General features: G+C 54.7%; 8 protein-coding genes across 22 annotated transcripts; 6 read left to right on the forward strand and 2 right to left on the reverse strand.

The window, feature by feature from the left end:
- The first annotated feature begins 36,094 nt into the window (after window positions 1-36,094).
- On the forward strand, window positions 36,095-42,613 carry LOC129208668 (lipase member M-like). Its single transcript, XM_054831810.1, has 9 exons — window positions 36,095-36,184; window positions 36,687-36,852; window positions 38,210-38,408; window positions 38,656-38,765; window positions 39,194-39,330; window positions 39,756-39,899; window positions 41,074-41,145; window positions 41,943-42,008; window positions 42,380-42,613. Exons 1-9 carry the CDS (start codon window positions 36,101-36,103, stop codon window positions 42,611-42,613), a joined length of 1,212 nt encoding a protein of 403 aa, XP_054687785.1. The 5' UTR covers window positions 36,095-36,100.
- Window positions 42,614-50,947: 8,334 nt separating this feature from the next.
- On the forward strand, window positions 50,948-58,437 carry LOC129209014 (lysosomal acid lipase/cholesteryl ester hydrolase-like). Its single transcript, XM_054832694.1, has 9 exons — window positions 50,948-51,043; window positions 52,101-52,218; window positions 52,888-53,086; window positions 53,934-54,043; window positions 55,297-55,405; window positions 55,998-56,172; window positions 56,826-56,897; window positions 57,932-57,997; window positions 58,127-58,437. Exons 1-9 carry the CDS (start codon window positions 50,948-50,950, stop codon window positions 58,358-58,360), a joined length of 1,179 nt encoding a protein of 392 aa, XP_054688669.1. The 3' UTR covers window positions 58,361-58,437.
- A 1,253-nt stretch (window positions 58,438-59,690) lies between these two features.
- Window positions 59,691-63,285, forward strand: PAOX (polyamine oxidase). The gene is made up of 7 exons (XM_054832660.1): window positions 59,691-60,173; window positions 60,505-60,997; window positions 61,079-61,278; window positions 61,559-61,814; window positions 62,036-62,148; window positions 62,240-62,397; window positions 62,851-63,285. Exons 1-7 carry the CDS (start codon window positions 60,026-60,028, stop codon window positions 62,989-62,991), a joined length of 1,509 nt encoding a protein of 502 aa, XP_054688635.1. The 5' UTR covers window positions 59,691-60,025; the 3' UTR covers window positions 62,992-63,285.
- A 218-nt stretch (window positions 63,286-63,503) lies between these two features.
- On the forward strand, window positions 63,504-66,397 carry MTG1 (mitochondrial ribosome associated GTPase 1). 7 transcript variants are annotated; one of them, XM_054832649.1, is made up of 11 exons: window positions 63,510-63,642; window positions 63,727-63,791; window positions 64,060-64,164; window positions 64,255-64,335; window positions 64,605-64,661; window positions 64,867-64,957; window positions 65,064-65,125; window positions 65,364-65,460; window positions 65,632-65,713; window positions 65,856-65,968; window positions 66,085-66,393. In XM_054832649.1, the coding sequence occupies exons 1-11, from the start codon at window positions 63,519-63,521 to the stop codon at window positions 66,180-66,182; spliced, it is 975 nt and encodes a 324-aa protein (XP_054688624.1). In that variant the 5' UTR covers window positions 63,510-63,518; the 3' UTR covers window positions 66,183-66,393. The 7 variants fall into 7 exon arrangements, with proteins under 7 accessions (XP_054688622.1, XP_054688620.1, XP_054688618.1 ...); XM_054832647.1 differs by having other exon boundaries at window positions 63,504-63,642; window positions 63,727-64,164; window positions 66,085-66,395; XM_054832648.1 differs by having other exon boundaries at window positions 63,727-63,790; window positions 64,059-64,164; window positions 65,364-65,713; window positions 66,085-66,392.
- A 1,938-nt stretch (window positions 66,398-68,335) lies between these two features.
- Window positions 68,336-70,448, forward strand: ECHS1 (enoyl-CoA hydratase, short chain 1). 2 transcript variants are annotated; one of them, XM_054832153.1, is made up of 8 exons: window positions 68,336-68,495; window positions 68,970-69,167; window positions 69,257-69,384; window positions 69,464-69,563; window positions 69,661-69,765; window positions 69,845-69,964; window positions 70,053-70,120; window positions 70,210-70,448. In XM_054832153.1, the coding sequence occupies exons 1-8, from the start codon at window positions 68,381-68,383 to the stop codon at window positions 70,273-70,275; spliced, it is 900 nt and encodes a 299-aa protein (XP_054688128.1). In that variant the 5' UTR covers window positions 68,336-68,380; the 3' UTR covers window positions 70,276-70,448. The 2 variants fall into 2 exon arrangements, with proteins under 2 accessions (XP_054688128.1, XP_054688129.1); XM_054832154.1 differs by having other exon boundaries at window positions 68,348-68,495; window positions 69,050-69,167.
- A 383-nt stretch (window positions 70,449-70,831) lies between these two features.
- LOC129208810 (uncharacterized) lies at window positions 70,832-72,491 on the reverse strand. Its single transcript, XM_054832156.1, has 4 exons — window positions 72,225-72,491; window positions 71,858-71,936; window positions 71,684-71,742; window positions 70,832-71,227 (listed from the first exon to the last, which is right to left on the reverse strand). Exons 1-4 carry the CDS (start codon window positions 72,464-72,466, stop codon window positions 70,972-70,974), a joined length of 636 nt encoding a protein of 211 aa, XP_054688131.1. The 5' UTR covers window positions 72,467-72,491; the 3' UTR covers window positions 70,832-70,971.
- A 4,960-nt stretch (window positions 72,492-77,451) lies between these two features.
- ZNF511 (zinc finger protein 511) lies at window positions 77,452-84,455 on the reverse strand. Its single transcript, XM_054832155.1, has 6 exons — window positions 84,294-84,455; window positions 84,028-84,101; window positions 81,613-81,814; window positions 81,323-81,447; window positions 79,298-79,483; window positions 77,452-77,858 (listed from the first exon to the last, which is right to left on the reverse strand). Exons 1-6 carry the CDS (start codon window positions 84,453-84,455, stop codon window positions 77,789-77,791), a joined length of 819 nt encoding a protein of 272 aa, XP_054688130.1. The 3' UTR covers window positions 77,452-77,788.
- Window positions 84,456-84,508: 53 nt separating this feature from the next.
- On the forward strand, window positions 84,509-121,548 carry TUBGCP2 (tubulin gamma complex associated protein 2). 8 transcript variants are annotated; one of them, XM_054831909.1, is made up of 18 exons: window positions 84,509-84,541; window positions 85,535-85,707; window positions 86,732-86,860; window positions 87,183-87,359; window positions 92,772-92,931; window positions 94,313-94,520; window positions 95,587-95,786; window positions 99,603-99,792; window positions 100,717-100,862; window positions 101,531-101,711; window positions 103,711-103,891; window positions 104,550-104,722; window positions 106,112-106,240; window positions 107,616-107,736; window positions 112,181-112,324; window positions 112,917-113,045; window positions 113,928-114,091; window positions 121,183-121,548. In XM_054831909.1, the coding sequence occupies exons 2-18, from the start codon at window positions 85,558-85,560 to the stop codon at window positions 121,286-121,288; spliced, it is 2,688 nt and encodes an 895-aa protein (XP_054687884.1). In that variant the 5' UTR covers window positions 84,509-84,541; window positions 85,535-85,557; the 3' UTR covers window positions 121,289-121,548. The 8 variants fall into 8 exon arrangements, with proteins under 8 accessions (XP_054687884.1, XP_054687883.1, XP_054687886.1 ...); XM_054831908.1 differs by lacking the exon at window positions 121,183-121,548 and adding an exon at window positions 119,772-121,168; XM_054831911.1 differs by having other exon boundaries at window positions 84,532-84,766.
- The last annotated feature ends 348 nt before the right edge of the window (window positions 121,549-121,896 follow it).

Consider the following 121,896-nt stretch of genomic DNA (forward strand, 5'->3'; position numbering starts at 1 on the left):
GCCTCTGTGGTAACATATTTAAGAAGAAGAAAAACACTTAGAGAGGGAGAGCTTTATGCAGCCGGAGAGAGGAGTGAGAAGATGTAAGAAACTCTGCAGACACCAAGGTCAGTGCAGAAGGAGGGGCAGGAGGTGCTCCAGGCGCCGGAGCAGAGATCCCCCTGCAGCCCGTGGTGAAGGCCATGGTGAAGCAGGCTGTCCCCCTGCAGCCCATGGAGGAAGGATGAGGGGGTGTAGCGATTCCACCTGCAGCCCGTGGAGGACCCCACGCCGGAGCAGGTGGAGGCACCTGAAGGAGGCTGTGGCCCGTGGGAAGCCCACGCTGGAGCAAGCTCCTGGCCGGACCGGTGGACCCGTGCAGAGGGGAGCCCACGCCAGGGCAGGTTTGCTGGCAGGACTTGTGACCTCGTGGGGGACCCATGCTGGAGCAGTTTGCTCCTGAGGGTCTGCACCCCGTGAGAGGGACTCCATGCTGGAGCAGGGGAACGATGAGAGGAGTCCTCCCCCTGAGGCTGAAGAAGCGGCAGAAACACCGTGAGATGAACTGACCGTAACCCCCATTCCCCGTCCCCCTGTGCCGCTGAGGGGGGGGGAAGGTTGAAGCCGGGAGTGAAGTTGAGCCCGGGAAGATGGGAGGGGTGGGGGGAGGTGTTTTTCAGAGTTGATTTCATTTCTCATTCCTCTACTCTGTTTTGCCTGGTAATAAATTAGATGAATTCCCTCTCTAAGTTCGGTCTGTTTTGCTCGTGACAACAAGTAGTGAGTGATCTCTCCCTGTCCTTATCTCGACCCACAAGCGTTTCGTTATACCTTTTCTCCCCTGTCCAGTAAATGAGGGGAGTGAGAGAGCGGCTCTGGTGGGCACCTGGCCTTCAGCCAGGGTCGACCCACCACACCTGCCCCTCCTGCCAGGGTGGGCTCCAAACACGTGCGCCTCACCGAGAGGCTCGCAGAGCACCTCAGGGGGTTGCTCTGGCACCATCTGCTCAGCCACCACCCTGTCTCTGCTGGCACCACTTAAACGGTGCCCAGTGCCTTCAGCACAGCCGGCATCTGCAAAATCATAGTGTGGTGGGCCGGCCCCGGCTGGAGGCCAGGTGCCCCCCAAAGCCGCTCTCTCACCCCCCTCCTCAGCTGGGCAGGGGAGAGAAAATAGAACGAGAGGCTCATGGGTCCAGATAAGGACAGGGACAGAGCGTTCACTAAGTACCGTCACGGGCAAGACAGACTCAACTTAGAGAAAATTAATCTCATTTCTTACCAAGAAAACAGAGTGGAGCAAGGAGAAAGAAACCCAAATCTTAAAACCCCTCTCCCCACCCCTCCCTTCTCCCCAGGCCCAACTTCACCCCCCATTTCTCTCCCTCCTCCCCCAGCGGCACAGGGGGACGGGGAATGGGGCTTGTGGTCAGTTCATCACACGCTGTCTCTGCCGCTCCTTCCTCCTCAGGGGGAGGACTCCTCACACTCTGCCCCTGCTCCAGCCTGGGGGCCCTCCCACGGCAGACAGTCCTCCACCAACTTCTCCAGCGTGAGTCCTTCCCACGGGCTGCAGTTCTTCATGACCTTCTCCAGCGTGGGTCCCTCCCACGGGGTGCAGACCTTCAGGAGCAGACTGCTCCAGCACAGGCTTCCCACGAGGTCACAGCCTCCTCTGGGTGCATCCACCTGCTCCAGAGTGGGGTTCCCCATGGGCTGCAGGGGGAATCCCTGCTCCCCATCATCCTCCACGGGCTGCAGGGGGAATCTCTGCTCCACCATCCTCCTCCGTGGGCTGAAGGGGGGACAGCCTGCCTCACCATGATCTTCACCACGGGCACGGAGCCTGGGAAGATGCATCTCCAGGGCTGGACCTGCCCCTTGGCCAACGCAGCACGCCACGGCCACGCAGCCCGCTCGCTGCCCAGGCAGGAGCTGCAAGGGGGCTGCTCTACCACTCACAGCCCAGCGTCCAGGGGACAACTGCCTCTCCTCGAAGGCAACGCCATCTTTCCGCCCTGCTGCCACCACCCTGCCCTGGTTTGCAAAACAGCTGCCGAGGGAGGGGAGGGGAGGGGAGGGGGTGAGTCGGGTGAGGAGCAGTGAAATGATAAGGTAGAAATGGAGCTCAGCGCAGGCTGCACGAAACCTTGCTTCTGCCCTGGTGACAAAGGAGGAAAGCAAACCGGAGGCAGAGGTGCCCTGGCGTTTTTGGGTGCTTTGGCGGTGGGGGTTTTTTCAGTAACAGACTTGACGCTCTGCTACCGACAAGCGAGAAAAACCAAGCAATCAACCTCATAACCAGCCGGCAAACACAGAGGCCTTACAGAGGGGCTTGTTTCTCCCCGTCCTGCTCCGCCACAACTGCAGAGGGAAGAAATGCAGAGTCAACGCTCAAATGTGGAGAGGGCACAGTGCAAAACTAGTCTGGGGGGTTTTTTTGAGTCACCTGGGGTACTGAAGAAAACGTAATGAAGCCCAGAGGAAGCATAAGCAGTATAGAAGACTTGCAGTATAGAACGCTGCCGCTGACAAACATCTCTGCCAATGACCTTGCTGCTCACTGCACTCCTGCTTGGTCTGGATGGCCATGGTTGCGGCCTCTCCTGCCTTGAAAACAGCTACACAGAGATGGAAAAACACTGGGCTAGGAACGCCCCGCGCTAAGTGGGAGCATCGGGCACGGACCTGACAAGGCACAGGTGGGCATTCCTACAAAAAAAGACAATGAAAACCGTGCTGAGGAGGGCCGTAGAAAAAAGTAGGCGTTTAATCATCGACTTGACCAAGAAAGAGATCCAGGGCTCCTTTTATGCAAGATGTTGTACCTTGCACTGACAGCTTCAGGCACAGGTACCCATGGAGAATGTAAACACAAGTAAAATCATAGAATAATAGAATCACAGAGTCTTAAGGTTGGAAAAGACCTCTAAGATCATCAAGTCCAAACGTCAACCCAACATTTTTTTTGTGATCCCTTACAACAGTGGCCAGACTGAGTTCTAGCTGGGCTTTTGCCTTCCTAATTTTATCTCTGCATGACCTAACGAGACCCCTGTACTCTTCCCGAGTTGCCTGCCCCTTCTTCCAAGAGTGCTAGACTCTCCTTTTTCCCCCCCGAGTCCCAGCCAAAGCTCCCTGTTCAGCCAGGCCGGTCGTCTTCCCCGCCGGTTCGTCGCACGGCACGTGGGGACGGCCTGCTCCTGCGCCTTCTGCGGCTTCCTTCTTGAAGAACGCCCAGCCTTCCTGGAGCCCTTTGCCCTTCAGGACTGTCTCCCAAGGGACTCTCTCAACCAGTGTCCTGAGCAGGCCAAAGTCTGCCCTCCCCAAGTCCATGGTAGGGGTTTTGCTGATCCCCCTCCTTACTACGCCATGAATCGAAAACTTCAGCCAGCTCTTCCACCCAGTGCCGCGTGAACCTGCTCATCTCACAGCTGGACAACTGGTCCAGAAGGATGCTGTGAGGGGCAGTATCCAAAGCCTTACTAAAATCCAGAAAAAGACATCCACCGCCTTCCGTTCACCCGCGAGGCGGCTGATCGGATCGCAGAAGGCTATCAAATTAGTCCAACGGGACTTTCCCTTTGTGAACCCACGCTGACGGTGCCTGACGCTTGCGTTCATTAGCCTTTCGAAGCCTTTCAATAGCACCCAGGATGACCTTCTCTGTCACTTTCCCAGGTGCTGAGCTTAGACTCGCAGGTCTGTAGTAGGGTCTTCCCTCGTGCCCCCATGAAAGCCACTGTTCCCACACTCATGGTCCTCAACTCGGGGGACCAAGCAGCCCAAGGACTATCAGGATCATTAAAGACTGAGGCACTCCTCTCGCTGTTAACGTACATTCAAAAGCCCTTCCTCTTGACTGACGCAACACTGGCCACTTCCAACTCAAATTCAGCTTTGGCCTCTCGTGCCTTCTCCCTGCACCTTGCCCTAGGAGGGCACAAGACCTTTCCTCGCCGGATCCCTGACTGCTTGTCACAAAAGACGTTCTCTCCCACAAGCTTCAGGCATTCCCCAGACCTGCTCGTCACAGCAGTATGCTGGTCCCAGCTGATGCCTGGGAAGTCGAAATCTCCCAGAAGGACAAGGGCTACCGGTCCAGAGCTTTCTCCTCATGGCCTATGGAAGAACTCCGCAGCGCTGGCAGCCTGGCTGGGCCGTCGGGAGCAGACACCCACTACAAGAGCTGCTTTGTTTGCCATCCCCCTCGTCCTCACCCAGAGGCTCTCCACCACAGCCCTTGCTCACCGTAAGGGCCGTACCATCCAACCTCTCCCTGACACACAGTGCGACACCTCCACCTCTCCCACCCCTCCTGAACAGCCTGGAGCCTCCACGCCAGCACTCCCGGCGTGGCACTCGTCCCACCAAGTCCCACGAATCCCAAGGACGTGCCAGCTCTGGGGACGCAGCGAGGCTTCCAGCCAGAGGCACTTGCACTCACAGCCCCCGAGAGCCGCCGGAAGGGGCCGGGGGCACCCCAGCCCCCCCTGAACCCTTTCCCTCCCCAGGCAGGAGGGGCTGGGGAGGCTGTTGGGGCGGGGCGGAACACGCCGAGACCCCACATTCCCTCCTGGGAGACGCCAGAGAGTCCTTAGCAGCCGACAGCCAGGACGCAACATGGTGCCGCCGCCACCACTGCGGCTCCCACCGCGCGGCCCCCGGGACCCCCCGGCACCCCGGCTCCTGCAGACGTTTGTCCTCCCCCAAACCTTCTACCCCCAAGGTAGGCACCCACCCCCACCCCTGCAGCCCGGGGATGCTCTTGGGGGCAAGAGCGGAGGTGAGCGCCGGCCATCGCTCCTGTCTCTCTGCCAGGCTCAGCCACCCTGTGCCCACTTCCCCGCCACCAGCAGCCCTTCCCCGCAGACTGGGCACCCTCACTGCGGGTGGCACCCCAGGGCCCCCACGCACTACCACCAGCAGGTACGGCACCCCTGGCTGCTCTGGCCCCCGGGTGCTCCCGCCATCCCCACCACCCCTGTCCCCACGGCACTTGTGGCACAGGCCTTCCACCATGGAGGGCCCCAACCCCCCGGCCCAGCACGGCTCCCTCTCACCCACACAGGTCTGCAGAGGGCTCCGTGCGGCTGCTTCTTTGACCCCCGCGTCTTCTGCATCCAGTGGACATTCCCCAACCCGCCTCCCCCGGCCAGCTCGACGCTCAGCCATGGCACCGCTGCTCTGCCGGCTGCTGCCCTCTGGGGCCCCGGGGGCTGCGGGAGCCTCCCGGCCTGGGCAGCCCCTCTGACCCCCCAGGCACAGCCGCCACACCTCACACCCGACAACCATCAGGGGACAGCGGAGGCCCCAGCCCCCACGGCGCTGCCGACGTCCATCCCCGGCTACCGGCACATCGAGGGGCAGCCTGGCCACACCAACGTCCCCCCGGGCAGCCACGACTCCCCCAGCCAAGCCCTGGGGGACCCAGCAGGAGACCTCACCGTCTCTGACGAGGAGCTTCTCGAAGAGGCCCTGAGGCTCTTGGGTTGCTCCCTGGACGCAGTGGGGGTCAGCCAGGACGGTCCTGGCAGCGGCCCCGTGCCTGGGGACCCCGCTGGCACCGGCGCAGCCGTCCCCCACTGCGACCTCTCCTCGCTCTCGCTGCCCGAGGAGCTGCTCAGCCCCGACTACGGTGTCTCCGAGATCATCGACGCCATCCTGAGCCTCGAAGAACTCCACGCCGTCGGGATGGAGCCCCAGGAGCCGTGGGGGGACGCGGGGATGGCCCTGCCACCGTCCCGGCCTGCCGTGCCAGAGACGCGGGGGAAGAAGCGGGGGCAGAGCGCCGGGCCAAAGCCGGCCGGCAAGCGCAGGGCTCTGGCAGGCAGCACCCCGGGGGGGGCGGGGGGGGGAGTAGACCCAGAGCAGGGATGGGATGGAGGGGGGTGGGGGGCATGGGGGGGGGCATGGTGGGGGAGGGGTGGTGGATCTGGGGGGAGGGGGGTTAGAGGAGCTTCTGTGGGACCTTTTCTCTTGTGTTTTCCCATTAAAAGCTGTTTCTCCAGAACCGCTCCGTGCCTGTGGGGGAGGGGGAGGGAGCGCGGGGGGCCCCGGGAAACGGCACCCAAGAGGTGCCAAAGCCCCGCGGAGCCCCAGATCAGGGCCGGCGAGTCTCAAAGGGCACCGAGCCCCCCCAGGGCCGAGTCACCGCCAGCGGGACAGGCAATGGCGGGGGAGGACTCTCCCCCGTCCCCTTCCCCAGGGGAAGCAGCCAGGACGGGACGGGTCCCTGCCGGACAGACCTTGGCCGGGGCGGGACGGAGACACAGGACAACAAGGGCTGCACGGCCAGCACATGGCCAGCGCATGACCGGCACACGGCCGGCACAGCACCGGCACAGCACCGGCACAGCACCGGCATCCCCTCCAGCGGGGGGGACAGGGCTGTCAGGAGTTAGAGCCAGCTCTGCTGGGCTCCCTCCCAGGCAGCTTCTGGCCTCCAGGCTCACCTTCATCTACCTCGGTGCCTTGCAGCAAAGCCCGACCGGTGTTTCTCAGTGCGTCAGAGCTCCTTCCTTTCACACCCCCTGCAGAAACTCCTGCTCCCCTCGCTGCTTCTCTGCACAAGCTCTGAGCCCACAGCTCTCCCTACACCTACCCCCCCATTTCTCCAGCCCCTGCCCCCCGTCCTTAACCTCTCCCCCCGGACAGGCCCGGCTGCTCCTCGCCTGCTGGGTGGGGTTTGCGTGGCAAGGGTTTGGTAGCGGGGGGGGCTACAGGGGTGGCTTCTGTGAGAAGCTGCTAGAAGCTCCCCCTGTGTCTGGTAGAGCCAATGCCAGCCGGCTCTAAGACGGGCCCGCCGCTGGCCAAGGCCAAGCCAATCAGCGCCTCTGTGGTAACATATTTAAGAAGAAGAAAAACACTTAGAGAGGGAGAGCTTTATGCAGCCGGAGAGAGGAGTGAGAAGATGTAAGAAACTCTGCAGACACCAAGGTCAGTGCAGAAGGAGGGGCAGGAGGTGCTCCAGGCGCCGGAGCAGAGATCCCCCTGCAGCCCGTGGTGAAGGCCATGGTGAAGCAGGCTGTCCCCCTGCAGCCCATGGAGGAAGGATGAGGGGGTGTAGCGATTCCACCTGCAGCCCGTGGAGGACCCCACGCCGGAGCAGGTGGAGGCACCTGAAGGAGGCTGTGGCCCGTGGGAAGCCCACGCTGGAGCAAGCTCCTGGCCGGACCGGTGGACCCGTGCAGAGGGGAGCCCACGCCAGGGCAGGTTTGCTGGCAGGACTTGTGACCTCGTGGGGGACCCATGCTGGAGCAGTTTGCTCCTGAGGGTCTGCACCCCGTGAGAGGGACTCCATGCTGGAGCAGGGGAACGATGAGAGGAGTCCTCCCCCTGAGGCTGAAGAAGCGGCAGAAACACCGTGAGATGAACTGACCGTAACCCCCATTCCCCGTCCCCCTGTGCCGCTGAGGGGGGGGGAAGGTTGAAGCCGGGAGTGAAGTTGAGCCCGGGAAGATGGGAGGGGTGGGGGGAGGTGTTTTTCAGAGTTGATTTCATTTCTCATTCCTCTACTCTGTTTTGCCTGGTAATAAATTAGATGAATTCCCTCTCTAAGTTCGGTCTGTTTTGCTCGTGACAACAAGTAGTGAGTGATCTCTCCCTGTCCTTATCTCGACCCACAAGCGTTTCGTTATACCTTTTCTCCCCTGTCCAGTAAATGAGGGGAGTGAGAGAGCGGCTCTGGTGGGCACCTGGCCTTCAGCCAGGGTCGACCCACCACACCTGCCCCTCCTGCCAGGGTGGGCTCCAAACACGTGCGCCTCACCGAGAGGCTCGCAGAGCACCTCAGGGGGTTGCTCTGGCACCATCTGCTCAGCCACCACCCTGTCTCTGCTGGCACCACTTAAACGGTGCCCAGTGCCTTCAGCACAGCCGGCATCTGCAAAATCATAGTGTGGTGGGCCGGCCCCGGCTGGAGGCCAGGTGCCCCCCAAAGCCGCTCTCTCACCCCCCTCCTCAGCTGGGCAGGGGAGAGAAAATAGAACGAGAGGCTCATGGGTCCAGATAAGGACAGGGACAGAGCGTTCACTAAGTACCGTCACGGGCAAGACAGACTCAACTTAGAGAAAATTAATCTCATTTCTTACCAAGAAAACAGAGTGGAGCAAGGAGAAAGAAACCCAAATCTTAAAACCCCTCTCCCCACCCCTCCCTTCTCCCCAGGCCCAACTTCACCCCCCATTTCTCTCCCTCCTCCCCCAGCGGCACAGGGGGACGGGGAATGGGGCTTGTGGTCAGTTCATCACACGCTGTCTCTGCCGCTCCTTCCTCCTCAGGGGGAGGACTCCTCACACTCTGCCCCTGCTCCAGCCTGGGGGCCCTCCCACGGCAGACAGTCCTCCACCAACTTCTCCAGCGTGAGTCCTTCCCACGGGCTGCAGTTCTTCATGACCTTCTCCAGCGTGGGTCCCTCCCACGGGGTGCAGACCTTCAGGAGCAGACTGCTCCAGCACAGGCTTCCCACGAGGTCACAGCCTCCTCTGGGTGCATCCACCTGCTCCAGAGTGGGGTTCCCCATGGGCTGCAGGGGGAATCCCTGCTCCCCATCATCCTCCACGGGCTGCAGGGGGAATCTCTGCTCCACCATCCTCCTCCGTGGGCTGAAGGGGGGACAGCCTGCCTCACCATGATCTTCACCACGGGCACGGAGCCTGGGAAGATGCATCTCCAGGGCTGGACCTGCCCCTTGGCCAACGCAGCACGCCACGGCCACGCAGCCCGCTCGCTGCCCAGGCAGGAGCTGCAAGGGGGCTGCTCTACCACTCACAGCCCAGCGTCCAGGGGACAACTGCCTCTCCTCGAAGGCAACGCCATCTTTCCGCCCTGCTGCCACCACCCTGCCCTGGTTTGCAAAACAGCTGCCGAGGGTGGGGTGGGGCGGGGAGGGGGTGAGTCGGGTGAGGAGCAGTGAAATGATAAGGTAGAAATGGAGCTCAGCGCAGGCTGCACGAAACCTTGCTTCTGCCCTGGTGACAAAGGAGGAAAGCAAACCGGAGGCAGAGGTGCCCTGGCGTTTTTGGGTGCTTTGGCGGTGGGGGTTTTTTCAGTAACAGACTTGACGCTCTGCTACCGACAAGCGAGAAAAACCAAGCAATCAACCTCATAACCAGCCGGCAAACACAGAGGCCTTACAGAGGGGCTTGTTTCTCCCCGTCCTGCTCCGCCACAACTGCAGAGGGAAGAAATGCAGAGTCAACGCTCAAATGTGGAGAGGGCACAGTGCAAAACTAGTCTGGGGGGTTTTTTTGAGTCACCTGGGGTACTGAAGAAAACGTAATGAAGCCCAGAGGAAGCATAAGCAGTATAGAAGACTTGCAGTATAGAACGCTGCCGCTGACAAACATCTCTGCCAATGACCTTGCTGCTCACTGCACTCCTGCTTGGTCTGGATGGCCATGGTTGCGGCCTCTCCTGCCTTGAAAACAGCTACACAGAGATGGAAAAACACTGGGCTAGGAACGCCCCGCGCTAAGTGGGAGCATCGGGCACGGACCTGACAAGGCACAGGTGGGCATTCCTACAAAAAAAGACAATGAAAACCGTGCTGAGGAGGGCCGTAGAAAAAAGTAGGCGTTTAATCATCGACTTGACCAAGAAAGAGATCCAGGGCTCCTTTTATGCAAGATGTTGTACCTTGCACTGACAGCTTCAGGCACAGGTACCCATGGAGAATGTAAACACAAGTAAAATCATAGAATAATAGAATCACAGAGTCTTAAGGTTGGAAAAGACCTCTAAGATCATCAAGTCCAAACGTCAACCCAACATTTTTTTTGTGATCCCTTACAACAGTGGCCAGACTGAGTTCTAGCTGGGCTTTTGCCTTCCTAATTTTATCTCTGCATGACCTAACGAGACCCCTGTACTCTTCCCGAGTTGCCTGCCCCTTCTTCCAAGAGTGCTAGACTCTCCTTTTTCCCCCCCGAGTCCCAGCCAAAGCTCCCTGTTCAGCCAGGCCGGTCGTCTTCCCCGCCGGTTCGTCGCACGGCACGTGGGGACGGCCTGCTCCTGCGCCTTCTGCGGCTTCCTTCTTGAAGAACGCCCAGCCTTCCTGGAGCCCTTTGCCCTTCAGGACTGTCTCCCAAGGGACTCTCTCAACCAGTGTCCTGAGCAGGCCAAAGTCTGCCCTCCCCAAGTCCATGGTAGGGGTTTTGCTGATCCCCCTCCTTACTACGCCATGAATCGAAAACTTCAGCCAGCTCTTCCACCCAGTGCCGCGTGAACCTGCTCATCTCACAGCTGGACAACTGGTCCAGAAGGATGCTGTGAGGGGCAGTATCCAAAGCCTTACTAAAATCCAGAAAAAGACATCCACCGCCTTCCGTTCACCCGCGAGGCGGCTGATCGGATCGCAGAAGGCTATCAAATTAGTCCAACGGGACTTTCCCTTTGTGAACCCACGCTGACGGTGCCTGACGCTTGCGTTCATTAGCCTTTCGAAGCCTTTCAATAGCACCCAGGATGACCTTCTCTGTCACTTTCCCAGGTGCTGAGCTTAGACTCGCAGGTCTGTAGTAGGGTCTTCCCTCGTGCCCCCATGAAAGCCACTGTTCCCACACTCATGGTCCTCAACTCGGGGGACCAAGCAGCCCAAGGACTATCAGGATCATTAAAGACTGAGGCACTCCTCTCGCTGTTAACGTACATTCAAAAGCCCTTCCTCTTGACTGACGCAACACTGGCCACTTCCAACTCAAATTCAGCTTTGGCCTCTCGTGCCTTCTCCCTGCACCTTGCCCTAGGAGGGCACAAGACCTTTCCTCGCCGGATCCCTGACTGCTTGTCACAAAAGACGTTCTCTCCCACAAGCTTCAGGCATTCCCCAGACCTGCTCGTCACAGCAGTATGCTGGTCCCAGCTGATGCCTGGGAAGTCGAAATCTCCCAGAAGGACAAGGGCTACCGGTCCAGAGCTTTCTCCTCATGGCCTATGGAAGAACTCCGCAGCGCTGGCAGCCTGGCTGGGCCGTCGGGAGCAGACACCCACTACAAGAGCTGCTTTGTTTGCCATCCCCCTCGTCCTCACCCAGAGGCTCTCCACCACAGCCCTTGCTCACCGTAAGGGCCGTACCATCCAACCTCTCCCTGACACACAGTGCGACACCTCCACCTCTCCCACCCCTCCTGAACAGCCTGGAGCCTCCACGCCAGCACTCCCGGCGTGGCACTCGTCCCACCAAGTCCCACGAATCCCAAGGACGTGCCAGCTCTGGGGACGCAGCGAGGCTTCCAGCCAGAGGCACTTGCACTCACAGCCCCCGAGAGCCGCCGGAAGGGGCCGGGGGCACCCCAGCCCCCCCTGAACCCTTTCCCTCCCCAGGCAGGAGGGGCTGGGGAGGCTGTTGGGGCGGGGCGGAACACGCCGAGACCCCACATTCCCTCCTGGGAGACGCCAGAGAGTCCTTAGCAGCCGACAGCCAGGACGCAACATGGTGCCGCCGCCACCACTGCGGCTCCCACCGCGCGGCCCCCGGGACCCCCCGGCACCCCGGCTCCTGCAGACGTTTGTCCTCCCCCAAACCTTCTACCCCCAAGGTAGGCACCCACCCCCACCCCTGCAGCCCGGGGATGCTCTTGGGGGCAAGAGCGGAGGTGAGCGCCGGCCATCGCTCCTGTCTCTCTGCCAGGCTCAGCCACCCTGTGCCCACTGCCCCGCCACCAGCAGCCCTTCCCCGCAGACTGGGCACCCTCACTGCGGGTGGCACCCCAGGGCCCCCACGCACTACCACCAGCAGGTACGGCACCCCTGGCTGCTCTGGCCCCCGGGTGCTCCCGCCATCCCCACCACCCCTGTCCCCACGGCACTTGTGGCACAGGCCTTCCACCATGGAGGGCCCCAACCCCCCGGCCCAGCACGGCTCCCTCTCACCCACACAGGTCTGCAGAGGGCTCCGTGCGGCTGCTTCTTTGACCCCCGCGTCTTCTGCATCCAGTGGACATTCCCCAACCCGCCTCCCCCGGCCAGCTCGACGCTCAGCCATGGCACCGCTGCTCTGCCGGCTGCTGCCCTCTGGGGCCCCGGGGGCTGCGGGAGCCTCCCGGCCTGGGCAGCCCCTCTGACCCCCCAGGCACAGCCGCCACACCTCACACCCGACAACCATCAGGGGACAGCGGAGGCCCCAGCCCCCACGGCGCTGCCGACGTCCATCCCCGGCTACCGGCACATCGAGGGGCAGCCTGGCCACACCAACGTCCCCCCGGGCAGCCACGACTCCCCCAGCCAAGCCCTGGGGGACCCAGCAGGAGACCTCACCGTCTCTGACGAGGAGCTTCTCGAAGAGGCCCTGAGGCTCTTGGGTTGCTCCCTGGACGCAGTGGGGGTCAGCCAGGACGGTCCTGGCAGCGGCCCCGTGCCTGGGGACCCCGCTGGCACCGGCGCAGCCGTCCCCCACTGCGACCTCTCCTCGCTCTCGCTGCCCGAGGAGCTGCTCAGCCCCGACTACGGTGTCTCCGAGATCATCGACGCCATCCTGAGCCTCGAAGAACTCCACGCCGTCGGGATGGAGCCCCAGGAGCCGTGGGGGGACGCGGGGATGGCCCTGCCACCGTCCCGGCCTGCCGTGCCAGAGACGCGGGGGAAGAAGCGGGGGCAGAGCGCGGGGCCAAAGCCGGCCGGCAAGCGCAGGGCTCTGGCAGGCAGCACCCCGGGGGGGGCGGGGGGGGAGTAGACCCAGAGCAGGGATGGGCTGGAGGGGGGTGGGGGGCATGGGGGGGGGCCTGGTGGGGGAGGGGTGGTGGATCTGGGGGGAGGGGGGTTAGAGGAGCTTCTGTGGGACCTTTTCTCTTGTGTTTTCCCATTAAAAGCTGTTTCTCCAGAACCGCTCCGTGCCTGTGTGGGAGGGGGAGGGAGCGCGGGGGGCCCCGGGAAACGGCACCCAAGAGGTGCCAAAGCCCCGCGGAGCCCCAGATCAGGGCCGGCGAGTCTCAAAGGGCACCGAGCCCCCCCAGGGCCGAGTCACCGCCAGCGGGACAGGCAATGGCGGGGGAGGACTCTCCCCCGTCCCCTTCCCCAGGGGAAGCAGCCAGGACGGGACGGGTCCCTGCCGGACAGACCTTGGCCGGGGCGGGACGGAGACACAGGACAACAAGGGCTGCACGGCCAGCACATGGCCAGCGCATGACCGGCACACGGCCGGCACAGCACCGGCACAGCACCGGCACAGCACCGGCATCCCCTCCAGCGGGGGGGACAGGGCTGTCAGGAGTTAGAGCCAGCTCTGCTGGGCTCCCTCCCAGGCAGCTTCTGGCCTCCAGGCTCACCTTCATCTACCTCGGTGCCTTGCAGCAAAGCCCGACCGGTGTTTCTCAGTGCGTCAGAGCTCCTTCCTTTCACACCCCCTGCAGAAACTCCTGCTCCCCTCGCTGCTTCTCTGCACAAGCTCTGAGCCCACAGCTCTCCCTACACCTACCCCCCCATTTCTCCAGCCCCTGCCCCCCGTCCTTAACCTCTCCCCCCGGACAGGCCCGGCTGCTCCTCGCCTGCTGTGTTGGGTTTGCGTGGCAAGGTTTTGGTAGCGGGGGGGGCTACAGGGGTGGCTTCTGTGAGAAGCTGCTAGAAGCTCCCCCTGTGTCTGGTAGAGCCAATGCCAGCCGGCTCTAAGACGGGCCCGCCGCTGGCCAAGGCCAAGCCAATCAGCGCCTCTGTGGTAACATATTTAAGAAGAAGAAAAACACTTAGAGAGGGAGAGCTTTATGCAGCCGGAGAGAGGAGTGAGAAGATGTAAGAAACTCTGCAGACACCAAGGTCAGTGCAGAAGGAGGGGCAGGAGGTGCTCCAGGCGCCGGAGCAGAGATCCCCCTGCAGCCCGTGGTGAAGGCCATGGTGAAGCAGGCTGTCCCCCTGCAGCCCATGGAGGAAGGATGAGGGGGTGTAGCGATTCCACCTGCAGCCCGTGGAGGACCCCACGCCGGAGCAGGTGGAGGCACCTGAAGGAGGCTGTGGCCCGTGGGAAGCCCACGCTGGAGCAAGCTCCTGGCCGGACCGGTGGACCCGTGCAGAGGGGAGCCCACGCCAGGGCAGGTTTGCTGGCAGGACTTGTGACCTCGTGGGGGACCCACGCTGGAGCAGTTTGCTCCTGAGGGTCTGCACCCCGTGAGAGGGACTCCATGCTGGAGCAGGGGAACGATGAGAGGAGTCCTCCCCCTGAGGCTGAAGAAGCGGCAGAAACACCGTGAGATGAACTGACCGTAACCCCCATTCCCCGTCCCCCTGTGCCGCTGAGGGGGGGGGAAGGTTGACGCCGGGAGTGAAGTTGAGCCCGGGAAGATGGGAGGGGTGGGGGGAGGTGTTTTTCAGAGTTGATTTCATTTCTCATTCCTCTACTCTGTTTTGCCTGGTAATAAATTAGATGAATTCCCTCTCTAAGTTCGGTCTGTTTTGCTCGTGACAACAAGTAGTGAGTGATCTCTCCCTGTCCTTATCTCGACCCACAAGCGTTTCGTTATACCTTTTCTCCCCTGTCCAGTAAATGAGGGGAGTGAGAGAGCGGCTCTGGTGGGCACCTGGCCTTCAGCCAGGGTCGACCCACCACACCTGCCCCTCCTGCCAGGGTGGGCTCCAAACACGTGCGCCTCACCGAGAGGCTCGCAGAGCACCTCAGGGGGTTGCTCTGGCACCATCTGCTCAGCCACCACCCTGTCTCTGCTGGCACCACTTAAACGGTGCCCAGTGCCTTCAGCACAGCCGGCATCTGCAAAATCATAGTGTGGTGGGCCGGCCCCGGCTGGAGGCCAGGTGCCCCCCAAAGCCGCTCTCTCACCCCCCTCCTCAGCTGGGCAGGGGAGAGAAAATAGAACGAGAGGCTCATGGGTCCAGATAAGGACAGGGACAGAGCGTTCACTAAGTACCGTCACGGGCAAGACAGACTCAACTTAGAGAAAATTAATCTCATTTCTTACCAAGAAAACAGAGTGGAGCAAGGAGAAAGAAACCCAAATCTTAAAACCCCTCTCCCCACCCCTCCCTTCTCCCCAGGCCCAACTTCACCCCCCATTTCTCTCCCTCCTCCCCCAGCGGCACAGGGGGACGGGGAATGGGGCTTGTGGTCAGTTCATCACACGCTGTCTCTGCCGCTCCTTCCTCCTCAGGGGGAGGACTCCTCACACTCTGCCCCTGCTCCAGCCTGGGGGCCCTCCCACGGCAGACAGTCCTCCACCAACTTCTCCAGCGTGAGTCCTTCCCACGGGCTGCAGTTCTTCATGACCTTCTCCAGCGTGGGTCCCTCCCACGGGGTGCAGACCTTCAGGAGCAGACTGCTCCAGCACAGGCTTCCCACGAGGTCACAGCCTCCTCTGGGTGCATCCACCTGCTCCAGAGTGGGGTTCCCCATGGGCTGCAGGGGGAATCCCTGCTCCCCATCATCCTCCACGGGCTGCAGGGGGAATCTCTGCTCCACCATCCTCCTCCGTGGGCTGAAGGGGGGACAGCCTGCCTCACCATGATCTTCACCACGGGCACGGAGCCTGGGAAGATGCATCTCCAGGGCTGGACCTGCCCCTTGGCCAACGCAGCACGCCACGGCCACGCAGCCCGCTCGCTGCCCAGGCAGGAGCTGCAAGGGGGCTGCTCTACCACTCACAGCCCAGCGTCCAGGGGACAACTGCCTCTCCTCGAAGGCAACGCCATCTTTCCGCCCTGCTGCCACCACCCTGCCCTGGTTTGCAAAACAGCTGCCGAGGGAGGGGAGGGGAGGGGAGGGGGTGAGTCGGGTGAGGAGCAGTGAAATGATAAGGTAGAAATGGAGCTCAGCGCAGGCTGCACGAAACCTTGCTTCTGCCCTGGTGACAAAGGAGGAAAGCAAACCGGAGGCAGAGGTGCCCTGGCGTTTTTGGGTGCTTTGGCGGTGGGGGTTTTTTCAGTAACAGACTTGACGCTCTGCTACCGACAAGCGAGAAAAACCAAGCAATCAACCTCATAACCAGCCGGCAAACACAGAGGCCTTACAGAGGGGCTTGTTTCTCCCCGTCCTGCTCCGCCACAACTGCAGAGGGAAGAAATGCAGAGTCAACGCTCAAATGTGGAGAGGGCACAGTGCAAAACTAGTCTGGGGGGTTTTTTTGAGTCACCTGGGGTACTGAAGAAAACGTAATGAAGCCCAGAGGAAGCATAAGCAGTATAGAAGACTTGCAGTATAGAACGCTGCCGCTGACAAACATCTCTGCCAATGACCTTGCTGCTCACTGCACTCCTGCTTGGTCTGGATGGCCATGGTTGCGGCCTCTCCTGCCTTGAAAACAGCTACACAGAGATGGAAAAACACTGGGCTAGGAACGCCCCGCGCTAAGTGGGAGCATCGGGCACGGACCTGACAAGGCACAGGTGGGCATTCCTACAAAAAAAGACAATGAAAACCGTGCTGAGGAGGGCCGTAGAAAAAAGTAGGCGTTTACTCATCGACTTGACCAAGAAAGAGATCCAGGGCTCCTTTTATGCAAGATGTTGTACCTTGCACTGACAGCTTCAGGCACAGGTACCCATGGAGAATGTAAACACAAGTAAAATCATAGAATAATAGAATCACAGAGTCTTAAGGTTGGAAAAGACCTCTAAGATCATCAAGTCCAAACGTCAACCCAACATTTTTTTTGTGATCCCTTACAACAGTGGCCAGACTGAGTTCTAGCTGGGCTTTTGCCTTCCTAATTTTATCTCTGCATGACCTAACGAGACCCCTGTACTCTTCCCGAGTTGCCTGCCCCTTCTTCCAAGAGTGCTAGACTCTCCTTTTTCCCCCCCGAGTCCCAGCCAAAGCTCCCTGTTCAGCCAGGCCGGTCGTCTTCCCCGCCGGTTCGTCGCACGGCACGTGGGGACGGCCTGCTCCTGCGCCTTCTGCGGCTTCCTTCTTGAAGAACGCCCAGCCTTCCTGGAGCCCTTTGCCCTTCAGGACTGTCTCCCAAGGGACTCTCTCAACCAGTGTCCTGAGCAGGCCAAAGTCTGCCCTCCCCAAGTCCATGGTAGGGGTTTTGCTGATCCCCCTCCTTACTACGCCATGAATCGAAAACTTCAGCCAGCTCTTCCACCCAGTGCCGCGTGAACCTGCTCATCTCACAGCTGGACAACTGGTCCAGAAGGATGCTGTGAGGGGCAGTATCCAAAGCCTTACTAAAATCCAGAAAAAGACATCCACCGCCTTCCGTTCACCCGCGAGGCGGCTGATCGGATCGCAGAAGGCTATCAAATTAGTCCAACGGGACTTTCCCTTTGTGAACCCACGCTGACGGTGCCTGACGCTTGCGTTCATTAGCCTTTCGAAGCCTTTCAATAGCACCCAGGATGACCTTCTCTGTCACTTTCCCAGGTGCTGAGCTTAGACTCGCAGGTCTGTAGTAGGGTCTTCCCTCGTGCCCCCATGAAAGCCACTGTTCCCACACTCATGGTCCTCAACTCGGGGGACCAAGCAGCCCAAGGACTATCAGGATCATTAAAGACTGAGGCACTCCTCTCGCTGTTAACGTACATTCAAAAGCCCTTCCTCTTGACTGACGCAACACTGGCCACTTCCAACTCAAATTCAGCTTTGGCCTCTCGTGCCTTCTCCCTGCACCTTGCCCTAGGAGGGCACAAGACCTTTCCTCGCCGGATCCCTGACTGCTTGTCACAAAAGACGTTCTCTCCCACAAGCTTCAGGCATTCCCCAGACCTGCTCGTCACAGCAGTATGCTGGTCCCAGCTGATGCCTGGGAAGTCGAAATCTCCCAGAAGGACAAGGGCTACCGGTCCAGAGCTTTCTCCTCATGGCCTATGGAAGAACTCCGCAGCGCTGGCAGCCTGGCTGGGCCGTCGGGAGCAGACACCCACTACAAGAGCTGCTTTGTTTGCCATCCCCCTCGTCCTCACCCAGAGGCTCTCCACCACAGCCCTTGCTCACCGTAAGGGCCGTACCATCCAACCTCTCCCTGACACACAGTGCGACACCTCCACCTCTCCCACCCCTCCTGAACAGCCTGGAGCCTCCACGCCAGCACTCCCGGCGTGGCACTCGTCCCACCAAGTCCCACGAATCCCAAGGACGTGCCAGCTCTGGGGACGCAGCGAGGCTTCCAGCCAGAGGCACTTGCACTCACAGCCCCCGAGAGCCGCCGGAAGGGGCCGGGGGCACCCCAGCCCCCCCTGAACCCTTTCCCTCCCCAGGCAGGAGGGGCTGGGGAGGCTGTTGGGGCGGGGCGGAACACGCCGAGACCCCACATTCCCTCCTGGGAGACGCCAGAGAGTCCTTAGCAGCCGACAGCCAGGACGCAACATGGTGCCGCCGCCACCACTGCGGCTCCCACCGCGCGGCCCCCGGGACCCCCCGGCACCCCGGCTCCTGCAGACGTTTGTCCTCCCCCAAACCTTCTACCCCCAAGGTAGGCACCCACCCCCACCCCTGCAGCCCGGGGATGCTCTTGGGGGCAAGAGCGGAGGTGAGCGCCGGCCATCGCTCCTGTCTCTCTGCCAGGCTCAGCCACCCTGTGCCCACTGCCCCGCCACCAGCAGCCCTTCCCCGCAGACTGGGCACCCTCACTGCGGGTGGCACCCCAGGGCCCCCACGCACTACCACCAGCAGGTACGGCACCCCTGGCTGCTCTGGCCCCCGGGTGCTCCCGCCATCCCCACCACCCCTGTCCCCACGGCACTTGTGGCACAGGCCTTCCACCATGGAGGGCCCCAACCCCCCGGCCCAGCACGGCTCCCTCTCACCCACACAGGTCTGCAGAGGGCTCCGTGCGGCTGCTTCTTTGACCCCCGCGTCTTCTGCATCCAGTGGACATTCCCCAACCCGCCTCCCCCGGCCAGCTCGACGCTCAGCCATGGCACCGCTGCTCTGCCGGCTGCTGCCCTCTGGGGCCCCGGGGGCTGCGGGAGCCTCCCGGCCTGGGCAGCCCCTCTGACCCCCCAGGCACAGCCGCCACACCTCACACCCGACAACCATCAGGGGACAGCGGAGGCCCCAGCCCCCACGGCGCTGCCGACGTCCATCCCCGGCTACCGGCACATCGAGGGGCAGCCTGGCCACACCAACGTCCCCCCGGGCAGCCACGACTCCCCCAGCCAAGCCCTGGGGGACCCAGCAGGAGACCTCACCGTCTCTGACGAGGAGCTTCTCGAAGAGGCCCTGAGGCTCTTGGGTTGCTCCCTGGACGCAGTGGGGGTCAGCCAGGACGGTCCTGGCAGCGGCCCCGTGCCTGGGGACCCCGCTGGCACCGGCGCAGCCGTCCCCCACTGCGACCTCTCCTCGCTCTCGCTGCCCGAGGAGCTGCTCAGCCCCGACTACGGTGTCTCCGAGATCATCGACGCCATCCTGAGCCTCGAAGAACTCCACGCCGTCGGGATGGAGCCCCAGGAGCCGTGGGGGGACGCGGGGATGGCCCTGCCACCGTCCCGGCCTGCCGTGCCAGAGACGCGGGGGAAGAAGCGGGGGCAGAGCGCCGGGCCAAAGCCGGCCGGCAAGCGCAGGGCTCTGGCAGGCAGCACCCCGGGGGGGGCGGGGGGGGAGTAGACCCAGAGCAGGGATGGGATGGAGGGGGGTGGGGGGCATGGGGGGGGGCATGGTGGGGGAGGGGTGGTGGATCTGGGGGGAGGGGGGTTAGAGGAGCTTCTGTGGGACCTTTTCTCTTGTGTTTTCCCATTAAAAGCTGTTTCTCCAGAACCGCTCCGTGCCTGTGTGGGAGGGGGAGGGAGCGCGGGGGGCCCCGGGAAACGGCACCCAAGAGGTGCCAAAGCCCCGCGGAGCCCCAGATCAGGGCCGGCGAGTCTCAAAGGGCACCGAGCCCCCCCAGGGCCGAGTCACCGCCAGCGGGACAGGCAATGGCGGGGGAGGACTCTCCCCCGTCCCCTTCCCCAGGGGAAGCAGCCAGGACGGGACGGGTCCCTGCCGGACAGACCTTGGCCGGGGCGGGACGGAGACACAGGACAACAAGGGCTGCACGGCCAGCACATGGCCAGCACATGACCGGCACACGGCCGGCACAGCACCGGCACAGCACCGGCACAGCACCGGCATCCCCTCCAGCGGGGGGGACAGGGCTGTCAGGAGTTAGAGCCAGCTCTGCTGGGCTCCCTCCCAGGCAGCTTCTGGCCTCCAGGCTCACCTTCATCTACCTCGGTGCCTTGCAGCAAAGCCCGACCGGTGTTTCTCAGTGCGTCAGAGCTCCTTCCTTTCACACCCCCTGCAGAAACTCCTGCTCCCCTCGCTGCTTCTCTGCACAAGCTCTGAGCCCACAGCTCTCCCTACACCTACCCCCCCATTTCTCCAGCCCCTGCCCCCCGTCCTTAACCTCTCCCCCCGGACAGGCCCGGCTGCTCCTCGCCTGCTGTGTTGGGTTTGCGTGGCAAGGTTTTGGTAGCGGGGGGGGCTACAGGGGTGGCTTCTGTGAGAAGCTGCTAGAAGCTCCCCCTGTGTCTGGTAGAGCCAATGCCAGCCGGCTCTAAGACGGGCCCGCCGCTGGCCAAGGCCAAGCCAATCAGCGCCTCTGTGGTAACATATTTAAGAAGAAGAAAAACACTTAGAGAGGGAGAGCTTTTGCAGCCGGAGAGAGGAGTGAGAAGATGTAAGAAACTCTGCAGACACCAAGGTCAGTGCAGAAGGAGGGGCAGGAGGTGCTCCAGGCGCCGGAGCAGAGCTCCCCCTGCAGCCCGTGGTGAAGGCCATGGTGAAGCAGGCTGTCCCCCTGCAGCCCATGGAGGAAGGATGAGGGGGTGTAGCGATTCCACCTGCAGCCCGTGGAGGACCCCACGCCGGAGCAGGTGGAGGCACCTGAAGGAGGCTGTGGCCCGTGGGAAGCCCACGCTGGAGCAAGCTCCTGGCCGGACCGGTGGACCCGTGCAGAGGGGAGCCCACGCCAGGGCAGGTTTGCTGGCAGGACTTGTGACCTCGTGGGGGACCCACGCTGGAGCAGTTTGCTCCTGAGGGTCTGCACCCCGTGAGAGGGACTCCATGCTGGAGCAGGGGAACGATGAGAGGAGTCCTCCCCCTGAGGCTGAAGAAGCGGCAGAAACACCGTGAGATGAACTGACCGTAACCCCCATTCCCCGTCCCCCTGTGCCGCTGAGGGGGGGGGAAGGTTGAAGCCGGGAGTGAAGTTGAGCCCGGGAAGATGGGAGGGGTGGGGGGAGGTGTTTTTCAGAGTTGATTTCATTTCTCATTCCTCTACTCTGTTTTGCCTGGTAATAAATTAGATGAATTCCCTCTCTAAGTTCGGTCTGTTTTGCTCGTGACAACAAGTAGTGAGTGATCTCTCCCTGTCCTTATCTCGACCCACAAGCGTTTCGTTATACCTTTTCTCCCCTGTCCAGTAAATGAGGGGAGTGAGAGAGCGGCTCTGGTGGGCACCTGGCCTTCAGCCAGGGTCGACCCACCACACCTGCCCCTCCTGCCAGGGTGGGCTCCAAACACGTGCGCCTCACCGAGAGGCTCGCAGAGCACCTCAGGGGGTTGCTCTGGCACCATCTGCTCAGCCACCACCCTGTCTCTGCTGGCACCACTTAAACGGTGCCCAGTGCCTTCAGCACAGCCGGCATCTGCAAAATCATAGTGTGGTGGGCCGGCCCCGGCTGGAGGCCAGGTGCCCCCCAAAGCCGCTCTCTCACCCCCCTCCTCAGCTGGGCAGGGGAGAGAAAATAGAACGAGAGGCTCATGGGTCCAGATAAGGACAGGGACAGAGCGTTCACTAAGTACCGTCACGGGCAAGACAGACTCAACTTAGAGAAAATTAATCTCATTTCTTACCAAGAAAACAGAGTGGAGCAAGGAGAAAGAAACCCAAATCTTAAAACCCCTCTCCCCACCCCTCCCTTCTCCCCAGGCCCAACTTCACCCCCCATTTCTCTCCCTCCTCCCCCAGCGGCACAGGGGGACGGGGAATGGGGCTTGTGGTCAGTTCATCACACGCTGTCTCTGCCGCTCCTTCCTCCTCAGGGGGAGGACTCCTCACACTCTGCCCCTGCTCCAGCCTGGGGGCCCTCCCACGGCAGACAGTCCTCCACCAACTTCTCCAGCGTGAGTCCTTCCCACGGGCTGCAGTTCTTCATGACCTTCTCCAGCGTGGGTCCCTCCCACGGGGTGCAGACCTTCAGGAGCAGACTGCTCCAGCACAGGCTTCCCACGAGGTCACAGCCTCCTCTGGGTGCATCCACCTGCTCCAGAGTGGGGTTCCCCATGGGCTGCAGGGGGAATCCCTGCTCCCCATCATCCTCCACGGGCTGCAGGGGGAATCTCTGCTCCACCATCCTCCTCCGTGGGCTGAAGGGGGGACAGCCTGCCTCACCATGATCTTCACCACGGGCACGGAGCCTGGGAAGATGCATCTCCAGGGCTGGACCTGCCCCTTGGCCAACGCAGCACGCCACGGCCACGCAGCCCGCTCGCTGCCCAGGCAGGAGCTGCAAGGGGGCTGCTCTACCACTCACAGCCCAGCGTCCAGGGGACAACTGCCTCTCCTCGAAGGCAACGCCATCTTTCCGCCCTGCTGCCACCACCCTGCCCTGGTTTGCAAAACAGCTGCCGAGGGAGGGGAGGGGAGGGGAGGGGGTGAGTCGGGTGAGGAGCAGTGAAATGATAAGGTAGAAATGGAGCTCAGCGCAGGCTGCACGAAACCTTGCTTCTGCCCTGGTGACAAAGGAGGAAAGCAAACCGGAGGCAGAGGTGCCCTGGCGTTTTTGGGTGCTTTGGCGGTGGGGGTTTTTTCAGTAACAGACTTGACGCTCTGCTACCGACAAGCGAGAAAAACCAAGCAATCAACCTCATAACCAGCCGGCAAACACAGAGGCCTTACAGAGGGGCTTGTTTCTCCCCGTCCTGCTCCGCCACAACTGCAGAGGGAAGAAATGCAGAGTCAACGCTCAAATGTGGAGAGGGCACAGTGCAAAACTAGTCTGGGGGGTTTTTTTGAGTCACCTGGGGTACTGAAGAAAACGTAATGAAGCCCAGAGGAAGCATAAGCAGTATAGAAGACTTGCAGTATAGAACGCTGCCGCTGACAAACATCTCTGCCAATGACCTTGCTGCTCACTGCACTCCTGCTTGGTCTGGATGGCCATGGTTGCGGCCTCTCCTGCCTTGAAAACAGCTACACAGAGATGGAAAAACACTGGGCTAGGAACGCCCCGCGCTAAGTGGGAGCATCGGGCACGGACCTGACAAGGCACAGGTGGGCATTCCTACAAAAAAAGACAATGAAAACCGTGCTGAGGAGGGCCGTAGAAAAAAGTAGGCGTTTACTCATCGACTTGACCAAGAAAGAGATCCAGGGCTCCTTTTATGCAAGATGTTGTACCTTGCACTGACAGCTTCAGGCACAGGTACCCATGGAGAATGTAAACACAAGTAAAATCATAGAATAATAGAATCACAGAGTCTTAAGGTTGGAAAAGACCTCTAAGATCATCAAGTCCAAACGTCAACCCAACATTTTTTTTGTGATCCCTTACAACAGTGGCCAGACTGAGTTCTAGCTGGGCTTTTGCCTTCCTAATTTTATCTCTGCATGACCTAACGAGACCCCTGTACTCTTCCCGAGTTGCCTGCCCCTTCTTCCAAGAGTGCTAGACTCTCCTTTTTCCCCCCCGAGTCCCAGCCAAAGCTCCCTGTTCAGCCAGGCCGGTCGTCTTCCCCGCCGGTTCGTCGCACGGCACGTGGGGACGGCCTGCTCCTGCGCCTTCTGCGGCTTCCTTCTTGAAGAACGCCCAGCCTTCCTGGAGCCCTTTGCCCTTCAGGACTGTCTCCCAAGGGACTCTCTCAACCAGTGTCCTGAGCAGGCCAAAGTCTGCCCTCCCCAAGTCCATGGTAGGGGTTTTGCTGATCCCCCTCCTTACTACGCCATGAATCGAAAACTTCAGCCAGCTCTTCCACCCAGTGCCGCGTGAACCTGCTCATCTCACAGCTGGACAACTGGTCCAGAAGGATGCTGTGAGGGGCAGTATCCAAAGCCTTACTAAAATCCAGAAAAAGACATCCACCGCCTTCCGTTCACCCGCGAGGCGGCTGATCGGATCGCAGAAGGCTATCAAATTAGTCCAACGGGACTTTCCCTTTGTGAACCCACGCTGACGGTGCCTGACGCTTGCGTTCATTAGCCTTTCGAAGCCTTTCAATAGCACCCAGGATGACCTTCTCTGTCACTTTCCCAGGTGCTGAGCTTAGACTCGCAGGTCTGTAGTAGGGTCTTCCCTCGTGCCCCCATGAAAGCCACTGTTCCCACACTCATGGTCCTCAACTCGGGGGACCAAGCAGCCCAAGGACTATCAGGATCATTAAAGACTGAGGCACTCCTCTCGCTGTTAACGTACATTCAAAAGCCCTTCCTCTTGACTGACGCAACACTGGCCACTTCCAACTCAAATTCAGCTTTGGCCTCTCGTGCCTTCTCCCTGCACCTTGCCCTAGGAGGGCACAAGACCTTTCCTCGCCGGATCCCTGACTGCTTGTCACAAAAGACGTTCTCTCCCACAAGCTTCAGGCATTCCCCAGACCTGCTCGTCACAGCAGTATGCTGGTCCCAGCTGATGCCTGGGAAGTCGAAATCTCCCAGAAGGACAAGGGCTACCGGTCCAGAGCTTTCTCCTCATGGCCTATGGAAGAACTCCGCAGCGCTGGCAGCCTGGCTGGGCCGTCGGGAGCAGACACCCACTACAAGAGCTGCTTTGTTTGCCATCCCCCTCGTCCTCACCCAGAGGCTCTCCACCACAGCCCTTGCTCACCGTAAGGGCCGTACCATCCAACCTCTCCCTGACACACAGTGCGACACCTCCACCTCTCCCACCCCTCCTGAACAGCCTGGAGCCTCCACGCCAGCACTCCCGGCGTGGCACTCGTCCCACCAAGTCCCACGAATCCCAAGGACGTGCCAGCTCTGGGGACGCAGCGAGGCTTCCAGCCAGAGGCACTTGCACTCACAGCCCCCGAGAGCCGCCGGAAGGGGCCGGGGGCACCCCAGCCCCCCCTGAACCCTTTCCCTCCCCAGGCAGGAGGGGCTGGGGAGGCTGTTGGGGCGGGGCGGAACACGCCGAGACCCCACATTCCCTCCTGGGAGACGCCAGAGAGTCCTTAGCAGCCGACAGCCAGGACGCAACATGGTGCCGCCGCCACCACTGCGGCTCCCACCGCGCGGCCCCCGGGACCCCCCGGCACCCCGGCTCCTGCAGACGTTTGTCCTCCCCCAAACCTTCTACCCCCAAGGTAGGCACCCACCCCCACCCCAGCAGCCCGGGGATGCTCTTGGGGGCAAGAGCGGAGGTGAGCGCCGGCCATCGCTCCTGTCTCTCTGCCAGGCTCAGCCACCCTGTGCCCACTGCCCCGCCACCAGCAGCCCTTCCCCGCAGACTGGGCACCCTCACTGCGGGTGGCACCCCAGGGCCCCCACGCACTACCACCAGCAGGTACGGCACCCCTGGCTGCTCTGGCCCCCGGGTGCTCCCGCCATCCCCACCACCCCTGTCCCCACGGCACTTGTGGCACAGGCCTTCCACCATGGAGGGCCCCAACCCCCCGGCCCAGCACGGCTCCCTCTCACCCACACAGGTCTGCAGAGGGCTCCGTGCGGCTGCTTCTTTGACCCCCGCGTCTTCTGCATCCAGTGGACATTCCCCAACCCGCCTCCCCCGGCCAGCTCGACGCTCAGCCATGGCACCGCTGCTCTGCCGGCTGCTGCCCTCTGGGGCCCCGGGGGCTGCGGGAGCCTCCCGGCCTGGGCAGCCCCTCTGACCCCCCAGGCACAGCCGCCACACCTCACACCCGACAACCATCAGGGGACAGCGGAGGCCCCAGCCCCCACGGCGCTGCCGACGTCCATCCCCGGCTACCGGCACATCGAGGGGCAGCCTGGCCACACCAACGTCCCCCCGGGCAGCCACGACTCCCCCAGCCAAGCCCTGGGGGACCCAGCAGGAGACCTCACCGTCTCTGACGAGGAGCTTCTCGAAGAGGCCCTGAGGCTCTTGGGTTGCTCCCTGGACGCAGTGGGGGTCAGCCAGGACGGTCCTGGCAGCGGCCCTGTGCCTGGGGACCCCGCTGGCACCGGCGCAGCCGTCCCCCACTGCGACCTCTCCTCGCTCTCGCTGCCCGAGGAGCTGCTCAGCCCCGACTACGGTGTCTCCGAGATCATCGACGCCATCCTGAGCCTCGAAGAACTCCACGCCGTCGGGATGGAGCCCCAGGAGCCGTGGGGGGACGCGGGGATGGCCCTGCCACCGTCCCGGCCTGCCGTGCCAGAGACGCGGGGGAAGAAGCGGGGGCAGAGCGCCGGGCCAAAGCCGGCCGGCAAGCGCAGGGCTCTGGCAGGCAGCACCCCGGGGGGGGCGGGGGGGGAGTAGACCCAGAGCAGGGATGGGATGGAGGGGGGTGGGGGGCATGGGGGGGGGCATGGTGGGGGAGGGGTGGTGGATCTGGGGGGAGGGGGGTTAGAGGAGCTTCTGTGGGACCTTTTCTCTTGTGTTTTCCCATTAAAAGCTGTTTCTCCAGAACCGCTCCGTGCCTGTGTGGGAGGGGGAGGGAGCGCGGGGGGCCCCGGGAAACGGCACCCAAGAGGTGCCAAAGCCCCGCGGAGCCCCAGATCAGGGCCGGCGAGTCTCAAAGGGCACCGAGCCCCCCCAGGGCCGAGTCACCGCCAGCGGGACAGGCAATGGCGGGGGAGGACTCTCCCCCGTCCCCTTCCCCAGGGGAAGCAGCCAGGACGGGACGGGTCCCTGCCGGACAGACCTTGGCCGGGGCGGGACGGAGACACAGGACAACAAGGGCTGCACGGCCAGCACATGGCCAGCACATGACCGGCACACGGCCGGCACAGCACCGGCACAGCACCGGCACAGCACCGGCATCCCCTCCAGCGGGGGGGACAGGGCTGTCAGGAGTTAGAGCCAGCTCTGCTGGGCTCCCTCCCAGGCAGCTTCTGGCCTCCAGGCTCACCTTCATCTACCTCGGTGCCTTGCAGCAAAGCCCGACCGGTGTTTCTCAGTGCGTCAGAGCTCCTTCCTTTCACACCCCCTGCAGAAACTCCTGCTCCCCTCGCTGCTTCTCTGCACAAGCTCTGAGCCCACAGCTCTCCCTACACCTACCCCCCCATTTCTCCAGCCCCTGCCCCCCGTCCTTAACCTCTCCCCCCGGACAGGCCCGGCTGCTCCTCGCCTGCTGTGTTGGGTTTGCGTGGCAAGGTTTTGGTAGCGGGGGGGGCTACAGGGGTGGCTTCTGTGAGAAGCTGCTAGAAGCTCCCCCTGTGTCTGGTAGAGCCAATGCCAGCCGGCTCTAAGACGGGCCCGCCGCTGGCCAAGGCCAAGCCAATCAGCGCCTCTGTGGTAACATATTTAAGAAGAAGAAAAACACTTAGAGAGGGAGAGCTTTTGCAGCCGGAGAGAGGAGTGAGAAGATGTAAGAAACTCTGCAGACACCAAGGTCAGTGCAGAAGGAGGGGCAGGAGGTGCTCCAGGCGCCGGAGCAGAGATCCCCCTGCAGCCCGTGGTGAAGGCCATGGTGAAGCAGGCTGTCCCCCTGCAGCCCATGGAGGAAGGATGAGGGGGTGTAGCGATTCCACCTGCAGCCCGTGGAGGACCCCACGCCGGAGCAGGTGGAGGCACCTGAAGGAGGCTGTGGCCCGTGGGAAGCCCACGCTGGAGCAAGCTCCTGGCCGGACCGGTGGACCCGTGCAGAGGGGAGCCCACGCCAGGGCAGGTTTGCTGGCAGGACTTGTGACCTCGTGGGGGACCCACGCTGGAGCAGTTTGCTCCTGAGGGTCTGCACCCCGTGAGAGGGACTCCATGCTGGAGCAGGGGAACGATGAGAGGAGTCCTCCCCCTGAGGCTGAAGAAGCGGCAGAAACACCGTGAGATGAACTGACCGTAACCCCCATTCCCCGTCCCCCTGTGCCGCTGAGGGGGGGGAAGGTTGAAGCCGGGAGTGAAGTTGAGCCCGGGAAGATGGGAGGGGTGGGGGGAGGTGTTTTTCAGAGTTGATTTCATTTCTCATTCCTCTACTCTGTTTTGCCTGGTAATAAATTAGATGAATTCCCTCTCTAAGTTCGGTCTGTTTTGCTCGTGACAACAATTAGTGAGTGATCTCTCCCTGTCCTTATCTCGACCCACAAGCGTTTCGTTATACCTTTTCTCCCCTGTCCAGTAAATGAGGGGAGTGAGAGAGCGGCTCTGGTGGGCACCTGGCCTTCAGCCAGGGTCGACCCACCACACCTGCCCCTCCTGCCAGGGTGGGCTCCAAACACGTGCGCCTCACCGAGAGGCTCGCAGAGCACCTCAGGGGGTTGCTCTGGCACCATCTGCTCAGCCACCACCCTGTCTCTGCTGGCACCACTTAAACGGTGCCCAGTGCCTTCAGCACAGCCGGCATCTGCAAAATCATAGTGTGGTGGGCCGGCCCCGGCTGGAGGCCAGGTGCCCCCCAAAGCCGCTCTCTCACCCCCCTCCTCAGCTGGGCAGGGGAGAGAAAATAGAACGAGAGGCTCGTGGGTCCAGATAAGGACAGGGACAGAGCGTTCACTAAGTACCGTCACGGGCAAAACAGACTCAACTTAGAGAAAATTAATCTCATTTCTTACCAAGAAAACAGAGTGGAGCAAGGAGAAAGAAACCCAAATCTTAAAACCCCTCTCCCCACCCCTCCCTTCTCCCCAGGCCCAACTTCACCCCCCATTTCTCTCCCTCCTCCCCCAGCGGCACAGGGGGACGGGGAATGGGGCTTGTGGTCAGTTCATCACACGCTGTCTCTGCCGCTCCTTCCTCCTCAGGGGGAGGACTCCTCACACTCTGCCCCTGCTCCAGCCTGGGGGCCCTCCCACGGCAGACAGTCCTCCACCAACTTCTCCAGCGTGAGTCCTTCCCACGGGCTGCAGTTCTTCATGACCTTCTCCAGCGTGGGTCCCTCCCACGGGGTGCAGACCTTCAGGAGCAGACTGCTCCAGCACAGGCTTCCCACGAGGTCACAGCCTCCTCTGGGTGCATCCACCTGCTCCAGAGTGGGGTTCCCCATGGGCTGCAGGGGGAATCCCTGCTCCCCATCATCCTCCACGGGCTGCAGGGGGAATCTCTGCTCCACCATCCTCCTCCGTGGGCTGAAGGGGGGACAGCCTGCCTCACCATGATCTTCACCACGGGCACGGAGCCTGGGAAGATGCATCTCCAGGGCTGGACCTGCCCCTTGGCCAACGCAGCACGCCACGGCCACGCAGCCCGCTCGCTGCCCAGGCAGGAGCTGCAAGGGGGCTGCTCTACCACTCACAGCCCAGCGTCCAGGGGACAACTGCCTCTCCTCGAAGGCAACGCCATCTTTCCGCCCTGCTGCCACCACCCTGCCCTGGTTTGCAAAACAGCTGCCGAGGGAGGGGAGGGGAGGGGAGGGGGTGAGTCGGGTGAGGAGCAGTGAAATGATAAGGTAGAAATGGAGCTCAGCGCAGGCTGCACGAAACCTTGCTTCTGCCCTGGTGACAAAGGAGGAAAGCAAACCGGAGGCAGAGGTGCCCTGGCGTTTTTGGGTGCTTTGGCGGTGGGGGTTTTTTCAGTAACAGACTTGACGCTCTGCTACCGACAAGCGAGAAAAACCAAGCAATCAACCTCATAACCAGCCGGCAAACACAGAGGCCTTACAGAGGGGCTTGTTTCTCCCCGTCCTGCTCCGCCACAACTGCAGAGGGAAGAAATGCAGAGTCAACGCTCAAATGTGGAGAGGGCACAGTGCAAAACTAGTCTGGGGGGTTTTTTTGAGTCACCTGGGGTACTGAAGAAAACGTAATGAAGCCCAGAGGAAGCATAAGCAGTATAGAAGACTTGCAGTATAGAACGCTGCCGCTGACAAACATCTCTGCCAATGACCTTGCTGCTCACTGCACTCCTGCTTGGTCTGGATGGCCATGGTTGCGGCCTCTCCTGCCTTGAAAACAGCTACACAGAGATGGAAAAACACTGGGCTAGGAACGCCCCGCGCTAAGTGGGAGCATCGGGCACGGACCTGACAAGGCACAGGTGGGCATTCCTACAAAAAAAGACAATGAAAACCGTGCTGAGGAGGGCCGTAGAAAAAAGTAGGCGTTTACTCATCGACTTGACCAAGAAAGAGATCCAGGGCTCCTTTTATGCAAGATGTTGTACCTTGCACTGACAGCTTCAGGCACAGGTACCCATGGAGAATGTAAACACAAGTAAAATCATAGAATAATAGAATCACCTTGGAAAGACTACTTGCGCAGGTTCCTCCTCCATCTCAGTATGCATTTAATCTGCCATGCCCAGCATCTCATACCTCTTCTCTAAAGGTATCTTAGAGGGTAAGGGGGGGGGGGTTTCCTCTTACCACTCTGTGCTGCAGCCTCCTTCCACTCCTCCTTGTCCCTTGTGATACTGGCTTTCTTCTGGCACAAAGCAGGTCCTGGACCTGCCTCCGTAGTGGCCACACTGAGCAATGGCAGAGTGCAGCTCCGCTGATCAGTGCTCCTCTCAGATTCTGCTTACCTCCCCCTGCAGCTGGGCCACCAAGCAGAGCGGTTCGTCAGTCTGGTCACTCCTCCCAGAGGCATGCTTGCAATCACTTCCCACCTCTAGGAATATCCCTTCACGCATCCCACAGCTGGAAGCCTGGGTGGTCGCGTGCTTGAACAGGAACTCTGTCTGTGTGGCTGCATTGGTTCGACCAGATGCTAGAAGCTCAGGAGAAGCAGAGGATGCCGCTTTTTGCTGGATGGTCACCATGCTGCCACCGCTGCTGGTGCTCCTTGCACTGCTCCGGCATCTGTTGCAATTGCACTGCTCCAGCGTCTGATCTGACCTGACTTTTACCAAAAGAAATTGAATCTGGCTATAGGTGTGTCCCTGAAGGTCATTTAGCTTTCAAAATATTGCATTCCAAACCCAGTTTCAAAAGGCAACAAAAACTTCCAAAAATTTGAAAAACTCTAAGAAAATTCTAAATGTACAAATGTTAAAATCTTAAAAAAAACATTTCAATACTTAAGCAAGTCCAGAGCTCCCTCGTTCTCCTGTGCTGTCATGCAGGCTGGTAGTCAGCAACATCTTCAGATGTTTCCTTGAACACCAAGTGCTCTGGCTCACTGGTTCACAGCCAGACAGAAACTGTGTCCCCCAGTACTATGGGCAGATAAAACCCGTAGGTGGTGGACATTCACTCCTGTGACTCACACTGTGTTCACACCAGTCCCGTCAGGATCTGGTACTTGCAGCAGCACCGATGCAAAAGCAATCCAATGGTTCACCTTGTGGTTGCTTTCAAGTAATCTCCTCCTCTCTCTCCCATTCAGTGGGTGTTTGTTGTTGCCAGAGGAAAATAAAGTAACTTTTAAAACCTGTGGAATAAGCTCAGCTTCTAAGCTCAGAATTCTTAATTTTTATCCCATTTTTTTTAGCTGGATTTTTTTAAGTGCTTTTAGACAGATCATAGAAACGTATTGTTTCTCCAGTAATGACCTTCACTTCCAAACCTGAATGCCTGGATTGTGCTTGTGGTGCTGAGCCTAACAAGCCCCCTACACTGTCTCCCTCGTTAGCTGGTAGCGTTCAGGGCCAGATGCTGGGCTGAGCTTGCAGCTGCCCAACATAACCCCTCTGCCTGGCCGGGGATGTCAGCACAGCCCAGATGTCCCATCAGCTGCAGGCTGTAGCACGCACAGGTCTCCCTTCGGCAGGTGGCAGATAAGCCTGCCAGCAAGAAAACGCTGATGCTTCGAGATCTGATTGTGGCTGTTTTTTCCTGATTCGCTCATGCCTTAACAGTCTGCGTAGTAATTCACCCTGAAATGAGGTCATTCTGGGGCCTGCCAGCCCGATATTATCAGTGCCGCAGGAGAGGCAGGGAGTATCCCTGGGGCTGCAGCACTGGCAGTAGTGAGATGCCAGAGCCGTGTCATGGTATGCGTGCTGGAAATCTCTGGGAACACCTTGCTGAAGGCTGAGCTCCTGTGCTGCGCTGTCTCCATCGGACTCAAGTAACAGGGGAAGTAATGTTGTCCTGGACTTGATGCAAGGACCAGGAGTGTCCATAGCTCCACCAGGAGCCTCTCTGATGTCCTGTCCCTAGAGGAAGGCAAGTTATGTTGGTGTTAATATATGCTGGGTGGAAGGGGGAGCGATTTCTTGTCTCGGCATACTTGATCCTGTTTTTCCAACTTCCCTCCTCTCCCTGCAGGGGAAAAATCAGACTCTGGTCTGAGTCACCACTCACATGAAGGTGAGCCAGGCTGGGAAGGCTTCTGGCACTGCCTTCAGCTAGTCTTTGGTAAAGACCAGTCATTACATCTTCAAATTGAGGTGGAAGTATTTAGGCTTTCCAAAGAATGCATGTTTGCATTTCAGCACGCACGACTTGGCCAGACCTGGCAGGGATGAACACCAGGAGAGGCGACAGGAGCCCGCAGTGTGCAAAGCCAGCACTGGGTTGCTGCAGCGTGCCAGTGCATGGGCACGTTGGCAAGGAGCGGAGAGGCGGCCCTGAAGGCAGTGTTGCCAAAAATGACACCCACGGCCCGCACCGCCCCTTGCTGTCCCTGCAGGGAGCTGCTCAGCCACCGGGCAGCACCTGGGCAAAGGCACTGCCAGCTGGGAAGGGACGAAATCTGTGGGAGAAGTGCAGGATGGGCAAGAAACGCCTAACGAGGACTGTGATAAGCACACATGGAGATAATTGACCAGATGGAGGTAACTGAAAATGGGGTGGGCACAGATATCCAGCAGGGAAAGTCACCTCTCGCTGTGGTCCAGACAGGCATCCTCTGTGCTCAGTAAGAAAAGACATGTCCTCCCACCAAAACCGCACCCCATGATCGATGAGAGCAAAAGGTAACTTCATCCCCAGCTTCTTCCCTCCCTGGCAATGGATTTCTTTTCCGTTTTTTAAAGAGCACCCCCAGCAGTCATTATGGGGACCAGGAAGTTTTGCATTTCCAGAGAGTGGCTCGCTACATGCTGGCATAATGACACATGGTGTTAATTTGTTGCAACATATGGACTTTGTACAGAAGATCGAAGGCTGACTGATAAAAAGGAACTGGGAATATGCATAAACATAGATTATTCTGGCAGTAAAAAGAAGAATCATTGTTAAAGAAGGTCACAATGACCAACTCTGCATCCTGAAGAAATTCAAGACCACATTAGGGCAATTCAGGGAAGGGGCTTTACTGCCTACAACCACCAGAGACCACCAGAGACCCCCGAGTCAAGAAACTGTGCATGCCTCAATGTAATCCAGATATTATAATGAGTCATTTGTATATGTATGAGATTTCTGGGAGATAGCATGAATATGTATAGGTTAGGCTAATAAGTATAGACTAACTTGAATCCTTGGTGTGCATGACAGGAGGAGAGATTCCCCCATGCACCTGGCACCAAATAAAGCAATGCCTGCTTTCTAATACTAAAACGGAGTATTGGGGAGTTTATTATCCCATATTTGGTGGCACCGGGAGGCAGCAAGAAGAGCTGACGAGAGCTGGACGGGTTTCCCACGGGAGCTTGCTGGGATGAGCTAGGCTGGCCCTATGCACCCCATGTGCCCCATGCACCCCCATGTGCCCCATGCACCCTGCAGCACCCTGAGCACCAACACCAGCCTCGTGGAACACTGCCAGCCCCACGCACCCCACTGTGCCCCATGCACCAACACCAGTCCCATGCACTAATGCCAGCCCCTTGTACCAACGCCAGCCCCATGCACCGATGCCAGCCCCATGCACTAATGCCAGCCCCTTGCACCAACGCCAGCCCCTTGCACCAACACCAGCCCCTTGCACCAACGCGAGCCCCATGCACCAATGCCAGCCCCATGCACTAATGCCAGCCCCTTGCACCAACGCCAGCCCCAGTGCAGGTGGAGAGTCGCCCAGAGGCTGCACATCCTCCAGCCCACAGAGGTCACAGGTGACATCAGGTGAACCTTGTAGCACACGAAGTGGAAATAACTCATTTGTTACAGCTCTCAAATCTTCCATAGTGCCACAAAAATATTCCTGAGCAAGCCTGGGCAGGAAGGGTGTCTCCTTTCAGAGCAGACTCCAGCCCTCAGGTAAATTACGTGTTCGCAGGACGAAGGATTAGAGGGAGTGGCGACCCGTGACGCTCCCGAATACATGGAGCAGAGGGAATAATAGCCTGATGCACGGTGGGCGAGAGCGGCGTGCTCGGGTGGCGGGGACCTCCTGCTTGGTGGACATCAGGAAGAAAGGCACCCACGCCTCTTCTGCTGCAGTCCCTGGACCACGACAGGTAATCCTTCCTCCTTGGGTACCTCTGCCTTTGCACAGGCTGCCGGCGAGGGGTCACCCCTGGGGACAGCCGGACAGAGCTGCAGGGAGTTGAAGAGCCCGGCAGGTGGGACAGCGGGGCTTCCCCGGCAGCCCTGGGTCCAAAGGAAAGTCATTTCTGCTCACAGGAGGGGCGGTGGGAGCACTTGGGGGTCAGGACCATGCTGGCAGCGGAAGAGGTTTCACCCTGCTGCAAGTCTCGGAGGTCACCAGGAGCTCTCAGGGTCTGCTGAGCTGGGGGTCCCTTCACAAAGGGAATATTTTTGCAAGTTTGCTGTTGGGAGGAAAGGGCCGTGCCAAGCGAGGCTCTTCCCTTGAATTTGCATGCTATTCTCCTGACGTTATGCCACAAAAATTCTTTCCATCTCTCCTTGCTTTGCTGAAAGGCTCAGTCTCAAAAATAACAAGACCAGAGCTGTCTGGGGCTAGGCAGCTGCAGGAGGGCTGTGTTGAGTGCGCATGGCTGCCATCCTTGCTGTGCCTCCCACCTCCGTCCGTGTTTCCCAGAGACCTGCATGCTCCTCAGGAGCATCCCAGGAACGGTCCCTCAACCACCTTCCCCCAGGGAAGGAGAGCCCCACCATGCAGCAGGGATGTCAGCAGCAACAGGTGATGCAACAAGGGGGGTCCCGGCCCCAGATTGCAGCCCAGGGGGGTTTGGAGTGGAGGCAGGGAACCCTTCTTCTCCCACAGTGGGGAGCGACCACGGGAGGTGAGGTGTCACTGTCCTGGGGGGGGGTGTCAGGGCTCTGCTGGGCCAAGCCACAGCCACCCCAACCTCATGCTGGCTGTACCCCACTGTGAGCAGGAGGGTGGACATGGGGTGTCCCCTCCAGCAGAGCAGCAGTGCCTGAGTGATCTTCCACATACCCGCTCCAGAGACAGCAGAGGGAGCAGGTGGCCCTTTCCCCAGCTGCAAAACCACCTCCTGCAGCATGGGAAGCCGGTGCCTCCAGCAGAAGAGAGAGGGAACGATGAGGCTTAGCTGGGAAACAACAGAAAGCTGCTCACAGTTCCCCTACCTTTCCCTAGGAAGATATTTTGCAGGGAAGCAATGGGGTGGATGCAAGATACCTGGTGCTGGTATCCGGCCGTGGTCACTGCTTCCCATGCCACCCAGCACAGGCACATGCATCCAGCGGGGATTTGGCAGGGCTCCTTGCTGTGGGCTCCACGCAATTTAAGTGTTTAAATATGTCACACAAGAGCTGAGGCAGTATTTCTGTTGCAAATTTGTTGTCTCCAACAAATAAAATGATAGTAAGAGGTTGAACATGTCAAAACAGATACTTCAAAACCCTTCCCAGGAAGGACAGCAGGTCTCCTGGGACAGTATTTCACTTGGGTTTGCAAAAACAACTCAAGTGCGTCCCGGGGTATCTTTCGTCCATAAGGAGAGCCCAACCAAATTGCATTATTTGATTTCATATAAAGAACAAAACCTCCATGGTCCTGAAACTTAAAATTGGGTTGTTTACTCCTGATTAGTTCAGTTATCAGTTTAACCAAATAATCTATTCTTCTGACCATCCAAGCCATCATTTTAAATGAATAGTCTATAATCATCCCCTCAAAGACCAGATTTGCCTGGGAAGGTATAGCTGTATACCTACACATGCATTTTTCTGAATACAAGGGCCTGATGAAGAATGTGTGATTAAAATGGGATGGAGTTTGGACTCTGGCATTGTTCAAGATAAGGAAAATGAGCCATTTTTAGAACCAATTAGAGAATTTCAAATTTATAATTATTTCACCTGTTGAGTGGTCAGATTGCTATACTAACAGACGTGTAGTGCAGGCCAAGTGAAGTGCGTGCAGTCCCTGGCTTCCGTGTCAGTTCCACCAGTGTCTGTCATGCTCATCATGTTGACAATGTTTTGCAGAGCACCATGATGTGGCTGTTCATCACCATCGCTTATTTAATGTGCAGCGGTGAAAAGTCAGATGCGAGCCCCGAGGTGTCCATGGATGTTGTAAGTCCTGACTTCTCTCCCTTCTTTTCCTGCTTGGGCATGCAAGCTGCCTATGCCGCCATAGTCTGGGCAGGACTGATGGTCTCTGCATGTGTATCTTCACTAGGGTTTGGTACCAGGATTTTATTAGAGCTTTTGTCTCCCTGTGCTTACATACATGGAGATTTATGGCAGACATTTATGGGGGAGTTCAGTCCAAGTCAACAGTTTTGGTTAACGCAGCTGTCAGTCTCGGAGCTTCGCCGTCATTGCTGCCCTGCTCTTCACAAACGTTGATTGCAATGTGAAAAGTGACAATGGGCCTTTCTTTACCAGACCTGCTCAGGGAGTGAGGGAAACTCACACCTGCCAAAAATTTTAGCTGAAGTCATGACATCACTGCAGTGTTGGTGGAAGGCACATTGGAAGGTCCCTACCCCACCCACCGAGCCCTGATACCCTCCGGGATGGAGACCCCCACCTCCCCGGGGACCCACCCCATGTTCTCCTTCCCTTTCCACAGGGTGAAATTGTGCACTACCATGGGTACCCCTACGAGGAGCATGAAGTTGTGACAGACGATGGTTATTACCTCACCATTCAGAGGATTCCTCACGGCAGAGACGACCCAAAAAGCATGGGCACCTCCCATGAAGCAGAGGCACAGGGCTCCAGCATGTTCTGCCCCCGTAAGTGCCCCGAGAAGGTCTGCCCAGTCCAGGAACCCTGAGAGCTTTGCTGGGATGGAGTAGACCATGGGCAGGGATGCCTCATCATGGGCTGGGTCCTCAAGGAGACAACCTTCCCTGTAGGATTAGCCCCAGGAGCAAAAGAAATGCAGGTACCCACCACGCCAACCTTGTTCTGAGAGGATCTGCTCCAAAGAGGAGGGAAAAGACAAGGAGACAGAGAAAACTTGCCCCAGGTTTTACCCCAGCTCGAAGCCAGCCAGTGGAGAGGCAGAAAGCTGTTTGTCAGCAAAAAAACCCCACGTTTTTCAATCCAACCCCATGTCACCATTTCGGCTGCTTTTTGTTCTTCACTTGAACTGCTGTTCCAAAGTGGAGGGGGTGATGCCCAATTCATGGCAGGGTGTCGCTCTCCTGGGAAGCAGGAGGACTGGCATATGAACGTGGCAAGTAAGTGTCGAAAGCCAGATTTCCATTCAGGACACATCGTCCTCAGCTGTCCAGGGTGGAAATACGAGTGTTATTCTGAGGGTCTGTAAACTGATAGAAAAAAGAGGAGACAAAGGAGAAAAAAAAAAAAAAAGAGAGAAAAAAAAAGAAATTAACTTCTCAACCTTTTCACGCTGGGACTTGTCATCACCCTGCCATATGAATTCAAATATCCTTTCAGTGACCCTGTGGTGCCTGTGAAGTTGGACCTACTCTGAGCAGGGGACCACAGCAGAGACCTCCAGAGATCCTTTCCAAACTAAACCTTTCCATAATCTCTTCCACTCTCTTCCTACAGCATTTCAGGCTTCTCGGTCCATTGTAGAAAAGTTTTTAGGTTTATTCTGTGGTGCTGGGACTTGCCCATACAGCTTAAAGAGGGCAGAAGTGGGTGGGGGAGATGCTCCTGACCCCTCCAGTGTCTCTTGCAATGGGGCAGCATGGTGTTCACTGTGTTGTGGGAGGTACCTAGAGTCTGCTGGGTTTTCAGTGTCTTCTGGTCAGACCCAGAGTACCTGAGCCAAGCAAAAAGGCACTGTGAGGAGGTTGGTCTCCATGCAAAGGGCACAGTCGGTGTCCAGACAGACACGGGGCTTGGTTTCTTTCTTCCTGGGAGCATGATTTATCGAGCTCCATTCAGTGTGGAGTCCCACCTTATCTTTCAGCTTCACTGTATTGATTTTCTCTGCCCTGGCACGACCAAAGATCCCCCTTCAAAAATACTTCTCCAAAGAGGCTGAGGACATAGGTGACCATCTCCCTGCACTGGAGTCTCTTCCCCAGGGGGCTGCTGCCAAAGCGATACCTGGATGTGAACAGTCAATTTTGCTAGTGGTCAGAGAAAATGATCCTCCTCTTCTTTCTTCAGCTCCAAAGCCCGTGGTCCTCCTGCAGCATGGCCTGGTGTTGGAGGGAAGCAACTGGGTTACCAACTTGCCCAACAACAGCCTGGGATTCATCCTCGCCGACGCCGGCTATGATGTCTGGATCGGAAACAGCCGTGGGAACAGCTGGTCGCAAAAGCACAAAGAGTTTGATTTTCACCACCAGCAATACTCAGATTACAGGTATTTTCCATGAAGCTGAAGGGTGGGCAGGTACCTGGTAATCTCAGCAGTGTCCATAGGCTGGAGGAGCAGGGCTACTGACAGTCGCACCATCTGCCAGTGGGCATAACCTGACACCACCAAGATGCCCATACCTGCCAGAGCCCTCACCCACTCCCCAAATGGTCATGTCACTACTTGCTCTGTCCTGCCTGTTGTTCTTAAGGTCAGCAACAGCAATTTTGTCATGTGCCCATCTCCACTGCAGCTTTCATGAGATGGCCATGTATGACCTTCCAGCGACAATCAACTATATTCTGCAGAAAACCGGACAGGAGCAGTTGTACTACGTGGCTTACTCTCAAGGCACCACCACAGGTATGTAGGAGGAGATCAGACTGCTGTCAGAGTTATGTTAGCTGCACACCCTGGTTTGGGTGTGTTCTCCTCAGAGCCTGGATGGGGAGGGTAACATCTGGGCACATCCAAACAATGAAGGGAAAAGAGCAGGTAAAAATCCCTGTTTGCTGTAAAAGAACAGTTTTGAGCAGCGGCAGCCCAAAAACGGTTGCAGTGATGGCATTTGGTGCATCCCACTGCTGCCAGAGCCCCAAGAAGGACTTGCAGGAGCTGCAGCTGAGCAGTCAAGTTGGGAGCTGAAATGCATCAGCAGCAAAGGCCTCAGATCAAGTCGCTAACCTGCTAGAGCCACCTCCGAGGGCCCTTCCAATGGGCACACATGCCTGGGAGTCAACAACTCATTCAGAAATAACAGGGCAGGGTCTGCTTCCTTCTCCCTCCCACAGGTTTCATTGCGTTTTCGTCCATTCCTGAGCTGGATCGCAAAATCAAGATGTTTTTCGCCTTGGCTCCTATCACCACAAACTCAAATATGAAGTCACCCTTGGTAAGGGTGTTTGACCTTCCCGAGGGGCTCGTTAAGGTACGTCCTCGCCACACGCTTATCTGGTGTGAAGGGGAAGAAGAGAACGGGAAGGTCTCATCACCTGAAACGTGCTCATACATCACTTCCATTTCCCTGTACATCAATGTGCGCCCTTTGCATTGAGTAGGTACATTTGTGCCTACGCTCTTGACCCTATGGGGCATTAAACAGTGTAAAGCATCCTCCTGTCCAGCCCTAATCAGAGAAGAGCTATTTCTAGATATTGTTTTTGGGTCCATCCTCCTAGGAGAAACCTCTTCTAGGAAGATCAGGGCTCTTCCAGGGCTGTGACCATTTCTGAAAAGCCAAAATTATGAAGCATAGCAAAGCTGTGGCAAGGAAGACAGCAACTTTCAGGGGTGAGCGTCTAGAGGCAAAAGAGGAATGTGAACCACACTGATCAACGCCTTTGACTTTCGCAGCTCATTTTAGGACGCACGGTGGTCTTCGATAAGGGCGAGATCTTGCAGCAAGTGATTTCCAGTCTGTGCAGCTATCCCATTTTTAAAAGCTTTTGCAGCTTGGTCCTTTACTTGCCTGGTGGGTTTACCAGCAGCTTAAATGTGGTATGTACACTCCAGACTACCTTTTAAGTGATCCAGTTTCTCATTGTTTGAGCCCAAGTTGTCAATTAGCTGCCTTCACCTAGCCTTTTGCATCTTCGATTTATTGAAAAAACCTAGCCATTGTGTTGGCATTTTGCAATCCAGCTGTTGTGCTGGCCATTGCAATGCTCTTGCATTGGCACTGGAGGGAAGCTCAGAGTGCACTCAAGGTCTCATACCACCAAGCATGTTGTCCCCCCAGAGGGGATGATGCCAAAGGGGAGAGTGCAGAAATTCATTCGGGGGCCTGGGGGGTCCCCAGGGTTTCTCTTTCACTATGTGATTTGTAATTTCACGTGTTTTAATAACAAAATGGCTCTTATGGAACAAACTCCCCTTCGATCCACTTCTAGGAGAGGTGGGCCCTCAGATTCTTCAGTCTACCGTCCCTTGGAACATATTTATCCCCGAATCAGAGACTTTCCCTGTGCTCCACTGCACTGAACAGAGTCATAGAAAGATTCAGGCTGGAGGCACCAGGGTGGAGGTTTCCAGTCTGACCCCGCTCCCACCAGGGCCAACACCACAGCTACAGCAGGTTGCTTGGGGACATGTCCAGGTGACCTGGCTGGTCCCAGGGATGCTGTTTTCCTTGGGGCCAGCCAAGACTTCAAGGTCCAGATCCTGCCACAAACAGTTCATGTGAGTAAAATTGGTGACAGGTCCATGGGGAGTACCACGCAGTAATAGCTTGACTATGGATGGAGTCAGAGCTGGGCCACTTTCTAAGGAAAGCTTTGGTGTAATTGCTTAATATTCCAAGGAGGGAATGCATTAGAAGCCACCTATGATGAGTTGCACATTACCTTTGCAAAAGGATCCTGAGCACAAGATACAGAGATTTGGTTTGAAAACCACGCAGACTCATAACATGACCCAGCATCCCATGGGAACTGCAAGGCTTGCAGAAGGGAGCTCTAGAGCACCCATCATGCTGCTGCCCGCGGTGCATGTTCACATGGCATGTGGCTGAGCTGTGCCTTCACAGAGCTAAGACGAAGCAGTTTGTGCAAGTGCAAGCTCCAGCTAGCCTGTGTGAGTGAAAGATTTGTGTGGCTACTGAACAGCATCAGTTTTATTTCTCATGGGATTTCCCTCCATGCAGAGAATAACTGTCTCCAATGGTTTCTTGCAGAGCCGCATAGATGTCTACCTGTCCCGCTACCCTGATTCAACATCCCTAAAAAACATGTTACATTGGCGCCAGGTAATATTTCCTGCCATGTGAAACCAAGGCCCATGTTCTCTTCTCTCTTCTCTCTTCTCTTCTCTTCTCTTCTCTTCTCTTCTCTTCTCTTCTCTTCTCTTCTCTTCTCTTCTCTTCTCTTTTCTGTCAGCTGCTGAGGACCTCTTCTCAATGCTTGGGTATAGTCCTCCATTGCTCTCCCTGCAGAGCTATGTGAGAGAGAAAGGGGAAAATGACAGGAAACACTGATGCAGATGCAGTTCTTTTGGCCATGACTTTCAACAAAAGATGACCAAGAGTCTTTGGAGCAGGTAGGAGATGGAGACAGAAATAAAAACTAGTAATGAACGAGCACAGGAGATGCTAGAATAAAGGCTAAGACCTGAGGGTCAGTAGAGACAACTAATACAACAACTAATTATTGAAAACGTGCACAGACTCGTATCGTTCTGGTGTAGACATTGATCATGACAGAAAAGCAAACTTGCCTTCGTGTCTTCTTTGAGGCTAGCTCTTGGTTGTACACCACTGTGGGTTTCTGGGGCCTCAGCCTCCAGACACATACGTTCTGCAGCTTGCCAGCCACTCGAGAGAGGAGGGATGAAAGACGTGAGCGATGCCAGGCGACCTTGCAGGCCATGCTGAGATCTTCCTGAGGGTTGAGCTGTCCTTCCAAAAGACAGTATCACATGTAACAAATAGCATCCTTGAGCCTTGGTGGCAGGAGGGAGCAGTGCAGTTCCCAGGTCACCTCTTTTATCTTTCATACGGTCCCCTCTAGTGCATGGACAATAAACACAGCTCTCCTCCTTTTCCAGCTCTATCAAACAGGGGAATTCAAATATTACGATTATGGCAGTGACAACATGCTTCATTACAACCAGGTAAGAGAAATCCATTCTCATTTCCCAGTTTTAAAAGAGGGGAAAAAAAGAATAAAGAATATGACAATGAAAATATTGCAGTGGCTGAGACTGAATTTTATGGGATTTATGGAATTTACCTGATATGGTCAAACAAATTTGTACCTTCCTTACAAAAAAGAGGTCTGTGATGTTGTTCAGTGATGACTTTTTGACCCTCTGGTGAAAAGCGCAGGATCCCAAGGCAGAGTCAGCGTCTCTGGTGATAGTTTCTGTACTGTCTCTCGGGATAGGCAAGAAATTTCAAGCAGCAATCAGGAATACTTTGACTTTTTGACTTGCCCGTGACCTCCCAGGCTTTCCTTCCTCAAGCCACACTATTTGTCTTCCAGACCACACCTCCCTTCTATGAGCTGGAAAATATGAAAGCCCCGCTTGCTGCATGGTATGGTGGCAAGGACTGGATTTCAGCCCCCGAAGATGTAAACATCACACTGCCTCGTATAACCAATGTGGTGTACAAAAAGTACATTCCCGAATTCGTCCACTTTGATTTCCTCTGGGGTATGCAAGTGTATGAACAAGTGTACAAAGAAATTCTTGAACTGATGGAGAAGACCACCTAGAGTTGGACCAGTGGAAGTGATTGTTGGTTTCTCGTTTGACTGCTGGGGCTTCTTTTATTTGGGGCAGCGGGGGTGGGAAGTGGAGAAAAAAAGAAGGGAAAAAGGCTCATTAAACTGCTGCACTTGGTTTGGATTGATATTACTCTGGCTAGTGAGGAAAACAGGCCAATCCAATGATCAGGATTTAGATTAAATAGGTTGAGGTCCTTGCAGAAGTTGGGCATGGCCCTTGGACCCTGAGTCTCCCAGGTGCCTCACTCAACATGGCTTTCCAGCAACAAGCAATTTCAGTGGAATTTCTGGGCTCTGACCTCCCTGCGCTTGGGTTTCCAGCTGCAAACACCTGGGAGGCAGCTCAGCTCCCTCCTGGATGCTGGTGCTTCACAAGAATAGGTGTGCTCGGATGGGACCACGTGGTGCGTAGAGCGATGAATCCTGCCGGAGTAGCTTTATCCACCTTCTGGTGACTCTTCCATGCCAAGAATCCCAACATCCTGATGTTCATCACTTTGCTTTACAGTTGGAAGGAGCTAGAAACCTTCTGCCTGGTGACAACAAAAAGGGCTCATGGTTTTTGGGGTTTTTTTCTTCATGAGAATTGTCCATTTCAGTAACGTAGGGAACATCTTTCTCAAATTCATGCTGATTCAGACAACATCTGCCTTGCTCATACAGAAAAGGGTTTTCAGTAAGTTCTACGAGGCAACACCATTTTGCACCATTTCAAGGAATATTTCCAAGGCACAAACCCAGCTGGAAAGGTCACTTTTTGCTGATTCTCAGGAAATGTTTTTCTCTTCCTTATGTGGGAGAGAGAAGAAGAGTCTGGTGGAATCCAGTAATGAGTCTAACTCTGTTTTCAGCTTCTGGATTACACTTCTTAACAATATATTGATTAGGGGAGGAATTGTGAATTTGCCTGTTTGTGTAACTATATTCTTAAAATATGCCTAGGAGCAAGCAGGGCAAAGGATGAGGCCCTCTTTCCACAAAGATGTACAAACAATGACGATGATGATGATGATGATAATAAATTAAGATAGGGTCCACTGGGCTCTGTGTAGTTGTACTGCCTTAAACCTCCAGAGGAGTATGGGGGTTTTCAGCACAGACCTCTTGCCATGTGCAGGCATGGGAGAGCTGCTTGTCCAACCCTCCCCCTGCTCAGGGATGACTTCTGCTGGCTTGTAACGCTGGCAGATGCCTACCACCCATGATGCAACCAGCATCCCCCACCCTGTGCCCTGTGGGGAAGAGGTGGGTCGCAGAGGAGGGGTACCGAGCCCAGCACGGCTGCTGTCCCGAGGCAAACTGTGGGTCTTAGCAGCATGCTTTCATCCATCTGTCTGGGGGTGGTGGGACGGGGCTGTTGGTGCATGCCCTTGTGGGACAGCTGCAGTGAGCTCTGTTTGAGTTATCATCAAAGGGGGCTGGCTGTCAAGGTGTTTCACTTTCCATCCTTACAGCTAGAATTGACCACAGAAGAAAACAGGATGGGGTGAGGTAATCTCAGGGTGTAAGAACTAGGCTATAGGTTAGACATGATCTATCTGGTGTGACAGTGAGCAGCTACCTCACTTAGTATATTTGTAATGACATCTTTTTCTGTGCGATTAGTTATTTACTGCAGAGCTCTGCCCTGGAGCAGCATTCTTAGAGGACTGCGCTGTGTTCATGCCATGGATGTCAATGCAAATGCAAGAAGACTTTTCTGTCTTTGCAAATAAACACCCAAAGCTTGGCAAGACATTTCCCCAACAGACTTCTGAAAAGCTTGCAAAAACATTTATGCTTAGTTAAAAAACTACTAACTTTTTACTTCTGAAAAGTTGTAAGAATTGCAGGGTTTAGTCTCTTCTCTTTCTGTTCTGGTTATAATGTTTCTGCCTCTCCTGTAAGTGTCTGATGCACTGTTCGTGTTGCATTATCTTCATTCCTTGGCAGTCTCCCATGACGGAGGGTTTTGGTGAAGTTCTCTCTAAGTCGGGTTCTGAAAGCCCTCTGCTCCCTATGGTGCTGGTACTCGCTTCCCACCCCCTGTTAGAGAATCATCAATGGCTGAAGCTGTGCGTTTAGGAAGCAAACAGAACGGTAACTAATCAAGGTGCTTGTAGCATAAATATTGTAATGTTCTGCCATCTGGGATTGCCTTGATCAATAAACAGATTGAGTTATGCGGCAAGCTGTGTTGATCTTGCCGGGACTGGAGTCCTTGCATGCCTCAAGTCTGTCAGGCAAGTCAAAAGTCATCAGGCAGGTCCATAGTGATGGCACAGGTCCAAGGTCAGGCTGGGACATCAGCCCACGATGTCAGGGCCCAGATCAACTCAGTGTCTCACCTTTAGACTTCACAAGGCAGCACAAGGCCTTCACCACCCTGGTGAATGTGCTCATGGCATAGCAGTGCTCCCTTTTTATTGTCCGTACGTGAGCAAACCAGCCTGAGTCATATGCCTACATGTGTGGAGTATGTTGGTCATTCAGCCGCTTATTTAATTTCATTCCAGATGTGCTCATGCAAAGCCATTATTGATCTGCCTGCATATGGCACACAAGGCCAGAAGGGCTTAAATCCGTGTCACATCCTGTTCAAAATACAGCAGTTGCACCATTTTTTGCTGACCTACAATTTTCTGTCATCATGATGGTCAATGCAAAGAAAGGCAGCGCATGCATGAACCGTGGAGCACGTAATCAGCTCCATGAACTGTGGAGCATATGGCCAGCTCCAGGATGCGTCCACACTGGAGAGGTGGTGAGCACTTCTACTGCAGCGTCCTTCCTGCTTGAGGATTATGCACAGGCACATACTTAAAGTGAAGTTGCGCTTCTGTAAGTAACTGTAGGATTGTTTCAGTGTCTGCTTTAAGCAACGTACTGGCCTACGCTGTTATTTAGAAACTGATTTGTACCAGGGTTAATCTAGGATAAGGTTTCATTGAGCTATGTCAGATGGTGCACTGCCATTTCATGTTTTTTTGATCCTTAAAAGCAAACCTGACAACAGTTTCCAGCAGTCACCAGTATTACTGAGTAGATTCAGAGTTTTATTCAGTTGAGGACATGCCACTCTCTTATTTCAAGAACTATGAGTTATTTCCTATGTTATTTCCAAATTTTCTTTTGAGATTGCCAAATGAATGCTTGGAAGAGAGACCCAGTAACTTTGAGACTTGTATTTTTGTACATCGGTGCTTTAGGCAGATGGGAATGGTGTAAGGCCATGGAAAGTTATGGTTAGCCAAAATCATGATCAGATATAACTACCTCCAGCACTCTTCACAAGCCTCTGTTGGTCTCCATTCCTGATCCTGGATGATGTCATGTGGGACGTTATTGCTCCCTGAAGTCTCTGAAAGCCCTGACCAGGGCATTGCCTGAGCTGAGCCAAATCAGCTTTTCCCCAAGACACTGGAAAAAAGCCCAAGAGCACCATGATACCAAATTTGAAAAATCTTAATGTTTCTTTTTAAGAAAGTTTGCTGAAGTTGGCCTAGGCCTGTTTATGAAAAGACCAAACTCTTTTAGCTTTAAAATACTTTTTAAAGCCAATTGCACAACAAAGAGAGATGAGAGAAGAAGTAGAAGTAGTTCAGGGTTGTTCTGGGGTCTTCTGAACAAAGAAACGGGAGAAGAATTAGCTGAGACAAACCACTGGTGACCACATCTCAGCTATTTCACAACCAACATTTAGGATCATTTATGCTTTTGTTCATTCAGTTTCACTACTGTGAATAAAACGATTGCATGAACAATTCTGGCAAGGTGTTGTGAAAAGAATTCATTGTTTCATCAAGCTTCACCATGCAACGCTGGTAAAACCCAGACTAAATGTGCAATCAGAGATGCTGGTTATATCCCAGCCTAGCTGAGGGGCTTTAAACTAGGAGAGATACAACCAGATAAGCACTGCTTTCCTTATCAGGTTCTTTACTTGAGCAAGGTTCTCCAAGGTTACTTGAAGAGAAGCATGCCTATCTGGCCGGGATTACACAAGAGTTAATTTTCTCTTATTGCTAAAATCAGAATGATACTCTCTTTCCCAGTTCAGGATGCCAAAACCAGATGACAGCTAGTTAAGCATCTCCCTGCTTGTGATGGATAGAAGGTAACAACCAGCATCTCGGGCATACAGTCTGGAGGCTACTACATGCATGAAAGCACCAAGAGAAACACCAGAGCAGGAGTTAGAGGAATGGTATGCGTTGATAGCCAGGGACATGATTAACACCAATTAGACTAGTAAGTGATGAAGAATGTGTTGCTTGCACTGTGATGTGCCGCAGAGAAGGTGACTCATCAGCAGAAGACCTGGACCTGTTAACAGAAGGACAGCAGTGGGGCTACGACACATTTCATGGGCTGTTTCTCTTCCTGTTATCCCAACAGGAGGACGGGTTACAGTCCTATGATACCTCAAACAAGAAAATGAAAGACACTCAGCAGCAATGTTGCCTAATATTGATAAAGAATGAAGTTCATAGAATCACAGACTGCTTTGGGTTGGAAGGGACCTCAAAGCCCATCCAGTCCCACCCCTGCCATGGGCAGGGACACCCTCCACTAGCCCAGGTTGCCCAAAGCCCCATCCACCCTGGCCTTGAACACTGCCAGGGAGCCAGGGGCAGCCACAGCTTCTCTGGGCAACCTGTGCCAGGGCCTCAGCACCCTCACAGGGAAGGATTTCTGCCTCACATCTCATCTCCATCTCCCCTCCTGCAGCTTCAGGCCATTCCCCTTGGCCTGTCACTCCCTGCCCTTGTCACCAGCCCCTCTCCAGCTTTCCTGGAGCCCCTGTAGGGACTGGAAGGTGCTCTAAGGTCTCCCCGGAGCCTCCTCTTCTCCAGGCTGAACAACCCCAACTCTCTCAGCCTTTCTCCATAGCAGAGGTGCTCCAACCCTCGGATCATCTCCGTGGCCTCCTTTGGACTCTCTCCAACAGCTCCATGGCCTTCTTGTCCTGGGGACCCCCGAGCTGGACGCAGTACTCCAGGTGGGGCCTCACCAGAGCGGAGCAGAGGGGCAGAATCCCCTCCCTCAACCTGCTGGTCACACTGCTGGTGATGCAGCCCAGGACACGGTTGGCTTTCTGGGCTGTGAGCGCACATTGCCGGCTCATGTTGGGCTTCTTGTCCACCAACACTCCCAAAGTCCTTCTCCTCAGGGCTGCTCTCCATCCATTCCCCGCTCAGCCTGTAGCTGTGCTTGGGATTGCGCTGACCCATGCACAGGACCTTGCACTTGGCCTTGTTGAACTTCATGAGGTTCACATGGACCCGCTTCTCAAGCCTGTCAAGGTCCCTCTGGATGGCAAGTTGAGAAGACACAGAAGCAAAGCATCACGCCATAACAACTTTTGACTCCTAAAAGACCTTAGAGGCCAGGAAAGAGTTGGCCTTTGAGCCTCAAGCAGGAGGAGGACTCGGTAGCTGTCAACCTTTGCCTTCCATGTCACAGTCAGGTGACCTTGGCCAGACCACTTGGATACACACATTTTGGCCCCTTTGAGAATGTGTATATGAGAGTTCTGGTTGGTACAGTCTATTTGGTTAGAAAGTTAAATAAAATACCTTCCTGTTTCTAAATGGTCTTGGGGTTTTTTTACATTAGTTCCCACAACAATATTGTAAAAACATCCCGTGAGTGTGGTTATACAGCTTCATTTTAAGATGCCCATGATAGTCTATCTAATATTTGGTTGTGCACCCTACCATGCATTATGGGGTCCTGACACTGTAGGTTAATAGTAGTGACTATTTACAATTCTGTTAAGTGAACAATCGTAGCAGTATCATGACGGTGTTGCTCTTTCCACCTAAACTTGCCCCTATATGTCACAATGCCTAATTCTGGTCTCCTAACTTCAAATAACTCAGTCTTCATCTCTTCCTTTGACTAAGTTACACAAGAGTTTCTCGGTAAAAAGCTAGCTGGTCTTTCTTGGCAACTTCTCTCCTTCCTACCATAGTTATGATAGGTACTGGTGCTAAATCGTACACTAGTCTCAGCCCTGATACACGGCTCTGATAGCCTCGTCCCATGGCCTGGGGATGTTGGAGAAGTCTCTGCTGCCTTTACAATCTCTCTGCTAGATAACTAGTACTCAATGGAGGTAGAAGGCAGCAGTCTTGACAGTGGATGAAGTGGCCAACCATACAAGTAAAAGGTGAGGTCTGTCTTGATGCTGTTGAAGGCAACCTGATGGCAGAGTAGAAAAATACAAACTGGGTAGCAGTTTCTCCACCCATAGGGTGTTTTTTAATTCCTTTTGGGACACACACTGGAATTGCCTTCTACACAACCTGCAAAGTCCATCTTACGTAGTGGGATTTTTGTGGTCACGGGAGTGAGAAGACATTTTACAAAAGCCCAGAGGAGACACAGGGACAGAAGTAAGGCAATGAAAGAGAGAAGGCTCTGGCCACACCCGCTGTCAGGAAGATAGCGCCCACACACACCATCCCTTTGTGTCAGCAGTTGCAGCGCTGACAGAACATTACAGCCTGGTGGATGGAGTAACACACGTGTGTGTTGGGCTGCGTTTCACAATTCGCATACTACTCATAGACTACGGCTGGTAGGAACATTAGAAGTCAACCTAATCCATGACTAGGAAACATACGTTCAAGCAGGGCACCTGGTAGCCAACTGAAGGCTCAGTCTTTCAGGTGACTACTAAGTAGCTACAGAAAGGTGCAGGTTGTCAGGTCACGGGCTGGAGGTGGAGAACAAACACCTTTGTTCTGTGCAATACCCATTGCTTCAGCCAAACGGAGGCATTGCACAAGCTCTCATCCGCTCTGCCGTCCATCGGCAAGACACCAAGCTTGGTGCTTTTCCAGTAAACATTGCAGAGGCTTTGCAAATTGCTAGTTGCAAATACAATACCGCTTGGGTGTAAGGGCGATGTGGAGGCTGCCTGGGCCACTGTCACTTTTGGAGATTGGTGTAATCACTGAGTGTCTCCCACCCAGGCAGCCCGTGAAGCCTGACCTGTCCTTGGTGTGTCTATGGAGAGGTCAGCAGGCTCGTGAGTCCTTGTGAAGCTGGTGGGGCCCAAGTCCTTTTGTTGCCCCAGGAGCTCTTCTAAGAGGCATTCCCAAGGGCCCCCAGGAGTTAGGAACGTACCCTCTACAAACAAAACCTTTTGACATTTTTTTACTATCACAAGCCTAAGGTGCAATTCCATAGCTGAAATTCCTCACCGCACTGCTCCAGCTGCTTTTGGGAATGTAATCCTTTGCAAGCACGAAAGTTATGACCACATGGCCAAGCAGAGGAAGTTATCAAAGATATGACCAGCACGCACATCACTTAATTGGAGGACACGTGATGTGGTCCAGCGTGGTGCCAACGTAGCCGGGCTCTGACACAACGTGCTCTTTTTAACACGGGTGATGACAGAGCCACCACCATTCACACCACCAGCCTGATCAGATACGACGGTGGGCTCTGCCTGGTAACGTATTTTCCTCTGCGTAATCCAGATTTGCGTTGGAGCTATCCCAAGGGTGAAAAAGCATTGATCGCTTTTTTTATTGGTAGCTTGCCTCTTGGTAATACCATAGACAGGGTTACTGGGAACATTTCAGAGGGCAGATATGTCTCATGGTGTGGGAGACCCACTGGGAGGAGGAAGAAGGGAGGTAAAGAGTAACCAGATGGCCAGTGAGAAGATTTGCAACTCATGCTACTGGGCTGAAGTTAAGCTCTAATTTTTGAGAGCCCGGCAAAGCATTAGAAATCATATGTAATATTAACTGTGTATATTAAAAATAGAACTCTGCTCAGGACAGAAGACTCTAAGGTGATCAAAAAGGTTTCTGTTTTTTACAGGCTACACTTACTTAAGAAATAGTCCTCCTATGAGGCTCTATGAGTTTCAGTTCATAGGATCCTTCTGTTAATAGTGGCTTCTGGCTGCAAAAGCTAAGCAATAGAGAAACAGCAAAAGTATAGACATAGTCATAGCCCAGCCAACCTAAATGCGTTCCTTCCGTAGCATAAACTCTTGCTTCAGATTAATTCCCTCTGTGTGACAATTGGCCCGATGGCATTTTCTATCGCTTTAGTTCTTGCATTATAGAGCTGTTTCTCTTCTTTGTACAATTAACAATATAAAAACAGGTCTTGCCTAGTACCATGGAATGGTACTTGCCTGTAATGGAAGCTGGAATTGGGAATCCCTTCTGCTTTTCCAGCCCAGCCCATGATATATGGTCTTCAGATACATAAGGAACTTAACCCATCATAACCAAGTAGAAACAGACATTCATAACAATGTTTAATAACAATAATAACAGTAATAATAATAATATTTTACACAGACACAAGATGTGGCTCTTTATTGCAATCCTGTTTTTGATACGAGCACCCGCGAACTCAGAAGGTGCCATGGAGGCTATAAATCCCGAGACTTCCATGAATGTTGTAAGTCAGGAGAACTTTGAATTTCCACTCTGTCTGAAAGTTTGCGGATGTTTAGCTGGGGAAGAGAGAGGGCTGGAGGGTATGTATGTGGAGAGGACTCAGGTCATGGCGCGTGCTGGTTTTGTTGAGCGGTGTGATATGACGTTGCCTCCATGCCACCATTAATGAGCACTGCTTCCTGAAGGAGTCCTCTTCCTTCCAGCAGTATTAAGGGCAATTATGAGCAGGTCAGTTAAAGAAGGGAGCAATGCCAGACTGGATTTGATCAGACATGTTCCTGGAGGGTAGAAAGCTGTGCATGGCTCCTCTCCTTCATCTGCAGCAGGTTGCTTGGGGCCATGTCCAGGTGAGTCCTGAATGTCTCTGAAGGTGGCTTTAGATCAACCCAACATGTGGGCAATAAAATTGCTGAAATTAATCTCTTCCATCAAATGTGTGACAAAGCAAGCATACAGCTATGTGTAGGCAGGATCACAGCTGGATTTCGCCAGAATGAAATTTCCCAATCAGTGGAGTTTTTGGCATAAATAAAGCTGAGGCAGAGCCTCAGCAGCCCTGCAACAAATCTTACGGGGCTTGTCCTATTGCCCTTCCAGTCAGCCCAGCTCGGCAGGTTCGATATGCCCCACCGTCTTATCTGCCCCGCATGTCGTCTCGGAGCGTGACATGGCATGTCCTGCCGCCGGTGTCAGCTGTCAGTAAATCCTTTTGCTTTCAATCTTCATTTCTGGAAGCATTTCAAATGCGTGCGCTGCTGCGTGCTGCAGAGGACCCCTGCCACCACCGGCTCCCCTCCTGCTTGCGGGTGAGAGCCCACAGCTGAGCATCTCCTCTTCCCTTGGGCATCTCACCGGGGCGGGCGTGAGATTCGGACAGAGCATCCTCAAATAAAATCAGTCCTCTGGTGATCCAGAGACACCCTGGGCAAAGCAATGTCCCAGCTGCCGTGGTGTTTCAGTTTGGCAAAGGCATCCCAGCAGATGAAGGGTGTGCTCTTCGAGGAAAATAAGCACCTCGGCTACATAAAGCTTTCTACCTTGCGTTTTCCTTTCCCCAGAGCCAGTTGATCTGCCACAGCGGGTACCCCAGCGAGGAGTATGAAGTCCTGACTCGCGATGGCTACTACGTCAGTCTGAACAGAATTCCTCATGGGAGAGAAAATCCGAGGAACACAGGTATAGCTCTATTTCACAAGGAAGCTAGGAAAAAACCAACAACAACAAAAACAAACAAAAACCCCCAAACAAACAAAACAACAACAACAAAACCCACAAAACCTGAAACAAATCCTAACATAACAAGCGGGTGAAGGGATGAACCTTACCAGGCCAGGGGAGTATTTATTTTTAAAGCAAAAAATACCAAATCCATGGCACTTCTCCAATTTACAGTCAAGGCTTTAGCAGCCAGCATAGAAAAGCATCTGTGCAGCACAGCAAACACTTTTTATGTCAAGCAGAGACTTCGTTTTAAGGCTCAGAGGGTGCAGGCATATCTTAAGAGAGTTCCTCATTTAATTTTTTCCCCATAAATTTGTGACTTTGGGGTTTGAATGATCTCAGGGATGAGCCTGTACATCTGAGCTTTCACGTGGTACTGAGCTTGTGGGGGTGAGCACCTGGGGTCTGAGAGGCTTACAAGGGACATCCGCAGCTCTCCAGCCTAAGACTACAAGGGCAACCACCACAAGACAACTACAGCGACGATTTTTTTCACCAGGAGACGTCATTAAAATGCACATTGCATGTCCTCTGGCAGTGCAAGAAAGAGGCTTTGTTGGCCTGAATTTGGGGTAAGTAGAGAAATTCTGGTTCAGTGAAATGCACTGTTTCTTTCGTATCTAGGAGCCAAACCGGTCGTGTTCCTCCAGCATGGGTTACTTGGAGAAGGCAGCCACTGGGTGGAAAATCTGGCTAACAACAGCCTTGGCTTCATACTGGCAGACTCCGGCTATGACGTCTGGCTGGGAAACAGCCGGGGGACAAGCTGGTCCCGGAGACACCAGCACCTTTCAGCTGACCAGGTTGAATTCTGGGATTTCAGGTGGGCTGAAGCAGGTTACAAAAGCATGGCAAACTTCTCTGCCCATCAAGCAGAGGTGGGTGCCTCCAAGCAGGCAAGTCAGAGCACCTAATCCCCGGGTACGGCCTCCCCCAGACCTCCCTGCGGTGTGCCTGGGGAGGATGGAGGTACCTGTGCAGACCTGCCTGCTGACGTGGTGCCAACACCTCCCCGCGCTGCTGCCTGCCTGGGGATGTCCATCCTACAGAGACAGCAGTCCTATCTTGGGGCCTCTGCGGGGACCTCCCCAGCCAAGCAAGGTGTCCACAAGTGTCATTGCCACCTCCCCTTCTCCTAGACTTTGTCCACAGAAACCTCGTCCCCAAGAATGGCTTTTTAAGCTGCTACTGCCTGCCCAGAGCTGATCTTCAGAGCAGTCCTGGATTTCTTAAGCTCATAAACATGCTTCCAGTAAGAAAAAACTAATAAAGTAGGTCTGCGTTTCACACCAAAAGGCACATGGGTAGGAACTGGTGCTCCTTCTGGGAAAGAGCACCTCTAGGAGCGGAGCTGGTGGCATAATCCTGCCAGCTCTGGGTCTGCAGAGCTGCTGAGTGCTGCACCTGAGCGCACAGTTGGCCAGGCTCTGCACAGTTTCTCTACCACTGACGATGGTTGTGGGAGAACTTAAGCCTTTTCAGGGAAGAATGAGGCCATGGCAGTTTCACCCAGCACAGGGCTCTCCTAGCTCATAGGAATTTTCTCCTGGAAAATCACCCACAGCTGTTAAGCCCTTCAGTATACGAGCAATGCAAGGCAGCCAAAATTCACAGGTAAGTTTGCTCTCCTGCTGCTACCTTATAACCAACGTGCTGCTCCTGTGTTGCAGCTTTCATGAAATGGCAATGTACGACCTCCCGGCCATGATCGACTTTGTCCTGCAGAAGACTGGGCAGAAGCAGATATATTACGTTGGCTACTCTCAGGGCTGCACGATCGGTGCGTTAGACGGGGTTGCACATCGCATTGCCTAAACCACCTTCAGAACGTTCATTTTGGTGTTTGTAGGCAGAAAGCGGAGAGGTCCCGTTTTTGTGGGCTGCTGAGCAGGCAGACCAGGTAGAAAGTCTCTTGCAGTGAGAAGTCCCACAGTGGCCACACTTTCCCTACGAGACATCTGGGAGGACCAGCATGCTCCTAGGTAGTAAGAAAGCTCCTGGTGGCCTAAGTAAGCTCTTTGCTGCCACTGCAATTCAACCTAGAAAACCGAATTGCAGAGTTTCACATCAAAACCAAAGGTGGTTTGCAAAGAGGTCACAGCTTCTGCTTTTTGATGAAATGCATTATGCTTCTTTTCACCAGCTGGGCCATCATGAGTATGAGATAACCTCTGTGATGATGACACCCTTTAGTAGTGGTTGATGGAAGATGACAGTACTGTTCCCTTCACCTGGTGAATGGGGCAGGACTTCATAGAATCACAGAATCACAGACAGGTTTGGGTTGGAAGGGACCTCAAAGATCATCTAGTTCCAACCCCCCTGCCATGGGCAGGGACACCCTCCACCAGCCCAGGTTGCCCAAAGCCCCATCCAACCTGGCCTTGAACGCTGCCAGGGAGCCAGAGGCAGCCACAGCTTCTCTGGGCACCCTGTGCCAGGGCCTCAGCACCCTCACAGGGAAGGATTTCTGCCTCACATCTCATCTCCATCTCCCCTCCTGCAGCTTCAGGCCATTCCCCTTGGCCTGTCACTCCCTGCCCTTGTCACCAGCCCCTCTCCAGCTTTCCTGGAGCCCCTGTATGGACTGGAAGGGGCTCTAAGGTCTCCCTGGAGCCTTCTCTTCTCCAGGCTGAACAACCCCAGCTCTCTCAGCCTGTCTCCATAGCAGAGGTGCTCCAGCCCTCGCATCATCTCCGTGGCCTCCTCTGGACTTGCTCCAACAGCTCCATGGCCTTCTTGTCCTGGGGACCCCCGAGCTGGATGCAGTACTCCAGGGGGGTCTCACCAGAGCAGAGCAGAGGGGCAGAATCAGCAGTAGTCATTGAAGTGGTTCATTAGCTACTTCTAACCATAGGAATAAAGGTGTTGTCTCCTTTTGGTCATCTCTAGCACTAATGTTAAGAGATCCCAGATTTCTAATCGGAGGTAACGCCAGCTAGACAGATCTGGGCAGTGGGTCCAAGCGAATCCTCGGATTAAGCACCTAAAGAAAGATTGACCAAGTCTCAGGTTGTTTTTCTGTTTTCTCAGCGTTCATTGCGTTTTCATCCATGCCAGAACTGGCTCAGAAAATCAAAATGTTTTTTGCCCTGGCTCCAGTAGTGACAATCAAGCACGCCAAAAGTCCCGTCATGAAAATGTCCTTCCTCATGGACAGGCAATTCAAGATATTTCAGGTAGGGGATTACTCCAAGCTCTCCTCCCCCAAACACACCAGTGCTAGAAAAGGGATCGTGCCCAGATGCAGTCCCCAGGGCTATCCGATGCGGCAGAAAACACTTAATTCTGACTGATTTATAAGCACAGGCATGTCACTTTGACATGTCACTGCATGGCCGCTTTGTTGAGCACATGCCTGCCTTCCTTCTGTTGAAGGTGTTGAAACTGGTCTTTCTGTGGGGGCACTTGTTGAATTCCCAGACAGACCGCCTAGAAAAGAGCAACTTTACTGTGTTGATTGTAACGACAGTGAAAAATGAATCCAGCGCTTGGGGGAGGTGGGGGGAAAGAGGAGAGCCTTGAATATTGATTTCCCTGACATGCATTCGGTCAGCATCGCCTCCTGCCATGAGCTGTACCCATCTCAGCGAGGCAAAGGGGGAGTGGGTTTGACTTTCTGTGGGCGCACATCCCCTCACCGCCCAGCTGGTGGGACAGCTCACGGGGACACCGGCTGGCGGTGGGTCGGGGGAGGCAGTCCGAGGGCTGGGCTGCAGGAAGAGAAATGCAAGCAATCAACCTTGCCCTTTGCTTCTGCAGCTTCTGCTCGGCAGAACGGACGCCTCGCTGCGGATGAGGAAGCTGTGGAGGTTTCTCCCCCAGCTGTGCAGGCACCCACTACTGCACAAGCCCTGTGCCAGCCTCCTCTTTCTGCTCGGTGGCTTCAACGAGAAGAACCTTAACATGGTGGGTGCACGCCCCAGGTGGGGCTGAGGGAGCCGGAGCCCCGGGGTGCACCGCTCGGGTGCACCCACCAGCGCCCGCTGGCTCTGCCGGACCCCCCTGCCTGCTGCTGGCCCCCTCCCTGCCAGACACCTTGCCCAGCCTGCCACGGCCACTTGCCCCCAGCGCTCACGGGCAAGCAGATGCTGCAAGAGCAACGCGTGTCCCTCTGCCAAAGCCCTCCCTCGCTGCCTCTCCTCCCTGGATAGGAAAAGTCACCCCATCTGCTGGGTGAATGTCAGTGGCCAGGTGGCACTTGGTAGCATCTCCAGGTTAGGGCTGCCTGTCACTGGGACCTCCCACCAGCACCCTGGGGTGCAGCCCACCCTACGGCAAGTCTGCAGCTGGGTGACCGCGGGTAGTCACTAAGGTCTTGAGCACAGTCCCTGCGCCCAGGGGAGATATCTCCAGGAGCTGGGGGTACCTCATCCTTCATCGCCATTCTCCTCCTGCAGCTGTCTCAGAGGAATTGATTTGTAGTGAGAATTATATTCCTGAACCTGGCCCCATTCTCTAGGCAGTGTGACTCAGCAGTGGCTGTTTTGGGAAACGCATCATCTGGCAACCGCCGTCTTCGCTCCTGTCCCTTGGAAAACAATGAATATGTTTCCTTGCAGACACGGCTGGACGTGTACACATCCCACTATCCGGATGGGACGTCTGTCAAAAACATGATACACTGGGCCCAGGTGGGTCCCCTGAAAAGCAGATGCTCCACTCCTGGGATGGTCCCTTCACTGAGAGTCTGGTGTGTCCAGGGCAGATGTGAGAGGTTGGGGGGGTCTTGGGCATTAGCAGCTCATGAGAAAGTAAAGGCAAGAAATTAGGCGTACAGAAGAGGTGCTGGATGCAGGATGAGTTGCCCTGGTCCCTCTGGGGACCAGGAGACACTGGGGGGTGCACCCTGGGCTGTGCCAGGCACAGCTGGATGCTGGGACCAGTTTGGGGCTCCCAGGGATCCCCAAAGCAGAGTGAGCCTGAGGACACCGTGGTGATGGTGGGTGGAAGCCAGGGCATGTGAGAAGAGGCTGGGGGAGCTGGGCTCGCTCAGCCGGGGACAAGGAGGCAATGGGGGATCCAAGAGACCCCCCACAGGGGTCCTGGAGATGCCAGGGCTGGGCTCTGCCAGTCTGAGCAACCTGCTGCAGCTGTGGCATTGGCCCCGCTGGAAACAGGGTCAGGCTGGAGACCCCCACCCTGGTGCCTCCTTGCAGAGCCAAGTTATAGGTAATGGGAAAGGCAAAAAAGGTCTTTTTAATCAATGCAACTATTGGGCAGGTATCTGAGCTTTCACCCCTAGCATAGAAGCAACTCTCATAATAACTGGGCTCACTGATGACCATGTACCCTGAGCCCGAAGTGTCACGGGAAGGTAAGGATGATCAGGTTGTTGAAGGAAAACTCACCAACGTGAAGTCCTCTGGCAGCATCCTGCACACACGGTACTGCTGGTGATGAGTAGGTTTTCGGGGGCACGAGCATTGCACCAGAGCAGCCAAGGAGTCGCATGCAACACCTTGGTTTGTCAACGGATAGCTGGAGGTCAAAGCATCACCCTGCTAAAAAAGGTGGCAAGCCTGGCTTTGCAGGGATGCCAGCTCCTCCTGCAAAGTCCTGTGCAAGCACCCACTCATGATGTGGTCCCTCAAGGAGGCCGGAAGATGCTGGACCCACACGGCAGCACTCGCTGGCCTCCCACCACAGATCTACCCTCTCCTCCCAGGTGATGAAATCGGGAGAATTCAAAGCCTTCGACTATGGCAGCAACAACCCAGCCGTGTACCACCAGGTAGGAGGCTGCAGCGGCAGTGCTGGCAGCCGGAGATGCCAGGGAACTGCCCTGGGTGGTGCGGGGACGGGCCGGCTCGCAGGGGTTGACCATGATGGCGGTTCCTCAGAGCCCCCCATGTCCCTCCAGGAGACACCTCCCTCCTACCGGCTGGAGGAGATGGCTGTGCCCACCGCGGTGTGGTCAGGGGGGGAGGACTGGGTGGCTGACTGGAAGGATGTCCGCCTGCTGCTGCCCCGCATTGCCCACCTCGTCACCTACGGCCACATCCCTGACTGGAACCACTGGGACTTCATGTGGGGCTTGGATGCCCCCGGGCGCCTCTACAGCAGCATCCTGGAGCTGATGGAGGGGTCCCAGTAGAGTGGCAGCTCCCCAGGGAGATGTCGGTGGCCTGGTCCCCCTCCCTCGGCCGGGACAGCCAAGGGGGGTGATGGGACATCCCCCGCTGTCCCCTCCTTCCTGCTGGCCTGAGACGCTTGTGGTGATGGTGCTTCCTGCGCATCCCTTGATTGTCGGGCTTTGTCCTCCTCCTTGCTTGAGAGCTGCTCGCGGACCAGGGGACCACGCAGACAGGGCAGCGCTGGGCTCCGCTGAGGTGTTGGGGCAGGCAGGAGACACTGGCCGGGCAGTCCTGCTGGGGCGATGGTGCAGCCGCGTCCTGGCTGCGCGAGGGGGATGCGGGGACCCTGCCGTGACCCCACGGTGGAGATGGGAGGGAGATGGGCTTGTTGGGTCTGGCCACGGGGAGGCAGGGGGGTGTCTGAGAGCAGCCCCCGATTGCTGCACAGGTGGGGATGGAGGGGATGGATGAGGCCAAACCCTTCTCAGCAGCGACAGGCGATGCAACAAGGGGTCCCAGCCCCAGATCGCAGCCCAGAGGAGTTCAGGTTGGACGCAGGGAACCCTTCCTCCCCCCAACAGGTCCCCAGGCTGGTGGAGGGTCTCCATCTCAGGGGGGTGGGTCAGGACTCAGCTGGGCCCAGCCAGGTGCTCGCCTGCATCACTCAGTCCCAGGGCTGAGTGGCCGGAGGTCCCCGGGGACGGCTGCACGGCCTAGCACCGACACGCTGGGAATGGGGAAGGCCTGCCCTCCATCCCTGGGAGCCGGCGGCCCCGAATGGCCCAGGCAGGGTCGGGTCATCGGGCACTGCCTCTCCACGAAGCTGCCACCGAGCTGGCGTGCCGTGACAGCGCGCAACCCCCCCATGGGTCCCGCCCTGCTGCTTGCTGGAAAACTGCAAGTGGGGGAAATCCCTCCGAAATAAACGCTCAGAAGGGGTGTCCAGGGGCCCGCACCTCCCACCCCCGGCTCTTCCTTCCGTGTAACCGTTTTCCTGGGCACTGCCCAGGCCGCAGGACCAAACACGCCTTGCCCGCGGTGTCGGGGTGACCCCAGCCGCAGCCGGGCACAGCGTGCTGCTCGACAGGGTGGCACGGCGGGTGCTCCTCGGGGGTCCCGGTTGGGAGCCCCCACCCCGGAACCCGAGCCCCACCTCCGCCGGGGCGGGCAGCGGCACCCCCCGGCAGCACCGGGGCTGGCACGGTCGCCGGCAAAGAACGGCCAGGCAGTCTCGGGCACGGGCAGCTTTATTCCGGGGCAGGGTCCGGGAGCCGGGCCGAAGGGCCCAACGCGGGCAGCGGGCCGGGCCACGGCACCGGGCAGCCGCGGGGCGGGACGGGGAGAGGAGGAGGAGGAGGAGGAGGAGGAGGAGGAGGAGGAGGGCGGCGGGGGTGGTCCCGGGGCTGCCCCCACGCCAGAGGGGTCCCCTGTCCCGAGCCAGCCCCTCCCAGCTGGGACCCCGGCCGGGGCCCGGGCACACGGGCTGAAGCCACGGCCCCACCGGCGGCAACGGCCCCCCCCAGCTCGCGCGCCTCTTCCCCGGCACGGGGGGCGGGGCCTGCCGGGGCGGGGCGGGGCCTGCCGGGCGGGGCGGGGCCTGCCGGGCGGGGCGGGGCCTGCCGGGCGGGGCGGGGCCTGTCGGGCGGGGCGGGGCCTGTCGGGAGAGGCGGGGCCTGCCTGGCGCCATGGAGGGCGGCGGCGGGCGGCGGGTGCTGGCGGTGGGCGCGGGGTTGGCGGGGCTGGGGGCAGCGCAGCGGCTCCGTGCCCGCGGCTGCCTCCGCCTGCTGGAGGCGGGGGCCCGCGTCGGCGGCCGCGTCTGCACCCGCCCCTTCGGTACGGGGGAGGCCCGGGGAGGGTGGGGCCGGGGGGGTGGGGGTGGGGCGGCACTGGGCGGGCGCGGGAGTGTGGCTGTTCCGGGACTGGAGCAGGGATGGGGAAGCTGCACCCGAACCCGCCCCCCCCCCCCCCCCCCCGTGGGGCCAGTCCTGAGTGGGGGAGAGACGGGGCTGGGGGTGTCCGGTCCCACAGGCGCAGTGGGACCAAACCGGGACTGGTGACGGGCAGTGCAGGGGGGACGGGGGTCCCGCTGTTCCGGGGGGCACAAGGGGTTGGGGGTCCTGCCATGCGTTCACCTTGGGGTGACCCCTCCCTCCCCTCCCCACAGCGTCGGGGCTGGTGGAAATGGGGGCACACTGGATCCACGGCCCCTCGCCAGGGAACCCCGTCTTCCGCCTGGCCACCCGCTACGGCCTGCTGGGCCCCGAGGCCGCCCAGGAAGAGAACCAGCGGGCCGAGGCGGGGGGCCACCCCCCGCTGCCCTCAGTCACCTACGGCAGCTCGGGGAGGGTGCTGAGCCCAGAGGCGGTGAGCGAAGCCCGCGACCTCTTTGACGCCCTCCTGGCCTCTGCCCGCGCTTTTCAGGGGGCTGAGGAGCTGCCGGCGCCCAGCGTGGGACAGTACCTGCGGGCGGAGATCGCCCCAAGGGTCCCCGCTTTGGGGGGGGGCCAGGAGGACGCCCGGCGGCTCCAGCTGGCCGTCCTCGCCGCCTGCCTCAAGCTGGAGTGTTGCATCAGCGGGACCCACAGCATGGACCTGGTGGCCCTGGAGCCCTTCGGGGAGTACGTCTCCCTGCCCGGCCTGGACTGCACCTTCCCGGGGTAAGCGCGGGGCTCCGGAGGGGGACATAGGAGAGCATTTTCAGGGGGGCAGCCCATCCCTAGCGGCACCTCTTCCCGCAGCGGTTACAGCAGCTTGCCCGATCGCATGCTCTCGGCTCTGCCGGAGGGCACCGTCCTGCTCAACAAGGCGGTGAGGACCATCCGGTGGAGAGGGTCTTTCCGTGAGGAAGGGGAGGAGGGCAGGGATTTCCCCGTCCGGGTGGAGTGTGAGGACGGAGATGCCTTCCTCGCCGACCACGTCATCGTCACCGTCCCGCTGGGTGAGGACACCGACACCTTCCCATGCCCTGCCTGTCCCCTCCAACCGGTCGACGTGGCTGGAGATGGGGAGATGGAGGGCAGGGACTTGCCCAAACCTCTTCCCAGCCTCCCCTCTCCCACCGGGAACCCCGGTTGGTAGAGCACGGGACTCTTAATCCGGAACCCCGGTGGGAGAGGGCAGGCTGGGAAGGAGCTCAGGGAGGGGAAAGTATCTCAGACCCCGTCTAGGAGCGTGGTGAACAGAGCTGCCCAACCTTCTACCCGATCTTCTGCCTGCAGGTTTCCTCAAGGAACGCCACCAGGACTTCTTCCAGCCTCCCCTGCCCGAGCGGAAAGCAGAGGCCATTTGCCGCCTGGGTTTCGGCACCAACAACAAGATCTTCCTGGAGTTTGAGCGGCCTTTTTGGGAACCCCAGCAGCAGCTCCTCGAAGCGGTGTGGGAGGACGAGTCGCCCCTCGAGGAACCCAGCGCCAACCTTGAGGCCAGCTGGTTCAAGAAGCTCGTTGGATTTGTGGTCCTCCAACCGCCGGAGCAGTACGTGGCCGGGAGCATCAGCAAAGGGGCGTCGCGGCTGGGGGTTTGGGCATTTTCCGGGCAATGTGAAGAACCATCGTGGTCCTGCCTGGAGCTTCAGGACCTTCTCTGGGTCTCTGGTGGTCCATGACGCAGCGGTGGTCCCTGGGCAGGGAGGGTGCGGTGCCCGCTGAGCAGCAGGAGGGCAGCAGGCAGCTCTCGACCCCATCCTTCCTCCCCAGGCACGGGCACGTCCTCTGCGGCTTCATCGCAGGCAAGGAGTCGGAGTACATGGAGACGCTAAGCGACACGGAGGTTCTCAGCACCATGACACGCGTCCTCCGCACACTGACAGGTACTGCCACCTCCTCCGCCCTCCTCATCCCAACCCCCCTGGGGAAACATGCACCAGATTTCTGGATCTCACCCAAAATCTGTGCCCGCAGGGAACCCGCACCTGCCCGCTCCCAGGAGCGTGCTCAGGTCCCGGTGGCACAGTGCTCCCTACACCCGGGGCTCCTACAGCTACGTGGCCGTCGGCAGCTCGGGGGACGACATCGATGTGCTGGCTCAGCCCCTGCCCGAGGACCCCGAGGACCCCAGGGTAACTGGGTTTGGCCCCAGGGGAGGTAGCCCGCCATGGGGGGAGCAGGACCCCCTGGGCATGGGGACAGATGGACAGGGGTGGGAACAGGACGCCCCAGGCCTCGAGGAGCACAGGGAGGTGGCATTCCCTACTCCCGCTCCTTTCAAGGGTCAACGATGCTCAGGCCACCCACCAACTCCCCTTGGCTCCTCCCGCTGAGCTCCACAGGGCTAGAGGGGAACCCCATTTCTGTAAAATCTGGGGACGCTTTCCAACTACGTTCTGGCATCCTCATGGCATGGGGTGGGTCTCTAAGGAAGGGAAGGTGCCTGCTTCTCAGTCTCTATGTGGCTACAGAGCGGGTCGTGCGTCCGCGGGGTGCCAAAGGGCAGGTGGTTTAACACGACCCAGTGTCCCTGCTGGGTTAGGGGAGGCAGCGGGCCCCAGCGCTCACCTCCCACCTCGCCGCAGCCTCTGCAGCTCCTCTTCGCCGGCGAGGCCACCCACCGCACCTTCTACTCCACCACCCACGGGGCCCTGCTGTCGGGCTGGCGAGAGGCTGAGCGGCTCAACCAGCTCTTCGAGGCACCTGGCCCCACTCCTCGGCTCTGAGGCAGGAAAATAAAACCCGTGCTTCGCAGGTCGTTGTCGGTCAGCCTCCTTTATTGAGAAACCTCCCTGCTGGAGGGACGCGGAGGCTTCTATCTCTTTCCAGGGAGAAGGATGCAGCGCTTCAGCTCGGGTCCGGTGGTGAAAAGGGGCTGCGGCGTTTAATACCAGTTGGTGCTGGCGATCATGAAGCGGGTGTCGTCCAGCGGGGCCTGCGTCGGGCCTGGCTCCGGGGTGGGCTGAGGGGCTGGGGGCGGCTGAGGGGCGGGTTGAGGACCAGGCCCCGCGGCACGGGGGGTGCCGGGCCCCGCGGGGGGCACGGAGTGCCCCCCGCGGGGCCCGGCACCCCCCGTGCCGCCGGGAACCACCGTCGAGCCTCCCGTAGGCCCCGTAGGCCGCAGCTCCGCCATGGCGCTGAGGAGACGACGGGAGCGTCGCCGGCTGAGGGGAACGCCCCGCCCACTCGCCGGGGCCACGCCCACAGGGTCGCGTCGCGCCGGATGTGACGCAGAAGAAGGCGCGCCGCCGGTATGAGAAGATGGGCGGGAGCGTTGCGGGCGGCGGTGAACGGGTTCGGGCCCGGTGGGTTCCGGGAGCGTTTCGATTTCGGCGGCCGCGATGTCGCCTCCTGGTTCCCGGGGCACATGGCGAAAGGTGAGGGGTGGGGGCGCGGCGGGCTGATTCCTTCCCCCCCCCCCCCGACACTTTCGCCGCCGCTCACCCAGCGCTGTGTTCCAGGCCTACGGCAGATGCGGGCCTCCCTGCGCCGCGCCGACTGCCTCATCGAGGTGCACGACGCTCGCATATCCTCCGGCACGGCCCTTCGACCTTCTCCCCCCCGCCCGGGTACCCCCCCGTGGCAGCAGGAGCTTGCATCCCGGGATCCAGCCACCGGTCCTGCCCTCCGCGTGCCCCAGCTGCCCCATCTCCCTCCAGGCCACCCCTTCTCCCAGTCCCATCCCAGTTTCAGCTCTGCGCCAGCCCCACCGGCTCCCCACCCCCCTCTGCCCCCAACTGCTCCGCCCGGTACCTGTTCCCATGCCAGCGCATGCTCTCCTTAGCAGCACTCACATCCCGCTGTCAGGCCGTAACCCCGTGCTACAGGAGGTGCTGGGCATTCGCCCGCACGTCCTGGTGCTGAACAAGATGGACCTGGCTGATCCTCGCCAGCAGCCGGTGAGCGCCGGGGCAGGGCTGGCCAGCCGTTTGGGGGCCCGCAGGTTGCCGCAGGCAGGTGCCAGCAACGCCTCTGCCCGTCCCCTTCAGACGGTCCTGGAGCACCTGAAGCAGCAAGGATGCTTGCACGTTGTCTTCACGGACTGCCAGCGCGACAGCAACGTCAAGAAGGTAACGGGCCAGCAGCCCTGCGCCTGGCCCCGCTCCTTGCTGGTGGCAGCCCAGGGCCGTGCACTGACCTCCCAGCCCCGTGAAGAGGCTTCAGTGCCCCACTGTCAGGAGGTGACACCGGCTGGTCCAGAGCGATCTTCATTTCCAGCTCACCCAGGGCGCCCCGTCCTCTGCTGGGGCCCCTGTTTTGCGCGTCCTCCAAGTGAGCGGCTGCCACCAGCCTTGGCGCAGAGCTGCTGTTACGGCCCTTCTCCATCTTTTCCCTGCAGATTGTTCCCCTGGTTGCCAAGCTGGTGGGCGACAGCCCGCGTTACCACAGGGCCGAGGTGAGACACGGCAGCGAGACTGCCAGCGCGCACGCGGGGAGCCAGGGTGGCCGTCTGCGGGTCGCCTCCCCCTCCGGCCGGAGCAACGAGGCAGCTCACGCACGTGCGTGTGCCAGAAGCGCCGACAAAGGCCGGGCTGCCCGTCGCTCCTGGGGTGGGTGGCCGATAACCTGCTGCTCCCTGCCTGCGTTCTCTTCTCTTCCAGAGCAATGAGTACAACATCCTGGTGATCGGCGTGCCCAACGTGGGCAAGTCGTCGCTCATCAACTCCCTGCGGAGGCTGCACCTCAAGAAGGGTATTTCTCCGGGGGGCCTGGGGAGGAGGCGCTGGTGCAGCCGCAGAGCAGGTGGCGGGGCAGAGCGTTGCTCACTTCTCTGACTGTGTCCCTCCTTTCCCCGAAGGGAAAGCCACCGCGGTTGGTGGCGAGCCAGGCGTCACCAAGGCGGTGCTGACCAAAATCCAGGTACTTTCCCTGCAGTGCGGCCGGCCGGGTGGGTGCTGGGCTCTGCCGCCCTGCGTCCTCTTGCGGGAGCTCCAGAAAACCTCGAGGCACGCAGAGCTCATCTCAGAGGGTTGCTTGGGTCCCCTTTCCAGCAAGACCTCAAAGAAAGCTCAACGCCTCGCTCGTTAGCCGTGTCGGTGTCTGCGCTGCTAATTACCGAGCTGCGCGTCCTTACCGGCCCCGCCTCCCCCTGCCCCAGGTCTGCGAGCAGCCCCTGATGTACCTGGTGGACACGCCTGGCGTGCTGCCCCCGAAGCTGGGGGATGTGGAGACGGGCATGAAGCTGGCGCTCTGCGGTGAGGGGGAGGCTGCGCCAGGGGGGGAACTCCCTAAACATGGCTCTGACCCCCGGCTGGGCCCCGTACCCCAGAGTCTGCTGCTCGCGGCCCCCCAGCCTGGCGCACGGGGGGCATGCGGAGGGCAGGGGCAGGGCTGGGGGCAGCGGGGGCTGGACCCTTTTTTTCCAGGAGCCATCCGTGACCACCTGGTGGGCGAGGACATCATGGCCGACTACCTCCTGTACGCCCTGAACAAGCGGCAGCAGTTCAGGTGAGCCGGCAGGGAAACTGGTGACAGCCCCGGGCTGCGTCCGCTGCCTGTGGCACCGAGCTGGGGGCGGAGGAGGAGCCATCCCTGGGGTGCTGGGGGGCAGACACCATGCCGGCAGGGCATCAGCTGCCTCCCCCGGCAGGTACGTGCAGCGCTACGGGCTGGCCGAGGCCTGCGATGACATCGAGCCCGTGCTGAGGCACGTGGCCCTCGCCCAGGGCAGGACGCAGAAGGTGAAGGTGCTGACAGGGACAGGTGAGTGCTGGGGGGGGTCTCTGCTGCCCGGGGCACAGTGGCCAGGCTTTGGGGTGTCCTGGGGTGTCCACAGGCCCCCTGACGCCTCCTCTTGCCCCCGCTGCCCTTGTCTCTAGGGAATGTCAACGTGACGATGCTCAACTACCCGGCCGCTGCCTACGAGTTCCTGCGGGATTTCCGGGCGGGATGCCTGGGCAGGGTGACGCTGGACTGAGACCTGTCGGGGGGGGGGGGGGAAGAGGCACCACCTGGGTGGGGAACGAGGGCCTGGCTCCCCCCTGGGGACACCCCGCCGCCCCCCCGGGGCTGGCCCACCCTGCCGCAGAGCTCTGGTGTGCAATTAAAGCGGCTCTGACGGGGCAACCCCTGGTTTTGGAGCCTGGGCTGCTGCAAGGGGTGTGGGGGGGTACAGGATCCCCTGCTCTGGGGGGGGGGGGGTACAGCACCCACCTGGGAGGGCCTGGGACAGAGCCCCACTGTGGTCACCTCCGTCCTGAAATAAAGCCCGCGGGGGCGTGCTGCGGGGCGGTGGCTGTCCCGGGGTCCCCAGCCCTGCATCCTGCTTGCCGCCCAGCTTTATTGCTGCCGAGACCCGCGGGGTTCAGCACGGGGGGGTGTGAGGTGCCTTCCTGCGGGGTCCTGCCCCGGTGGCAGCGGGTACCCGGGCGGGGGGGCTCGGCCCCGGTGGCGGCCGGTCGGTGCTCACGGCTCCGGTAGCCGCGCTGGGCGCGGTCGGTTCCCCCCGAAACCGTCAGTGGCGGAGGACGGCGGCCAGGGGACAGAGCCAGGAAACGGCCCAGCCCGGCGGGTCCCGGGCCGGTGCGGCCGAGGTCCAGTTGCCGTCACGGTACTCGACGCCATCGCCCCCCTCCAGCTCGCCGGTCAGCCGGGCCCGGCGCAGGGCGGCCCCCGCCGCCGCTCCCGCCGCCGCCGCCCCCGCCACCCGCAGAGCCGCCCCGGCCGAGCCGTAGCGGGGCGCCGCCGCCTTCGCCCGGCCGCGGGCGGCCCCACGGGCCCCACCGCGAGCGGCCCCGCGGGCCCCGCCGCGCCCGCCCTTGCCGGCCACCGGCTCGCAGAAGGCGGCGGCCAGCAGCACCAGCGCCCAGCACGCCGCCGCGCTCCGCCGCATCCCGCCGCACCTGGGCACGGGGAGAGGCGCGGCGCTCAGACGCCGCCCGCGGCACCGCACACGCGTGGACGCGGCGTCACGCGGGAGTCGGGGCTGCGCACACGCACGCGTCGCTCGTGCGGGCGGCCCGTGCGTTGCATAAACGCGCCCTACTCCCCCCCGCCCCCACGCCCCTCGCGTGGATGAGGCGCGCTCTTGCACGCGCACCCCAGTGCACCCGGCGCTTGCACGCGCACGCACAAGTGGCGCGCGGCTGTGCGCTCACGCACGCGCCCGCACCCGGGCAGCGACTCCCAAGCACGGCTTGCACGCGCGTGTGCACGCTCGCGCACGGCCGCACACGCAGACACACGCAGGCTCACGCGCGAGGCTCACAGACGCGCTTGCGTGGCTTGCGCGCAGGCACGCGCACCGCTGTGCTGATCGCAGTCGCCCGTGGGTGCGTGCACGCTGCTCACGCGCCCTCAGGCACGGCCCGCGGGCCCGCCCCTGCACACGCCGCCCCTGCACACACACAGTTTGCACGCCCCCCCTCCCGCAGCAGCACGCACGCGTGCACACGCGCGGCCGCGGCGCACATTCACACCCGCCCCCTCCCGGCACCGCCGCCCCCGCCCGTGGGGCTCACCGGGCCCGGGGCTGCCGCTGGCTCCCTGCGCTCTGCTCCTCCCCGGCCGCGCTCCCGCCGCCGCGCTCGCGCTCCCGCTCCCGCCGCCGGCGCCCCCCACCCCCATCCCCCCCTCACCCCCACCCCACGCGCGGGGGCGCGCGCTCGGGGCTGCGCGGCGGCGGGGGGGGAGCGGGGCACGGCGCCCACGCGGGGCGGCCCGCGGCGGTGCGTGCAGCTGAGGGAGGCGGCGGGGGGAGCACCCCGTGCCCCGCGGTCACACCCCACGGCGCCTCTAAACACACACACGCGCGCACACACACACCCCGATTCCGGCCCCACTCGTGTCCCGCCGCGCGGGGGCGAGGGCAGCACGGCAGGACCGGCGCGCCCCGGGCAGCCGCGGCCCGGGCAGGGGGTGCAGGGCCAGGGGGTGCGGCGCCCGGCGGCCCCCGGTGGCCCCTTGTCCGCGGCCCCGGCACCGGGGGGGCGGGGGGGGAGCCCCGCGGGAGCGGCCCGGCCCGGCAGCGCGCCAGAGGCGGGGCGCGGCGGCACGGCCTCAGCCAATGGGGAAGGCGAGCTGTGGGGCGGGGCCGTCTCGTCCAATAGGCGCGGGGAGGGGGCGGGGCGTCCGCGGGCGGCGGGGCGGGGCGGGGCCGCTCCGCCGCTCTCCGCCATGGCCGCCTCGCTGCGCGCGCTCCTCCGCCCCGCCGCCGCCGCCGCCGCGCGCCGCCATGCGCTCGTCCCGCCGCCGCCCCGCCCCCTCCTCGGGGCGCGGGCCTGCAGCGCCGGTGAGCGGGGCACCGGGGCGGGCGGGGGGGGAGCGGCCGGGAACGGGCACCCGGCAACCGGGCTTGGCCCCGCGCACCGGGCCGCCGACAGCGGGCACCGGGTTCCTGCGCCACGTACGCGCTGCGCACCGCGCACCGGGATCCCAGCACCGCGCACCGGGGTCCCAGCAGCGTGCGCTGGGGCTCAGCACCACGTACGGTCCCAGCACCGTGCACGGGGTCCCCGAACCGTGCACCGGGGCCCGGCACCGGGCGGTCACTGGGCTGCAGCTGCCCCGGTCAGGATCGCTCCGGCAGCTCCCCGCGAGCCCCGGTCCCGCGCCCCCGGGGGTGACGTCCCGCCGGCTGCCGGTGACCGCTGGCACGGGCCCGCCGCCCTGAAGGTCGCCTTAAAATAGCGCGGGGGGGGCGGGCGTCTGACCCGGTTGCCGGCGGCCGGTTGCCTAACGGGGCGGTGCGGGGGGCGGCGGGCAGGGGCCCCGTTCCAGTACCTGGCGGTGCAGAAGACGGGGGCGCGGCAGAGCGTGGGCCTGATCCAGCTGAACCGGCCGCAGGCGCTCAACGCCCTCTGCGAGGGGCTGATGCAGGAGCTGCGGCGGGCACTGGAGGCCCTGGAGAGCGACCCGGAGGTGGGGGCCATCGTCATCACCGGCAGCCAGAAAGCCTTCGCAGGTAGGGCAGGGTGCTCCCCGCCCCAAAGGTTTTTGGGGCGGAGGGGGGGTGGGGAGCGGGACGGCGTCCCACCGCGTTTCCCTTTGCAGCTGGCGCGGATATCAAGGAGATGCAGAATAAAACCTTCCAGGAGTGCTACAGCGGCGGCTTCCTCGCCGGCTGGGACAAGGTCTCCACCGTCCGCAAACCCATCATCGCCGCCGTCAACGGCTACGCCGTGAGTGTCGTGTGTGTGTGTCCCCCGCCCCGGTTCAGCCCCGGCACCCCCTGACCCCTCTGTTCCCCCCCCGTCCCAGCTGGGTGGCGGGTGTGAGCTGGCCATGATGTGCGACATCATTTACGCCGGGGAGAAGGCGCAGTTCGGGCAACCCGAAATCCTGCTGGGGACCATCCCAGGTGAGCGGGGGTGCGCGCCAAGCGGGGCCCATCCCGGCTGGAGCGGGGACGCCCGGGTGTCCCTCTCTGGACCTTTCCCTTCCCCAAACGCCTCCAGGCGCCGGAGGGACGCAGAGGTTGACCAGAGCGGTGGGGAAGTCTCTGGCGATGGAGATGGTCCTCACTGGGGACCGGATTTCAGCGGCGGAGGCGAAGGAGGCAGGTAGGGGCACGGGCCAGCCCTGGCACTGTGGGGGTCCAGTGGGGAGCCGTCCCCCCCACCCCCCCACCGTCCATCCTAGGCCTGGTCAGCAAGGTCTTTCCTGCGGAGAAGCTGCTGGATGCGGCCATCAGCTGTGCTGAGAAGATCGCCAGCAACTCCAAGCTGGTGGCCGCCATGGCGAAGGAGTCAGTCAATGCTGGTAGGGGCTGGGGGGCCAACGGGGAACCCCCCTGCGAGGGGCACGGAGTCGGGCAGCAGGGTCTCCCCAACTTCTCCCTTGCTCTCAGCCTTCGAGACAACACTGGCGGAGGGGAACAGGACGGAGAAGCGGCTTTTTTACGCCACCTTTGCCACTGTGAGTAGGGAAGTTGGCTCCATTTGGGTGGAGGGGGATAGTGGGGCTGCCGTAGCCCCCCCCCCCCCCAACCTCACCGCTCCTTGCAGGGCGACCGCAAGGAGGGGATGACGGCGTTCGTGGAGAAGCGCAAGGCGAACTTCACCGACAGCTAAGGCCGGGGTGGCGCGGGTCCCTGCGGCCGCCTTCTGCCCATCAGCCCCCCCTGCATTGCCCCGTGGAGGGGCGCAGGACCCGGCAGCGAGCGGTTCTTGCCTGCGGTGAGACAGCCAGCAGCAGGGACCACCTTTGCCGTCACTATTAAAAGGTTTTCCTGGTGCTGCCGGGAGATGGGGCGTCCTTGCTGCGGGGTCCCCCCCTGAGCTGGGAAATGCTGGGGCTCACTTCACTGAGAACCCCCCTGCTCCATCGCACCGCTCTGGGACGCGGAGCTGGGCAGGAGCAGCCTCATGGAGCAGTAGATCCGTGTGTCCCCTGGATCACCGGATCCCCCGGATGCCTGCGGCATCTTCTTGGGCACAATGCCGATGTGCTGAGTTTGCCTGGCCTCAGCCCCGCCTGGGCTGAACTGAGGCCGGGGGGGGCTGTGCTGTGTCCCCCACCCCGAGGCATCATTCTCACCCTGCCTGGGGTCTCGGGGCAAGCCCGAGGAGGGGGATCCTCCCAGATTTGGGGGTTGACCTACCCATAGCAGTAGGTTTCTGGCAGCAATGAGGACCCCACCAGGCTGCGGAGGTGGGGAACGGGTTTATTGGGGGGGGGGCTCATGGGTGGGTAGGGAGGGACAAGTCCCCTCAGGAAGTCCCAGGGCAGCCCCCACCCCTCACTTGGCAGCCTGGGCACATCTCCGCTCAGCTGTGGTGGAGATGGTCGCGGTCCTCCTCCGGGCCGCTCTGCACTTCCAGGGACAGCATCCGGGGTGGCCCACGGGCATCGGCCTCCCTGGCATCATCCTGGGGGTGGTGGAGGTGGTCACGATCCTCCTCCGGTCCCACCTGGGCTTGGTGGGGGCCGCGTGGAGCCCAGGCGCCACCAGAGAAGACCGGTTCCACCTCTTTGGAGATCTCGCCCTCCTCCGGCAGCTCTGTGGCTGGTACGCCCTGGGTGCTGGAAGAGGGGAGCAAAATCAGCGAGCAGAGTTTGCGGTTCCTCTCAGTTACTCAGGGTTGCCCCAGGGGAATCCCACCCCTCAGGGTGCCGGGACCTGGGGGAGACACCTTCCCCCCCCCCAGGAGGGTGCAATTAGTAACTGGGGAGCAAACAGGCTAATTTAGCCACTTATCCCGGGAACAGGCTGGATGGGTCCGGAACATCAGCGTCGCAGCAGCCACAGCTCCCCGCTGCCGCCAGCAAAGGGAAACCAGCCAGGGCTCAATGCTCGGAGAGTTTGGCTGATTTGGGGGGAAGGCGGAGCTGGCAGCCCCTTAATTTTTGGGGGGACGCAAAGCAACAAGGGAAACTTATTCCCCCCTGAAATGCTTTACATTTTAGGGTGTTGCTTTGTCGGTTTTTACAAGCCAGATGCGGGTGCCCGAAGGTGCGGGGAGCGTGGCCACCTCTTACATTTCCTTGGCCAAATCCATCTCTGCGGCTGGGTCGTTCTCCCTGGCGTTGCTCAGAGCCTGCGGGGAGAGAGGGGAGCGCCGGGGTGGGGTGGCATGGATCACCAGTGGGTCCTCCCTGCGCCCATTCGTCAAGCGGGGCAGCAGGAGGGCAAGGCAGAGGGTGGGGGCTCACCTGGGTGCCCCTGGGTGCAGGCAGGAGGAGGGCAGCGCCCAGCAGGACGGCGATGCCGCAGAGCCGTGCCGGCACCATGCTGGCAGAGAGATGGCAGAGGAGCCGCGTCGGCAGGAGCTGTATTGGTTGATGCCTGCCTGCACCCTGCGCTCACGGTGTCTGCCTGCGTCTGCCTTTATCCGGAGCCCATCCCTGCGCCCGCAGCTCCCGCCCGCCTCTGCCTGCGCCCACGGTGCCTGCCCGCATCCTGCCCCCGCAGCTCCGGCCTGTGCCCACAGCCCCTTCCTGACCCCCAGCACCCACCCCTGCCCACGCTCCTGCCCCCCGTGCTCCCGGCGCTGCCCACTGGGGCCAGGCAGGGACGTACCGCTCCATGGCCGCCTTCCACAGGGCCGCCTGGCCCTTGCCCCGCACTTTGCCCATGGGCGGGGGTGGCCGCTCCCAGGGCCGCCCGTCCCACGCAGCGCCGGGCGGTGCCGGGTCGTGCTGCTGGTGCTGCTCAGGGAAAACGGGGCGTGGGATTGACCCCCCCCATGCTCCCAGACACGTGCAACCCTGATGCACCAGGGCACGCGGTCGTCCCCCCCCCGTGCACCCAGATGTTTGCATCCCCCGTGCACCAGGGTGCGTGCAAGCCCCGTGCACCCAGGGACGCACATCCTTCATGCACTGGGGCGCGTGCAAGCTCCATGCACCAAGGCATGTGCGTCTCCCCACACGCCGTGGCTCGTGCATCCCCATGTCTGACAGCAAAGCAAACAAGCAGCCACGTTTCTGATCTCTGAATAAACGAAGGGCGACTAGATGCCCTCCGCAAGCGGTGAGCAGGAGCAGGGACCCGCTAAGAGCCCCAGCGCTGACGTTCAGCGTTGCTGCATTACACAAACAAGGCTTATCGGCGCACAACCGGGGCCTTGCAAGCAGGTGGGTGTCAGAAGGGAGGAAGATGGACTCCGGGCAGCCTTAGTTCATGGGGTGCTTTGGGTGGGAAGAGACCTTCCAAGATCATCCAGTCCAACCCCCTGCCATGGGCGGGGACATCTTGCACGAGACCAGGCGGAAAAGCCCTGTCCAACCTGGCCTTGACGCATAGAAAAGCCCAAGTTTTCTAATCAGAAGCTGAAGAGCCGGATTTGCCCTCTGAAATCAAACTGTGATGGGGTGGTGGCTGCGGCCACACGCCTGGGCTGAAGCCCTCTCCAAGGAGATGGATTGCCCCAAGGCCCCAGGGAGGGGCGGAGGAGGTGGCCCAGGCTGAAGAGGCAAGCAATGGCAAGGGATGCCCGCTCTGGGCCGGTACAGGCAGACGTCTCCCGTGAGGCTGTCAGGGCACAAGCGTTTGCCTGCCAATGACGAAGCCAAATAAAGCCAGCACAAGGAGAAGCGCCTCATCCAGAGCCATGGCCACCCCCGCTCTGCTGCCAGCTCTGGGACTTCTCTGACGCTCCAGGCAGCTCAAACCTCTCCTGCGGCCTCCCAGCAGCTCGGTGACGTTACTGCGGTATCTGGAAGTTCTCATGGTTGCATCCCAAAGCTCAGAAAACCCTTGTGACCCCAAAACGGGTGCTGCAGGGTGGGCAGGCCTCTGTCCTCCTGCTGACAGACAATCTCCGGGGTGAAGGGGGGAATGCATTTCTGATCCTGCACCCCAAAACCCCAGCAGCTTCTGCACGGTCTTAGGAGATGTCCCAGCAAGGTGGTGGCCTCTGGCATGGAGCTGCTCCCTCTTGCTCTGTGGGGGTGCTGCAGGGCAGAACCTCTTTTGACTTCCCTGCTGGTGCAGGGGCCGATGACTTGCTCCAGCCTTGGCGCTGAGTGCCCCCCCGGGGGGGGGGGGGGTTGCAGCCCTTCCCCTTGCTTCTGTCCCACGCCCAGCATGACGGGACCCAACTCCAGCGCGCGGGCGCCTTCATCTCGCCTACAACAGAAGGAAAATGGGAGATTTGGGGCTTTCAGTCTCCAAACCATTTGCCAATGCATTGCTTTCCCTAGGAGATAAGCTTGCGGGTGGTGGGGGGGGGTGAGTCCAAACCCTCTGCCCCTCCACCCCCCCCAGTTACACCCCGTTTCACCTAGGGGCCCCTGCTTTCACGGGGGCCGGGTGAAGGCAAGCTCCCGGCAGCAGCTCTGCCACCCAGGTGCTGGAGGACCCGAGCGGTGCTTTGTTCACGGATGCGCACAACGGAGAAGCCGGGGCCACGCTGAATGCGTTATAAAAATTCCCTGTCCTGGCTCTATCCATTTTATACTCTGAAAGTGTATTAATTTTGTTAATGTAGATATTAATTCACATCATACACTGTAACATGATGCAGGAATGGAGTTTTACTGGAGACTCCGGTATTATTTTTCACACTTTAGTAAAGCAAACTGAAGGCCAGCCCAGCTTGCACACTTCCTCCCTGGCCGCGGGGTGGTGGGGTGCTCTGCGCTCCAAGGAGCGAGCACGGGGTGCCCGGGGAAGAGGTGCGCACGCTTGTGCACTCTGCGCGTGCAGCTGTTCTCTGCGCGCACGCACGCGCTCGAGCTGCGCCCTTGTCTGTGCCCGCAAGCACGTGCTTTGTCGCACACATCTGCACGTCGTATGCGCGCTGTACGCGTGCCCAACACGTGTGCGTGCACGTGCCATCTACGTCGCACATCTGTATGGGCACGCGCACGCATTTGCTGTATGTACACATGCCTGTGGGCCCCGCGCTTGCACGCATCCGTGTGCAGGCGTGTGCCGCGCTTTTCTATGCGTTTGCTGTGCCTGTGTTGTGTGCCCCGTGTTTGCACACGCCCGTGGGTGTGCGCGTGCAGCACGTGCAGGTATATGCCGTACATACGTATCATGCTCGTGAGCATCTTGGGCCATGCAAACGTGTGCATGTGCCCTCTGCGCGTGTGTGCGCGTGCGTGCGCACACACCTGCTCTGCATGCTTGTACATGCGTGTGCATCGTGCCAATGTGTGTGCACGTGTGCTACCTGAGTCCCGCTCTGTGCTTCTGCTTGCTCGCACGCGGTTGTTTGCCAGTGTGATGCGTACGCGTCTGTCCGATGGCCACTGCTGGGTAACTCCACCGGCTCCCGCCTGCACAAACAAGCAAGGGACTGGAAGATTTTGCTTGCGACAACTCCTACAAGGAAAAATAAAATAGGGAAGTTCAAGTTTTATCTTGAAATAAGGATTTTTTGAAAGCCACTGGCCAGCTGGAAAAGCCTTGTCCATGGACTCTGGAAAAAGTTGGTAATCCAGAAGAGAGCTAGCTGTGAGCCCTGAGGCTGTAATTCCAATTTTTATTTATTTTTTAATAGCAAGGGCAGACACGCGGAGACCTGGAGTCTGGGAAAAAGGAAGGACGGAATTTCCAGGTGGAAACTTAGGACCTAAACACATCGGGCAGAGCAGATCAGGCTTCTTCTGTGTGATCTTCGTACCATCACGTGCCAAAGCCTGCAGATACCTCCAGCGATGTGGTGACTGCTTCAGATTTCCAGTTATTCCAATGAGGGAGTGAAAAAACCCTCATTTAGGGGCTTCCCATGCTGGCAAATGATTTTTGGTGGCTGCTGACCCGTGCCAACAGACGTCCCTGGGCAGTCATGGGACAGGAGCACCAGAGCAGTGGCCACAAAGGTGGTGGCAGAGCCTGGTGCGTACCACGGCCATCTCTGGGGGACGTCAGACTGTGGGCTGAGGGGGGTGCACACAGCGGGGAGGGGAGGTGTGCGGGGGGGGGGTGTGCGGGGGGGGGTGCGTGGGGGTGTGTGCATGGAGAGGTGTGCGGGGGGGGGGGGGGTGTGTGGTTGGGTGCTTGTGAGGGGCCGGGGGGGCAGCAGTGTGTGCAGAGGGAGGTGGGGGGGGGCAGCAGAGAGTGAGAGTGTGTGTGTGCGTGTGTGTGCGTGTGTGTGCGCGGCGGGGGGCCGCAGTGCGCAGGGGTGTGCCCGTGGGGATGTTGGCACAGGGGTGCGTGCACAAGGGTTGACGGGTGGGCATGGGCTGTGCGGATACGGAGTGGGGTGTGCACAGGACTGTGGTTGTCGGGTGTGAGTACAGGTGTGCACAGGGGTACAGGTACGGGGGGGGGGGGTGTGTGTGTGTGTGTGTGTGCACATGTGGGTGCGTGCACGGCAGCTCCGTGGGTGGCTCCGTACCCTGGCTGGCTGCTCCCCGCCAGGGATCCTGGCCGGGGGGTTTGCTGGCCGGAGACAGCTCTCCCCAGGGGCCGAGCAGCAAGGATTAACGCTGGACAAGCCGGCTGAGTTTAAAAAAAAAAGAGCAAAGGATTTTAAAACTCACAGGGAAAGCTCTCACGTCCCTGTAAGCGTCATTTCCTGCTCCTATTTGCAAGGATTTTTCAAAGCCCTTTTTATCCTTTGTTCCTCCCAGAGAGGGGGGAGGGATAAAAAGCAATTACAGATCCTAAGCTTCTTGGATAAATGCTGTTCCAGCAACCTCTTTTTTTCCCTTTATGGACAATTTCATAGGTGTCACGGTTCAACAGGACCCCGAGACCTGGCAGCAGCACGCTGAGCCCAGCTCTGCATTTCCAATCAATCTTTTCTCCTGGCAGGATGAGACTAAAAAAGAAGGGAAAGACGTAGCGAAAAATAACCTCCAGGGGAAAGATAACCTCCATCTCAACCTGATTTTGGTGGTATTTGGAGCAAAGGGAGGTTCATTCTGCACCTCTGACCCTGCCTGGGTTTCAAAACAGCATTTAAATTCTCTACGAAGCAATTTTGTAAAAATTCCTTTTATTTATTCACCTAGCAGGAAGTCACTTTATTTTAACTCCCCGTGGAAAAGAGCTGCAAGGCACCAGAATGCTTTTCCTGACCCAGGCAAACCTTTCATGGGGGGTTTCAGAGCGACGCTGGGGAGCGGAGCCAACTTCAGCGAGATGGAGGAGGTCAGAATTACGGACCAACGCTTTTTTTTTCCTGTTTTCTTTTTGTTGGTGTTTCCAGCTTCCATACAGTCAGCAGATTTTGTCTTGGAATTTCTTGAATCTGTTTTTTTCCCCCAAAAGGCAAAAAAAAAAATACCCCAACAACCCAATCCTGCGTAGTCTCAGCTCCAGCAGCCCATTTCCTCTCACCTCCACACGTCACGGTGTTCCACCACAGTCCAAGACTCCTTCTGTGAGCAACTGATGCAGAGTTCAACCCGCCCCACATCTGTGTCTGGTTCCAAGGGCTGTCCTTGCTGGGAGCTTTTAAAAACACCATGAGAAAATGGAAGAGTGAAATTAAAACAATTTAATTAATTGTTGTAATCTACAGCACTCTTCCTCTGGATTTTGATTCTCCCCTGTGCAAGCAGGGCTGGCAGGGAAGCGTGACGGCCTGCCCCGGGCCAGCTGAGGAGGCTGCATGGCTTCCTGCAGGAAGAGGGAACGCGGTGTATTTTGCTCGGTGTTAGCCCTGCTGCATTTTTGGCAGTGATTCCTTGCAAGTTTTTCACCAAGCCTGTGCGATCCCTGCAGTGGCCTGGAGTTTCAGAAGAGCATTTGCCATTTCCAAGCTCAGGCAAGATGCAACCGTCTGTGTAGAAAGCCACTGCTGCCCAGAGCAGTCCTGGCACTGATGAGACACAAAAACCTCACAGCACAGAGGCAGATGAATTTATTTGTGGTTTGATTTCAGAGGGGATCAGAAAAGAGAGTGTTGTGTCTCAAGGATAAATATAAGGACAGGCCGGCCCTGAAATGCTGCTGAAGGGAGGTGGTACAGACACACGAAGGGACGGTAGCAGAGCTACATTGGGTACGGATGTATCCCAAACTGCTGCTGCACAATCCCTGGTTTCACCCCTCTGCCCTCCCCACATGGAGCGGGACCCTCACACGCATCTGCAAACATCCCCGCTCAGTGCCATCACGAACATCAGCGGGCAGCAGTGGCCGGTGCCTTCTCATCAGGCGGAAGTCTGGTGCGCTGACCTTCAGACTTTCTTCCTTGGTCCTTTAAATCCTCGGGTGGCACCTTGTCCAAAGCAAATTGTGGATGGGATCCTGGAAAGGGAGACACGCTTTAACACACATTAACAGCCCCCCTCTCACCAGACCACGGGGATGCTTTACGCCTTGTGTAGCGTTTCAAGCTCCCAGAGTGGGAAGAGCACAGTATCAGAGGAGCAGGACATCTAAATCACCAAAGTATAATTCAAAAAATGGGTGATACTGGTCTGCTTTCCTGTTTATTCTGCACATTTCATTTACGCTCTGGAGGCCTCTCCTCTCTTCACAACTGGGTGGAAGGTGTTACAAAACATAATATGCCATCAGGCAGTTGCAGTGTCTTTTTGTGGAAGCCCACGATCGTGAAGAGCAAGAGAGCAGGAGCAGCAGGAATAGCACGGCCTTTCAGCAGCAAATTCTCCTTTTGACCTGCAGCATCACATGGAATTTAAGGGATGGTTTCTTTCTGGTTTATAAGCTGTTACGCTGGACAAAGCAGTGAAGTTTAAAACGTCACCATGGCAGGCGCTTAGGGACAGGATTTTGTCAGGCAAACCATGACATACAAAAGCAGACCCTAGCGGCTGTAGTGCGTGGCGAGTGCTTTCAGACTCCACAACTCATTAGAAAGCCCCGAAACAGCAACGCTCACCTCGTTTTACAGAGGCAGAGCTGAAGCCAGTGAAAGCCAGAAGGAGCTGAGGACAGAAGCGGGTTTTCCCGCACGGTGCTCCAGCACGGTCGTGGGCTCATCGTGCTGCTTCCAGACTGCTAGCGTGTCAACAGATGTGGCACACTCAAAACATAAGAATCCCTTTGCTAATATGGTTTTGCTTGAACTATTCCAGTTAACCTTAATGCTGAGACGATTAAAATGATGAATAAAATGACACTGATGCCAGTGCTGGGAAGAGGGTGGTGGCCTTTTGATGGCTACCTTGTATCTCATACAGGTTTTACAGCACACCATGAGGGGGATTTAAAAAGTCAAACCAGCATTAGGCAATTCCGTTTCAACTTTTTGTAAAGATTTTATGTAAAGAACCTAAGATTCGGAGTAGGATGTTCACCTGCTTTATTTGTGCCTTGTCCTGCATGGGAGCACACAGACAGCTACAGTGAAACGCAGCAGCTCAGCCCCGTGTCAGCTAGGACGGGCAAGTGTTACAAAGCAGCAACGAAATTTGTTAGAGCGTTTTAGGACAGAGTTATCTTCAGACCCACGCCATTCTGCAATGGCCTGGGAAGAGATCACGGGCGGGCAGGCTAACAGAAACTCACTGACAGGGCTTTTACGGTGTACGCACATTCTGTCCTTCCTCATGCTTTCCTCTTTTAAAAATTACTTTTAAAACATACATGGAAACTCTACCTCTTTTATCTTCGACACAGAAACACCCTGAGCTGTGCTGCACTAGGCACTGCAAAATGCAATTCGGATGATACGGTCCCAGCTGCAGAAATTTTTGCCCGTGGAGGCCAGCAGTACGGACCTGGATTTATAGAGCTGTTTCTCTGGCACTGAGGGGCCGAGGCCGGCTGCAGGCTGAGGGACCTCCATGTTCTCGCTGGGCCCTACGTCCATGGGGTCTGCCTGGAATTGCTCCGACATCTCCGCACCCACATCCATCGGCACGCTGGCACCCTGCTTCGTGGGAGAGCTCACGTGCTTGGGGCCACTGCAGAGAGAAAATTTTACATCCTTTCTCAGTAGCTGCCATGTAAGCCCAGAGTAAAGGAAATGAAAGGCATTTCGTGGTGGCACAGGTCGAGTCCAACCGGGGTGAGTTACTGCATGGAGGCACAGAGATTTTGCCGCGCAAACCACTGGGAGCAGCCAAAAGGCTGCCAAAGAGCTGCGTGACAGGCTCGTATGAGTTTCTATTTAAGTATTCGGGGTTGCTGCATTATAGCACACAGCTTTGTCCCCAAGTTCTTCAGTCCACAAAGTGAAACTCATTCAACAGGCTCAGCGGGCTGGACTAGAGGGTTCACACCAGGCTACCCAAGCAAGCCTTAAGACTCCACAGACCTGGTCTGTGTCCCTTTGGGCACCCCGTCTGCGGGACGCTGGGCTTGTCGGTGCCGAATACGGGGTCACTGTAAGTCGGCAGAAAGTAGCAAGGTTCAACTTGAGCGAGAGCGCAGATTGAGCAGCGTGCTTATCCTGCACCGATAAGCACCAGGCCTGAACAAAGGCACGGCATGAGCAAGGTGCTCATCTTGACAGCTGTGGCACCTGATGGTCTACCACTCGAACCCACCGAGTGACGCCCGGGGTGAGGGGGAGGCCTCACAGCCCGACGGTACTTCGGTAAAGCTAAACAGACCCCCGCGCCTCTGTACCAAATGCCTACGTTCTCCGCTGCTCCTCCCCATCAACAACGCAACAAGCCTTGGTAAGGGCCAATCGCACACAATACCTGACTTAGTCCCACCTCGCCAAAAGTATAAATCTGGCATTCAGAATCCTCCATTTTAAGGACAAGAACTCCAACTATCTGGACAGGTCAACGGGCCTGGGCCTCTCTCCTCCCCAAAGGGACGCCTCTTTGGTAAGTCTTGCGCCTCCAACTATGTCGGATGTTACCCTGGGAAAGTACCATCAACAAAAGCACTGAACTATTAACTCGAGGTTGATTTTTGCATTAAGTGTATTTATCAACGTCAATTCCGAACTTGTTATATCTGTTGCCTCAATAAATTACCTATCTGTTTCAACTTTTCAAAACTGTCTCCAGTGCAAGTCATTGAGAGGGCTCTGACAGGCAAACACTGACTCTGCTCAGTGTCTACACACATAATCCTTTAGACATAAACCATTGACCAAGTCTGGGACTAAGACTGGACCTAGCCTCACCTAGACTCCTCTCTGAGAACGAGTTTAGAAAGCAAGGGGGTCCTTTCCGAACCTGGGGACTCAATGGGAAGGCCTCCCTCAGCCACGTGTCAGACTCGTACCCTTTTACGCGACACCGTCCCAGGGTCACGCCACCCAGCCAGGCAAGAAATTTTCTCTCCATCCCATCACTCAGGTCTCTGAGGAAGGTATTAAACATCAGTCCTTGTATTAATTTCACCACGGTGAAAGCCGTGCTTGAAACAAGCAGCGAGCTGAGAAAGCTGTTAGTCAGACTTACAAAGCCTCCCTCTGCTGCTCTACTTGTGCTTTCAGGGAGCAGGAATATTGCAAAGGGTTGGAGAGCAAAGCGGGAAACATGCACAAAGTGATGCAGAGAGATGCTGGGCTTTGCGTTCACACTTGAGGTGGCACGAAGGGATCAGAGCCTGGAGCCACACAGGGGGAGAAATAAGACACACTTCAACATTAAGATAAAGTAAAATGTTGCCACAGAAAAACTTGCGAGTTTACCTGTTCTTAAAAGCAGCATAAAATGTCACTTCTGAGCCTCTTCAGATATAAACTTGCTTACTCTGGGAAGGGAGTGAAACAGCAGAGCAGCACAACATCACCTCTACAGGGAAAACAAGTTGTGCTACTGCGGTTCTGCAGTTACCTTTTCACTTTCTTCGGTCTATCAAACCGAAAGTCAGCAGGATAAAGGTGAATGGTGACCAAGTGATCCTTTCTGTCCTTGCTGCTCTTGAACTTCTCCGCACAGCCTTCTACCAAACACTTGTACTGAAAGGCAGGGGGGAGAAAAAAAAAAAAGACACGACATAACTGGAAAAGGCAAGCGGTGTCAGCTGGAGACATGGATGCCCTCCCTGAACTGTCAGTCTCTAAGGATGCCAGCCCACGCCGTGCACACCAACCATGAGCGAAGGGCCAGGCATGGCGACTCACCATGTTTTGCTTCTCGGCCATTATCTGGAAGAGCGAGTCGTGCCACTCCAAGATGTGAATATCCAAGAGGTGCCCTGACGGAAAGGAGCGCTTGCAGAAGGAACAGACGTTCCTGTGCAGCGTGTTGTAGTGGTGCTCGTAGCCCTCCAGCGTATCAAAGACCTGGCAGCACCCAGAAATGTGGCAACTGAATTCAGACACCCTGCAGGGAAATTAGGACATCCATGCCTTAAATTAAATTAGAGCCTTAATTTAAGCTGCATATACCCCTCTAGACGACTTTATTTATTCATGGCATTTTTGGTGAGTATGACTTAAATTACATGAAAGATGCAATGGAATGAAGATTACAATGGTGTTGGCAGTTGGAAACTCTTATTTGCCATTGCGGCTTGAGCATCGTATATATTATCATCCTCTGAAGTGGTGCCTCAATTAAGAATAAACACCAAGCAGCAATATGAGAAATAAGCTGTTTGGCCTTAAAGTCGCAGCTGTGGATTAAAACTTTGTGCCAATGATGTTTAACAGGCATCTGTAGGATAACTTCATGCAATCCTCAAAGTACTTCCTCAATTTTATGTACAAGAGCAAGTTTTAAAGCAAGATGAAGATTACAGAATCACACAACAGTAGGAGTTGGAAGGGACCGCTGGAGATCATCTAGTCCAACCCCCCCGCTAAAGCAGGATCACCCAGAGCAGGTTGCACAGGATGGCATCCAGGAGGGTTTGGAATCTCTCCAGAGAAGGAGACTCCACAACCTCTCTGGGCAGCCTGTCCCAGTGCTCAGTCACCCTCAGAGGGAAGAAGTTATTCCTCATATTGAGATGGAACTTCCTGTGTTCCAGTTTGTGCCCATTGCCCCTTGTCCCATCGCTGGGCACCACTGAGAAGAGTCTGGCCCCTTCCTCTAGACACCCACCCTTTAGATATTTGTAAGCGTTGATCAGATCCCCTCTCAGTCTTCTCTTCTCCAGGCTAACCAGCCCCAGCTCTCTCAGCCTTTCCTCACACGAGAGATGCTCCAGGCCCCTCATCATCCTCGCAGCCCTCGACTGGACTCTCCCCAGTACTTCCCTGTCTGTCTTGAACTGGGGAGCCCAGAACTGGGCACGGAACTCCAGATGCGGCCTCACCAGGGCAGAGCAGAGGGGGAGGAGAACCTCCCTCGACCTGCTGGCCTCGCTCTTCCTAATGCCCCCCAGCTACCATTGGCCGCCTTGGCCACGAGGGCACACTGCTGGTCATGGAGAGCTGCTTGTCCACCAGGACTCCCACGTCCTTCTCCGCAGCGCTGCTTCCCAGCAGGTCAACCCCAGCCTGTCCTGGTGCCTGGGGTTATTCCTCCCTGGGTGCAGGACCCTACACTTGCCCTTGTTGAAGTTCATTTGGTTCCTCTCTGCCCAACTCTCCAGCCTGTCCAGATCTCGCTGAATGGCAGCGCAGCCTTCTGCTGTGTCGGCCACTCCTCCCCGTTTTGTACCGTCAGCGAATTTGCTGAGGGCGCACTCTGTCCTCTCTTTGGGTCATTGATGAAGATGTTGAATAAGACCGGACCAAGCACTGACCCTTGGGACACATCACTAGCTACAGGCCTCCAACCAGACGCTGCTCCGCTGACCACAACCCTCTGGGCTCTGTCATTCAGCCAATTCTCAACCCACCTCACTGTCCACTCATCCAACCCACACTGCCTAAGCTTGCCTCTGAGGATGTTGTGGGAGACGGCGTCAAAAGCCTTGCTGAAGTCAAGGTAAACAACAGCCACTGCTCTCCCTTCATCCATGCAGCCGGTCATGCCATCATAGAAGGCCTGAAGAAGACTGGTCAGGCAGGATTTCCCCTTGGTGAATCCATATTGGTGACTCCCGATAACCTTCTCTCCCAGGCTTAGCCTTCCTAATTGGGGCTGTTTGTACCATACAGTTCTCCCACTGTTTTGACTGGGTACATAACAACCTGCCACTTAAATCCTCTTGTTTAGCTACAATCCCAATTTTCAGACATATTAGAGATGCCTTACCTGCGCTCAGTGAAGTGACGCCACATCTGAAAAGCACAAGAAGTCAGTATTTAGACTGACAGCTTACTGCAGCACAAAATACCGATTTTTGACCTTTTCAGCAGGACACTGAGGTTTGCAAAGTACACCACCTCATTCTCCTTCATCAAACTGCTTTGCAGTGCATCCACGTCTTCTCCCACTTAACTTATTTCTCCGCCATGGCCTCTAAAGTCCACGGACGAGAGGAATGGCACCCGTCCCAGCCTTGCACCCGTACAACACAAGCGGGCAGGGTTCGTACCAACGGTGCCGCACACCAAAGTAACACGGCGCAGGAAGTATGACCCAAGAGGCACACCTGCAGCCGTCGCGATGGCGGGGCGGCCCACAGGCCCTGCCTCACTTACTTGGGTCTCTCCGCCACCTCTGCCAGGCTGGTGAGGACGCCCTGGAGGTAGAGGTGCCTGTGAACGTCCCCATCCTAGGAGAGGAGAGGAGAGGAGACGAGAGAGGCGGTGGGCCGCAGGCCTGCCTCCGCAGAGCGAACCCTTCTCCGCCACGGTGACAGGCCGCGGCGGGGCCCGCGCTGGGAGAGGCTCTGAGGGAGCACGGCCGTTGCTCTCCACACAGACCGGGCTCGGAGGCCTGGGCCCGCGGGAGGGCGGCCCCTCACCTCGAGGAGCGGGTGGTGGGAGCCGAGGCGGAGGCGGCGGGGGGCGAAGGCGAAGGGCGGCTGGGGGGGCGGCTGGGGGGGCGGCTGGGAGGGGAGCGGCGGGGGCGGCGGGGGCGGCCCCTCCCGCAGGCGGCGGCGCAGCCCGGGCGGCAGGGGCAGCATGGCGCGGGGGTAAGCGGCGGGAGGGAAGTGCGCATGCGCGACACCGCCTTCCCAGGCGCCGTTGGCGGGCACTTCCGGGCGGGCAGGTAGGGCTGCGGGCGGCGGCCGGGGAATGGCGCTCCGGGCCCGCTCCTGGCAGCGCCAACGCTGCAGCAGGTCACTGTGGGCCGTGTCCGGGAGAGCCGGGGCGTCCCCGGGCTGGGGCCTGGGGGCCTAGGGCTCGGGGCTCGGGCTTCCCCGCCGCTGGCCCGGGGCCGTCCGGGCTTTCCCGTGCTGCAGAGGAGATCCCGGTATCAGGGCGTTCGGAAAAGGTGTTCCCCCATGCGGGTCAGGGCCCCGAGTGGGGGGGGGGTGTGTGTGCAAATCGGGATCTTTAGAGATACTTAAGCTCGGAGTGGAGAAGGCCCTGCGCTGTTTTGGCTCAGGCTTGGTTGGGTCGCTGGGCCGAGCCTTGCAGAGAGCCCTTCCAGCCTAAGCGATGCGGTGGTGGTGGTAAGGCGAAAGTGCGTCCTGGTGCTTGGCGTTCCGCACCTGTGTGGGGCGTCCCGTTGAGCTCCGTACTCGCGTGGTGCCCCGGTCGGACTCTTACTTCTGCGGCCGTCGTTGAAGTAACTTTGCAGAACTGGTTGCTCATCTGTTAGTAAAATGGGCGGTAGAACATGAAGACGCCTAAACTTGGAAGATCTGCTTTTGAGTAACTTCAGAAGCAACAGCTCGGGCGGGTTGCCAAAACCAGTAATTTCAGCTGTGTCTGCAGCCTGTGGGTACATGAACCAGCACTTCTTATGGCAGCTCAGTGACTTTTCCTTTGCCAGTGTGGTTTTTGAGATTGAAAAAATCCCCTGCTGGCTCACCTATGTGTAAGGTGGGGTTTGTACCGGTATAGTTAAATTGGGCACCACGACCAGCGTCTCTGTTTTGCTTGCTTCCTCCCCTCACGTGTATTTCCTCGTTCCAGTCAAATATTTTAGCATGGCCTGTAGATTCACAATGTAGATGGGAAATGTTGTTTGTGCGGGTATATTTTCATTTCAGACGGTAAAATAATAAGTTACTGCCTTTGTTTCTGCGTCCCACAGAACTTGTAGCCTCAGGTGGGAGTATGAGCGAGTTCCGCATTCACCACGATGTCAACGAGTTGCTCAGCCTGCTGCGTGTTCATGGCGGGGAAGGAGCCGAAGTCTACATCGATCTTCTGCAGAAGAATCGAACGCCTTACGTTACTACCACTGTCTCTGCCCACAGCGCGAAGGTAGGCATCGATGTACTTTAATCGCAGCCGAGCTGCATTTCGGCAGGACTCCTGAGGCGGTGTGCTTTCTTTGCAATTGTTGATAGAGGTTCCGTCGGCTCTGAGAGCACAGTCCTCCCTAAGGAGGAGTTCAAGCTAAACATTCCTCAGCGTGATTTCTCTTGGCCAGTGACGTGAACTACGTTTTCTGTACTCTACTCTTCTGTGAGATAACTTGACTTCTGTGGGTGCGGAGCTGGACACGTGTTGCGAGGAGTAACGGCTGTCCCAAGTTTTTCTGAGAATAATGGCGAAATTGTGTTGGCATTGGTTAAAAAAAGGGGGTAATCTGATCTGGAATCTCAATTTTGGGTATAAAGTAGAAAGATTCTATCAGGAAAAAGGTAAAATCCTTGCGTCTGGGAGAGATTGGTGGAAGAACCTGAGAAGGATTGTTAGAACTGCAGCTGGGGGGGGAAGCTCAAAGGAGGAGCTTGTTTTGCGCCTGTGATCGTTGCTTCAAATTTTAATTAGAAGGTTTGTCCTCTGGAGGAATAAACCAAATGAAAAATAGTAACTGTATGAAATGCAATTACATGAACAATACCCAACTTTATTTTTTTTCTGAATATCACCCAAGTATTAGGGATTAAAGCCTGACGCTGTCATGACCAGGCATACTTCTGTGGCCGTAATACTGCTTTTCATTGTCGTTTTTAAAAGCGATCCATCAGTCGAGCTGTAAGTGCTAGAAAATTGCTAACTCTATCAGAAAGTTCAGATCTTTGTGGCCTGAACTGCGTGTTTGCTCTAATTCCAGTCTTATGCATCGTTTACACTGATAGTGCCGGGACCCCCCCTCTTCTCTGACAAAATTATTAGTAGGAGACCAATGCCATCACATTCAGTCCAAAACCCATTCCCTGAAGTACTTTGGCAGCAGCACCAGTCTGCGCCTTGACTCCATCCTTGCACAATGCTCCTCTTTTGAATGCTGTGATAATAATATACATTAAACATTTATTATTGATGTGGTGTTTTACAGGTAAAAATAGCAGAGTTTTCTCGAACTCCTGAAGATTTTTTAAAGAAGTACGATGAGCTGAAGTCTAAAAACACAAGACATCTAGATTCTTTAGTTTATCTACTGTCAAAACTCACAGAAGACAAAGAGGTTTGTTTCTCCTTTAGAACTGGATGTGTTACAAGTATTCAGCAGTAGCAACAATGCAATGATTTAAGTACAGCATGCTTTCTGATGACAGCGTTCAGTGAAATGCATTGAAATCTACAGATAACCAGTTCTAGCATTTACTTAATTATTAGAGCACTACCGAGAATTATGCTCCTCTTCATATAAAGCGCTAAGGCACAGGAAGCGGGGACAGAAAGACCTGTGGTCTGATTCAGCGCACCCGTCTTATGATCATATGTTTTTTGCTTTAGTGTGCGCTGAGCAGCATTCACAAAATCTTTTCTTTTTTGTGTATGTACAGACGCTCCAGTATTTGCAGCAAAATGCTAAAGAAAGGGCAGAGCTTGCAGCAACTGCAGCAACCAGTGGCAGCACAAATTTTTCTATTCCCTCGTCTACTTCTAAGATATCTCTACAGGAGCTCGAGGAGCTCCGCAAGCAGTTGGGCAGCGTCACAGCCAACTCCAGTGTGCAGCAGGTACTGTCTCTTCCTGAGCTTTGGGCACAAAATCTTTCCTTTCTGCTCGTGTATAGCTGTGCTCTTAACTTTTACCATCTAGCGGAATTATAAATGTTCCTATCTGTGCAGATAATCTAAAGTATCTCAGAATTTACTAGTCAGATTATATTAAATGTTTGTGCTGCTCTTAATAAAAGTGGCCTTTTTCTATTTGTCAGTTAAGGTGAGTCAAGTTTAGGCCGTGACAGTTCTAACTGTTAATGTAATTTCACTTTCCTATTTCAAACAACCGCTTTAAGCTGTGCTGAAGTTTCCTTTTCTGCCTGTGGCAGTGCTTGCTCAGGAGCTCAGCAGCCATTGTGGCACGTCCCCATCTTGGTAGGAGTTCCGCTCTCTCAAATAATGCGGGTACAAAGCCTCACATCGTCATTCCCCCAGTGGACACAGCCGTTCCCTCTACTTAGCTATTTCAGCTCCTGAAATAATGCTGTGAAGTGATCCCAAAGACAAAAAGTAAGAAAAAAACCCAGCCCTGCCGTAGAAGTAAACTGTATCATTGCAAGACACAGGCTTAGAAAACAGTTAAGCAAGCATTTTGTGATCAGTAGGCCAGGAGGTAGAAAGTGCAAAAGGGGGATTATTACTTAAATCCCAACTTCGGTTTCCTATAATCATTTGTATGAATCACTATACAGTGATGAGTTGACCTTGGCTAGCCACTCTATCATTCCCCCTGCTCAATGGGACAGGAGGGAGGAAAAATATGGCAAAAAGTTTGTGAGTCAGGATAAGGGCGTTTTGGCTGCAGAAGGCACAGGAGCAACTCTGTATGAGCAGTTATTTGGACAGAGGTGAAAGAGTGGTAAGTGGGGAGAAGGGAAGAAGAAAAGATGCTCAGAGGTCCGGAGTGAGTGAGCAACTGGAGAATATGTGCAAATGCTTCCATTTAAAATTTTGCAGCTTGCCTTTGTCCCAGAGGTTTGTTTCTATGCTGCCTTCAGATGACTGGCCAATAAAATCTACCAGGGGACGAGCCTGCAGGCTCTGAATGTGGCTGTCTCTGAGGATGCCAACCTGCCGTGGATGCTCAGAAATTGCATGCTGGGGTCTTCTCCTTCTGCAGTCTCTGTTGTGTCAGTCCTGCGCCTTTGCTCAGTGGAGGCATCTCTATGTCTTGTTAGCGCACAGGATCTGTCTGCGTTGGTGAGGCGTGTGCGTCCCTCTGCGGCACTGCTGGCCCTTTCTTGGCCGCGTGGCAGCATTCACATTCACGATGCGTCCTACAGACCTTTGCTGTTGAGCGCTCTGGCTGTGGCTTTACATGGTTTATTGCCCGTGCTGGCTTCTCAGCAGGTGTGCAGTTACTCTTCAGTCTGTGAAGGTCTTTCTGTGGCAGTGGCTGAGCAGAGCTAGCGCCTTCCAGGGAACACCCTCCTGCCCCTGGTGAAGATGATGACAGTAGATGCATCTGCCACCAAGTGGGGAGTGTGCTGTGGTGGTCAGATCGCTTCAGGCCATTGATGGCTGGAGGAACGGACCCTCCGTGTTCAGTGTTTTGGGACACCCGATGGGGATCTCATCTTGAAGAGCTGTACATGCATGTGATGATGGACAGTTCACATCCTGAATGGAGAGAGTCCATCCCCCTCCCCTGTCAGGCAGTGATGAAACCGGCATTGTTCTATGTACGCTGTGAAGTTCAGCTGGTGGAAAAAAAAATTGGACATGAGCCAGCAATGTGCACTGGCAGCCCAGAAAGCCAACCGTGTCCTGGGCTGCGTGTCCAGCAGCATGACCAGCAGGTCGAGGGAGGGGATTCTGCCCCTCTGCTCCGCTCTGCTGAGACCCCCCTGCAGTGCTGCATCCAGCTCGGGGGTCCCCAGCACAAGAAGGACATGGAGCTGTTGGAGCGAGTCCAGAGGAGGCCACGGAGATGATCCAAGGGTTGGAGCACCTCTGCTATGGAGTCAGGCTGAGAGAGTTGGGGTTGTTCAGCCTGGAGAAGAGAAGGCTCCGGGGAGACCTTACTGCAGCTTTTCGCTATATGAAGGGGACTTATGATAAAGATGGAGTAAGACTTCGTACCAGGGCCTGTAGTGACGGAACAAGGGGCAACGGTTTTAAACAGAAAGAGGGTAGATTTAGATGGGATGCTCCATCCCTGGCAGCGTTCAAGGTCAGGTTGGATGGGGCTTTGGGCAACCTAATCCAGTGAAAGATATCCCTGCCCACAACAGGGGAGTTGGACTGGATGATCTTTAATGGTCCCTTCCACCTCAAACCGTTCTATGAGTCTATGATCCGATTTCATTTTGGCAGTTGGAGACAGCGATCACCTCATGTCTCTGAATTTCCAAGGTGTACCTTTTGTGCAGTGCATCTCACTGAAGTAGCTCCATTTTAGACAACTGTCTTCTATCCACATGTGCTGTTGAGGTATTACCTGGCTCTGTTAGCTTGTATGGTCTCCTATGCTTAGCACAATGCCTCAGAAGCTTTTGGACTTAGATACTTTCTTAGTCTGCTCTCTCATAAGTGTGCATGGATCCTGGAGATACTGTGCTGGTGAGGTCCGTGGTTTGTGGAGCTTTTCACAGAATCGCACAACGGTAGCAATTGGAAGGGACCGCTGGAGATCATCTAGTCCAACCTCCCCGCTAAAGCAGGATCACCCAGAGCAGGTTGCACAGGATGGCATCCAGGAGGGTTTGGAATCTCTCCAGAGAAGGAGACTCCACAACTTCTCTGGGCAGCCTGTCCCAGTGCTCGGTCACCCTCAGAGGGAAGAAGTTATTCCTCATATTGAGGTGGAACTTCCTGTGTTCCAGTTTGTGCCCATTGCCCCTTGTCCCGTCGCTGGGCACCACTGAGAAGAGTCTGGCCCCTTCCTCTAGACACCCACCCTTTAGATATTTGTAAGCGTTGATCAGATCCCCTCTCAGTCTTCTCTTCTCCAGGCTAACCAGCCCCAGCTCTCTCAGCCTTTCCTCACACGAGAGATGCTCCAGGCCCCTCATCATCCTCGCAGCCCTCGGCTGGACTCTCCCCAGTACTTCCCTGTCTGTCTTGAACTGGGGAGCCCAGAACTGGGCACGGAACTCCAGATGCGGCCTCACCAGGGCAGAGCAGAGGGGGAGGAGAACCTCCCTCGACCTGCTGGCCTCGCTCTTCCTAATGCCCCCCAGCTACCATTGGCCGCCTTGGCCACGAGGGCACACTGCTGGTCATGGAGAGCTGCTTGTCCACCAGGACTCCCACGTCCTTCTCCGCAGCGCTGCTTCCCAGCAGGTCAACCCCAGCCTGTCCTGGTGCCTGGGGTTATTCCTCCCTGGGTGCAGGACCCTACACTTGCCCTTGTTGAAGTTCATTTGGTTCCTCTCTGCCCAACTCTCCAGCCTGTCCAGATCTCGCTGAATGGCAGCGCAGCCTTCTGCTGTGTCGGCCACTCCTCCCCGTTTTGTACCGTCAGCGAATTTGCTGAGGGTGCACTCTGTCCTCTCTTCGGGTCACTGATGAAGATGTTGAATAAGACCGGACCAAGCACTGACCCTTGGGACACATCACTAGCTACAGGCCTCCAACCAGATGCTGCTCCGCTGACCACAACCCTCTGGGCTCTGTCATTCAGCCAATTCTCAACCCACCTCACTGTCCACTCATCCAACCCACACTGCCTAAGCTTGCCTCTGAGGATGTTGTGGGAGACGGCGTCAAAAGCCTTGCTGAAGTCAAGGTAAACAACAGCCACTGCTCTCCCTTCATCCATGCAGCCGGTCATGCCATCATAGAAGGCCTGAAGAAGACTGGTCAGGCAGGATTTCCCCTTGGTGAATCCATATTGGTGACTCCAGATAACCTCCTTGTCCCTCACATGCTTATTGATGGCCCCCAGAATAAGCTGTCATTCCTCCCTGCTCTTGGGAAGATGTAGCGAAGGCTGCCCTTATCCTAAGCTGAAGCTTGTTCATGCAGCCATGTTGCATAGGGCCAGTGCTACAGGGAGATCTTCCATTCCAGATACAGAAAGTGCCCATGATGTTTTGGTGTTTTAACCTATGTCCGTATCCAGATCGTGTTGGACAAGTACTATATACTACTTCAATAGAGGAGTATTTTCTCACTGCATGGATTTAAGATTTATGAAGGAGTTCAGGTTGTTTACCCATGTGAAGGACTCAGTCCTACACTGAGGTCTGCACTTTTACGTGAAGTTTAGTCATCCTTTGAATTGCTGGCAGCAATGATGCTTCATCCTTCTCCATACCCTCCTATAAGAGTCCTGTTCCTGTTAGGGGACCAGAGGAAATTGAGGTCCTTCTAGCAGATCACAGTATAAGTAGGAACATGGCATTGCTTTGGGGTGCCTCTCTGACCTGAAGACATTGTATGGTGTTACGCCAGCGGTGACGCTGCAGCAAACGTGCCCAGAACTGGTGCTGCTTGAAGGAGTGGTCCCACAGCTGATGCTTGTCTGAAGGATTTTGAGACCCAGCACTGGGCAGCTCTGACAACGTGAAACATGGCCGGGGCCAGCCTCAGTGTGCATTAACTACCCCTCACGTGTAAGAGCACCATTCTTGAAGGTGTAAAGCTCACATGTATGTTTGCTTCCTTCTGAAGTTCCTCTCTCCTCTGAATCCTCCCATGAGAGGAAGGACCCTGTGCATATCTCATTTCACATGCACATCTGTGGAGCTTAAGAAATGGCATTCATAAGCATGTCCCCCCGTCTTTGTGCACGTGGGGCTCTAAATGTTCACGTAGGTTGTACATCTCACAGGCCTCTCCAGCTGACAATTAATCTTGCACCCCATTTATTTTAGTGTCAGAGGCCCAAAGCCAGGGGTGGAAAGTCTTTCAGTCTTTAAGAGCTCGCTTCCTTCACTGACTCCTATTCAGAGTAAAAAACTTTGTCGTTTTCCTGCTATCTGTGGGTATATTATCGGGATTGCATTTGGCATGCAGCCTCACAACGGGCACGGTGTTCGAGAGGTGTTCGTTAGCCTATCTGCAAGTGCCCGCTGAATAAGATGTTACTGCTTACTTCTTCTGGAAGGAGTTTGCTGCCTTTCATGTGGTGTGCTTTGCGAACTAGTTAGCTGCATAGTGGTTGTGCGTGTCCCCATTCTGCTTCCCTGCGTGTGCCTTAGCACCGAAGCTGGTGGGAAGGCACGCAGAAAGGCGTATTTGATGTACCCTCCAATAAAAAGAAGGCCAGCTGTATAAAAAAATCACCTCTGCAGCACTGAGACCAATAGACTAGATGGTATTGGGAGACCAAGTCCCACACTGTGCTACTGAAACATCAGCTATTCTGCTTTCTGTTCTCAAGTTATCAGTTTACAGTCCATTTCTGCTTAAAATTCAAAACTTCTTGGACTTCTGAAGATCTCTTTTTTTCCTCCCTCCCTCTCTCTGTCTTTCCAACAGCCTCTTGAGCTTACACGAAAAATCCTCCGAGATAAGCAGAACAAGAAGAATTTTGGTCATCCCATTCCAGTATTTCCATCCTGGGTGTATGAGAGACCTGCGCTTATTGGTGATTTCTTAATTGGCACCAGTTTAAGCACTGACACAACGGTACCTATAGGTATGTGATACGCAGGGAAAATTGCATTAACTTTTTATGTTTTGTACTTGTTCAGAAGTGCCATTCAGATTTCATGACACTCAGGATGAAAGCAGGACTTGGTTTCTTGCATCTGCAGATGAAGAGCAGGGTTCAAAAAAAAACCCCCCTAAACTTACTTTGTTCATAGCATTTCTCCTGTGCTGAATGCCAGCCCCACTGTTGATCCATGGAATCTAATCTAGTTTGAGTTTCCCAGTCCTTTTTCTCTCTTGAGTCACAGCCTCCATAAAATCCTACTGTAGGAGTATCACATCTGTATTCTCAGCTGAAAAATCTGTAGTCATACCTGACAAGGCAGTATTCATCAATCCACCCAACTCAATATCCTCTCCAGTAAGGCTATAACAACCTCCCTGATTTGCTGTCTCTCTCCTCACCAGAGCAGCAGGGGACTAGTTTATTATTCATGCATTAAATTTAAGTACATGTTTTGGAAGAGAACAGCTGAGTTAGAGACTCATGTTTCCATTCTCCAGAACTGTGGAGGCTCCTACAGGAAACCTGTAGCTTCTTCCTGCTCTGGATTTGGGCTGTGTCTGAGGAGGGGACATGAAAACAGTAGGCTCGTTCTTGGAGGTGCCCTTTAAATGGCTTGTCCACCAGTGCGTTTCTGCTGGGTCCTTTTGGGATGTGCTGTGAGGGTATGTTCCGTGCAAGCTCAGAACCGTTTGTCCTCTCACATAGTCCTACAAATGGAGAGGGACCATTGCCTTGTTTCATGAGATAAGCTTTGGTGTCGTTAGTGTTGTAGCCACTCTGTTCCCTGATCTTCTGATGCGTTTGATTATATTTTTGGGTTGAGTCCTTTATGCTTCTTTGCAGCTGGTTTGTAGTTGACCACACCATTCAGAGACCCTACAGTTTGCAGTTCACCTGCTGGGCTAGCATTTCTTTGTGCCTCTGTTTGAACTGTTTTCTTGATATTTGAATATTTCAGTGGAGGGGAGGTAGGGGGAGTTGTTGACAAGATTGGAGCTCCTCGGGTCCAGTATAACTGAGGCCTTTTGGGTGGAAGGATCAGCAGCACAAGCTGTGGGTGATGTTCTCTTGGCCACAGATGTTGGATATATAGCCCTATTTGATTTGCTTCAAGTATAAATGAGCAAAGGATTCTCTCTTCCTGGAAAGCAAGGTAGATGATTTTGGAGTTGACCCTAACTCAGTTTTATTTCTCTATATCTTGATTCAGCTTTGTGTGATCTTCCTTTGCTCTCTTTGAATGGTAGTATGTCTTCCTTTCAAGCTTCAGGTACTAGATTGAAATTATATGAATGTACGATCGGGTAGTACTACGGCGTGTTCTGATTGTGTTCTTTTTTTGTCTTCTCTTTGAAAACAGGTACTTTGCCACTAGCCTCCCAAGAATCCGTGATTGTGGAGGACTTGCTGTATGTTCTGATTGGCGTGGATGGAAGATACATCACAGCACAGGCTCTTGTAGGCAGGCAGAACCGAGTGTTTTCAGTTGATCCAAACTTGGACTTGTCCATCAAAGAGCTGGTGACCAGGATTCTTCCTGTAGCAGCAAGTTACTCTGCTGTCACCAGGTACCAAGCTGACATTTGTCAGGAGAGGATATTCTCCTTTGAGCATCAGGTTGTAGAATAGAGAATCCACCACTGTGCAGATGTTAACTTCCAAGCTTAATTTCAACCTATGGGGATATAAAATAAGAATGACAATTTCTTTGAATTGGTTTAACTGCATTTCTTTTTGCTGGGTTTCTCCTCTGTGCTGCCAGTTCACTTTTTCACTCACCTTACCTTTGCTTTGTCAAAGCTTGGTCTTGGTACATTCAGGCAAAGTGCAAATAGGATATGTCTACTTATTCTGGCTTGTCTCTTCCCACTCTTCTAAGAATTTCTCCATGTTTCCGGCTTTTTTCTCTCCTCTGGTCATCCAGGACTGAGACAACCTTTGTGTGCTTCTGAGCAGGAGAAGCTCCTGCTGCCTAAGCTACCGTAGGTAATTGTTAAAAGGTCTTAGTATGAGGTATACCTCACTAACAGCAGATGTTTGTCGTGTAGATGTCTGCATTTGATTCAAAGTCCCTAAAAGATCAGCAAAGAGAAAGAAGCATTTTTAGGATGTGATTCATCAAATCTTTTTTACATGGCTCCTTCCAGATGATATGACTTGCATTCAGAAGCATCTGTCTCTCTCCGCTGACATGCATGAAGCCATCTAAATCTGGTCAGATAAATCCCTGCTATGGCATGTGGTGTCAGAAGCTAGCAACAGTGCTTTCCCCACATGCCTGGGTGCACATTGCTTCCTTTTGAGATCTTTTCCTGTCCTCTAACCTGCTGTTTATGCAAAGACAATTACCTTGAAAATCCTGGCTCTCACTTTTTACATAGTGGTTTTGCAAATAATTCTAGTTCCCCTGCAATTTGAGAGGAAAAGTCTTCCCACAGCTTTCTGCACTAGGAAATTTGGTGATGGGATATAGGGGGACACAGAGCAAATGTGGAACCTGAAACTCTAGCTGAAGACTGGTGCGCTTTCCAACGCACAGCCTACTCATGTGTTTGTACAGTGTCCTGAAGATAAAATTCCTGAAAATGATAGAAGGTGCCTTGCCTGAAAGAGTTTCCATTTTGCTTTTTACAGGTTTATAGAGGAGAAGTCTTCCTTCGAGTATGGACAGGTAAATCACGCTCTGGCTGCTGCTATGCGGACTCTAATCAAGGAATACATGATACTAATAACCCAGCTGGAACATCTTCAGAGACAAGGACTTCTGTCACTGCAGAAACTCTGGTTTTATATCCAGCCCACAATGAGGACCCTGGAGATTCTTGCTTCGCTTGGTAAGTTTGAAAAATGCAGTCATTACATTTTGACACGTGCGTGACAAAAACAGGAGGAAACAGTCCAAGAGGTTCCTGGAGTGTGTGGAAGAGACTTCCTGACACAGCTGGTGAGTGAGCCCACTAGGGAAGGCGCCCCACTGGACTTGTTGTTTGTGAACCGAGAAGGACTTGTGGGTGATGTGATGGTATGAGGCTGTCTTGGGCACAGTGATCATGAAATTATAAGAGTTTTTGATTCTCGGAGAAGTAAGGAGGGGGGTCAGCAGAACTGCCACCTTGGACTTCCAGAGGGCAGACTTTAACCTGTTTAGGAGCCTGCTTGGCAGTCCCTTGGGAGGCAGGCCTGAAGGGCAAAGGAGTCCAGGACGTTCTTCAGGAAGGAAATCTTAAAGGCGCAGGAGCAGGCCTGTGCTGAAAGACAAGCCAGCGGGGAAGAAGACCGGCCTGGCTGAACAGAGAGCTTTGGCTGGAATTCAGGAAAAAAAGAGAGTTTATGGCCTTTGGAAGAAGGGGCAGGCTACTCAGGGGGACTACAAGGATGTCATTAGGCTATGCAGGGAGAAAATTAGAAGGGCCAAAGCCCAGCTAGAACTTAATCTGGCTACTGCCGTTAAAGGCAATAAAACATGTTTCTATAAATATGTTAACAACAAAAGGAGAGCTAGGAAAATCCTTTATTGGATGTGGGGGGAAACACAGTGACAAAGGATGAGGAAAAGACTGAGGTACTTAATGCCTTCTTTGCCTCAGTCTTTAGAAGTAATAGCAGTTGTTCTCCAGGTACCCAGCCCCCTGAGCTGGAAGACAGGGATGGGGAACAGAATGAAGTCCCCATAACCTAAGGGGAAATGGTCAACGATCTGCTACACTGCTTAGATACACACACAGGTCTATGGGGCTGGATGGGATCCACCCAAGGGTGCTGAGGAAGCAGGCGGAAGTGCTCACCAAGCCACTTTCCATCATTTATCAGCAGTCCTGGCTAACTGGGGAGGTCCCAGTTGACTGGAGGTTAGCCAATGTGATTCCCATCTACAGGAAGGGCTGGAAGGAGGATCTGGGGAACTACAGACTTGTCAGTTTGACGTCAGTGCAGGGGAAGGTTATGGAGCAGATCATCTTGAGTGCCACCATGCAGCACGTGCTGGACAAGCAGGCGATCAGGCCCAGTCTGCACGGGTTCCTGAAAGGCAGGTCCTGCTTGACCAACCTGATCTCCTTCTATGACCAGGTGACCTGCCCAGTGGGTGAGGGAAAGGCTGTGGATATTATCTACCTGGACTTTAGTAAAGCCTTTGGCACTGTCTCCCACAGCGTTTTCCTGGAGAAGCTGGCGGCTCATGGCTTAGAGAGGTGTGCTCTTGGCTGGGTAAAGAACTGGCTGGAAGGCCGAGCCCAGAGAATGGTGGTGAAGGGAGTTAAATCCAGTCGGTGGCCGGTCACAAGCGGTGTTCCCCAGGGCTGAGTCTTGGGGCCGCTCTTGTTTAATCTCTTTATCAATGATCTGGGCGAGGGGATTGAGTGCACCTTCAGGAAGTTTGCAGATGACACCAAAGTGGGTGGGAGTGTCGATCTGCTGGAGGGTAGGAAGGCTCTGCAGAGGGGTCTGGACAGGCTGGATCGATGGGCCGAGGCCAGCTGTATGAGGTTCAACAAGGCTCAGTGCCGGGTCCTGCACTTGGGTCACAGCAACCCCAGGCAACACTACAGGCTTGGGGCAGAGTGGCCGGAAAGCTGCCTGGCAGAAAAGGACCTGGGGGTGTTGGTCGACAGCTGGCTGAAGGTGAGCCAGCAGTGTGGCCAGGTGGCTTGCATCAGAAATGGTGTGGCCAGCAGGAGTAGGGATGTGATTGTCCCCCTGTACTCGGCTCTGGTGAGGCCGCACCTCGAGTGCTGTGTTTGCTTTTGGGCCCCTCAGTCCAAGAAGGACATTGAGCTGCTGGAGCGTGTCCAGAGAAGGGCGGCAACGAAGCTGGTGAAGGGTCTGGAGCACAAGTCTGATGCGGAGCGGCTGAGGGACCTGGGGCTGTTTAGCCTGGAGAAGAGGAGGCTGAGGGGAGACCTGATCGCTCTCTGCAACTACCTGAAAGGAGGTGGTAGCCAGGTGGGGGTCGGTGTCTTCTCCCAAGTAACGAGCGATAGGGTGAAAGGAAGTGGTCTCAAGTTGTGCCAGGGGAGGTTTAGATTGGATATTAGGAGAAATTTCTTCACCCAAAGGGTTGTCAAGCACTAAACAGGTTGCCCAGGGAAGTGGTGGAGTCCCCATCCCTGGAAGTATTTAAAAGCCATGTAGATGTGGTGCCTGGGGACATGGTTTAGTGGTGGGCTTGGCAGTTTTGGGTTGATGGTTGGACTCGATGATCTTAAAGGTCTTTTCCAATCTAAACAATTCTATGATTCTATGACAGTGGCTTCTGAAAACTGTACAGAGTAGCAATACAGGCAGGGCATGTGTCATTTTAATTTTATGTTATAGTAAAGAAGAAAGCCAAGGGGAACTGTGCTCGTCAGAGCACTGTTCTTTTTTGAGAGTGGTGGGCTCTAAGGCTGAATCTGCCTGTCAGAGCTGTGATGAGGCAAGTCCACGCCTTTTACCTTCACCGTCCATGCCCTTCGGATCAGTTGTTTCCACCACTATTGTCTCTACTCAGCTTCTTTCCAAATGCCCCTCCAGCTGTGTGTGGATGTATAACCACAAACTGATTCAACCAGAAGGAACCCCTGGAAGTTCCTATTCCAACCCCTTGCTCACAGCTACAGCAGGTTGCTCAGGGCCATGTCTGGGTGAATGGACAATCCCGAGATGGAGATCCCCCACCATTCTGGGCCCTTTCCCATGACTTCACCACCCTATTGGTGAACATTTCTTTCTGGAATTTCCCCTTCTTGTTACTTTGGCCCCTTTGATATTGTTACTGTGTTTCTTCAAGAGGAGTCTCATACCTTATCCTCTAGAACTATCCATCGGATAGTGAAGGAATAATGTTTGGCAGCCCTCAGCTTCATCTTCTCTTCTCTCGGCTAATAAGCCCAGCTCACTGATGTTCTCCTTCCACACCCTGGGTACCAGCCCCCCACCGTCTTATTAACGTCTGCTGGACTCTTCATTTTGTCATTCATACTGGGGACCCCAAACTGAACGCAGTGGTCCAGGTGTGGCCTCACCAGTGCTGGGCAGAGGCGAATAATCTCTGGCAGTGCAGCTCTGGGTACAGTTGGTGTTCATCACTGCAAGGACATGCTGCTGACCCACAATCAGCTGGTTGTCCAGCAGGAACCTCTGGTTGTTCTCTGCAGTGCTGCTCCTCAGCCAGTGGTCCCAGCCTGTGCCGTTGCATGAGATTGTTGGTCACAGATGCAGTTACCTCAGTAATTCTGGTTAAACTCTTTGTGCTTTTGAGATCAGAGGTTTCTCAAGCAAGTCACTGAAGTGTGTGTTTCTTCCATTACCTCCTGGAAAGTGAATCTCTCTACAGGGTCCCCTCCGTGTAGGAGACTTTTGGACTCTAAGCCACCATGTACCTTGTGTCTTCCTGAGTTCAGTTCTCCTTCCCTGGAGGGCTGGGTTTGGTTATTCCTTTTTAGATTGTGGATAATTTGGGTTTTCATTTTGGGATATTTCAGGATGTAAGCTTTTAGTTCTGTGGTGGAATGGCCTTGTGTCTTCACGGGAGGGAGTCTGCAGCTGACATGGAGATCTGTGACTTAGGATGGTCAGCTAATCAACTGCTAACTTCATTACGTTTAACAGCATAGCTTGTGCAATTAATCTGTGTCAGCTTTCTGTCTCACATCTACACTTTTAAATTTTAGCTACTTCTGTGGATAAAGGTGAGTGCATGGGAGGATCAACCCTGAGCTTACTCCACGACAAGACTTTCAATTACACGGGGGACAGCCAGGCCCAGGAGCTGTGCCTGTATTTAACCAAGGCGGCCAGCGTGCCTTATTTTGAAATTCTGGAAAAGTGGATATATCGAGGCATCATTAATGATCCATACAGGTAAAGAACAATTAAGGAATTAAAATGGAATGCAAAAGTTAAGAAATACTGTTCAGGTCTTTGGCTTCTACGTTTTTCGTGCACCCATCCCTCTATTCTGTAGAATCTGCATAGCCAAGGGGCTTGGACCTGGCAGCAGTAGGTAGACAAGGCAGCATCGCAAGGAAGGGGAGCTGCTGGAGCGTGTTTAACTACAGTTCTTATTTGATTCAGTGGTTATACAGTCAGAGACACTCACTCGCTTTATTTTTCCAAATTCAAGGAAATTATGTGCAATAGTCAATGGCACAACAGTTCAAATATGCAGTCCACTCAAATTCCACCTTACCATGCCTGTCCCCCTTTAAGTATTCTCCTCTCACATCCTCATCGTCTTCATGACAGGGGTGAGCCCTCTTCTCATGGGGCACGAGTGTGATACCTCAGTGAATCTATGTTAAATGTAGTCCGCTAACATGCTAATCTGATACGAGCTAAAAACACTGAAGTTTCTTGGATTTTGTAGAATCATTTGAAGCATTTTGCTGTGTTTAATAGTTTATGCAGCATTTCTGTTTCCCACATTTTCAGAATCCTAAGGGGAGCAAAACTGAAGTTAAAATAGCTAAAATTAATGCCTTCCTGATGGTGAGAAGGCAGACAAAGGCCAGCTTCCTCACCTCTACTCTGAAAACCAAATAATGTTTAGACTTGGTTTGTGAACACAATAAAATTCTGCTTCTGTTGTAATTGATTGCAGATTAGCAGAAACACTCTGTGTAATGCTTTTCCTCTTACCTCAAATACAGACTAATTTCAGTTCTTGATTGGAATGTATTTTCATGAGACCTTATTTCTTATAGATCATATTACCAGTTTACAGGTCAAAAAAGTAATCCTCATTGTACCACTTCCTGCTTCTAAACATCTGCTTTAACTGTTCAGTGAGTTCATGGTGGAGGAACATGAGCTGCAGAAGGAGAAGATTCAGGAAGACTATAATGACAAGTATTGGGATCAAAGATATACTGTTGTTCAGCAACAGATTCCCTCATTCTTGCAGAAAATGGCTGACAAAATACTAAGCACAGGTAGGTAAAGATATGCTTCTGATGTAAGAGGAATCCTGAGACAAGTATTACCATTCTTTATGTAAAGATAAAGTAAATGTCGACATGCTTTGCCAGTTTATGGGGTCCAGCTCAACTTTTTAGAGGAACAGAAGAATCAGATTTAAAAAGAACTCCAAATCCTATAACTGAAACAACATGTGGGAAGGAGTTCAGCATCTAAGGGAGCTGTCTGTCTTACTGCTCTGTTTCACGGGCACAGTTTTCTAGCAACTAGCTAGATGGAGCTAGAGAACTGATGTTTGAACATGCTGAGTTTTAATTTGGGTGTTTAAATGAAGCTTGCAGCCTGATGGGTGCCATTGTTCTCTGCCGTAAGTACAAGCTCTGCAAAAGCTACTTCTGAAGTGCAGCACCAGATCTGCAAAGTTTCTGGCTGTCTGCAGAGATGTTTTGCCACCACTGGGAAACAAAACCCTTTCTACATCTCTCCTTAAGTACAACACTACGTGCCTGATTTAAAATTCTGTATCATCTTTTAAAAGGCATCTAAATCCTTTCCAGCTTTCAGTAGAACTTAGGGTAAACATTTCACAGCATATCTTCCGCTTGAGTGTAGTGGTCTGAAAGTTTCCCTGTTGGATGTACAGTAGGTATGAATGTGGGTCATTCTTTCTTTTTGCTTCTAGGGAAATATTTAAATGTTGTGCGAGAATGTGGACGTGATGTTACCTGCCCTGTGGCTAAAGAGGTCATCTATACCTTAAAAGAGCGAGCATATGTGGAACAAATAGAAAAAGCATATAACTATGCTAGCAAAGTTCTTCTGGATTTCCTAATGGAGGAGAAAGAGCTGGTGGCTCACCTAAGGTTTGATTTATTTTTCTAAATGTATGTTAAATAGATTGGTTCTGATAGTGAACATAAGTTTTTGAAGTTAGCTCTCTTTTCTTGGGATGTTATCAATGTATTCTCTCTATTTCCATTAGAAAGGTTGAACGGAAAAAAAAGAAGATTTGGGTTTTTTCCCCAAAGAAGAAAATAACTGTCAAATCATAGAAATGTTGGGTGGGAAGGATGTCTGGGAGTCTGTAGCGCAACTTCCTTGGAAGGCTGTTGCCAAACCTAGATCAGGGCAGCCGTGGCTTTGTCTAGTGCAGTCCCAAGACCCACCTTCAGGTATGGACATCCCCCACCACGCTCATGACTTTTCCCACAGCTGCATGTCACTCCCACCCCGGAAAGGAGTTTCCTGATATCATCTGGTATGATCAAGAAGAGTTTAATTTGAATAAGAAATAGTTTAATATTAAGTATCTCACCAAATATATGCCATGGTTATTGTTCATGCAGACGTAGGTAGTTGGAACAGACTAAGTGTATTAGCCCCAAGTTCCAGTGCAGGGTTTTTCTTAACATTGTCCTTTTTTAAAGTTCATTTCAACAACCTATATTTTGATTCTTGTAACACATTCAGCCAATAGCAAATGCAAGTGCGTTCTAGCATGCAAACTCCAGCTTCCTTGTGTGAATCAAGCTTTTAGTTTATTACTATCTTCAGAAAACAGTAAAACCAGGAATCTTAACTATCCAGAAGACCAAGACAGACACAAATAGGTAGGAAATTGCAGTTGGTAGCTGGTTGTAAGGTAGTTTGTAATTGGTACCATAGGTTCTGCTTCAAACTAGTGACGCAGTCTGAAAGAAAGTGGTCTGAGCTTCACAGGACAAACCTGCCAAGTGACTTGCACAAGAAGATGCCCGTTGGGAGACATAAGCCAGAGCAGTAATGGTAACTGAGGTGAATGTGCCCAGCCAGCCAGGCGGGGTTGCTTTGGACCTGCTGTTTGCTAGGCCTGAAAAAGTTGTAGCTGCAACAAAGGTATCGGCTCCAGACCTGGGAACACTACAGCTCCAGCTGAGAGAGGTCATGGGAAGACCTGAAGATCCATGGTTCACTCATTTAAAACTGATAGGTGCTTTCCTGACCTGTGAAAACCACCAGAGAACATACTTTGTTTTATGAAAGGTTATGAGAGCTGTCTGAAACTTGCCAATTTCTTCCTAGCCTTTCTATTGATTTTCATCCCTCCAAGTACCTGGAGTACTTAAAAAAACCAGCACAGATACTTGCTAATTCAAAGGAGTCCAAGATTCTGCTCTGAACTGACAACTGCCTCTTGGATGGATCTGCACACCATGAAGGTCCATGTTGGAGCGAGTCCAGAGGAGGCCACGGAGATGATCAGAGGGCTGGAGCACCTCTGCTATGGAGACAGGCTGAGAGAGTTGGGGTTGTTCAGCCTGGAGAAGAGAAGGCTCCAGGGAGACCTTAGAGCCCCTTCCAGTCCCTGAAGGGGCTCCAGGAAAGCTGGAGAGGGGCTGGTGACAAGGGCAGGGAGTGACAGGACAAGGGGAATGTTCGAGGCCAGGTTGGATGGGGCTTTGGGCAACCTGGGCTAGTGGAGGGTGTCTCTGCCCATGGCAGGGGGTGGAGCTGGATGGGCTTTGAGGTCCCCTCCAACCCAAACCATTCTATGATTCTAAGGTCGGGGATAGCAACATGAGCAATAGGAGCCCAGCAATGTTTTTCTTAAGGTGCATTTTTCAAGGGAAAAAGGAACAGCAGCAGCCCTGATCTGACTGCACAAAAGCATCCTGACTGAGGTGGTAGGGAGGAAGGGAAATGCATAAAAGGCTAGTTTCCAAATGGGTTAGTTATGGCTGCGTGTTTTGTAGGAAGAGGAACATGTTGTGATCAAACCCAGCAGGCTGGCTGAATTGATTGCTTTTGTTCCTTTAGGTTTAATATGGATTAACTTTGGCTTTAAAAAAACATAATCAATGGTCCCTTCATTTTCTTGAGCAGGTCTATAAAACACTATTTTCTGATGGATCAAGGGGACTTTTTTGTTCACTTCATGGATCTCACAGAAGAGGAACTTAAGAAGCCTGTAGATGACATCATAACTACGAGGCTAGAGGCTCTGCTTGAATTAGCCCTGCGAATGAGCACAGCCAACACAGATCCTTTCAAGGATGATTTAAAGGTAAGAATGTATCTAAGTAGAAGATAACTGAATTTGAGCAGAAGGCCTGCCATGGCTTGGGAAGATGTCTGTGCCTGTAAGAACCTGCTGAATGTACACTGAAAGGAAAGAGAATTGATGGCTGTCCTCCTGTAGACCTTCTCTGGGCTAAATCCTCCTTCATCCAGAGTAGCTCCTGGGAGCACCCACCCTGGACAAGGGGCTGCATTTTCTTGCTGGCCTCTGAACAGGGAGAAGGTGACATGAGGTGGAAGCAGTAGTGTGTGTCTCATGCGTATCCTCAGTTTGGGTGCTCACTTTGGAGTAACAGAAAATACCTGATTAGAAGTCCTGCCTATTAATGATGGCATATTTTACAGATGTGAAGCAGCCCAGGGGCTGTGCCTGGGGAGCGTGAGATCTGAATAGACCTTACAGAGGCCAAGGGCAATGGAGAGCAATCAGCACAGTGTTCTTTTGTATGGTGATTGTTAAACGCTATGATGACACTGCTCTGCTGTGTGCTGCTGCATTGTCCATATACCATTCACTATTGCTTCCTAGGTTGGTCTGATGACTTGAGAGCGACTGATAATTTGCACTTCTGCCAGTTGTCTGTTGCTATGCAGTAGTTGTGAGTATCCTGTGGCTTCATTGTTTTCCTGTTCTTCCTTTATAGATTGACTTGATGCCCCATGACCTCATTACACAGCTCTTAAGAGTATTGGCCATAGAAACGAAGCAGGAGAAGGCCATTATCAGTGCAGATCCCACAGAGCTCACTCTCAGCGGTCTGGAAGCATTTTCCTTTGACTACATTGTTAAGTGGCCTCTGTCCCTTATTATAAACAGGTAAAGTATCAATCCACAGAAGGAAAAAAAAAGGCAGAAGCTTCTGCATGGGGTTGAAACACGTTTCCACGCAGCAAAATACTGGAAAGCCTGTATCTTTAAAGTGACGTTATAAGTTGCTGACTAGTAATGAATGCTTTGGGGTTATTGAGCCCTGCTTGCTCCACTTCTAGGCTATGGAATATGGATTCTCTCTTCAGTAAAGCCCTACTACACCATGTGTAAGGCATGCTTGGAAAGTCAAACTTTCCTTTTAAATGGTGGGAATACATAGATCAAAGGATGCTTTCTCAGCCTGGTCCCTGGTTTTCCTTGTGACTGGTCACCCAGTTTTCCACGGTTTTCTGAAATGTCTCACCTGAGAATATCAATTCTCACAAGAGGGTTTCCATGCAAGAATCGCAAATGTGGAGAGCAGAAAAAAAATGCACTTTCTGGTATCCCTGGTTGCAAACTAGACGGATACAGGCTGTTGCTATAATTGTGATAGCAAGCTATTTTGCATTTAATTGAGTTTTGAAGGACTGAATGGTTCCTTTTTCTGCAGGGCTTTGCCCCCAGTTTCCCTGGAGAAACACTGACAGGCCCGCTGCTGTGAGCCAGGGCAAATGGAACAAGCAGCGTTACACAAACAGGGCGACAGATGTTGAATTGTTAAATGCCAACAATTAGTTTGTCCCTTAATTTCCCCTTTAAAAAAAAATCAGTTGACACAGTGGGACTTTTCTAATGACGTGATGCTTTAGAAATTATGTCTCTTTGTTTCAAATTGAATGTATTAGCTCCGATGGTAGCTACGGAAGTGAAAATACTATTTGGTAAGGTTTCATGAACTGTATCGACTGGAGCTCTGTAGACACCTACACTGAAGTGTCTGAATGCAGACCTGAATCCAGTCCCTGAAGCTATAAATAAGCATCCCCATCTGCTTCTGACAGTGTGTCGCTGGCGGGGTAACGCTGCCTGTAGCTTGGTTACAGCTTTTTCTTCATCTTCTTGGAGAATCTTGGTGAATTGTCGTGGTGATCATAGCAGTCTTAGTGCAGTGGGTACATGACCGCAGGCTTTCAGCCCTCTGTCCCAGTATCTGTGGGAGTGACCTTTCTGCAGGTAGCTCAAGAGAACTGAAGGAGGAGGCTGGTGATGTACCCACTGGCAGGAAATACGGAGGAGGGACTCCTTGGAGAGAAATTCTTTGGGATGGTTACAAATGTGATTTTTTTTTTTTCCTTTGGTTCAAATTGTTTCAGTGCAGATCTGTGTGCGTCTGAAGGCGTAAGGAACATATTGTGTAAAGTCTCTTTGCCTTTGAGCACCCTCAGCCTTCACAGCTTAGTCTGTCAATCAGAACAGGGCTTAATCTGGATGGGTTTCTCCTTTTCTTTCCAGGAAAGCATTGACAAGATACCAGATGCTTTTCAGACACATGTTCTATTGCAAACATGTGGAAAGACAGTTGTGCAATGTTTGGATCAGCAATAAGACGGCCAAGCAATTCTCCCTGCATTCAGCTAAGTGGTACGGCCTTTTTTTCTGCTGGATCAGATGTGAAGTTTTGGTTTTCCTGCTTGCTAGTTAGATATGTCGTGACACGGATCAGATCATTTTGACATGAAAAAGGTCCTTACAAATTTCCTACAGGCTGAGAGAGATCAGGTTTCAGTAGGAACTGTATGCTCAGTGATCTTTGTGCTGCTCGACTCATTCCTCTTTGTTGGCATGAAGTTTTGAAAACGAAGATACGGTCTTTAGGGTTAGCTCAGTTAACACTAACAGAGCAGAGGACATCTGTGCACATACTGTCTTGGTCACTACTTTAGCATCAGCGAGATTAGTAAGGACCTCAGTAGTTTACAAGCAACATCCTTGTCTTCTGGCCAGACCACTGGCCAGGACTCCGTGACCTTCACACGGCTTGGCTGCTGTTTGGGGTTTTGGTGTGATACAAATTGAATAAGGTAAAATAGGTGGGGTTTTTCCCAGGAAATAATTCTATCTTGTTCCATCTGTGAGGGTAGATTTTCATCTTTGGATCTGCACTCCAGGTGCTGGAAGTGCCTGTTTGGAGAGTGAGGCAGACCCCAGCATTGTGATGTAGTACCTTCTGCCTTGCCAATGGCACCTTCTTGGGACAGGTAACCTCGGCTGCCTTGGTGACTGTAGCTCTGGTTCTCCTGTAATTGTAGAGGTGTTAGCAGAAGACACCTGCGAGGGTCTCTGGTCCAACCTCCAGCTCACAGGATGACTGATCAGCAGGGGACAGGGCAGCCGTGGTTGAAAACCCCTAGGGTGGGTATCCCCCACCTATCCAGTGACCTGTCCTGGTTTGCTGAAGTCAGTTTGCCATCACAAAGTCTGCATAAATTGACATTGAAAGAACCTCTATATAATCCCGGCATTCTATTTTTAAGGTGAAATTGCATTAAATACCCTAAGTGATTTCATTAAATATTTGGATCCCCTGAACATACTGATGCCAGGCATCAAATGTTTTTAAGTGTTCATTTAACAAGTAAGGCTGGAAAGAAACATGAACCATTTATCTTGTTAAATTTCGTCCTGCTAATGAATGCATGTCTCCCTAGATAGTTACACTAGTAAAATTGCTTTAATATTTAATATTAAAATTTTAGTTGAATATAAGCAAATATTCAAAGTAATTCTCCAGTCTACATCAGGTTCAAAACTCTGACACTAGTAATTGAGGGAAAGCCACTTGAATATGTGGAAAATAATCACAGATGGTTTGCATTAACTTTATAATCCCTCTCACACTGCAGCAGTGAATTTGCTAGGACAGAAATGTTTAGCTCTGCTTGACTGTGCAAGCCTGGTGATAGTTCTCCATGGCATTTGCTAGCTCTAAGTTGTGTGGGTGTGATTTCTCCCCTAGGTTTGCTGGCGCTTTCACACTGCGGCAGCGGATGCTGAATTTTGTACAGAATATCCAGTATTACATGATGTTTGAAGTGATGGAGCCAACATGGCACATTCTTGAGAAGAACCTGAAGTTGGTGAGTGTGTGTGCTTGAGAGAAGTTGGAACACAAGTCTTAAGTTAACAAATTTAATGTAGGGAAAAAATGTCTAATTTCAGTTACTCTAGGTGACTTAAATGTTTTCCTGGAGGCACTTAAGGTGTCTGGGAACTGTCATTCTTATCACACTGCAAAGAGTGCTGCTGTTCTACATCACCTTTCTGCTTTGTTGGTCATATATCCCTTTCCTCTGCTGCATCCTCCTCTCTATGCCCAGCTCATACGCTGCACCCTGTTATGTAAAGGTGGGGTTCTGCTGAGCATCGCTTTACACAGAAGAAAGAAAACTGGAAAAGGAAGAAGGATGCAGAGTGCAAAGATCACAAACAGATCCAGACATCCTCAGCTGATTCCTTGGCTGACTTACAGTGCTCTTAAAAGCCAAGTCTGTGCTTTCTCTTCTGTGAAGCTGCCAAGGACTGGCACGTTAGGACAATCTGTTATAAAACAGGGCTGTCCTTATTCAGGTGGCTCTTCTACATGTGTATTCCTATTGTAGGTGGGCAAGGCTGGAGAACTTTTTCACTCTGGTGGTATCTGGGAGAGGCTAAGCTCTCTTCTCACTGGTTTTTATGCCTGATCTGGGCAAAGCATGCCTGGCATAATTTTGGTTCCTTTCACAGAGATGTAATATTCTGAGCTGTGGGATTTTCCAGGTGTATTACAAAATATTTCTGGTTCACTAATCCAAGTCAGTGACTTCTCCAGAAGTTGACTCTTCGCTCTAGCAAAAACTGCAAGAATCAGTTTTTATCTCCTGATGGGCATGTGAGATGCCTTTATTATCTCACATAGGAACACATTCTCAGCTAATGTCACAGAATCCCAGACTGGTTGGGGTTGGAAGGGACCTCCGGAGACCATCTAGTCCAACCCCCCTGCTAAAGCAGGATCACCCAGAGCAGGTCGCACAGGATCGTGTCCAGGCAGGTTTGGAATCTCTCCAGAGAAGGAACTCCACAACCTCTCTGGGCAGCCTGTCCCAGTGCTTGGTCACCCTCAGAGGGAAGAAGTTTTTCCTCATATTGAGATGGAACTTCCTGTGTTCCAGTTTGTGCAGCATAACCTTTGTGACGGCTGTAGTCATTTTCCTTATCCCAAGGGACACCACATTCCTCATGGTCCTTCTCAGCTTCCTTTACGTGGTGCTGCTGTGTTGGGGCTGATGTTAGAGTGCCCCAGCTACTGTGAGGGAACAGGAAGCAGATGTACATCACCTTATTATTCTTCCCTCTGGAAGTCATCCTGTGATCAGATGCTTCTGGGTTGCATCTCTTCTTCCTATTACACCATGAAAAACATTTATCTGATGTACCAAAGAGCCCAACACTCCTGCAATCTGCATTAAGCCACAGCAGCTCTCTTGGCAGCTCTCTGATGAGCCTTGTGTATCTTCAACATCAACTGACCCTGTCTTAGTTTCTGCTGTGTATTGGGAAGTTGTTTTGGGGTCAGCTAACCAACATTTTTTGATGCCCTGTCATCCTTTTTCCTGGAGAATTCACAGGATGTATCAGGTCTGGGATTGTGAGCATCTCTGCATATTCTTGGCGAGGCCTTCTGAACAAGAGAAGGTTATACGTCAAGCTCCTGGATGATCTGAGAGAAGTGTACTTGCTTCTTAATTTTGTTGTAAGTTTAGGTTTGCAAAATATAATACTCAGTTTACTTTACTTGAATTGAGGCACTTGAACAAGTTATCCTGCCCTGGGTTCTTCCATGCTGATTTCAGGTAGTGCTTGCTTTCAGTCTCTGCTGATTCCAGATGTCCTAGAAGGGACTGTTACATGCAGTAGGCACGTGATCTGTATTGACAGCATCCCCTGTTCAGAAGAGATGATCTCCTGACTCCAGAGTTTTTCCAAAGACTTTCTGTCTGAAGATCCCTCTATGATTTGGGTCTCAGCCATTGAGTTTCTCTGCTCCTTCAGAGATACGGTGGTATTGAAGCATTTTTATTTCAGTTCCCAAAAGGAATTTGTCAGTTTGTACTGTTTCTCGGAGGAGCCCATTCCCAAGAAATGTCCCAAGACCAAACGTTTTTGCTAGCCTAAGTGGACATAATTTTTCCCTGTGGAAAACATCTGTGGAACATCTGTGGAACATCTGTGAGCCTCTTTAGCCTGCCAGAGATGTTGAGATAGCAGGTATAGTGTCTTTGCTGGCACTGGGGAAGGGTGTTTCCATGGCTGTATGACAAGAAGGACACCTGTCCATGACTTCACCATACGCTGCTTCATTTCTGAAAGCTTGAGGGCTGCTGCAGCATTTTGTAGAGCATTTCTACCATTGCTCTGTACATGAAGGGCTTCTCCGAGTAACAGTGCAGAAGTAACGACTCAAAGCTGCCCATGATGTGAGTATGTACATGAGTCATCGCTTGAAACTCAGAAAGTTTTTTGGCAAGTTAGCAAAGTCTTTGAAACATAATCCAAATGTATGTTCGCCTCCCATCCTCATCAGTGTCCTTCAAGGCTTTTAAATCTCTGGAAAATGGAGCATGCCCTCTGCCAGTGCTGCGGCAAGAGAAGTCTGGCTGTAGGCAGCGTTGTGATATGGGCACCTGTGGGTCGAACATCTCAGCACTGCCAGCTAAAGAAGCTCTTTCAGCAACCATTTCGTTATGCAGTCCTTTAAAAGAGCTGCTCACCAGGGATGGCATATTCCCAAATAAAAGCGTCATTTATTTCCAAACAGAGGATGCAGAACTGGCTCTTTAACCTCTGCAGCTTACAGACTGGGCTAGTTTTTTTCCTTTTGTTTGCATTTTAGGGGGGAAAAGGATGACCCTCACTGATCTCATGTAGTGCCTTATGCTGGTTTTTTGTTTGTCAGACTTCTCTCTTGGGCATTTCCACTTGAAGTTAAGGCGCTTTCTTCCTAAAAATAAAACTAGTATCTTCATCTTCGTAGCATCATTGTCTTCATTAACACAACTAGGATCTTCATGGCATCAGAGCGCGATATTTATCCCTGTTCTGTACTAGTTGTTGAAAAGGTTATGGGGTGGTTGGGTTTATTTTTTTTTGGCATTGATCCTGATGAAGCAGTGTGGATACCTTGGCAATTTTAGTCCTATGGCTCTTTCCTAAGCTTGACTTGTGTTCTCAGCTTCAGCACATCCCATAATTGTATAGAGTGAGGGGGGGGGGTAATCTATCATTAAAAACTCAAGACTGAAACAGCCCATTGAAGTAGCAGAGCTGGACAAAAATCTTACAGAATCCTTGCAACACTTCATGTCCCAGTTACTTACTGTGCTCCTAAAATATAGACTTAGAGAATTGTTTAAGTTGGAAAAGACCTTTAAGATCATCGAGTCCAACCGTCAACCCAAAACTGCCAAGCCCACCACTAAACCATGTCCCCAAGCACCACATCTACATGGCTTTTAAATACCTCCAGGGATGGGGACTCCACCACTTCCCTGGGCAGCCTGTTTAGTGCTTGACAACCCTTTGGGTGAAGAAATTTCTCCTAATATCCAATCTAAACCTCCCCTGGCACAACTTGAGACCACTTCCTTTCACCCTATCGCTCGTTACTTGGGAGAAGACACCGACCCCCACCTGGCTACCACCTCCTTTCAGGTAGTTGCAGAGAGCGATCAGGTCTCCCCTCAGCCTCCTCTTCTCCAGGCTAAACAGCCCCAGGTCCCTCAGCCGCTCCGCATCAGACTTGTGCTCCAGACCCTTCACCAGCTTCGTTGCCGCCCTTCTCTGGACACGCTCCAGCAGCTCAATGTCCTTCTTGGACTGAGGGGCCCAAAAGCGAACCCAGCACTCGAGGTGCGGCCTCACCAGAGCCGAGTACAGGGGGACAATCACATCCCTACTCCTGCTGGCCACACCATTCCTGATGCAAGCCACCTGGCCACACTGCTGGCTCACCTTCAGCCGGCTGTCGACCAACACCCCCAGGTCCTTTTCTGCCAGGCAGCTTTCTGAATAACCTGTACGTTTTAAGCCTCATGGACTTCCTGACTCTTAAGGTTGTTTGATTTATTTTTCTCTTTTCCATTTATTGTAGCTGACTTTACTGAGATTGTGAAGGTGGGAGTGGGCATGACAAGCAGATTTAAAAGCAAAGGAAGTGCATGTTCATAAAGCAGATAATTCCATCCTGAGCCTCCTTTCCAGTGGAGAGTTTGGATCATTGAAGAAACCATAATTGGGTTGAGAAGGTGATGTGATAAATCAGAGGTAAAAAGCCTATGAAGGGCTGTTGAATGCAGTAATGCAAATACAGCCTTCATCTCAGGATGTTTCTCAAAGCTGGAAGGTACATGAGAAGTATCTCAACATGCCCTAGAGCATGTCTGAGAGGTCACTGTCAGAGGCAGGATGCTGGGTTAGAACTTTGGTCCAGTGCAGCACAGCAGTCCTGGTTTGTTTTTTCATTACTGTACTATCCTGTAACAGGCATCTAATATTGACGATGTTCTGAGCCATCACACAAGCTTCCTGGATAACTGCTTGAAGGACTGCATGCTAACCAACCCAGAGCTGCTGAAGATCTTCTCCAAGCTGATGTCTGTCTGTGTCATGTTCACAAACTGCATGCAGGTATGTGCAGCCTCCCCTGTGCCACTGCCAGCTGCTTTGGGTGCCAACCAGCTATGACAGCCCTTTTTCACAACTCAACCCCTCTTGTCCTCGATGCGTGCGGAAGAGCCTCTGTTCCTCCCGCCAGCAGGCTTTAGAGCTTGACAGCTCAAACCCACATCCTTTCTCCCAAATGGTTTCTGTGGCTTCTTCCACCACAAAATTCTCTATGCTCTTCTTTTTTGGTGTTGGGATCAGGTTCATATGAACCGAATTACCTTGCTTCAGCCAGTCCTGCAGCAGAATTTGAGGTGTAAGTTGTAGGGCTCTGTAGTTTTTAGCATGCTCTTTTGAGGATTAGGTGAGGACTGGTGATTGGACCCATGGAGACTGATCTCTAGCCAGCATCTCAGGGGAGCCCATAGCTTTAAAAAAAACACACCTTCCTTTGGGTTTAGGGACCTTTGTGTATTAACGTTGTAAATTTAATCTCAGAGTTAGCTTTCATGGGAGTCAGTTAGCTGCAGGGCTAGCAGAACTGAGTCAGCCTCGTGCTTTGCCATAATTGAAAAAATAGGATCTAACCATTTCCCTAACCTTCTGCCCTCCCAAGAGGTTCACCCAGAGCATGAAGCTGGATAACGAGATGGACCGGCTCACCTTAGAGCATGGCACAATGCTGGGCCCGCCAACAGAGGAGGAGCGTGCTGAAGAGACTGCGAAGAAGAAGCTGACTAGTAAGGTGGGACACGGGATGGACAGCTGAGTCCTTTCTGCTGTGAATGCTGTCTGGGATTGCAGTCTGGTCAGAGCGGCTGTCCTACCTCTTGCAGATAGACCTTCCTAGTTTCCAGAGCACCTCTGGCCCCAAAAGCAGAATCTTTGCAGAATTGTGGGCATTTCTGAGGGCAGTGTGGAACGCTGATGGTGGTCTCAAGGTCTGCTTTGAAGAACTTGTCTCCCACAGCGGTCCCTGCACTTGTTTCTAGGTTCTTAGCTCTATTATCAGCTGTGCAGTGGGTACCCCCATACAGGCTTCCTGCAACTCAAGAACTTTCTTGTTTCCAGAACTAGCATTTGGTGACAGATGAGCCAATAAGCTGCTGGGTGTGACTGTTTCCAGCCCATCCCTTTCGTATCTGGAGTATTTGTCTTATCCATATTTCTCTGTTGAGATGCACATGTACTGAGTGATTTGTTTGGCATGCTCTGTGGTTAGCAGACTGTCTCCTGTCCCACTGAAAGCCCCTCTCTGGCACACAGCCGGTAGGGTCCATCACACTGCAAGGCAATCAGAGTGCTCCAGAGGTTACAACCTGTCTTAGGCAACACTCACTTTCTGCTTATTGGCTTTTCCTCCTGCTTGAAAATAAATAACAGCAGCATATATTTGAGGATAACTCTAGTGGGATCTACTCTGGGTTCTCCAAGGTAGGCATGACAAGGTTTTTAACTATGAAGGACCTTGCAACTGTTCTGAAGGATTTAGTTTAGTGGCTGAGCAACCGTTAAGTTTTATGGCAGTATTTTTGAGCAGGTTGGGAAATAGGGAAGGAATAATTGCATCTCTTTGGCAAGTGTGAATCAGCAAACACATGGGGCCACTGTTGCTTTGTCTTGATAGCTTTTAGCAGAGCATGCTGACAACCTCCACCTGACATCTGGCTTCGAAGCAACGATCAACAAGTTTGATAGCAATTTCTCAACACATCTGCTCGACCTGTTGGACAAACTGAGCGTTTACAGCACCAATGACTGTGAGCACAGCATGCTCAACATCATCTACAGGTGAGCCAGTAGTTTTTTCTCTGTAACTTCCCCTCCCGTGGTTTCCAAATTCAGCTCAGGAAGAATAATTGCTGTTTATAACTGTGCATGTCTGCCCCATCAATGAAAACACTGAAATCACAAGAAATATTGCTTTGCATTTCAACCCAAGGCTTTAAAAAAACCCAATCACATTCCTTTGAATTACGTACGATTTGTCTATTGATGTTGTAAATGTAATGGAAGTGTTAGTTTTCCTGGGGATTGTCTCCCTGTGTAGACAGCGAGTAAGCTGGTTCCTGAATACAGCGTCAGTATTCCAAGATGAGAAAACTATGCAAGGGATTGTTCATAAGTGGCTATTTTGTTTTAAGTTCAGATCTTGTATGTATTTAAATAACCATCCCTTAATATGTTTTCATTGTGGCCTCATCCGTACTTACTAGCTTCTTAGGAAGTCAAAATTCCCCCAGTAATACCTTAAAGTCAAGTACACAAGATACACTGCAGGAAGAGAGAGACAGATAAGGAGATCTGGGTTTTGCTGCTCGGTTTATAACCTCTGTGTTTCTTTTTCAATAAAATGAGTTGCACAGGTCTTCTTTGGAAAGATTAACATTTGGTTTTGCTGTAAGAGTCATACATATTAGCATTGCTGGTCTTTTTAACCAGGTTATAGATTGGTGTAGCATGGGGGGACCTACCCTGGTACTTCTAGCTTTGAAGAACCACTGATAATGCCCTAGGAGCATTATCCCCAGCTGAGCACGTGCTGTGCAAGCAGAATGCTGCCTCACTCTGATCCTGCTACCACTTCTTTAGGAGCAAAACAGAAATAACTGCAACTGTGAAGTTTGCTGCTGGGAGCAGATTTTAGTGTTTGTGGCTGGAATATGTTTTTCAAGAGTTAAGCGCACATGAAGCCTAGCAGCCTGCAGATTGCAAACGTTCAGCTGAGGCATGCATACAACCACAGAATAAGAAGGCAAGCGAGGTTCAGGAGCTGACATCTCTTAATTCAAAGAGTCACCTTGGCGGAAGTCACATGTAAGAGCTGCTGGTCGCCAGCTGCCTCACACCTGGCAAAGACTGTAACACTTCAAAAATGCTGCTTGCGGACCGTTGGGCACATCCAAAAAACAATTCATTTTTACAGTGACTTACTTCTTCCAGTGAAGAGGCAGGATATGTATTGCATGTAGACATAATTAAAAGAGGCTAGGATTTTCGTGAATATAAAATATTTCAACACCAACACTTTTTTAAGCGTTTGCTCTATGTCTGTAAGCCCAATAGACACACTTTCACTGTTATGGCGCATGTGAGCCTAGAACACTTGAGGCTTACCTTAATTGTCGTTGCTGTCGGCTAGGGCACGGAAAACAAAGCCATCCTAAATATCCGTTAGTTTCTTCATACTGTCTGTAAGCTGGCGTGTAGCCTTATTTTCATGTGTAAGCAATTGTAAACAGCTCTTACAAGACTAGCCAGAAGTTAAGGTCATTTTAAAATGTTGATTGTTTCCTTTCATCTTTTTCTGAGGAAAGCCCTTGGTTTACCAAGGAGTACTCACTAATTTTAAGAATGTTTTTCATCTAAAGTTGCAATGCTTTTTAATGGTAGAGATGCTAGAATCAGTTGTTGGTGATATGTAATTTTGTTCATAAACGTGCCTGATAGCTGGTTAATGACATACATTTTCTTTCTTCCCTTGGTGCTGTAGGGATTCGTGCCCCAACCCCTTTGATATTTAGTACAGAACAGTAGATCCTTACTGAGTTCTTTTTAACCTCATGTGACTAAAGAGTACTTTGAGCTGTCTCCTAACTGTGCTTTGTCCTCTGTTTTGTTTTAAGTGTAGTCTTATTGCTCCTCTGCTTCGTTTGGTCTTTATGAACTGTACTTTTCGTTGGTCAATTCTCATCCTTTAACTTAATCTTCAGGAAAACCATAAGGATGTTAACCTGCAACCGTTAAGTTCTGTTTGCTGCCCTTCTGTACCAGATGTCTTTTATGGCTGGCTGATAACCCTTACACCCTGAAAACAGAGAGAGAAAAAGTTTCTGGAATGTTTTTTTTGAAGCAGGTTCTTGTCTCCTCCTCATGTTGTGTCTCTTGAAGCTTTCATTGTCCTTTTCTAACAGCATCTGACAGGGCTGTCCAGGATTCCTGGTACCAACCTTTGCAAACACTGTTTTGTGAAGTATTCCAGCAGGAGACTGGGCTTCCAGTTGTCCTTTACTTCTGAGAACTTCTTGACCATACATTACACAGCCCCTGGCCTCCTGCTGCTCTATCTGAGATGTGGTCACACAGCTGAGACCAAGGTTGAACCTGTCATCCCTGTTACCAGGGGTCCTTCCAGGAGCGGAGTCTAGCCCACCAGCTCCCTTAGCACTGTAGAGCATTACGTGTCTTGCCTTCCTTGTAGGATTGTGTTCTTCATGTGAGGAGGGCAGGGATACTCATAGGCATCTGAAAGGAAATGCAGTGCCACAGAACTGCTTGCTGCTCTGACCTCTCCTGCTTCCATTCCCTCTCAGGGTAGGAGCTAATCTTCCTGCCACCAGAACTGCCCTCGTTGGTTGATACTCAGTCCCTGAAATGGGAAGGTAGGTGAGGACCCCTTCTCCACAGTCCTAACATCTCTGATTCACTCCATCTCTAAAGTGACCAGAGTCTGAGGTCTCCTCATCTTGGAAATTCTTCCAAGACTTTTTTTGTGGCTGTGAGTGGAGGCCCCAACTGTACAAGTGATGGCTGTTCCTTTCAGGACTAACCAGGACAGCTAAGCCTCTGCAAAACCTTTTAGAAAATGATGGTGCAGCATACCAAGGCCTTCTGGACATTTTATATCAACCTTGATCTGCCTGGGCATCACTATTTACCATCATTGGACTGTTGTAGATTGCAGGCAGGATCCACCTGTAGAAAAATTGTCAGGCCAAAGGGATTAAGCTCTTACACTCCCCTTGCTGCCATCACTCCTAGGTGTCACAGGAGCATACAGAGTCAGGCTAGATTCAGGGATCGAGACCAGAAGCAGTTGAGTCATCCAGGCTCATCTACTCCTCCTCAGTGCTCCAGCCCTGCCTCTTTCTTTATCAAGCGCTTCCATTTTTATCATTACCAGTACAAGTTCTAACAGACGGGCTTTTTTATGATGCTTCATCCAGGAGATCTTAATGGCAACTAACTCCATGATCCAGCCTTGGACATCATTGCAGGTGGCACAGGGCATGGCCAACTGTGGTGGGCCGGCCCTGGCTAGAGGCCAGGTGCCCCCCAAAGCCGCTCTCTCACCCCCCTCCTCAGCTGGGCAGGGGAGAGAAAATAGAACGAGAGGCTCGTGGGTCCAGATAAGGACAGGGACAGAGCGTTCACTAAGTACCGTCACGGGCAAAACAGACTCAACTTAGAGAAAATTAATCTCATTTCTTACCAAGAAAACAGAGTGGAGCAAGGAGAAAGAAACCCAAATCTTAAAACCCCTCTCCCCACCCCTCCCTTCTCCCCAGGCCCAACTTCACCCCCCATTTCTCTCCCTCCTCCCCCAGCGGCACAGGGGGACGGGGAATGGGGCTTGTGGTCAGTTCATCACACGCTGTCTCTGCCGCTCCTTCCTCCTCAGGGGGAGGACTCCTCACACTCTGCCCCTGCTCCAGCCTGGGGGCCCTCCCACGGCAGACAGTCCTCCACCAACTTCTCCAGCGTGAGTCCTTCCCACGGGCTGCAGTTCTTCATGACCTTCTCCAGCGTGGGTCCCTCCCACGGGGTGCAGACCTTCAGGAGCAGACTGCTCCAGCACAGGCTTCCCACGAGGTCACAGCCTCCTCTGGGTGCATCCACCTGCTCCAGAGTGGGGTTCCCCATGGGCTGCAGGGGGAATCCCTGCTCCCCATCATCCTCCACGGGCTGCAGGGGGAATCTCTGCTCCACCATCATCCTCCGTGGGCTGAAGGGGGGACAGCCTGCCTCACCATGATCTTTACCACGGGCTGCAGGGGGATCTCTGCTCCAGCGCCTGGAGCACCTCCTGCCCCTCCTTCTGCACTGACCTGGGTGTCTGCAGAGTTTCTCACATCTTCTCACTCCTCCCTCTGGCTGCAAAAGCTCCTGCTCCATTTTTTTCCTTCTTAAACCTTATCCCAGAGGTGCTACCACTGTCACTGGTGTCCTCGGCCTTGGCCAGTGGTGGGTCCCTCTTGGAGCCAGCTTGCATTGGCTCTGTCGGACACAGGGGAAGCTTCTAGCAGCTTCTCGCAGAAGCCACCCCTGTCGCCCCCCTCGGTACCAAACCCTTGCCATGTAAACCTAAAACACCAACACAGTGTTGAAGACCAAGTTGCCTGCTCTTTTAACAGAAGATCATCATGACCCCACCATCCTTGAGTCTTGTAAAGAACATATGGAGATAGTCCCATTGGTGGGATCACCCAGCTCAGTCCAAGGCTGGAGCTGGTTCTCAGCTTAGTGAAGAAGTCAACAATGTCGAATCCTTGACCAGTCTTTACACCGTGCAACAGCAGAAGTCCTGTGGCTTTCCATCACACTTTATCACGTGTGATGCCAGACATTGATGTAGGGCCTTTTCTGGCAGTAGCTCAGGTGGTGTCCTCCTTCCAGCACTGTTCCTACACTTAGCATCAGAGGCTTACCTCTTTTATCATTGCCTCCCCACCCTGATGTCAACTTTATGCATCTACCAGGGTGGTGGGACAAGCTGATGCTGCACTGTGGGGACTGGCTATGTATCCTGTTCGATTGTGGGTCCATGGTGCCATGGCCAGGAGCTGTCCTCCACCAATGCCTTTGTGTTTCACAGTCCACACATGACTGTTAGCTGTGGCAGGAGGTGACTCCTGAGCTGTGGAAGCTCTGAAGCCAGTTCTTTCTTCCAATACAGATAGATTGGTTTTTACAACACGAACTTCCTGCTTCAGCAGAAAGGAGAAGTATGGTGATTCAGGCGGGTTGTGAGGAAACAAAATGCTTCTGTTAGCAGTTTGCGTTGGGAGTGGTGACTGAAGCTGCAACCAGTGGTTCAGAAGAGGGTCTGAGTCCTTTGCCCCCTGGTATTTCTACGCCTCAGTTCTGTTGAAGGGCTGCAGAGGAAATACTGCGTCATTCTGCCATCAGGACTGTCATCACTGTCAAGTCCTCCAGTTTGGACTGTCTGGGACCACATGAGCCTTCACCAAGATGTTGGATGTAGCTGGACCTTTACTGACCAAGCAGATGTCCCCATTTCCTTAACTGCAATGCTGTGTGTTAACAGGCCACACAACAGGACAGGTCTTTCCTTTTCTACAGGCTGCTCAGTAACGTTCTAAAGAGCGGAAGTCCCATGACGAATGCCCAGACATGACATTTAGCTCTCATTCAGTCTGTAGAGATTATTGGATCGAGTCCTGGACTCTATGGCAACAGGAACCCAAGAACCAGAGCGGAGACGGTTGCCATCCGAAATCACATATTTGACAGGGAGATGGAAGAGTTTATAAGACATACCTGCCTTTCTTATAAATTATAACCTTTTTATATGACTGCTTTTCAAGGGTGGTAGTCAACATGTAAGACAGATAACAAAATATCCCTTTTATTCATAACTCTGGTACTGTGTTTTTATTTATTTGATCCTGGTTAATATTTATTCAGTTTACAGTACTAAGTAACTGAGGCACAACCATCGTATTTGTAGCACCAAATGGAAGACGACAGAGATCCAGAGGGTTTCCTTCAAAGCGGGGAAGCTCACACGTAACTCACAGACCTTCAGTGTGCTGAAGTCCTGCTCGGGTGCCTTGGCTCCAGCCATAGCAGTGCTGACAATGGGTTGGCAACCACAGATCTCCAGAGTCACTCCATCACATCCCAGTAGTGAAAAGGAGAAGAATTACAGCATAGAGGACTTTGTCAGAAGGATTACTTAATTACAAATACTTAGAAATCTTACGCAGCAAGTGCTGTTAGCATTCGTCAGATATCCTTCCTTTACCGTTTTGGAGGAAACGGCAATGACTGAGCTTAGAGTAAGACCGGTGGGACGTCTGAAGTGATGCAAACCCCAGTGAATAAAAGTTCCAGGCGCAAAACAAGAAACTGAAGTGTAAGCAGAGTTTGAAGAAGCACCATGCAAATTCTTAAGAGATAAGTTATCCCATCATTTAACCCTGAAAACGTAGCCAAAAGGGAAGCAGATCAAAATCTGCAATTCAAGAAGTTTGGAGTAAAGCAACTTTAGAAATGGAACAGATCCTCAAAGCAAGGATGTAAATAATTCCTGCTCTGATATTTGATCAAAGTTTGGTAAATATGCCCGCCTCAGTGTCAGGTTTCCTTTGTGCAACACTTAGAGGATGAGAGATCTGTAAGCTTTGCAACCAGGAGAGAGCAACAGATAAATTCCATCTGTCGAGGCTCTGTTTTCCACAGTCACCAAAAAATGTCAAGGAACAATTTGTTGCCGTTTGTGTAAGGTTGTTAAGCAACATGAAACTCAAATATTGTGCCCATTCATTTAGTATTGGAGCAACTTAATTTGAGAATTGAAGAGGATAAGCCTGTAAATCACACAAAAGTTATATGGACTGCTGCTCGGTGTTCCCAGGGCACGCGTTTTTAAGAGCTGTGTGTATCTTAGTTGGCTTAGTAGTGCAGCGACCTGCCTAAGGAAGGTCACAGCAGGCGTGGAGCCGGGTGGTTTTGTGGCATCGTTTTGGATTATAGAGGAGGCAGGATTATATGTGTAATACATTCCTGCGCTCAGCAGGGTGGCTGCTCGAGCGGTCTGTGCTGGCCCGCAGGCCCTCTTGCTGCACATCAAGCATCCTCCGCTTCTTCCCGCGGCGAGGCTTGCTTTGCTTTGCTTTGCTTCACACCCCTCATTTCAACCAACTCTGTCCTAAAATTCATCTGACCCTGTAAAAGAGCTCATGTATTTTTGGATCCCCTCGCTGCTTTTCAGCGCCTTGACAAGCGCATCCACTGCGGCGCTTGCAGCGCCGAGCTCTTGGCAGCCCTCGGCAGCGTGTTCGGCTCGCTGCGTGCCGCTCTTGGGCGGCGTTGAGCCAGCGGGCTGCCAGAACTTCTGGCTTTTTTTTGTCTCTCAGGTTGGACTTCAATGGCTTCTACACAGAGCGCTTGGAGCACATGTCTGCTGAGCGCAGCCAGAAGGCATCTCCCCTGCTTCCTCACCTGGCTGGCCATGCCCAGTGAAGCCCTCCTTCAACCACCGCCTCTCCTGCACCAGCAGCGAGCTGGACACTCGCTCGTTTCGATCCTCCGCATTCACGGTGCGAGCTGGAAGCGAACCGTAAGGGTTGTCCCAGAGAGATGGGGGACCATTCAATCTCCTGAAATGTACAGAATGGATTTTCTTTTCAGAGAGGCTTTTGTTAAGTCTTTTTTTTTTTTTTTTTAACTACATTGTAAAGTGATGTATTTGTGTGTTGTAAAATAAATTACAAAAAAAAAAATCAGGGTTATTTTGTCTGTTAACAGAACTTAGAGTGCAAATTAGTCTCTTAAGTGACTAAATTTTGGTCAGCTCACAGAGATTTGGCTCATCTGCCATGCGGCCCTGTTTTGGGGGGAGAGCCCAGTTGGGAGGTTGCTGGAATGAAGTTGATGAGCTGCTCTAACCGACGCGATGGGGTTCATAGCTGATGAGCAGCTACATGGTGCTTGTATCATATTGTCCGAGTCCTCAGCAGAGGACTTCCAGAGTATCTTGCCAGAGTTGTGCAGCCATAAAAATTGCTTGAGCCAGCTTGGGAGCGGGTGTGGTAGAGGGTGGAAGAGAAGAAAAGTGTCTCCTGGGAACA

This window comes from Grus americana, chromosome 7, assembly GCF_028858705.1.
Source record: "Grus americana isolate bGruAme1 chromosome 7, bGruAme1.mat, whole genome shotgun sequence".
Classification (NCBI taxonomy): domain Eukaryota; kingdom Metazoa; phylum Chordata; class Aves; order Gruiformes; family Gruidae; genus Grus; species Grus americana.

Coding starts and splice junctions, on each gene's coding strand:
- LOC129208668 (XM_054831810.1), top strand. CDS start 36,101: ATGATGTGGCTGTTCATCACCATCGCTTATTTAATGTGCAGCGGTGAA. Junction 38,409..38,655: donor CAGCAATACTCAGATTACAG/GTATTTTCCATG, acceptor TCTCCACTGCAG/CTTTCATGAGATGGCCATGT. Junction 39,331..39,755: donor TTCCCGAGGGGCTCGTTAAG/GTACGTCCTCGC, acceptor TGACTTTCGCAG/CTCATTTTAGGACGCACGGT.
- LOC129209014 (XM_054832694.1), top strand. CDS start 50,948: ATGTGGCTCTTTATTGCAATCCTGTTTTTGATACGAGCACCCGCGAAC. Junction 52,219..52,887: donor AGAAAATCCGAGGAACACAG/GTATAGCTCTAT, acceptor TTTCGTATCTAG/GAGCCAAACCGGTCGTGTTC. Junction 54,044..55,296: donor CTCTCAGGGCTGCACGATCG/GTGCGTTAGACG, acceptor CTGTTTTCTCAG/CGTTCATTGCGTTTTCATCC.
- PAOX (XM_054832660.1), top strand. CDS start 60,026: ATGGAGGGCGGCGGCGGGCGGCGGGTGCTGGCGGTGGGCGCGGGGTTG. Junction 60,174..60,504: donor CGTCTGCACCCGCCCCTTCG/GTACGGGGGAGG, acceptor CCCTCCCCACAG/CGTCGGGGCTGGTGGAAATG. Junction 61,815..62,035: donor GTCCTCCAACCGCCGGAGCA/GTACGTGGCCGG, acceptor CTTCCTCCCCAG/GCACGGGCACGTCCTCTGCG.
- MTG1 (XM_054832642.1), top strand. CDS start 63,607: ATGTCGCCTCCTGGTTCCCGGGGCACATGGCGAAAG. Junction 63,643..63,726: donor CCCGGGGCACATGGCGAAAG/GTGAGGGGTGGG, acceptor GCTGTGTTCCAG/GCCTACGGCAGATGCGGGCC. Junction 64,336..64,604: donor GCGACAGCAACGTCAAGAAG/GTAACGGGCCAG, acceptor TTTTCCCTGCAG/ATTGTTCCCCTGGTTGCCAA.
- ECHS1 (XM_054832153.1), top strand. CDS start 68,381: ATGGCCGCCTCGCTGCGCGCGCTCCTCCGCCCCGCCGCCGCCGCCGCC. Junction 69,965..70,052: donor GAAGGAGTCAGTCAATGCTG/GTAGGGGCTGGG, acceptor CCTTGCTCTCAG/CCTTCGAGACAACACTGGCG. Junction 70,121..70,209: donor TTTACGCCACCTTTGCCACT/GTGAGTAGGGAA, acceptor CGCTCCTTGCAG/GGCGACCGCAAGGAGGGGAT.
- LOC129208810 (XM_054832156.1), bottom strand. CDS start 72,466: ATGCAAACATCTGGGTGCACGGGGGGGGGACGACCGCGTGCCCTGGTG. Junction 71,937..72,224: donor TGGAAGGCGGCCATGGAGCG/GTACGTCCCTGC, acceptor TCTCTCTGCCAG/CATGGTGCCGGCACGGCTCT. Junction 71,228..71,683: donor ATGGATTTGGCCAAGGAAAT/GTAAGAGGTGGC, acceptor CCCCTCTTCCAG/CACCCAGGGCGTACCAGCCA.
- ZNF511 (XM_054832155.1), bottom strand. CDS start 84,455: ATGCTGCCCCTGCCGCCCGGGCTGCGCCGCCGCCTGCGGGAGGGGCCG. Junction 81,815..84,027: donor GAGGTGGCGGAGAGACCCAA/GTAAGTGAGGCA, acceptor ATTTCCCTGCAG/GGTGTCTGAATTCAGTTGCC. Junction 81,448..81,612: donor TGGCCGAGAAGCAAAACATG/GTGAGTCGCCAT, acceptor CCTGCCTTTCAG/TACAAGTGTTTGGTAGAAGG.
- TUBGCP2 (XM_054831908.1), top strand. CDS start 85,558: ATGAGCGAGTTCCGCATTCACCACGATGTCAACGAGTTGCTCAGCCTG. Junction 106,241..107,615: donor TCCCTGCATTCAGCTAAGTG/GTACGGCCTTTT, acceptor TTTCTCCCCTAG/GTTTGCTGGCGCTTTCACAC. Junction 112,325..112,916: donor TGTTCACAAACTGCATGCAG/GTATGTGCAGCC, acceptor TGCCCTCCCAAG/AGGTTCACCCAGAGCATGAA.